General features: G+C 41.8%; 2 protein-coding genes across 2 annotated transcripts; one reads left to right on the top strand and one right to left on the bottom strand.

The window, feature by feature from the left end:
* Nucleotides 1-36,736: 36,736 nt before the first annotated feature.
* Nucleotides 36,737-107,525, top strand: GRIN3A (glutamate ionotropic receptor NMDA type subunit 3A; the record flags this gene model as incomplete). The annotated part of the gene is made up of 9 exons (XM_084305157.1): nt 36,737-37,468; nt 66,635-67,239; nt 73,287-74,334; nt 90,035-90,180; nt 91,625-91,740; nt 94,069-94,220; nt 103,375-103,539; nt 104,813-104,886; nt 107,189-107,525. 9 exons carry the CDS (start codon nt 36,737-36,739, stop codon nt 107,523-107,525), a joined length of 3,375 nt encoding a protein of 1,124 aa, XP_084161283.1.
* A 7,275-nt stretch (nt 107,526-114,800) lies between these two features.
* RNF20 (ring finger protein 20) lies at nt 114,801-134,744 on the bottom strand. Its single transcript, XM_084305092.1, has 20 exons — nt 134,605-134,744; nt 132,737-132,907; nt 132,410-132,577; nt 132,153-132,300; nt 131,814-131,996; nt 130,531-130,649; nt 129,429-129,575; nt 129,161-129,238; nt 128,749-128,868; nt 126,090-126,269; nt 125,763-125,898; nt 124,649-124,770; nt 122,386-122,783; nt 121,676-121,793; nt 119,507-119,656; nt 118,333-118,545; nt 117,087-117,212; nt 115,871-116,011; nt 115,391-115,492; nt 114,801-115,160 (listed from the first exon to the last, which is right to left on the bottom strand). The coding sequence occupies exons 2-20, from the start codon at nt 132,863-132,865 to the stop codon at nt 114,984-114,986; spliced, it is 2,955 nt and encodes a 984-aa protein (XP_084161218.1). The 5' UTR covers nt 132,866-132,907; nt 134,605-134,744; the 3' UTR covers nt 114,801-114,983.
* Between the last annotated feature and the right edge of the window lie 1,934 nt (nt 134,745-136,678).

Here is a 136,678-nt window from a genome sequence, read left to right as displayed (position 1 = left end):
ATCATCTGGTGTAGTATGTGTTGGTTTCATACAGAAATGCTTGCTCTCGGTCAGGTTTGCAGTAGTGGTTTCTCAAGTGGTTTAAAGCTGAGTCTGCTCTGCAGATTCCCTGAAAAGTTTCCTCATCATTGCAACTATTCTTTATTAATTTGAAGGCAGATGAAACAAAATCCAGCACATCTGTCACCTCACCATTTTGATGGATTAAAATGAACATCTGAGATATTACCCTGCAGTGCAAGTCCAGGCAAAAATAAAAAATAAAAAAAATAAAAAAAATAAAAATAAAATAAAATAAAATAAAATAAAATAAAATAAAATAAAATAAAATAAAATAAAATAAAATAAAATAAAATAAAATAAAATAAAATAAAATAAAATAAAATAATAAAGAGAAAGTTCAGTCTCTTCCACAAATCCACACATGGCTGCTTTTTTGATGCAATGAATCCAAATGTTGAACATAGCCAGGATGAAGCATTGTATCCTTTGAAATCCAACTGTCATCATCTTTCAGCTGCAATGGCAGATTTTCACTGCTGAAGGGACTCCAAATTCCACAAAAGATGAAGGGGAAGATAAATAAGTTTTTTGTTGTTGCTGTTGTTTTTTATTATTATTATTTCTAGATTTGAAACATCTTGACCACATCACTGCCCTATCATGAGAACTCATTTCTGTGAGCTCCATGAGCTGGTAAGTAAGTGGTATTCTCAAAACCTAAAACAGCATAACAGTTGGGTGTTGATGTAAAAAGGCAGCACACCATGAATAGGGACACCCAGATGAAGATCACCAAGTGAAGACCAATTGCCTCCCCCACGTTTCCAAGGTATGATGCTGAATGCCCTTTCATGAGGGAAGAAGAAAACAGGACTTGAGAAAGGTTTATTTTCCAGGCAGCAGCTCCCCAGCACCTTCCCAGTCTGAGATCCAGGTTTGGTTAAGCATGGGAACCAATTGCATCTCGTTGACACGTAAACATAAGTCAGGAAAATTCAGGTTAGTCAGAGCAGTTTGGTGCCCTGTCAGGTTGCATTTCAGCCTAGTTTTAAGGCAATGCTTCATGAAAATATTTGGAAGGTCTGCCTACAAGCAGATGATCATCAGGTCTAACATCTATTCCTCAGCTGTGGCACCCAACGAAACACAGGGTCTTCCTCAATTATATTACTCCTTGAGAACTATATAAAAAAGTTTTTGTTACCCTAATCAGAGCTTAAGAAATCCATACGGTCTTCACAAACTGACTTTTCTCATACTTTATTTTTGTCTGATAGAGCCTCTGTGTATAAACATAGTATTAATGTAGAAGCACTTGAATGAGGAATTAATACACAACTTTGCCGTGTCTTCTTAATATAGTATTCAGTTTACAGAAAATCAATACATAAAGTCTCAACTATCAAAATGCACTGCCCTTCAAACAAAGAAAAAAAAAAATCTGTAGAGACAGCTCATCAAGTTGCAATGACAGAATAAACAGCATCATCTATCAACAAGGTCCAATCTATTAATATTAATTCCCTTTTTTTTATTGGGTTTTCAGGTAATAAGATTAATACTTCTCCTTTACCCTTAGTTCCTAGCTCCACATTTTAACCTTATTTTAAGAGGCTAAACTACAAAGCATACATAGAACGAGGGTGATTATTCCCAGCAGCAGTTCTGGTAAGAGCTGGTGACTAAGCGTTAATCCTAGTTTTGACCATTTATTCAATTAGACAGGTAAATAGACTATGAAATTTTTATTATACATGTCTATTCCAGCGATTTGCTAGATTAGCTTTTTTGACATCTGCATAAAACAAAGATCAGTTTCCACTCCTTACAACCCTGAGGAAGGATCGTTTATAATTGGGTTGGGTTATTTTTTAAAGCTTTTCAAGCTACCCACATAAAAGGAAATAAAATGAAATTACTTAAATTTATGCCCTTCCAAACTGGTGGGACTGCTTGCTTACATATATGATGCAACGCCTATCTATAAATACTGGTAGAACTAAAGTAAGAATATATCTTTTACTACTCAAAGACAAAAGGCTGTTTCTAAAAGTGACAGCTGGGAAGTGAAGGAAGAAAATAAATGTAGAAACAGGAAGGCTACAATATTGTCCCACCATGAATCTTAATATCCACCGATTTAAGTGTGTCTGTAAATATAAGATGCCATGGAAAGAGCATGATCAGCACCTATGATATCACAGGCCAATAGCTACTGTTAGAAAGTAAAGCCTCAGACATTTCCCTATGTGTTTTGAATAATGTGCAGCATTCAATGGCCTATTGATTTCAGGACAGGAGCACAATTTCAGTTCTAAATTTGAGAAGTAAGTCATTATATTTCTCAGGCATGCTCAATATTGTCTTGATTTCCCGTGGGTGGTTCCCTCTCCAAAAGAAATGAAATCAGAATGAAACCATAATCCATTCCCAAATACGGTATCTTAGAAGACAGGATCTTAATCTTGTAATTAGGTCACCTATTTCATTCTTCTTCTCTATACAAAATTTGCATCAGACCCTGGCACAGAGGAAGCTATGCCAGATTTCACTTTGGCTGAAGATCAGAGCTTTTGGATGCAGGGGCAGCAAGGCACTTTTCCTTGGGAAGGTTACTTTCAGAGGTATCCCCAGGGACAGCCACCAAGGTATCTTTGGGACAGCCACCTTCGGACCTGGTATATACTGGGTTGTGGCAGCATGGGTCTCTGTGCAGAAATATCAGTTTGTGTTTGCACTGTCATTGGTGTTACAGCTGAACTTGTGGCAGCAGCCACTATTCACTGCTACCAGTACTCAGGATTACTTACAGCAAAGCCACGTCTTTGAGTACAGCAAATGCCTGTACTCAAATACAGTGGAAGAAATTCCATTACTTGTGGGGATTAATTAGCATCTTGCTGATATTGGCAGTAAATTCTTAAAGCTCCTTTCAAGATATCTTTTGTGAAAGTCCAAGCAGGTGTTTTTTGTTTTGTTTTGGTTTGGTTTTTTTGTTCTGTTTGTTTTGTTTTTTGTTTTGTTTTGTTTTGTTTTTTTTTGTTCTGTTTGTTTTGTTTTTTGTTTTGTTTTGTTTTGTTGGGTTTTTTGTTTGTTTTTGTGTTTGTTTGTTTGTTTGTTTGTTTTTGCTTTTGTTTTTTGTTTTTTTGTTTTTTGTTTTGCTATTGATCAATGACCTGTTTGGCTATTAGCCAGATTCAGCAGATTTATTCATAATTTCCTGAAGTCAGATAGATCAGAGACAACTTGCAGGTCATTTACAGACTAAGAAAGGGACAGATTCCCTTCAGTATTACAGTACAGATTTATGGCACCTGACTCTTTAGAAGTATATCTAGGATAAAGATAGATAACTGACTTGACTTACTAACTTCCAAAAATAACAAAATTACCAGGTATATTTCTGTATATACCAAAGGGAGCACAATAGATGTGATTACATGACCAACAATTTTCTTCTGCTATCTGAAACATGTATCCATACCTAGCCCTTCATTTATCGTAGCTCTCTACAGTTCTTCTTTTTATGTTCAGGGTTCCCAGCCACAGGTATAGCCTTTAGCTGACCCTTTCTAGTCTTTTCATATGCCATTGCAAAATCCAGGTTTCATATGTGAGAAATGGATTTCATCTGAACTGCCTTTGGCCTCCCAAGCAGGTACAAGGGCTACTTTTCACGGGACATATGCCCTTTGATCTTCAGCATAGTTACACAAGCCCTGCATTTCACTTATCGATATACAAATACTTACACACACAAATACATGGATATATAAGGTAAACATATATACAAAACCATCTACGGTATATGCCTATTTCAGCACAGTTGGTGTCAGAACGATACGTTCCTTACATGATTTCAGGCACTAACTCAAGTGCTCCACTCCACAGTAAATACAGTTCAGCAGAGGCAGGAGGAGCATGTGAACTAAAAACCATGAGCTCATATAACACCCTCCTAACAACTCTTGAATTTTCACTTTCAATTGCATCTTCCAAGTTATGCTCATTTAACCTTCTAACCTAATGTTACCTGTAGCAGTCAGATTGTGTGATTACTGCTTTACCATCACTATCATTTACCGGCATTTTGCTAATGCATATCCAGTCCTTGCTGCAGTCAATTTCAGCTGGGAGAAAGACAGGCAATCAGAACAAGGCAAACAAACCAGTCCACCTGATGAAAAGATCACTTTAAATTGAATTCTCTATTGTACTCCTCTCACTGTCACAAACAGGTAGAATTCTGTCTACTATTTTTCAGAGTGACTTCTTCAGATTTTAGCTTTTGAATACAGTTAAAGTGTGTTCTTCTCTTCATTGAAAGGATATTTGGGGCAGAATTAGGTGTAACTCTGCTAAGTCTTTGGCTGACGCTTTATTCTTCCACATCCATCTTAAATAACGAATTCCATCACACAATCACACATACCCACTATTTAAATGGATGAAGGAACATTTTCCTTTTATTAAAACTGTAAAGAGAATTGCTTGCTTTTCTTAAATAAAATAACATTTATATGTTTGCCTTGTTCTGATTGCCTGTCTTTCTCCCAGCTGAAATTGACTGCTGTGTCCGAATTTGTTGTAAACAGAAGGTTTTGGTATTCTTAATTATTTAATTACAGTTACTTTAACTTCTTTGGAATTGAGGAGAGTAGCTCAAAGATAAGGAAATGATAAGGAAATACACTGGGGTCTTGTCATATAATATAGCAGGGGACATCGAAAAAACAAGTACTTCTCATGCAGACCATGAGAGTGGTAGCTAGAAGGTATTCTAGATCAATATCAGCAACTGTAGTAGTGACTGCTGGGTATCCATGCCCTTAAGATGAAGGTGAAAATCAATTACTGTCCATCTAGACTATTGTGTGCTGGTCCTCATGATGGATATACCCTTTCTGCAATTAGACTGTAGCTACAGGCATTGTTTCTCAATTTGGGAGAATCTGTAAGACCCAGACTAGGGTGTAAAATATCAGAGATCTGCAAGATGACCTTAAAGTAACAAATTCATACATAGTCAGCACTCCTGCAAGAATAAGCAAGATGGGAAATTGGGAAATTAATTTTAAAAATTAAGCAACGTTTTTGTTGTTGTTGTTGTTGTTGGAAATGAGAACCATGATGGCAGCACCAAAGCAATTGATCCTTCTGTGTATTTAAAGAAAAAAATGATAGATTTAAAGAAAAATTGGAAAAAAATGGGATTTTAAAGGGTTCCAAACACCTCTCTGCAGAATTAGTAGTAGCAGTTGTCCTCTTTCTACAGAGCTCCCTATGCTAAAGGCACCATCCAGGTCACCGGGAAAAGTAAAGATATCTTTCCAAAAACTTCTGTGGTGGCTTATGCCCTTCTCTGAATGCACAGAAGATCTCTGGGTAGGGAAAAGGTGCAGAATCTGGTGAGACCATTGCATTACCTCTAGATGTTACCATTTTCCCAGATTGATTCCAGGTACTCCTCCGAAGGAGTAGCAAGGTCTTGTACATCTATCTTCGCAAAGTTTATTTGTTTACATATAGGAAGGTATAAAGATGCACGAGCTCCTCCCTGTTTGGAAGTGTAGGAAAGGTTGCTTAGCTCCTCAAAAGGAACACAGACACAAAAGATTTAGATTTTTTGATCAGGTTGCCAAGAGACAAAATTCCTCTTTCTGTCCCTATTTAAAGAACCAGAAGAAAGATTCTTAAAATATACTTTTAGAAGATAAGAACAGCAAAAGTCTGATTTAACTAATAGAAGGTCAAATGCTCCTCTGTCAACGTGGTATAAATCTGGAGTTTTCATAAAATCAAAGTTTAGCCTGGAAACTTACACAGGAAAGTCAGCTCAGAAAAAGGAAACCACTTCTAAAACCATGTGTCTTTACTGTCATCACCGAGCAAATTCAGAGAATGCAGTAAATTAATATTTAAAGAGATCCAGGGTATGCATTTTTTCCACTGGTTGAACAAAATACACTCTTCTATTAAAACAGGTGCCTTAATATTGCTTACCCATTTTGATTAACAGGAAATAAATAAAATTTACTAAAAGAGTTAATGAAAACAGAAGCAGTCCTCTGAGTCTCACAGGACTCTTGAGGTATTCCTAAGGGAATCTTTCCCCTCCCTCCCTATAGCAGAATAGGTCAAACATTGGTAAAGTTGCTTCTAGTCAATCCCGTAAAAGAACCTTCCATCTTTCAGTGCTGTAAATCCATGTATTAATTGTAATCTATTAAACCAGACTCGCAAACTACCATACATAAAGAAAAAGTAAAGCTTTTTCTGTGTGAAAGCATTGCAGATACTGCAGGGTAGGGTTCATGAGCATCGCAGGCACCAAAAGATTAAATACACATTGTCTTGACAGCCCATTGCTGAAGAAAAGCAAGAATACCAAAAAAGTGATGGATACTAAATAGTTTACTGTCTTTCTTGCTTACTACCCTCACTGTAAACATCAGCAATTTCCTAATGAAAAATGAAATTGATTTTCAAGGGTATATCTATCATTTCTATCCATCTACATTTTTGTTACATTATAATTTCTTCTGCACACCTCTTCTATCTGCATCCACCACTCTGAATACCCCCACTAGATACAGGAATATATTCCTAGGCACATAACTGATATGCTCTGTCTGCAGAACAACCGAATGATTTCCTGGAATCAATGACTTTTAAAAGGACAGAGGCTACAGATCTGTATCCTCAGCTTCTGCTCCACTGACCCCTGGAAGCCTGCAGGAGAGGATTATCACTTCAGGATGGTTCCTCATCTCTCCCAAGAAATAATTCAGTGCATCCTAACTCACCTCTAAAAGGTATTTCTCTTATTTTTTCTTAAGGTGTTCAGCAAAAGGTATTCCCTAATTTCTTTAGATAGCTTCTTTTATTGATCATCTATATTTAGAGTAAAAAGTGTTCCCACAATATTTCTCCAGTTCTTTTTTTTTTCTCTTTGGCTGGAGGCTACTTTTAACTTTCCCCCTGTAGAGGTCACAGAGAATGGTTTACTGCTGTCCCTTATGCAACAGTCTTTTAGTTCTAGAAACCAGGTACTGTTTTTCCCTCCCAGCCCCTTGTATTTCTAAGATGAATGCAGCTAAGTCATCCAACCACTCTTCACAGACCCTGTTTCATAAATCCCTTATCCTTCCTGGTGCTGCCTCCTGCACCCTTCCCAGTTCAAAACCTACATTCCTCCAGTGCTGTGCTCAAGCTGGGACACACTGCTTCAGCCTCACCAAGGCACAGGAGTGGGGCATAATTTCCTCCCACATCCTACATTTGATGTTCTTTTTAATATACTTCTGAGTGTAACTGCCTCCCCCTCCTGCCTCCTCCCCAACAGCACGGCTGATTCAGACTCAGTCTGTGATCTACTGCATATCTCTCTTGCCCGCCTTTTCTTTGTTCACTTCATTTTTTTTATTATTTTTTTTTTCATCCTTAAACATAGTACGCTGCATTTGCACTTACTGGATTTCATCTTACTGATGCTGTGCACTTTCTCCAATTTATCAGAATCATATTTAATTTTAATCCCATTACCCATCATGCTCTCAGCCCTTCCCAGCTCCACACCATCTGGTTTAGCAAAACATTTCCATTTTGTCATTTAAGTCATTAAACAAGACATTATCTCTCTGCTACAATTAACCCTCGGGACATCACTTGCAACATCCTCCCAATACAAGGCAGCAAATAGGTCCACAGGCTGTACATCTGCATCATGTTCTACTATGCAGTTCATGTGAACGTTTCACAGCACTCTGTCAAGAATCAATACACCACATCTTCTGTTTTCCTGTGCCCAGTAAACCACACACGCTGTCAGGGAAAAGTGTCATATTAAACTTGATCTTGTTATTGGTGGAAGATTTTGAGGTTTTCAGCCATAGACCATGGATGTCTACAGCAAACTGCAAGAGTACTAGCAGTATGTTCATTACTGGTTGGTTTGGTGGAGTGGTTTTGGTTTGTTTGTTCATGATACACATATGATTATCTCATCTTTTTGCTGTTGATTTCAGAAAATTGGAACATTCTTCTCTCTCAGGACTCAAAAGGAAAGCTCAAGACAGAACTGCAGATAGATGCCCATGAGCAGGAACATCATACCTCGGAGAACATCTCTCTTCCTCCTGCCCCTGCAAAATCCTGTGGTATCTGTCAGTAGCAACCTGCAGTTTGTATACAGGCTAGGCTGCCCCTTTTGCAGTTCCATGATTACCTCTCCACACTCTGATTGCATGCTCTTCCCACTCAGCTGGTAATGTAAACCTGTTTTACAATGTGAGTGTAATAGGGGTTTACACACCCACAAATACAAAATCAAAAAGTAAAGACAAGGTAGAGCTGGGGAGAAAATGATTGAAGACACTGCTCTTACAGCTTTTTGAATTACACCACTGAGAGTCAAAAATACCCTGCAAATGTCTAGTCTTTGAGTCTTTTTGCCCATTCTGTCAGCATTTTTAGCAAATCTCCCCAGAATTAACATAAAACACTAAGAGTGTGCTCTTCCATATTGTTTACCACAAAGCTTTCTTTCTTTCTGTTGATCTCCAGATGCTTTCCAGGGATAGGATGCCAGTCCACACAGCCCCTTGATCTGATCTGAAATTTCTTCCACTTTTGTTTGTCAGTGTTTCTCAAATCCAAACCAAAAATTGCCAGAAAAAAAACAACGTGGCATTTACACCTCAGAGAGGAAGAGGCATCACATGCATTCTGAGACAACCTGTGTCTTGTCAATTCTCTTTGCAACTGCAGCTGAGTTAGGACCAGATTTAAAAAATCCACAGCACTTAAGTAACAAGGTCCTGATCAACCACAACCACCACCATCAGTGAAAGAAGAGATATCTCTGGAGTATACTGGATGAGTTTATGCAGTCACCTTCAGAGACAAGTAGTCAAATAGTCATCCTGCAGCCCCAACAAGTTGCTTGAAGTGCAGGGCAAAAACATATATAAATATCTGATCCAGTGACTAGAACAAAACAGTTGTCTTCCTTTACAGAGTAAGAGTGGCTGCATTCATGAGCATTAAAGATACTTGCTGCCTGTCCCACACTTGCCTGAGAGGATGTTCTCTTTGCATCCCTCTATATTTCCCATACTCGAGCTCAGTCATTCTAACTTAGCTCCCAGGCTCAGCAGACTTGGAGCACAGAAATGCATTTGTCCCAGATACATGTTTTTGCTTCTCTGTGGCTCCCATGATTTTGATTCAATTACACTTCAGTGCACAGATAAGAAGTATCAGCAAGAGTGGGCCTCTAATTCTGTCGCTTATGACAAAACTGCTATTTTCAGCATTGTGTGCGTCGAGCAGCCTTGCTTTATTGTGGTTCTTTTTTATGATGATCTAGGACAAGCTTTATCAACAAAACAACTAAATTCCTGTTCTCTCTTCTTTCTTTATGATCTGAAAGAAAACTGGCACTTGATATGTCTAAAATAAGTTCCATAATGGCAGCAAAACTGCTTAAATATATTCAGTGTGCTGAAAATATCAGATAAATGGCAGGCTTGGCTCATGTTAACAAGCTTTGCACTTTTTGTGTTCTTTTCATCGGTGACAAAATTTAGCACTTACCAGCCATTAAGGTTGCATTGTGCAAGTCAAAAATGCAGACAGATATTCTTAGAGCATTTTAATCATATAATCACTGTACGAGACATTCAGATACTGTATGCTCAGATTTCTTTTTCCTTTTTTCCTCCCCTTAATAAAACATGCACACAGACAAAATCAAGACTTCTGAGAGACAAGACTATGTATGTGTTCATCAAAACAGCTGTTTTGGAAATGACAGGATAGATGGCATTGTCAGGGACTACACCCAGCAAAAAGGTCACAACCCAAAAGAGGAAAAAAAAAAAAAAAAAAAGATGAATCTGATGGAATCTTTATAGACTCCAGGAATTTACAAATGATACCGCAGGTGACTAGAACAACTACATTACAGCAGTCTGCGCAAACAGGCTCTGGATATGTTGGTTTTTATCTTCTGACATTCAGAACAAAAGCTACCTGAGGTGAACGTGGCACTTTTAATTGCAATTATAACCTCTTGCAGTTATCCTTCCTGGTCACCTGCCTATTCCAGTTGTTGTTGCGGTGACACTCACTACAAGCACCGACTCCCTATGGACCTGGGTCATGGGGCAGCTATTTGCTGTTGCATGGAGGGCAACAAAAAGAGGATATAAAAGGGGAATACATAAGGGCACAGAAGCTGGGGAGGACAGAAGGAGGCACACACCAGGTCTCAGCTTGGTTCCTTGGCATCACAGCTGCCCACTGCTCTGCCAATAATCACCTATGAAGATATTTTAAAATTCTTTAGAACAGTACACAAAAGAGGTAAGGGAAATTAAAGAGGATAGGAAAGTGAGCAGAAAAATATCTTAGGTTCTGTCAGCCATCTTCAGTCCTGTAAGACTTTATCTTTATGAAGAGCTAAACTTCATCTCTACATTGATCAGGTCATCACTGCATGGAAGATGACACAGAGGTTGTCCTCGTATGCACAATGCAGGGATGTAAACAAAGAAGTAAGGTTTGTGGCTTCAGGTTGGCTTCAGTTCTGGCTATCCCACATCATGTTAGCTGGGGGTTTCTAAGCTGGCCAGTTCAAGCTGGAGTAATTTCTGAGAATCGGATTTCCACCACAAATCATAAAGTAGATAAACACTTTTCCTACACAAGCAGTATCTGAAATTCTAACCAAGTAGGAAAAAAAATAATAAAAAAAATCTTTCTCATGGTCTGAATTTTCAGACTTTAGGAACTGGAAAGAATAGAGCCTGCTCCATGAAAGCAAAGCTTTCAAAATCCACAACTAAAAGCATTTTTGTTGATAAACAGAAAGACCCAACACTAGAAAGCTCAGAAGAAAAAAAAAAAAAAGAAAAAAAAAAAAAAAAAAAGGCTTTTCAATATCTTTTTCTTGTCAATGAAAAAAAAAAAATCTAGATAAACTTCAGGAAATTCTATACTTTCAGAGCTCTCAATCTCTTAAACCTCTAAAGAAAGGAGCCCAGATATTTAAAAATTCTCACAACTCTTGCCATTTTTCTTCAGAGTACTTAAAGTGTTAACCACTTTGCCTAAACCATGAGCTCTGCAGAGAGACAGTCTAGCAAAGCTCAGGCTGTTTGCTGAAGCCAAAATATCTTTCTCAACCTGTCACCTGCATCAAAAGCAAGAGCCAACTATTTTCAAAACAATGTTTGTGAGACAAAGACGTCTTAGGAACCAGAGGGACAGAAAGACAAAATTGTTAGATTCTGGTTCTGGCTGTGAGTTGGCTGGGTAACACTAAAGGTTATTCTGTAAGGGTACTTTCTGTCCTGAGATCTGAGTATTTATGAATCTTAACTGATCAATCATCACAACATCCTAATACTATGACAGGCAAGAATTATTAGAATCTGAAAAATCAGAACTAAAGAAGTGATGAGAAATTCCTTTTCTGCTATGGTTTCAGAAATCATCTTTGTTCCCTGGGTTGACATGAGCAATATGACAAGGAGACACATTTTGTCTTTCTTAGGAGTACATTTTTTGGATCCCTGTCATAGCACTACAGCATGTTTTTATAGAACTGTTTTTAGCCAATGGCATTGGTTATATCAGGTGTTAGTTTCATCCTTGCTTTCTTTAAACTGGATGATTTTTACTATAAGAATTCCTAAGAAGTCCATTCATATTATAATAAATGTCAGTGAACATCCATGAGTCATTGCTCATTTGCTCAGGCTATTGACCTCTGGCTATCTCAGCTCATGACGTATTAGCCACATGAAAATATAGGCTCCCATTCCTACTGCATTTCTAGAAACAGGAAGAGTCCGACTCTTCCTGTTAACAATCTCACATCTCATTTGGTATCTTAATGAAAATCCAGGGAATAATGTGTTTTTGTTTGTTTGTTTGTTTGTTTGTTTGTTTGTTTTTCTTGGAGGGTAAATTCAAACCCCCACACTTTAATTTAGAACAAGCCTATAAAAATGAAAAAATATCCAAGATTTACAAAAGCATACCTGAAACGAACATTCTGACCTTTTTATATATGTATGTAGAAGGGTAAAAGAAAAACAAACAAACAAACAGATGGGATACAGGTGTATGTTATAAATTATAAATTCTTATAAATTCGCAAACCTATAAATTCATTCAAGATTCAAGTAGATCTAAAACAAAAGGGAAACAAGCTGCATCATATTATTTAATTCCTGTTTTGTCTGAAATTCCTCGTTTAAGACCAAGGCTGAAGGAATACACCGAAGTCCAGCTTTCAGGAAAAGTTGTTGTGCAAATCCACAGTCCAGCTTTCCCATCCGAGCCAGGTGGGGGGGCACTTATTTAGAGTAATGACTCCATAAGCTGAGCCACATTAGGGTTGGCAGATGATGAACTCAACAAATGCAACTGCTCTAAAAGCACTCAGCAGATACTCTCAGAATGTTTCCTAAATTACCACAGCCTTAATAAGCTTTGACAGTTGATCTGGGAGGAGCAGTTTGATTACAGTTTTTGCTTTTCTTGACTCTTCACTGTCTTCAGCTCTCTGGTCCCAAAGGCACATGGTCAGATTCTCCTCTTGACTTCCTTCAAGCAACTTCATTGACTGCAATATTTTGCTCTTGACCAGTTCCAAATTCTACTTTTTTCACAGAATCACAGAATCACAGAATTTCTAGGTTGGAAGAGACCTCAAGATCATTGAGTCCAACCTCTGACCTAACACTAACAGTCCCCACTAAACCATATCCCTAAGCTCTACGTCTAAACGTCTTTTAAAGACTTCCAGGGATGGTGACTCCACCACTTCCCTGGGCAGCCTCTTCCAATGTCTAACAACCCTTTCGGTAAAGAAGTTCTTCCTAAGATCCAACCTAAAACTCCCCTGGTGCAACTTAAGCCCATTCCCCCTCATCCTGTCACCAGGCACGTGGGAGAACAGACCAACCCCCACCTCACTACAGCCTCCTTTGAGGTACCTGTAGAAAGCGATAAGGTCGCCCCTGAGCCTCCTTTAAACACAATGTAATGCATAGGTTTTGCTTTTTTCTCTTTGAATGGCAGATTTTCAAGTTTTCTGTTGTTCTCTCTTGTGTACTGCTATAACATGTTATTTCACCTGATCATGACTGAGAATATTGAGTTGCTGTTTTCCCATCAGATTTGTAGTGAGCACAAAAACCTCTGCTTTTGTCCTAGTCCGCATGGATTAACTTGGTGTAGGAAAACACATTCTGAAGTGTAAGGCATTTGATTCTGATAAGAGATTTCCCAGGAAACCAGGATATTGTTTTTCTTTTTACTAGGTTCAATGAAAAAAAAAAAAGCTACATGCAAAATTTAGATCCAAATATGCATGTGAGGTTGGTTCCTAGTCAATTTCAGCTTTGATTTCTGACTTCTAAATAAAACTCTGTCACAAATGCTGTTATTGTATGCTTCGAAGAGCTCATCCCAGGCTGGACTCAGAGATACCCATATATGCACGATGCACAGCAAATCCTCCAGACTGCTGTGGAACTCTGAACAAATTGTATTTCATTTATGTTTGAACATAATTTCCACATACACCGTAGTAGTATCTGCCTCTGCGCAGGGCAATGATTGATCAGCAGTGGCAAAATCCCAATGCAAGCCGAGCAGCAGAGCTCCCTCTCCTACCAGCCCTGGAGCAGGATCGTGTCAGGGGAATGTGGACACACAGGAGGTTCCTGGACATATCACAGAAATGCATACATCTTATTTCCAAATCCTAACAGCTGCCCATGCAAGGTTCAGGAGTCCAAGAGAAGGCATGAAATCTCAGCACCATGGTGTGATCGGTGATAATTTGCAAAGCCACACCACCTTATCTTTCCTGAAACCAAATTGTAACTTTCTTTTGTCAACTGCCTAACAGCAATTTTTTTGATTGTCAGGGGAAAAGACAGGCCCATGTGGTCTAAGTAATGGATAGAAACTGGATTTCACATTGAGCACTTGGCACTTATGTAGATTTACATCATGACTGCGAGAAATTCACTTATTTGTTAACCAAGAAGTTCTCATCTCAGAGACATCAGAAACATAAATAACAAGTTATTTCAGGCCACAGTTGTTCAGATTTTACAAAATCTAATGAGCATGATGTTATGGTATTCAAACAATGAACATTATTTGAACAGTAGGAAAAAAAAAGACACCTGTTTGATTTTAAAAATGAAAATGTTTTATCTGTGGTAGTGTACAAGATGCAAACAATATCAAATTACTGCAGGTCCAAACATACACATATTCTTAAAGAGAAAATGAAAATAACCAGGTTAGCTTAATTATTTGTGAATGAAAATAAAATAAAATAAAAAAGTCCATTCAGAATAATAATAATAAAAAAAAAAATCCAAAAGAGTTGTTAATACTGCAGAATCTCATTAATTTAAGAAGTCAGTGTTTTTGTGGCATGAATGGTGTGCCAGCTGAATGGTAGCTCAGCTAATCAGGGTGAGCCTGCTGCTTGTTCAGAGCTCACCAGACACAGAAGTTTGGCATTAAAAAGTGCACTTGTAAGACAGCAAAGATTTTCCTTAGATGTGCTAATATTTGTCAGTTTTGCAAATTATCATCCTGGGCAATTGTTCCTATACAAGGACAGGAATATTTAGTAGCAATTCTACCAAGCCTGGAGTATCTGGGGTGGCTTAAAATATATTTGGCTAGCTATTGGCTGCCTTGCTCAACCAGCAGCTCAGGAAAAATTGTAGTGAATCATCACTTAAGTCAGTGCATTCATACGCAACCTTATTCTGCAATGCCCTTGCATATTTACTAAGCAGAATATACTGAGTTTCAGACTTTTACAATAAAAAGTACAGAATTGTGCCATCAACATTCAGAGGCAGTTTTAATTATTATTCATTGCAACTCCTTCCGCAGTCTACTACAAGACTGCCTTTCATAGACTTTGCACCTTTTGAATACCCTGGCCTTTGGCAGCACAACAATGACCAGGCAGCCCTGGACAACAGGTAGACCTCTGCCCACACACCACATCCATGAGGTCATGACTGTAAGCCTTCGGTTAGCCCATGCAACCAGACTGTTTTCACAGGGCTCTCGACTAATGTGGGGCAATAAGTATCTGTGTGTTATATATGGAGTGGTAATTCATGTCGAGAAAATGGTTGATATTAATAAAGAAAGGGGAGACTTGGGAGCATGGCCATGGGGATTGGAAAGCCCCCGTGGTTGAGATAACATTAGACTCTTAACAATGAGGCCATCAGGAATGTAAAAGAGTTTAGAGGGAACAAAGAAGGGTGATTCAGGAGACTCCATACAGTCTCTGGTTTCTTGTTCTCCAGCTGGTTTCTTGTTCTCCAGCCGTTAAGGCATGGATGTTTCTGGGTGTTTGCTGTTGTTTTTACATTTAAAGTTGTTTGACCAATGAAAAGTTGTTTTGAAAAGAACTGCTGTGGAGAGAAGGGTATAAGAGTATGTAAGAGTATAAGCCTGTCCTTGAGATAAAAAAGGAAGGCAAGACAATGTGATGAAGTTATGAGCAATAAAGAAGCAGGAAAAAGGAGTGAAGAGGAACAGGCTAGCAGAACGGAAACCAGGATGGGAACAGGCACATTGATCGCCTCATGAAGATGGGTTCGGCCAAACTCAGCAAACTGCTCAGAGAAGCTTGTACTGAAAGTTGCTGGAAATGGGCGCACCAGAGCTGGAGAGAAGCTCGAGCTGAGAGAAGCAGACCCACGCACACAACTGCCCCTCACTGGTCAGCAGTTGCGCATTTTGGGGAATCATACATCCTTAGGAACAAAGACTGTCCTGGTAACCTTACAGCTTATTCTCCTTATTAACGATCGGACAGTTTATGATCCTGTAACATGGAACCAAACTGATGTCAAAGTGTGGGACTCTTCAACTAAAAATGACAAAGTTGCAGTGGGATTGCTTGGCACCTGGCGAGCAGTAACTGAGGCCTTAAAGAGCCCTGTGGGACCACAGTCAGAAACGTGTGGTTTGCCAGACAGTGAGGGAGCTGCGGGCTCCTTTACTGATCTGACTGCTACACCATCGGCCCCTCTGCTGCTACAGCCATCGAAGGCTTTTGCTGTTATGCCCCCTGCTGACCTGGATGTGCCTTTTGACCCAGGCCTCATTGGCCTTGCAAAGTAGATGGATATACTTTTCTTCGATCCGGGAAGAACGGGATACATAAGGCCCAAAGACCGAGTTGCTTGACAACTTTAAGCGAGACATATTGTTCAAAAGGAATGGAAAATGGAGACTGTTGTTTGTAATCAAGACAAAGAATGGAAAATGGAGACTGTTAAGTCATGGAACTTAAAGGATTGTTTGTTACCTTTCCTGATTGTACATTTGTATAGGCATACTCGGATTTAGTATGTAAAGCAATGTTCTGTATATCTAGAATGTTTGATGTTTGTGTGTGCGTGTTGGTGGAGTGTAGACTCCTCGCACACCCAGCGCTGTTTACTTGCCTTTTATACCTTTTATAGCTTTTATACCTTTTATAAATATAAATATTACAAAATTCAGATTGAGTTGAGACTTCATTTATAACATAAGGGAGAAACAAAGGTGGCCCGTGTTCATGAAGAGTTATAAGGCACAAAGCAGTGCTGGAAGTTTGGACTGGAGGGAAAAAAAAAAAAAAAAAAAAAAGGGTAATAAGGGTAATAGGTTGTCCAGTTTTTGATACAGGAGATGTTCATCTTAATCCTTAGCAGTTTAGTCCTCTCAAACTAGCTGTTCTGAGCTTCTCCTAACACGAACATGGTATGGTAGCCATTATTATCATTATATTTAATTATGTTTTCCAATCTCTAATTCCCATCTTTGCTTAAATATTTGGCTTCTCTCAAGGCAAAAAATATCCAGTTTTCCCATGAAATATTCATATTGTGGGTTAGAAGAGCTGAAGAACCCTCAACAATTGTGGAGGAGAGATTTATAACCACATTCTAACCAATGCAAGGAAAAACAAAATTGTCACATGTACATAAATAAAAAGGACATGTAACTACAATAGAGAAACAACAACACAACCTCTAAAAAGAAAGAGCTGAATCTTCAGCTAGCATAAACTTCAGCTTCATTACAGTCAATGGAGCTATGCCTGTGTGCACCAGCAGAAAATACGGCTCTGGATCTCTGCTTCTGCTAGTGGGGACCATATGGCAAGACTTCACATGACTGAGTCCTGTTCGTAAATGAACTATAGTATTTAGCTAACTTTATACATATGAGTTTCCTGTCTGTGGTTTGAATAACATCCCATGAATAATTCATTATGGAAAATTACAGATTTACAGTGCTTTTCTATCATTTTACCACCAGTCTTCTACTCCACACACTCTGATAGTATTATTTCCAGAGATTTAGCTCAGGCAAGGCAACACAATACTCACATAAGAAGTAAATGTTTGAGTAACATCTGAAGTCTGCAATGCCTTTCACACAAAAGTGATAGTATTTGTTTGTATTTTGGCAACACAGCAAAGGACAAAGGAGACCAGGATGCCAGACCAAGGTGACTTTCACAAAACATTTAATGGGCAGAGATATTCAGCAAAGTACCTGCAATAAGTACCTGCAAAGTACCTTCACCTGCAGCAGTAGTCAGCAGTGCATGACGGCATGAAGGAAGCTGATGTCATTATGTCTCCCCAAGAGAGAAGCCTCCCTCCAGGTGGTGTGACCCCCTACCAGAGATCCACCAGCCTCAATGACAGCTGAAATAATAAAGAGCGGAGCCTGGTCAGGATTCATAACACCCTCTCCAATAAACGACACGGTATGTCAGCAGCACAGAGCCAGGACCAGCTCTGTTGCTCCATGCCACTGCATTGCCCTACAACATTTGCACATGGCAAACATTAAGTCCACTGTTGGTACAATTTTATTCACTTTTATTTATTTATTTATTTTTGCCTGCTTTGTCTCACATTTAAGATAACCCAAGACAAAGGACAATCCACAGCACTGCTTGAGGGCTTCTCTTCCACATTCCAAAAGAATCACTTACTTCATTCAGTTAACTATAGTAGACAGCTCGATTTCTAGTGGACAGGTTTTCAGACAAAATGCACAACTGTTTTTCCTCACTGTTTCAACACAGAGCATGCCATTCCTCTGGTATCCATCACTTTCCCCTCTTCTGTTCCATATCCATATAACACATACCCAGCTACATAAAGTCACCATGCTTATTCTGAATTTTCAACTGCAGCCATTTTGCCACTTGCCTGCTGGCAACGATCTAGATTTGCCAGTGTGCTGCATAACTTGAAAGTGTTAATCTTCTGATTTTTTTAATTCTTTCTATTTATTTTTTTTAATTATTGTTATTATTCTCTTCTTCTCCCTCTTAAAAGGTTGTACACTTCTCACCAAAAGTCCAGTTCTTCAAAACCAACTTGTAATTTTAGACTGTCCACTTTAGTGCTTCTCACATGTCACTTTCTTAAGAGCTCAGTATTCAGTCTTGGAAAACTGTATCCTCAGGATATCCAGTCACTGATCTTATTTTACCTTCCAGCCCCTCAACAATTTATCTCATATTCAAAAAAAGACCTACAAACAACAAACCTACAAACAACAAACCTACAAACAACACACCTACAGAGGTGAATCAAGACACCAGAAAGAAAGTAGCAACAAGAACTGTGAGTCAGACTGAACTGAGCCTGCAAGAAATGACTGTTTGGAACTGGGGCTCTACTAACTCAAATCCACCACAGAATGATAAAGAACACTTTGATTGTTGCTTGCAGGAATTTTTCTAAAAGGATTTCAATCCAAAACTCAGTTTTGAGAAGGAGGAGTAAGTTGGTGAGTCATAAGGTTTTAATAAATCAACTTTGGCTGAGTATTTGCAGAATGATCTTACTCTCTCTTGCTTTGAATTAATGAAGGGGCTGAATTGCCCTTGATGACAGCCCACCAGGACACCAAGCTATACCTTTTCCATCTAAGATCTTTAAAAATGATCATCTATTTTGCATTATTTAGACAAATTAAAGTAGTGTTGATTATTTGTTTTCAAAAATACCTGCTGAGCCAACTCTGTGCACTGTATGGACTGGAGTACAAACCGTTAACGAGGAAAAGCAAGGATCTCTTTGCGTTAGTTTGACCTTCAAGGAAAAATTGATGGTCAGAGACTGCCACCCTTTCTCTCCAGCTGCAAATGTTCCACAGGTAAAAATATTAGAGGGGAAAATGGATGTCATGAGTTGTGTGTATTCGAAAACTTCTGTGCAATATCTGGGGGGATTTCATCCGCAATGAACAGATCTAGGAAATCAACAACTAGCAGAAAATCTCCAGAAGAATTGATAGTAATCAGAGAGTGTGCTCAAAGCAGACACACCGATTATTAAAAGACAGACTCCTACTTAGAGCTGCCAAATTACAACAGAACGTGGAATAAACAAGGGTACCTAGCAGAAAATCATTCAGAACAAGATAGGGTACAGAGAGCAAAGGGCCTATGAAGAGAATGTAAAATAGAAAGAGTTGGAAGAGATTTGATTTTTGTCCTTCAAGCTGGAGTTCTCATCAGAACATTGAAGGAATAAACTTCAAAATTGTCAAGAACAGAACAGAACAGAATAGTTCAGTTGTAAGGGACCTGCAACTACCATTGTATCTAACTGCCTGACAACTACCAAAAGTTAGAGGATGTTACTGAGGGCATTGTTCCAATGCCTCTTGAACACCGACAGGCTTGGGGCACCAGCCACCTCTCCAGGGAGCCTGTTCCAGTGCCTGACAACCCTCACAGTGAAGAAATCTTCCCTGATGCTCTGCCTGAGTCTCCTTGGCCCAGCACTGTGCTCTCCCTTGGTTCCTGCCATGGGTAACCAAGGAGCAGAGGCCAGCACCTCTCTCTGCCCTTCCCTTCCTCAGGAGCTGCAGGGAGCTGCCTCTCGGCCTCCTCTTCTCCAGACAGGGCAAACTAGGTGTCCTCAGCCTCTCCCACACAACATGCCTTCCAGCCCATTTACCAGCTTTGCTGCCCTTCTCTCAAAGCTTTCAAGTATTTTAACAATCCCTTCAGATTGTTAAGCCCAGACTGCACACAATACTCAAGCTGAGGCTGCAGCAATGCTAAATATAAGCAGGAGAATCACCTGTTTGGACTGGATAGCTACACTGTTTCTATTATTCAGAAAGTTATATTAAGAAGAAAGTTACGTTCAGAATCTGTTATAGGCTGATTCCTCTTAAAATAATAATTTATAGAAGTTAGTTTCCACCACCTGCTGCCTTTTCAATATTGAACTATCAGAAGCTAAACACAGCATTACAATGATATCCATGCCTACCAATGGATGAAATTTCTACTGAGACACATGTATCATCCCTGCTAAGGGAGAGGAAATAGGAATCCATGTCCTGCTAATTTGCAATCCCCAAAAGAACTGAGTTCAGATAATAAAATGATGGCCAAGTGGTTAGTCAAGGCTTGATTGCAAATTACAATGTAATAAATTTCCCAGATCTATTATTGTTTTATAGTTTAGAAATGAAAAACTGGGAACACTTTTCAGAAAACCACAAAGAGGATAAAAATTCAGCACAAACAAAACGTAAGAGTGGCTCTTTAGAAGTTCATCTCAGACTGAAAAAGAGATCTCTCTTTATAACTCATAACTATGACGGCTGATGTAACTAAAACAATTCTGAAGGACGCTAAACACTGCGCCACATACAGAGAAGCAGAACCAGGCCATGACTCAGGGCTTTTCAGAATCCTTCCTCTGAACATCTCATCCCACCAAGTGGGAATTAAAGGATGGTTTTACTGAAGTCAACAGGACTATTCCTTTTCCCAGTTAAGCAGATGGATATGCATCTGAGTAAATCAAAGCTTCACAGGCTAGCCATGGTGAAATCAGCTCTGATCAGTATTCCAATTTTGAACTGACACACAGAAGACATAATCATGTCTATCTCAGGTCCTATAAAAGCTAAATCTGCTCAAATAACAAACTAACAAATATGAACCTAAATAAATTAATAAATAATAATAATAATAAAGCCAGACATACAATATTAATTTAGGAGATTTATTTAGGATATTTCTGATTTCAGTACTGAGAAAGTTTAATTCATCTGATATCTGCCAAACAGTAACTGTTCTAGGATTATATGTGCATGTGGTTAAGAAAGGACAAAAGTATTAATCATGTAAGTTAGAAAGAAATAAAACATTAAACAAATATATAAGTGGAAAAACATCTCGGGAGTTATAAGGTTTCCTTTTTTTTTTCTTAAAATTGGAATCAGACCCACCGTCCCAGAATCGGATGGCTGACATCTACCTGTCATTTTCGAGGAACCTCCCCCAGCCATCAGGACCTTCCTGAGTCAACAAAGAGCAGCTGCATGAGGATGACAGACAGTTCCTTCAGTGCCCCTGCATGCACCTCCCTGCTCCAACAGGCCCAGAGAGTCATTGCCCTCTTGGTTTTGCTCTTTGTTTTTTCAGGAGCTGAAAACCCTGTTCTCCTCAGGGTCACTGCAGCTGGGGCTGCCCTCCCCCAGCACATCATTCCCTTGCCAGAGTCAAGCTGTACAACATCCCTGTCACCAGAGCCAAGCATCTCAGCCAAAGAAGACAGCCAGGGTAGTGCAGCATGATTTGCTTTACTGTCCTAACCTGCTGTCATACACAAGTCTCTGCAACCCTCAAGCCTGGGTGAAAATATCAGTATTCCAGCCTTCTCAGACAGTAATGCCCTTGCCTGTTTTTCCTCATCTCTTTGTGTTTCCTTTCCTTTTTGGTTTTAAGCCAGTGTTCTCTCAGCATTTCACCTCAATTCTTGAACTTCTGCAGTGAATTCCATTTTCAGATTGGCTGCTGAATGCTATCACTCAGCTACACTGAAGAACACTCAAGGAGAGAAAGCATAGGTCTGCTTCAAAAGCAAAGTCTGCAGGCTGGAGAAGCAAATCTTAACTGAAGTCTTCTAACATAAGATCACTACTGCCCTTTCACAGCTGGGAGTTCTTTCCATAAAGTGGAAGAAATGAAACAGGAAACTTTTTAGTAAAAAGTAACTAACAACCTTGCTATACACTCTTCTCAGTACTATGAACTTCAATGCTTTAAAATATTTGTCTGTTGTGAAATCTGAGAAGTCAATATCAATATTCTTCACCCAGATGTTTAAAAGTTGACTTTTAAGTAAAATCTCTTTTTTTTTTAAAAAAAAAAAAAAAGGGGGGGGGGGATTCTATCAATTTCCAAAGTTGTTATGGAAAAATGCAAAGTTCTCTCGTGGTTTAAGTAGGGTAAATTTAAGGTGCTACTTCTGCACATACCTAGGTGTGCAAATTTTGATTCTAATCTCTAGTCTGAATTGTTTTTTTTTTAGTTTTATTTATTAATAATTATTTTCTAGAGGTTTATTTATTTTAAGACTATGGCAACACCTAAATGTATTAAGGGTAATATGTAGATCAGGATAATGTTAGCATTTGTAGTTCCGTTGCCACCAAAGCACTGCTCCCATAAATTGTAGTACCACTGAGTCAGCATTCCTCTGGCCTGCTCCATTTAACAAGCCTATTGTTTAACCTTATCCAGTGTTTCCTCTCTCTAACAAGGGGGAATACCTTGGAATGCCAATACCAACCCTTATCTGGCTGTTGTCAGTGTCGTGACTCCAAGGGAAAATATTCTTCTGGGGACACTGGTCAACTCTTAGGCAGACCCTCAGTTCAGAACTACTGAGGACCTCAGACAGAACACCAAGGTCAGTCCTTGTAGGCTTATATGGGTGGCAGTCATTCAGGAGGTCAAAAACTGCATGAGCACCTTTGGGAATTTGATCCTCAGCCCCTTGAATGACACAGCACAACTAGCGCTCACTCTAGCAGTGCTTCCTGGAAAATAACAAGGGGTGGAAGAAACACATGCAACCCATTCAATTCTTCCATTGCAGAAAAGGCTGCTGTGATGTGAAGATTATTAAATAAGAAGAGAAGCAGAGAGGCACTGTGAGTGAAAAAAATAATAATAATAAAAAAAAAAGGAAAACTACTGTAGTTTTAAAGAAGACTCTGAGACAGCGCAGGGAAAATTGCTTAGATAAGCCTAAACACATCCCAGAATAGGCTAGAAATAGATGGTATTTACATCAGGAGTCCATTTTTTGCCATTTTGTAAGTAAATAAGCTTGGGATAGATTTTGCATCTTTCATGTCTAACACAATGTATTAGTAGACTAAAAATATCCTTTTTTTATGGTGTATTTCAGGGAAGAAAAAACAAAACAAAACAAAACAAAAAAGAAAAAGAAAAAAAAAACCTCCGGAACTTTTCATGCTATACTTCACGCAGCTGCAAAAATTCAGTGTGTGCATACTTATCTGTGCAACTTTACTCTCTTGTGACACTTGGAGTAGAGTTACTAACATGCTTCAGGTTTGCAGAGTGTAAAAAAGTGGAGAAATAGGTGTTGCAAACAAGATATCAAAAAAAACATTACTGCCTGAGGGGTGACTACTGATGGTGGTGAGAAGGGACAGAAGACTTGAAGGTGAAGTGCTGAAAGATCTTGACCTGTGGAAAATGCAGGCAATAACAGAAAAAATGCAGAAAGTGAAAGAAACAGAAGATACAGAAACAACAGGCTGACAAGATCTGCTACAGCATGTCTCAGTTGTGTTTTGAGAAATACATAGAGACATAGTTTTTCTTAAGTGAAAAAATAATTAAACCCAACCCTCAACAAGATGGCATTAAGCTTACTGAGTTCATTAGAAATGTGGTTGCAGTAAGCTGATGTTCTGCAAAGCCTATAAACCCAGTGCACCGTGATTTTTTTGATAATATCACTGATCCCACTTCAACCACTGAACTCCAAAGCCTACATGTCCTGTTTAAACCTTTGGATCAAAAGAACTCTGTGAATCCAGAGGAGGACCTTAGCCACAGAAGTTAAAAGCGTAACCACAAGCAGAGAGCAAAACCTACCTGGTACTTTCATCTGAAGAGCAGAAAAATGCATGGATCTGAGGATGAGTAAGGTTTTTATTGCTTCAGGTTATTCCTTGCCTTCATCTGAGGAAATGCCATGTGGAACCTAATAAGGGTAAATTACTATCTCTTCTAAAATTCTGAAGTTCACGTGGACATTAAATATATCCCCACTTTATATATGACTCTTGATTTAATTAGAAAGCTGCCCTTTACCTAACACAAAGGAAAATGGCATTTAATGCATTTATAAGTCATTTGGCTTTCCATTCACTCATTAGCTGCACACATTTTTCACCTGCATTTTTCATTATTCACAGTCAGTCTATTTTTACAAGAGTATTTTGACAACTTTTTAACTGCAAACGCTTGCTGATTTTCTGGCAGTCCTCTGCAGACTTTTTAGCAGGATATGCTTCCCTGGCTTAGTACCAGCAGAACTCAGTGTTTGCTCTTCCAGCAATTCAATTCAGTGTACGAAGCCCTTTTTCGGGGGTTCCAGTCTTTTGGTTAAATTACCCGGTCCTCAGCAGGTGCTGTTAATTCGTACAAATGTAGTGACCCCGGTGGAGCAACAGCAAATAATGCATTATGGATTTTCCCTGCTTGGTTTGCCATTCTTCCAGGTCCCTGCTGTTACTGCTAGCTGCCTGGTTCAATCTCAAGGCCTTCTGCCCAGACAGTGTGATGCTCTGGTGTGATTAACTCATTACCACACATATGCACTTATTCCTCCCACAGCTGATGACTTCTTGAGGAACCGTCACAGGGGGTCCTGCTTCTGCTGAATGCGTGTTGGGTCTAGCTGCATAAACTCTTTTAGGTCTAATATTATGTCAACATATGATTCATCTGCATCCGAGCTAACTTCAGGCACAAGCTGATGAACTTAATCCACAGATCTGCCCTAAAAACATCTAAGCAGATGCTGTCAGAAATTGTCCCACAGCCTTTGGTAAGCTTTTGATGGTTGATCTGAGAAGAGCAGGTCAATCACGCTTCTTGCTTTACTTGGTTCTTTGCTGTCTTCAACTCACTGGTCCCAAAGACATGTCGTCAGACTCTCTTCTTGGCTTCCTCTGAGTAACTTCATTAACTGCAATATTTTGCTCTTGACCAGTCCAGAACTTGACCTTCCTCAACACAGAAAATGGGACGTAAAACTTGTTCTATAAATGTGTCTCTTCTTTTGTTTAAAATACTGTCAACAATACACAGTGCTTTGTCTATTCATAGCTGAGTATTATGGTTTTCCTGTTGAATGGAAGAATAATAACAAAGACATCACAGTCTCAAACTACATGGATTTGCTGCTATTCCAAATTTGCTACAAATTTCAAAGGAAAAAAAAAGAGGGGGGGGGAATCGAACAAGGAAAAAATAGCACAGTTTTAAATAAAAACGTGGTTTTCAAATGTCTTTTTTAACACAGCGTGGAGAACTGCATAAAGACACGGATATTTTAGTCTGAATTCTACTTATTTTAGATTAACATTTTTTTCCTGGATGTTTGGCACCACTGTAACTAAACCAGTTGCTATATTAGGCTAAACAGATTAAACTTCTTCCTGTAGATAGGTTTAGCCCCTTGACAAAGTTGCAGTGCTCCATAACAGCCATAGGCTGTTAACAAGACAGGGATAGCACATCTATACCAGTAATTCTGAGGGTTCTTTTTATTATTATTGCTCATCAGTGAATAATTCATAACAGCCATAGAGAATATGGTTTCTTTTTCTGCTCTACAATGAGCCTGTGCTTGTGCTTCTTTCTGGAATATTTGTTGCTCCCTAGATTAATTTTGAAATGTATTCTCTCAGATGGTAGATTGATCAAAAGCAACTTCTTGCAAGTGTTTGATGGACAGAATTCAAAGGAGTGATAGGTTTCATCAGGCAGGGCTCAGGATAATTTTTTTATTGTACTAATTTCAAAACCGTAACTGCAAGATACAGATTTGAGCTAGAACTCATTCATTTAATTACTCAGGTGTGGATTTACTTGGGAGAGTAAGGGAATTTTATTTTTCTTCTTCCTAATTTAACGACAGTTGTTGCAAGCATGCAGTTTCCAACCAATCAATATACCAGAGGACTCTTGTCAGCCTTGAACTGATGAAATACTTATTTTTTACAAATATATTCATACATGTCCATTATCCTTATGGAATTTTCCTTATTCTTTAGGATATGTGGAGAACGAAAACAAATTGAGGACAAAAATATTGATTTTATATGTATAAATAATTATGGAGGAGGAAAAATATGGAGTTCATACAGTTGGAGTGTTAAATACAACTGATCCTTCTTTTGTCAAGAAACTAATGGCTTAAATAAAATCAGAAAGGTTTCCTCAAAATACTATCTGCAGAAACCACCTACTATTTTTGGTAGGCTGAGATCATAGCAATTTGTCACGAGGCTGTCTAATATTGGATTTCTTTAGCTCTCTGTTCTCCACTCCAAAATGCTTATAATCCTATATTAGAGAGAAATTTTCTCTCTCTAGGTCATGTCAGATACTTTTTTTGGGTGCAGTGGATGCATTGCTGGTTTTGTCTTCTCCATTTGTTCTACTCCTAGCCAAACCAAGTAGTGTTAAGTACCATCAACTTCCACATGAAATGCTCCCCACAGTTGGACAAGACTTCGGGACATTAAGCTGTGCTTGGGGTCAATATACATTTTTAGGAGATCCTCCCAGAGGATCTGAATTTACCCTGCAGTTCTGCTTTCCTCCCTGCATATTTCTTCAGGCTCAGTTCGTGAACACTTTTTTTTTATTATTATTATTTTTTATTTTTGTGCAATTTCCAAACAATTCAGCATTTCCCTCAGCCTGTTTACTACTGAAGACCCCTTCTCACATGGCAAGCAGATGACTCTCAGATGCTAGAACATCTTTCCTGCTTATACTGACATTTATCAACTACAATAATATTTTCCCAAGTGATGTTTCCACAGTTTCCTGTTGTCTGCAGAAAAAGTCTGAGGCAAGAGAGGAACTGAATGCTTTGAAGCTGATCTGCATTCCAAAGAGCCTCAAAATTTTTCATTTCTCATCAAACGTTATCAACTATAAAAATACTTTTGCCATGAAGGTTAGAAGCAGCCAACAGCCACATTGCCAGCTGTTACTGTCACTGCTGTAACAGCAGAAATGCCCAGCTTGCTCCTCTTGGGTGGTGCCTAACCCCACCGGTACACCCATTGAGGACAATTACCAGGGACATTCAGCAGGGGCAATGTTCAGTGGTGGGGCTGAACCTTAACTATGAAAGCCAAGTAAAGGACAGAGCATAATTTTGCTTTTCTAGAAACAAGGAAGAGACGCACCTGAGCTCAGTGTGCCAGTGCTCTCTGCAATCTCCTCTTTATTCCTAGAGGTACGTGTTGTCCATAACAGGTTCCCTCTTTCTCTTTGCCACCTCACTTACAGCAGCTGCCCTGCAGTGGAAGTAATCAGCACACCATAATTGCCTTCTTCTGGAGGCCTCTCATTTGAGCTGTCAATGGTCCTAGTAACCCAAAAACTTCTTACACAAAAATCTTTTTAAAATGCAGAAGGCAAAAATTATACTCAAGCTATCTGAAGAGCCTTACTGAATAATTTACCCTTCAAATGCATCAAGCTGCTTTGCCTTTCTTTTCAATACTTCTAAGAAAAAGCAAATAAAAATACTTTTTCCATAGCTTTTTTTCAGAGGGATAGGAATACACAAAGCTTTGTTCATGAAAAGATCTAACCCTTGTTCCACATGTTGTCATTATGTTGCCATTTTTAATGATTTCAGGCTTTTCCTGAAGATTTACACAACAGTGGGTGGCCACACAATGTGTGAGGGTACAGATGATGTTTGCTTGTTTTTCCAGGCTTTGAAACAAAACACAGAAAACTTTCATTTTCTTCCTCCTCTTCACAAAGCTCTTAAGTGTTTAAAGCAGCTTGTCAAAAGGATGCTTCAAGAATCTCCAATGGTGCACAAGTAGTGCTCTGTATTCTGAGATCTTTCCTTCCCAGTAACACCCTTCTGCTGCACTGTGAGGGGCTAGAGCACTGCTTGAGTCTGCATTTTATGGCAAGAAGTTGAAACTCAGTAAGGACCCATATAGCAGAGCTGGAAAGCACACCACAGTTTCCAAGCCAGGATTACATCATAAACCCTGAGATATCTTTACTCTTTCTTCTCATAGGAGACGTCTATCCCCTGCTAACCAGCAACCCTGTTAAAAATACCTGTGCTTGCTCCAACACAGCCCATTCAGGCAATGGGAGTAATCTGATGCTGGCAGTAGCACATGTGATTTTCATGAGAATGTTTTTAAGGAAACCTCAGATTTTAAAAATACATCAGGCTTCATTTTTTTTTTCTTTTCTTAAATTTTCTTTAAATTCTTCAGTTCTTAGGTTGCTTCTGGAGCGTGACGAAGAACGTGTTATATGAATATGTCTGATTTAACTATTGCTTTCTCTGTATTTTTTTTACCAGGAGAATATCCAGCATCATATTATTTAAGGGTTCCCTTGAACAAATGCCCCACATCCAGTTCATCTATTTCCTTCTAAAAACACAACCTTGGGTGAGTGCCATTCTCACTTGTACTTTATCTCATATGTCAGCATTTTATGGACATTTCCCTTTTGCCACTGTAATCTCCTACGTGAGCCTAACTTTCTGCATTATTTAGCCTTCTAAGACATTTACTTGCATCACATATTTTTCCTGATATCACTTTGAAGAGGGCTTAATTGTAATTTAGACTACATTGCAGATTATACCCCTGCTGGATAAGCTTGTTCTTGAGCCCAGATGCATAGGAATAAACTGCTGAATGCCTCCTTGATGCAGAAGACTCTTATCTCCATTCGTGCACATGCCCTTATCAGTGTATTTGACTCAAACAGATAGATTGGATAGCACATCTGACACCAGGTGTCCTCCTAGGACATCTCTTACCGAAGCAAAGAGCAAGCAAGATGTATAGTGTCTCCCTGAGGTTCCCTGAGTCTCTAGCTCAGCACTGTGCCCGCACGTAACCAGGTGATTTTTTTTTTTTTTTTTTTTTTGTCAGTATGCCATGTCTTAATGGAAACTGCAACAAGAAGCAACTTATAAGGAATCATTTATTAGTTACATACACACACACACAAACCAGAAAGCTAGTATTGTGCAGAAAAGGCAAGTTACTGGGAAAACCATGAGGCTGCTGCTCAGCGTTACAACCAGATATGTGCTCAATTAGCAGGTGGAGCTCACCTGTGAAAACACAGCCCCAGGAGGCTTCCCCTTCTGGTGAAATCTGGGGAGGGAGCTCTGCTGGATGCTGGGGCAGGGGCTCATTGTTCTGGACAGTATCCCTCTGCGGCATCCCTGCCAAGCTGCATCTTCTGCTGCACAGCTTCAGGCTGTGCCCAAAGGCAGGACCCAGCCCAAGGCAGTCATCATGACAGCAGTTGGTGAGGTGGCTCCTGTCCAACTCACTTTAGCTCATACTATCCTTATTAAGGCTAATAATTTGGATAAGGTTCTCTCTGTTGCTCTGAGTAAGGGTGTACAAGTCAGTGTTTTCAATGAGCAAACAGGAGGGTTAAGCCCACGCTGCTGTTGCGCTTCTCAGAGGATGAGGCAGTTTGCCAATTTTGCAGCCCTTGGTAAACTTGACAGAATTGTTTAGCTGGACAAATTGGGTGAATTACCTTTTACACAGATGCTGTTGTGGCCTTTCAGGAGTTTGCTTATTCAGTCTTTTCCTGTTTTTTACACCACCCTTACAATTCAACTTTGATAAACACCCATGATATCTCACTCCTGCCCTCCCTTCCCCACCATGAAGTCCAGATGCAGCAGGAGAAAAACAGATACAGGAAGAAATATGTGATCTTGCCAGTGCCACGAGGTAGGGGGTGCCCTTCTCTCCTTCTGCAAACTGAAAACTCTGCCTGAAAGTCAGTCTTTATTCATTTTCACTGAGCATTTACTCCAAGTGGCCTAAAGAAACCAACCAAACCCATGTGAAGGTTGCACATACCCTCCAATAATCTTGTATTTGGTGCAGAAGCATGGAGTAAATGATGCAATGCTGAAGGTACCACAGTGCCAGCAAACCAGGGCCGACATTTTCTTCAGAACTATGGGTTTGCTCTGTTAGGAGGTAAGGTGCTTGTCTGACCTGCCTACTCAAACAACATTGACATTAGTAATTATTTTGACACTGATTTCAAAGGGCGTTTTCTCTTTTTCCTCTTCTCCTCTCACAGAATTTTCACAAGTGCTTGGCTGTCATCCTGGAGTAAAGAGGCAAGCACATATTTATGTTAAATCCAGCTTGGTCCTACAGGGTGTGACAGTGTCTGATTTTCATGGGGAACATCCTTAGCATGGCCATGACAGAGGATCTCCCTCTACCTGAAAAAATAATTGGAGGAGGGAGCACCTGCCTGTCTGCTGGCAGGAGAAAAATCACTGTTCACAGTGGCAGCACACAAACACAAGCACACACCACACTGGGAACCACTCCTATGCTCCTGCTGGCACAGAGGAGGTGGGCCTGCAGTGGGGATAGCTTTTGTCCTAAATGACTCCCTGTGGAGAATGTTCTCCTTCTCTGACTCAGTTCTAACACATTTCTGGCATATAGCTGGTGCATTTTGGTAGAGTTTAAAGGCTCGTGGCCATACCCCTCCTGTACATTCAGGTTTGGTGAATGTACCAAAAAGTAGCTCTTCCCCATGTGGTCAGCTCCAACAGAGTTTGACTCCTGGACTCAGAAAGCTGCAGGAGACTTTACATTAAACCATATTCTGGGTTCCCAGATAAGCATCACCCTAAACCAAGGGCCTCCCAAAGGCTCTTTGTCTATGCCACCCACTGCGATGCTCTAAGCAGTGCTGGGCCCATTCCTACCTACAGGAGCTGCTTTCATCACCATCATATTAACCTTGAAGAGACAACTTGGGAGATTTGGTAATACAACTGAAAAGACTTTAAAATAAAAGCAGCTACAGGCAGTGGCAGAAACTTCAGGTAGTTATATCTGCAGGCTTAGTGCTGAACTGGATTGTAGGGTACTTCTCTACTAGTTTTGGCTTTGCCCAAGATTAATGAATCTCGAAGGTGAGAACAGCAGGGGGGAGCTACAGGAGGACCGGCAAGTTGAAAAATATGAACAAGTATCAAACTCAAAATATATGTCATGAACATAACAAGTGGCAAGTGGGAATGTTGCAAAGGTTTTATAGCAGCTTGTTGGGGAAGATATATACCGCCACTTCAGACAAGCAGCAGTAAAAGCGACCGATTGGATCACTTGCATTACCAGAGAGAACAGTTTCCACCTGCAAGGAAACCCTTACTTTGCCCTTCTGGCAGTGGAAACATTACCTTTATACCATTCAAGTGGTGGGAAGAAGCTGCAAGTGAATACTAGTTGCTTACTTTTTTTCCATCTATAGGTACCCAGAGTGTCTTGAGACCTTGTGGTAATACCAGGTTCAGAGAAGAGACCACCAAAACTGGAAGGGGCAGTGGGCTGCCTGCTGCTGCCTGGCAATGCTACAAGACTGTAGCCAAAACGGAGAGAAGGTATAAAACACCTCACCACACATTTTTCTCACCTGCTCTTTGTGCATCCTGGGTATAAGTTAAAGCCAAGATAGGTCTGACAGTATCGGAGTTATTCTGGACTTGTACTGCCAGGAGAAAGAAAATGAGAGCTTTGTTCAGGGAGTAGGAACTGTCTCGTTCTCATTTCTGAAGCAGCAAAGGAGCACTTGGTCCTGACTGGTGAAAATCAAATTAACTTCAAAGGGCTGGTTAGGATTCAACAGCAGGCCTGTCTGCTCCAGGAAATTTACAGGTGTAAATCTGGAGTAGCAGCTGCACTGTAGATTCACACCATACCTGCACAAGGGCAAGATGAAGTTTTTCAAACATACTTAACTTACTTAAGTACTCAACATACTTAATTCAGCTTTGGCTGCCTGAAGGTGTTTGCAAATTCATAAATACTTCTGGCTGGGAAAAAGATTTGTGGAGGAAGGAATGAAAGGAACATTCAGAATTTTATTTTGACTCTCTTTTCCCCTTATAATGGTAAATAAAATGAAAAACTTGACATGCTGAAATGTTTGAAACTGTGTTTAGATAATTTGAGCCTCTACATAGGAAAAAAAAAAAAAAAAAAAAAAAAAAAAAAAACCAAACAGATAATTCTTTGAGAATGGAAAAGTAAATTTTACCTGAATGCTTTATTTTTCACAGAATCACAGAAGGGTTGAGGCTGGGAGGGACCTCTGAATCTGTCTGGTCCAATCCCTGCTCCAGCAGGGCCACCCAGAGCAGGCTACTCAGGACCATGTCCAGGTGTGTTTTGGAGATCGCCAAGGAGGAGACTCCACAGCCTCTGGGCAGCCTGTGCCAGTGCTCTAAAGCTTGTTCCAGTGCTTTTCCCTATTTCTCATTTTTCAGTGATGGTTATCATCATTGGAAAGCAAAAAGGGAAAATAATTTCATTGCAGGCTGACCGATAATAAATCCCTCACCCCTATCCAGGGCTAAAGAGACAGTGATGACACCCTGCATCTCAGCTAGTGACTCAGATGTTTTTGAAAAATCTGAGGGGCTGAAAAAGGGATGGATGAACATGAGCTTAAGCAACTGGCTATCATGCTCTGTCAAGCCTGGGCAGCCTCCCCCGCGGAGCAAGGAAAGCAGAGAAACACAGTCTCAAATGGGAGGACAGCACAACCTGCTTCCAAGCGAGCCAAGTTGCTCGGAGGGGCCAGCCCTTGCAGGAGGACACTGAACACAAACAGGACAATCGTTCTGCATCCCAGGACACAAACTAACTCTCCTTCATAGAAATCACGAGCCAAGCAAGTGGAAAGAGCAGCAAGAGGAACATGAGTGGGGATTTTAATCACATCTCCCCAGTACATTTTTCATTGCTGAAGGGTTTTCCCCAGCTTTAAGGGCGAGGCTCAGCCACTGACAGAGGCTGAACATTTTCTGTGGTCACTGTCCCCAGCAGCCAATGCCACCAGCATTGCTCTGTTTGTGGTTACCCAAGAGGACAGCTGATCCCCAGAAGGTCCATCTGCCTGCGCCAAGCTGCCTGGTCTTATTTCAGCTGACTGACTGGCACAGGAGGAAGAGCAGAACAGATGCTCTTGCTACAGCAGCCCCCATGAGAAAGGGGAAAGTAGAAGGCAGCCAGTCCTTGGGCTGAAGATGAAAAAAAAAAAACACGCACACACACACACACACAAAAAAAAAAAAAACAAAACAAAAAAACACAAACAAACAAACAAAAAACAATAATCTGTTAAAATTTAAAAATTCATTCTGCCTTGGAAGAAGGACCGCAATGCTGCTGAAAAGCAGAGTGCAGTTGACTCACAGCAGTCTCAGATTTCTTTATTAATCCAAACAAAATGTGCCTCTTTTCCACATGCACATTTATGCAAATAAATTGATTACACAATCTTCCAAATGTTGCATGTATACACTCCAGTGAGGTTTACATCCTTTCTCAGACCACTTTCTACAAATATTCCAGATTCTTACAGAACAGCACTTAAGGGTGTAAGTGTCTTCTTAATTAAAGCCTGTGCTTAAATACTTTGGTATATCAAGGGTATTTTGGAGAACTTTATTAACAGGAATATATTTGAGTGAAAATTAAAAAAAAATAAAAATGCAAAGAAAAGCAATTCATAATTTGTTGCTATAGATAATCGATCTGTGAAGCACTGGAGTCTTTCAAGTCAAAATTCTTGTATCACCTGCAGAGTTCCCCCTTTCCACACAGTTCAGGTTTCTGTCTGTGACCACTTGCCATGAATTGCTCAAAAATGAGCTCCAAACCAGGAATTATCTACAGCACTAATCCCAAGACTGGGACTGCATGATCACCAAAAAGAGCAGAAATTGCAATCTGCTCATAGATAATCCACAAACAAACAAATAAACAAAATGGAGATACTGATTTCCCTTTCTTAATTGAATTCTTCTGTAATTTTCAGATCTTTTTCAATAATCTGCTTGATTACACTCCCTGAAAGCTTTTTTTTTTTTACTATTATTTTTCTGACTGTGCAACCTGTGCCCTAAAGCCATACAAGGAGCCGCTCCTATAATGAAGCTTCAGATAAATGACAGTTTAGGCTGTCTGTTAAGACACACAAGACTTATTGTTCCTTATAAAAATTTTAATGCATTTTATCCAATGACCAAGCTTGGGGCTGTGTACTTCTGAAACCGAGATACTTATGTAAAACTTGTATTAGTGTTATAGACCTTGTTACTCTAAATATTAGGCTAGAAGTCACAGGGTTTCCAAGATGCTGGTTGTACTTGTGGATGACAAAAATACCCTCTCTCACAGTGGACCCAGTATTTCGTGACTAGTTTCAATGAAAATCCCAAAGAAAAGTCATTACTTAACTGCACAGCAGAGTAATTATTTGCTTACCAGTTTTTTCCAAGCCTGAGAAAAAAGATGCAAACACAGAATACTCCTCTGGAGCTGTACAGAGCTCACATGAGTTCATGCTTACCACCTGAAATCTAGCTCTTGTGTCTTTGGGAAAAGAAACCCATTTTTCTCTGCACTGTGTGAAACCTTCTATATTCAAAGCCAGTTCTCCCAGCCAATAATTATTTATTGCTAAGGGAGGAGACTTTGAATACTTGTGTTAATATGATCCACTCCTTCAAAACAGTTGAGGAAAAGGTACAGGTGGAATGAGGGCTGATCAAAGATAAAGATGCCAAGAAATAGATGTGATTTTAAGGCTAGAAGAAAAAGGAAAAAAAGGGGGAAAAAACATTATTAACTCATGCCTTAATCACAGTATTACCTCACTTCTGCACACAGCAGGCAGTGCATTCAGTCTTGACATACACACCACCACTCTGCTGTTTGCAGTTTGCTACCAAGGGACCACCACCAAGAGCCATGTGAGAATCGAGGTGCAATGTGAAGGAAGTTCTGGCTTTGCAGATCAGTTGGACAATGGTAATGCACACAGGTGTGAAACAGTGGTAACATGATGGACCTAAGGACATCGGAGGTGAAACCATTTTATAGAGACAGAGAAATATCAGCAGGGTTGTACAAGACCTTGGTAAGACCTCACTCTGAATACTGTGTACACCGCCAGTGAGCTCCCCTCACAGAAGATGAATTTAGTTCAGAAAACGTGCCCTACAGAGCTGTCAGAGGGTAGTGACCACATCTTTAGAGCATGACTAAGTGTCTCCTGCTACACGGATTCTGTGTACATCAAATTAAAAAAAAAAAAAAAAAAAAGGAAGAAAGAAAGAAAGAAAGGGAGCATATGATGTTACTTCATAAACACCTCTGAGGATAAAACTCAGAGAAAGGGGGAGGAAGGTGAACGTTCAAAGGAGAGGAGCTCTTTACGTTAGAGAGCAAGACCAGCACTCAGGCAAGGTGAGCTGCTTGTACAGGAGTTAAACAAGGATTTCTGACCGCTCCAAGAGCGAGGGTCTCCGTCTGTCCTTCCGCACAGGAGCCCGCAGCACTGAACCAGCCAGGGAAGGCAGTCAGGACTGCCAGAGGCACCAAGGAGGTTTGGGCTCCAGGTGTCCCCGGGTCGGTGCGCCGTGCCGCAGAGGTTATCGCCCCTTTGGTGCGCAAGGTGGCTGGGGGACATGGTGCCGGTCCGGGAGACGAATCGCGGAGCGCAGAAATAAGATCAGAGAGCTCTAGTGCACCGGCCAGAGCATTAAACCGGGTGTCAGCACGGCTCCCGACCCTGCCTGGGATTAGGGCAAATTACCAGCACCGAGGCGCGGCGGAGACTGCACAGCCCCGGACACCGTCGCGCCCGTCCCCTCTCTGCCCTGTTTTCCCTCGAGCAAAGCGCTCTCTGTCACAGACGCGATTTTAGAAAGCGTTTGCGGCTCGCACACGCCGAGGAGCGGCTCCCCGTGAAGCGGCGGCTGCACCACGAAGGCACCCAGCGCAGCACCCACTGCAGAAGGGCCGAGGGGGTCCACACAGCCGCGGGGCACATTCTCCGCGCCCTCCCCCCCCCCCCCTCCTCCAGACCCCCCTCCTGCTCTTGCGGGCGGGCAGTCCTGGCCGAAACCCCCTACAGGGGGCATCCGTCGGGGCCGTCCCGGGACGCGCCCCCGAGGAAGGGAGCGGGCGCATCCCTGTTAGCCCCCTCCTTCCTCCCCGGGGGGGCGGGCGGCACCCGGCCGGCGGGGGCGGCGGTGACTACAAGTCCCGGCTGCCCGGGGAGGAGCCGGCGCGGGGCCGCCGCTCGCCGTCCCTCCCGGTGGGAGCGCAGCGCAGCCCAGCGACCGCCGCCCGGCAGCCCCAACTTTTCCCGGAGCCCGGCAGGGGGCAGGGGGCGGAGGGGGGAAGCTGCGGAGAAAGGGGAGCCAGGGCGAGGGGGGTGCAGTTTGGGGAGGGGGCTGCAGCCTGGGAAGAGGGGCTGCACGTGGGGGGTGGGGGGAGTGCGGGGGGAGTGCGGGACACTGCACCGTGTGGGGGTGCTCCCCGTCACAGCCAGGGGTCCGCGAGGGGCGGTCCGGGGGCTGAGCCCCCTCCTCCTTCTCCTCCTCCTCCTCCTCCTCCTCCGTCCCCGGGGAGGGGGCGCGGTGATAGCGGGGCTCCATGGGCGGCGGCGGGGGCGGCTCCGTGCGGGGTCCGCCCGCCGCGGCTGATGCCGCTGCCGGCCGGCCGCGGAGCGGCTGATGCGGGGCGGGACGGCGGCGGGGCCGGTGGAAGCGGCGGGGGTCGTGGCGGGGGTCTCCGGGCCATGCAGGGGCCGGGGGTGCGGGGTGTCGTGGTCCGGGCGTGCCTGCTGCTGCTGCCGCCCTGCGCCCTGATGCTGGCGGCGGTGCCGGGCTCCGCGTCCCACCCGCAGCCCTGCCAGATCCTGCGGCGCATCGGGCACACAGTCAGGGTGGGGGCCACCCACCTGCAGCCCCGCTTGGTCCCCGACGCTTGGCCCCGGGAGGGGGCGGTGGAAGGAGGCGGTGGCCCCGAGGGGGGGTTCCCGGCGGGGTCCCGGGGCCGGCGGCCGGGGGGCGACGGGGAGATGCGGACGCCCCCCGCGCCCTCCCCGCGGGACGCGCTGCTGCTGGCCGTGGCGAACCTGAACGGCGTGTCCGGGCTGCTGCCCTACAACCTGTCCCTGGAGGTGGTGATGGCGATCGAGGCGGGGCTGGGCGACCTGCCCCTCTTCCCCTTCTCTTCCCCCAGCGCCTCGTGGAGCAACGACCCCGCGTCCTTCCTGCAGAGCCTCTGCCACACCGTGGTGGTGCAGGGGGTCTCCGCCATCCTCGCCTTCCCGCAGAGCCGCGGGGAGATGCTGGAGCTCGACTTCGTCTCGGCGGCGCTGCGCATCCCCGTGGTCAGCATCGTGCTCGGCGAGTTCCCCCGGCAGAGCCCGGTAAGGAGCTGGGGAGGGGGCACACGGGGGGAGGCGGGCCCCCGTTGCACGGCGAGAAGGCAGCGCCGAGCCCCCGCAGCGCCGGGGCGGTGGGCTGCGGGCGGAGTGGGGAGCAGCAGGGAGCGGGTCCCGCCTGGTGTCTGCGGGGAACCACGCTTCTGCACCCCAGGTGGGAGCCCCGGGGCGGCGGGGGACGAGCGAGCATCCCCGAGCTTGCACGGGAGAAGGACCCGGCGGTGACAGCTCAGCCCGCGCCGAGTTGCTGGGCTGAGAGGAGAAGACGGGCTCCCGCGGTCCACCACTGCCTGGTGGCAAGGGGCTCCTCTGGAGGTCCTCGGCTTGTCCGTTGGAGAAGCTTCCCGGACCAAAAGAAGGTTGTGAGCCAAAATAAATGGAAAAAAAAAAAAAAAAAAGAGGTTGAAATGAACGTCCAGGATGCTTATTTGTTGCTGGTGTGAATGCAGTGCACTGTTGGTGTGGGATAGTGTCGATCGTTCAGCAGGTGACAGATTTTAGGGAAGTTGCTCACTGTAACTTGACTTTTCATTGAGCTGTCTAAAGCATTAGCTTTTTTTTTTTTTTCCTTACTTGTAGCTCATGCATTTCCGTTAGATTTGGTTTTTGGAGCACTGAATTGCCCAGCTAAAATAGTAGAAACTAAACTCTGACTGTGTCTGTTTGATCGTGTAGCTAAAGTAGTAGCAAAGAAAGTCAGCGTGCTTGACTGTCCTAGGCACAAATAATAGTAGTATCCGAGGGGAGCTAAACTTTCTATCATGCAGAGACAGCATCTTAATGTTGCACACTCTGGAAAAAGATAACAGCTCAATATGTTGCCAGTGTGGGTTTCATGCCAGAAATCGTGTTCTGGCAAGAGTAGGAGGAAAATGCTCTCATCCGTGTCGCCCATGCAAGGGAAGTTGCGAGTAAAATGGCAGAAGCTGCCATTTGAGTAGCCAGGAGAAACAATTGCTTTATATAAAAAGACATAGCTCAACTTTGTGCTCAAAATGTAATTAGGAAAAAAAAGATTACCAATTGAATTTGCTTTGCAAAATACAAAAAACATAGCCTGGATATGTATCTTCTATATTTCTTGAGTTAGGTGGTGACAGAAAAGGTGGGAAAAGTGCTAGTCTGTAATTGAAGGCTCAGCCACTGTGTGCTGGTCTAAACTCAGCTAGTTTTCTCTAGCTCAGCAAAAAAAAAAAAAAAGGTAATTTGAGTTTCTCTGCAGATTTTTGCACAAACTCAGGGGTAATCAATGCCACCAACTGCCATGACTGCTGTGTGTTTGGTGCATGTAGCACCCACGTTCTCTCTCTTAAATCTACCAACCTTTCAGTTACACTCTCAGTTGTACCTGAGTCAACAGCCAAAGCTTCCTAAGACCAGAGCCCGAACTGAACATCTCCCTGCTCTGTTAAAATCAGAAATACTTTCTGTTCCATTCCAGATGGGTCTGAGTTCATCTGAAGCTGCCAGAGGACACACAAAAGACACGTTCAATGCAGGGTTATACACATTGTTCCTTTCTGCAAACTCCAAGGTTCATACTTTCCTTTCACGTTATTCTCACTGGGGAGGCAAGTGCTCATTGCCATGGAGGTCTTCATTGGATAAATCTGTCCAAATCAGGACTTTGTTCATAAGCAGATGTTTAAAAGTCAGTCTTCAATGGCAATGAAACCAATGCCAGACATTAAACCTGTGCTTAAGTGCTGAATAGATTAATTTTTTTTCAGATGAGCTAAAAAAATCACTCAAGGCTTTGTGGATTTAAAAAAATCTCAGCCTTATTCAAAGGCCAGCAGGTAATACAAGCCTATTAATCTCCAGAATTGGATCGGAAAGACTGAACATCTCTCTGAACACTTTGTTTCATACCCTCATGTAGTATACACCAGTTTTGGCCAACTCTGGAAGCCCTACCTCACACACTTCCCACTGTTATGGGATTTCCAACACTGTCCCTGTCCCAGGGACCCGACAAGTTTGGCCATAACACCCCCTGACGCCTTACTGCCCACTGTACCCCAGGATTTTGTCGCTCTGTCTCACACTAGTAATGGTGTGAAGTGGACATCCCCCTGGCCTCCCACCTTCCTGCTCCACAGGCCCAGGGCCATAGGCTGACCACCTCTAGCAGCGCTAGAGGGAGTAGTCAGCAGTGTCACTGTGGCAGATTTTGTTCATAAATAGTCTGAGTAGACATTATTTTCAGAGAGGAGAAGGCTGAGAGCTGGGGGCTAACTTTACTTCTGAGGTGGGATGCGGCAGCCTGCGTGGAGCCTCCCTCCCTGCAGGTCGCTGGCAGCGAACCCCTCAAACACTTGCCCTTGAAGAGCTTTTCCTTCAGGAGCATCACAGATGTGCTAACAGACATTACATATGGTGGGCAGTGTCCTAGCAGCAAATCCTCACTCTTATTCCAAGGTTTTGTTAGGATGATTTTACAGTAGCAACAAACAAGATCTCATTTTCCATGTTGTGCCATGATGGGAGTGTACAAATGTGACACCTGTGCTGCTGCTGAGTGCTAACAGTCTTACTACTTCATAGAGAAGTTTATAATAAGCAAATACTCATTGTAATTGAAAAACACTTTGCTCTTTGAGTAGATATTCTGTAACATGGCAAAAAGCAGTACTTGAAATGAAAAGGAAGATCAGTTTCTAGAAATGAAATATGTTTTAATATTACTGGCTGTTGCCTCTATTACAATCGACACTTCAAAAGTATAACATCAAGTGGAGATCTATGGTCAAAAATGTCAAAAGTAGGCATCCAAAGTAAGCTGGATGCCTAGTGCTTTCAAATGCTGTGCTCGAGCATCCTTAAACTTATGTTTCTGATTCAATTCTACCCTTCTGAAGTTAAGGGGATAAAAAAGCTCACAATGTTCCCACACAGCAATTAACAATCACATGGCAACAACCATCACAAAGATACAGGCTTGTCCTGTCACAGGCAACAGCTTTTGCTGAAGGCTCAGGGTTGTTTGTGTCAAAACACACAGACAGCTGCAAGGGATGCTACACAGAGTAAAATGTAACTTTTTTTTTCATTTTGATTTGTATATGTGATTTAGTGATGAACATATACTGACAGTAAATCCAGACACTGTTGTGACCTGAAAAAAGCTGTTTACTTTTCTGAGTTTACTGTCACTCCTGTAAATTTTCACACTCTCAGTAAGCAAAAGTAACAATTTATCACCATCATTCAGTAAGCAAAAAACCGCTGGATTTCTTTACTACTTACACAAATGCAGATTGCACTAAAGCTTTGACAGATCATTATTTTGGAGACAGCAGCTCATGTGCACTGATGTCATTGAGGCAAGGCTTGTCATCTTACGTGTGTTTGAAGGAAGAAGCACACTTCATTTTTTCATTCCAAGACTGCCAATGTCATTAATAATTTTCCCAGAAATGGAACAGGGAAAAGAGATAGGGAACATGAACCACAAGGAGATACAGGGATATCATTTCTAGTACAGAGCCAAGAGTTTGGGAAGGATAGCCCATATATAACCTATAATTTCTATTTTACAGGAGATAGTATCAGAAACACAAGGGAGATAATGTTTGCAGCAGCATTTTCCAAACTTCAGAACTAATGGAGTATTTTTAGTGTGCTTCAGATAAATCAGTAGCTCTGATGTCTTTTAACATTAAAAGGAGTCTTCTCAGAGCAACAAAACAGCAAAATAAATCTGAATCATCTTAGTTCCTGCATGGCCCATCCATGCTTTATCTGGTTTCCTGAGTAACTGGAATTGCCAGCACTGCTGATCACTGCTATGACTTCAGGGAGGGTCAAAAGAATACATAAATCAAATCAGAGTTTTAGGTTAAACGGTGAATTTCCTGGTAAAATAGGAAGCTCGTGCTCAGAACAGAGGCTTTAAAAGAAACTCACCACTAACATCTGATTTTTTGTTTGGTTGATTTTTTTTTTTTTTTTAAAGAGATTAAGTTTTCTTTTGAAAAGAAAAAGGGAGTGGGGATGAGGAAAAGCTTCTCTCTACCTAATAGCTCAGAGGCAGTTTTCTTCCTCCTTCAAGACAGGATTGCACTTTTGAAAACTTTTTCTGATTGGCAAAAAATAAATAGAACAAAACAGAACAAAACATATAAAGTCTTATTGTCCAGGGGATGCTGCCAAACATCTGCCTAACTGCAGCCTCTGGTAGTTCAATCTGCCATTGCTGATTTGACTTGGTCCACATATTGGAGTTTGTACTAGCTACTGTATAGAGGAGCAATATGTGTTCAGTCTTTCTCTGTGATCAGCCCTCCTCAGCTCACTGCATAAATAGAGTGGCACACAACTGTTGGGCACTTGAGGAGGGTTTGTGAGAGATGTTCTTGGGGGAACAAAAGGTAAAAAGGATGGAAATTGAAAGGCCATTCCTCTTCAGATAAAGGTCTGTCTGCAGTTCTGCTGTAGTGCTCCTTTTGAAACTTGCACAATTTAGGCTATAGTTCTGCTATAAAGCAAGAGTCTTTTTCTATTGCCACCTAATGTAAAACCACAGTTTGCCTGCAGCCAGTTTTCCTAGAGTCATAATTTCTTTAAACACAAATTTAGAGGTGTAACTCACATTTTGCTAGCAACATCGTTGTCCTGGTGTCATGTGAGAGATCTCCTCATTGCAACAGTCCTCCACTGAAACACAGCAATGCAATGCTTGCTCACTGATCCCATTTCAGAATCAAGGTGAACTCAGGTACCTGCTAACTGCTGCCATCTCCTGCCTCTGATGTGCTCTTCTTCCCAATATTGTACGTAGTCCTCGCATTGTTGCTCTGAGAATGGTTTTACTTGTGGTCCTGGTCTGTGTTGAGCATCACAGGCTGTAGGATGTGCAGAGTTTTGATGGTTCACTGGGTTGTTGGCTGAAGCCAATCTGTCTGTTACCTTGAAGTTGACAGATGATGTGTATTGAAGGGAAGGGAGTTCTTGTTTATATTCTGGTCCATGATCAGAAAGCACTGAAGTTTTCTGAAAGTGAAGTTGGCATAACATTCAGAAGTTGCACTGGCACCTAATGTATTTTGATTTTTTTTTTCTTGTTCGGTGCCTTAGTTCAGGGTCTGTTTTCTCCACCTGTTGTACACCTGATACTCCAGGGTCATCCTTACCTGTCTGCAAACACTGTTTGAAATTCTGTTAGAGGACATCCATTTGTTTCAGTTCTTGATTAAAACTGAAAATTGCAGCCTACCTACCTATGGTGACTTTCTTAAGAACATTTTGTTTAAAAAGAAGCTTTGCATACACAGAAACATGGGTCAGTAGAAATAAAATAAAGAACTACCTTCTTTATACTGCTTACATTATATGAGGAGGATTCAGTTCATTGTGTTCGCAAAGGATCGTTTTTTTGGAATGCAGGAAAGTGGTGAGTTCTCTCCTCTGGATCCTTAATTCTAACATCCCATTGAGAAAGAAGGAGCACTCTGCTGTACTCTCTGAGTACTCAGTACTCTGCTGGGGTGAACTTTCAGTACTATTTCCAACCCCCCTTCTAGAATAAAGCCCCTCAGAAACCCACTGAATTTGCCATCCTACCATTGTGCTTTTAAAATAGGGATATCTTGCAGCTTACAGTATGGCATAAGATAAACGTATACAAAACTTTGAGTTGCAAGATTATCTCATTTTGTCAGCTGTTTTGTTGCTTATGGAGGAGCAGTATCATGAGTTGGAAATGTGTTTACAAATATATTAGTTTAAGACTTGAAGTTCTTTGTAATACTAGAAGCTTATTTAGTATTCCTTATCACCTAAATTGCTGTGAAATATTTCAGCAGCCTTCTTAAAATCACCTAAATGTCTTAAACACTGATGGTAGTGTAAAGGTGTTCTTATTTTCTAGTGTTCGTAGTTTGTAACACAAGTTGTGAGGCTTGGTTTGGTCAACCACCAATCATAACATAATTCACTATCAATAATTTTCTGTACGCTTATCTTTTCTTTTTCCTGGCAATTATTATTTGAGGAAATGTTAGTCATGCCTCAGTTTGCATGTCTGCTTATTTCTGAGTTGGAGGCAACATGCTGATTTGAGACACTAGAAGCTGGATAGTGCAGGATTGTTTGAAATACATGCTCCAGACATTCTCTGTTCGAGTGGCTTCAGCTCAGCCATGAGCAAAATGTCTCAAATACAGCAAAGGTTGACTACCCAGATTCAGAATGTGCACCATGTCTGTAATTATTTAGGGTATCTGACTCTGTGAATCTTTTGATAAAATTATGTCAATGATCACTTTGTTCTTGAAGTGCATCTGGTTCTGTCAAGCTTTATCAAATCACATAGTCAACTTCATATGCTATGTTGCAGTTTTAGTTATATCAATTCCATTTGAAAAGGGGGATTAAGTGTTAACAATTCGGGGGTTAAGTGTTACAATTTGGAAAGGAGGTGGAGGAAAGATGATACTCTTAGCTGAATACTGTGCCAGTAGACATTTATTATATAAACTAAAAGAAAATACGCTGAATTCATACAAAAAATCAGAAGCAAAGGTACCTGCCTTGTAGCCTGATGTACATTTGTCTGTTAGTCCCCTTCCTTGCTGTACTCATCATATGATAGTAGATTTTGGAGAAAATGTACAAGCATGTTAGTAACAAGATTTTATCATTCCTCATCCTGTGCAGCTTTTCTGATAAAAAAAAAAAAAAAAGAAAAAAAAAGAAAAAAAAAGTTAACATTGGATTCAACAACATCCATGATGTTTTCTTTTGTGTTTTTGCTCTTCTGGGTATTTGCAAAATTATGTCTTCCTCATTGTATAGCCTAGAAGAGGTCTTTTATAATATACTGGACAAACACATGTTGATGATGAGTGAAAAAACTATGGCAGGGTTAAACCATTAATTATTATTTTACTGAATGACAGCCATTGTCAGAAGAAACACCAAACTTAGTGGTGTTCACTAAGTAAAAATTGGCTGAGATAGTAGATACTAGTAGATACTATATGAACACAGAAGTACGGCAGCAAACAGACAAATGTAAGTTAGGGTGTTCAGTATAACTTCCCTCGAGAATTTGTCCAAAAAAGTGTGAGCACCTCATATTTCCACTAAAATACGTAGCAGATCTAAGTAACCTGTGGAAATTAGCAAATAGCCAAGTATCTTGTCCTGCTGTATGTTATTCAATTTGATGCTCACAATTAAATTCAAAGACCACTTATAAACATCCTTATCTAGGGTATGTTTAATGGGTTGCTTATTATTTAAACAAAGGAAATATTGAAAGCTCATCAAATAAAATGTGTGTTCCATTCATTTTCTGCGCGGCTTTCCTTGCAATTTTTTGTATGTATAAGAAATCGAGGCATATCACAGCTAGAATTTATATACTTGTGATTAACAGAAAACTGGAAAAAGCGTAGTTTTTTTCCACATTCCGTATCTGTCTTTCCAAGAAGAATCATGTTTCTGTAGATGTGAGTGAAGAGCTTTCAAAGAGGGGAAGCATCGTGTTTTCCATTCAGTCGAACAAAAGGACCCCCCGAATCTTGCTGCCATTCCAGTACTTGCAGAGTTTATTCTGAATAGCTAAAAGGACACAGAAAAGAGAGGGAAGAAAACAAGAAATCACAGGGAGAAAACTATAGGCATAAGTGTAAGTGACACAGGGGGAGATAAGGAGAAAATAAACTGAATTGAGAAACAAAGGAGGAGATGCCCGTCCGTGACTCTTAAATTCTGTTCCTCCAGAAGCAGAAAAGCAGGAGAACTGAGTTTTACATGAAATCACTGTACCAGGCGCTGGGGTCACCAAGCAGAGAGCAAAGCATCTCTCCCATGTCAGGGCTGACTTGGCAGGGCTGCCTTGCTCCCTGGTTAGGAACTGTTGCCTCCAGTGTGTAATTCTTCCCAAACAAGTCACATAGACCTCCCAGGGGACTGCTGAGCCAACAGCTTTGCCACGTGGAGGTCTGGCATCTTCTGGTCCAGCATGTCACATTGCCATGAGACAGAACAAGCTCGTGCCAACACATGTAGCATAAGATCAGTAGGTACCTACACAGGACTTGCTAATACATGGGAGCAAGTCCAGACACAGCATCTGTGGGATGGCATCATTGGACATCAGTGTCTGTTCTTTACATCTGATCTGGCCCTGATGGGCTGCCCGTTTCTGCAGGTATCCCATTGATCAGCCAGGCTGGTTCTCACCACCATGGGGAGAGGATGTGCAGATGGTGGAAGTAACAGCAGAACTGGGAGAGGGATTTAAGCTTGAGTAGGCAGCAATGATAGATGATTCATTTATTAAGGGAGTCACACTCGAGCAAAGCCATTTGTGCAAGGGACTCCTCGGCAGTGTGACTAACAAGTCCACAATCTGGCCCCGAGTGCTTCGCAGCTGTCACATCAAGCTCCTAACGTTACTTCTGGCAATTATTGACAAGTATGCCAAGAGCTGCCAAGACTGAGAAGGGACTTGGCAGCAGGGCACACCACAAACCGCAGCAAAACACAGCATTACCTGCCACTGGTGGAGGGCACTGGAACCAGATGTTTGCACACAGCTGGCCTTGGGTGTGGTTTTGGCTTGCACATAGGATATATGTACCCCGCAGGTGTACGCAGAGGGCCTGTGAACACCTCTGTCCCCATGAGCGGCCACTCCATCCATACCTCTAGGGTGTGTGTGCAAGCCCAGCGAGCAAGAAGATGGTGCCGAGTCCCTTGGCTGCACACAGCTGCTTGGCACCCCCCTTGCAATGAGCTGCAGAGCTGGGAGAGCCCTCTGGAGCTGATGGGAAGGTTTCCCCTTGGCACCCAGCGGGAAAGATCTGCTTGTCAGTGTTCTGGCTAATTAACTTTTATCAGAAGTGCTTCGGTCACCTGAATCTGCCCACCTGCAGATGGGGAGGTGGACAGGAAGGGAGAAAGAGTGATCGTGAGCACAGGTGCACCCTCCACTGCCACTAAAGCACAGCAAATGGAGAAATTACTGCAATCATTTGATTGTTGCTGTTATAGAGGAGAAATCAAATGTCAGGAAATTCAGAAACAGGCACCATTTTCCTTTTCTTGCTACAATATTTTTATTACTTTTTTTTTTTACCAGCTTTCATCTGTGATGATAGCTTTCAAAGCCTATTTTACAATGTAGAAAGTATTTGAAATGCATTATAAAAATCTATGGATATGCTGCACAGGCAGATTTTAAACTCTTAGCATTTCCCTAACGGCGTGCTATTCCACTTTCAGCTTTTTTAAGAGTGTGAAGGAAACGATTGCCCATGCTGTTCATCAGACATTTTACTAGGCTTTCTAACTTAAGACAGAGTTAAAAGACAAGACAGATCTTTGAGCAAAAATCGAGGTTTTAAAAATGAAGCTTTGCACTTGATGCAAGGAAAGAACTATTAGGCATTGCAATTAATAGCCAAAAAGAGCAGCTGTATTATGCATCAGGCTCTCACAACGTTGCAACTGATAAAGCAGTTACACTACACTCATCTTAATAGCGTACTCACTCAAACCAGCTTAAAAAGAACTTTTTTTTTTTTTTCAAATCAGATGAAAAGTCAATATTCACATTTTGATAATTTTCTGGTGCTATTTTGGATGAAAGCATAATTATTTATCACTTTCTCAGCTTGTAAGGCTCATTCATATATATATCAGTTAAACAGCTCTTAGGAGGGGAACAGTTGTTTCTAAGAATTTACTGTACTCGACATAAGCATCAGAACATGGGAAAAATAGATCTGGACATAACTTGGAGCTGATAGCTGCCCTCTGTAGAGTGTGCTGGAGCTGTTCTAGCTGACAGCATGGGGCTTTGCTCCTGCATTAGAAGGAGGGCAACAAGGTGAAACAGAGTGACTTGTCTGGGCTTCCTCAGCTTAAATTGCATGTGATAGGTGCTGAAATGTAGAGCTCTGATGGGACAAATACATGCCCAGTAACAGCCTTGAGGGAAACAGAAGTAAGCAGTTAAAGCAAAACACATCGGTGCTTTTGGTTTCAGCTTTGGGACATGAAAGCTTTAAATGTCATTGCTGTGATAGCCAAACAGGATTTTCCAAGGGCTTTTTTGAGTACAAAATGAAGCAGGGCTGTGAAGCAAGGTTTTACTCCTCTCGTCGCTCCTTCCTCCTCACTCATCCATAAACACGCAGCTGGCACTGGTGACACTTGGTGATGCTGGCTGGGGTGCCTCAGGACCCCAGAAGAAAGTGGTGTGCCCGAGGGAATTCGGTGCCCTAAGATCCCCACATCCCCCCTTGTTCCCAGTTTGGCAAAACCAGTTACACTGCCTGGTGTGGCTGGCCAGCGATCCACAGCTGCTGCAAGCCACCCAGAGAGGCAGCTCCTGGCAAATTCACACAGACATCAATAAAATTGTCTGCTGCAGAGCTTCAAATACCTCATTTATGTTTTTCATGAGGCAGGGGATTCTAAGCTGTGCAGAAGACTTGGTAGAGTGGAGCTCAGGTGCTGCTTGAGTCTGAAGGGCACAGAGAGGTTGGGAGGAGCAGCATTCCCTTTGCTGGCTTCCAGGCGTGCTCGGGGTGTGAGTAGATGTGTCTGATCAGTGCAGCTGGCAGGCTCAGCTCAACTGGGTGTTTTTCTTGTAGTGATAAATAGGGAGGCAGTGATCAAATATGGCATCAGTGTTAATTTCCCAGGGATTCTGGAGAGAAAAAAAAACAACACCTATTAATCACGTCTTTGAAAGTTCTTATAAAATGTATTAGTATAGAAACATGTTGGAAAGACCAGTGTGGTTAACAATACCCTTGTGTCCTCTGATGGAGAATCCTGCATCAGCAGTCAGCCCCGGGAAGGCAAAATGATCATTATCCAGTCGCCCTTATGATTATCTTTTTATACGTATGAATTATTTACTTAGTAGAGGGTAACAAGTGTACACTTGTTAATGAAAACCCGCTTTCTTCATTGTTAGACTGGTAAGATCTCTTCAGAGCACGTAGTTCTTCTAACTATTTATTTCACATTCATCATTCCACATTTGGTTTAATGTTATCTTTCATTGTATAAATAGAAAATCCTCCAGCGCAGAATACTCGTGGGAAAGGATTCCTTCATACTGATATCTTTTTTTGAGAGAGAGAGATGGGTGAGTGGTCTGTTTTGAATATTGATCCCAGAATCCCCAGGAACTCTCAGCTTCAGCTTCTCCATTTTGTACCTTCTCTTCCATTTTCATTGTGCCTTGCTTCTTTCATCCTTTCTTCGTCTTGCCCACTGGTCTTTGTTCTGAGGTCCTGTCTTCGACTGTAGGGTAATACAGATCCTAAATTAACAGAGACTTGACTCCAGAAAAAGACCGCAATGCTCTATTGTGATACAAATGATCAGCAACATAAATTGCTCATCACTCACTGTTCATCACATTTTCTGAAGAGCACCAAAAATAAGACACTTATTTATAAATAGCTCAGCCTGCTAGTTTCCAGTGAAACTGAATTTCGTATCTTCCCACCATTTTGACAGTGCATATAAATATGTAACATGTAGTTATGTGAAAGTTAGCTGTTCCACGATGTCCTCTGTGGGCATTCACAACCCATACAGGTTCACAGCAAAATAAATTGCAAATTGAGACCTGTGGTGGGATGCAGCGTACCACATGATTAACATAAGAAAGATTCCTTGCTTAGAGAACAGGAGCTTGTTGCCCAGATCATACTGCTCTTGTATTCCTCCCCAGAAGTGTACTTTAAGAGGAAAATGAAGTGAGAACTCACAGTGAATAATACATCTGATAATTGCTGACAATTTTTCTGCATGAAAAACACCTGAAATTTCTGGAACAAGCATGAACGACTAGGGCTAACTGCAACCTGGAGCTTCTAAAAATTTATGTAAAAACTTTCCTGGCTTTGAATTGGGACCAGTTTGAGATATGGTTTTGATTGCTTGGCTAAGCCATGTGGTATTTTTTTTCTCTTCCAATCTCATGAACATGAGAATTGGAGACATACATGGAAGCTGAAACTTGCGAATACTGCAAGCATACATTTCCGTTGTTCATTTTCTACAAACATTTGTCCTGGTGTAATTGGATTACTTAAATGTTCATGAAAGCAAATGTTGAGTATAAGAACAGCTGAAATGAATAATTTCATTCATTTGAGTATATATGTGTTGTTTCTGATGCATTTGGCATCATTAACAATATATATATATATATATATATATATATATATATATATATATATTCAGATTTCCTGTTCTTTTAAGCATGTTATGGCTTTGCTGTGGATGAGGAACTGGTCTAACAGATCCATGGCTTGCTACTGTGATATTTAAACTATATTCACACGTGAGCTTAACACTGCTATCAACTTTAACCTTTAATTCTACCTGACTTGTTTCTACTTGAACTTATTCTCACCAGAGATTACATTCCCTTCACTTAAAATTCTATAGAAAGCCATTTTCTGAGTAAGATCAAGGATAATTCAGACAATTCATCTTTTTCTGGACCCTACTTATTCTAGCATTATAAGAGCAAATGCATGTCTTCCGAGAGCTATACAAAATTATTGCAATCTTATTAGAGAATAACAAGCAGCAAAATGGCTTCTTATTGTTGTTAAGAGGAAGAGAAATGAGAATTCAATCTGACCATTGAACAGAGGACTCAAATGGAGATTTCAGTCTTCTCCAAAGGAGGCTTAAAAATCTATAGGAAAATACAGTGGACTAAGTACAGGAGTAGTTACTGGTCTGCCCGTCTGGGACCAGAGAGGGTCGGCTGAACTTCCTTGCTTTGTCAGGAGTCTCCTCTGGGAGGTTAGTAGTTGTGCAGGGCTGTCTAAAGCAGCAGCAGTCAGTTGCCTGCCTGCAAACGGAGCACCTAATCTGCATGTGCCTTTGGCCCCAGCCTCACATAACCATGACACGGTCTCTGCTGGAGCCATGGTGTGCTGCTGTGGCATCATTCCTTCTGAGGAGTGTGAGCAGTACGGAGAGGAGGAAACATCCAGCCCCGAGAGCAAGCACATCCAGGACTGTGTCAGGAGTGAGCAGTGCTTCTCATTGCACAGAGTGGGACAGGAAAAGACCAGCGTTGCCCTTGGGGGGACAAGCTCTGTTTCCTTCGCCAGGAGCACAGAGGGTGCTGTTCCTACAACCTTCACGCCACCTTGCACAGTGCCCCCCACCCCTGGCTTAGCAGTCTGGAGGTGTTTACAGAATCTCCTGTCGGTTTAAGAATGGTCTCCAAACAAACATTGTTTACCTTGCTTTCGTTTCAGGAAAAGAGCTCCAAAGCAAACCTTTCACTGAAGATGGTGCTTTGTGTGAGTGTCTCTCTCTCCCTGTGTTCTCACAGCTGGCTGGCCGTTTCGCTTGGATTTATTAATAATACATCCTGGTGTTCTGTGTGGTACCACCAAGGGTTTTAAGCAGGGAATTTTACAGAATATTTCAGTTCCCTTGCTCAAAGTGCAGTCTCTATGTCGATGCAAAATATCAAAATTCAGAGCTTATATTTTTTTTTCACCTTCTGTAGCTCCATTCCAGGTCACTGAAATGTGTAGAAGCATAATTCTTTCTTTGAAAAACTGACCAAAGCTTGCATTCAAGTGCTAGGGTCACAAAAACAGAGAGAGAATCTGACATGGGGAAAGGGAAGGAAAAAATATGTTTCAATTTCTCCAGGAAATACACTGTTTCAGTGATTTTTATTATAGGTTCTCTCCCCCTGAAGCACCATCGTTTCCTGCAGAGAGCACGCAGTTTTGATCGTATGTTCTTGTCAAACCCGTAAGAGCAGTGCTCTGTCATCCCTTCCTTTCAGGTTGTCTGGGGTAATTAGGTACTCCTCTACAGCACTTGCAGTTGTTTGGAGACTTAAAAAGACTCACTGAGCCAAAAAGCACCAACACCAACATGGATTCCTGGTCCCCAGGTGCGGTTCACCAGGCTGCGCAGAGCCATCATGGATTATTTGCACGGAGATGAACGGACATGAGTGTCTCGCTGAGATTAGTGAGACATAACGCTTTAGTGTTTTATCACAACTGCTTATCCATGTCAAAATCCCAGGGTGTGCTTCATTTTCACTGGTTCTTATCCTCTCCTTTAGGAGGATACAATCACCCACTCAAGAAGCAGAAATAGTGCATGACTAACTATGTCACGGAACAAATGATTAGCACTAAGTAGTTTGTGCTAGCTGTTTGCAAACAATCCACGTGCCGACAATTACACTGAAGCAATTTTGTGAATACCTAACTCCATGCATTTTGCATAACTCAAGATGGGTTCCCAGATCGTTTGCCTCCTGTAACTTTTGCCTCATTTGCTAAATTCACAAACTCTGGCAGCGCGAGGCTGGACTGTAATGCTGTCCATGGCACTGTGCTGGCAAGGGTGGTGGGAGGGATTGTGACTCCAACAGGAGAGGTGCCGCTCACGATGAGCCGCAGCTGCAGTGTCCTGAGAGTTTGCAAGCCATCAAGTGCAGGGGAGGGCAGCCGCACGCAGGCGGATCCACAAATACAGACGTTGTGTTTCCAGATTTGCAGTTATGCAAACCAGGATGCTGATTTGCCCCAGCTGTACCCAGCCCACACGCAGAGATCCCCGTCTGGCTGCTGGCATGCGCTTGTTGGGTTCATTATAGCAGGAGATGAGGGCCTGCATATCACCCACCTGCTGACATCACAGTGAAAGAGCTGATCTAATGAGTGCCTAGCCTTGATGCAAGACTTTTTTAGAGCTGAGCAGTGAGGGTGAAGGCGTCTTGTGTGTCGGTAGGCAGCTCAGTGCTGACAGGAGTTTATTGATTCCTTTGGTGCAGAGTATTTGAGAGTGTTTTGTTTCATGGAAATGTGTAGCCCTCCCGGATCCTAAAGCACAAAGCTCTTAAAAAATAAATTAAATACCCAATGTACTTGGGTAATAGGTGCTTCTCAGTGAGTGGAATGGTTTTCAGCTGTCACAGGGTTGTGCAAACCTCACATAACCTCAAGGAGGAGATGCATTATTTTGTAGGAGAGGGATGTTGAGGTAGTGGAGATATAAAGGAGTTACAGCAGAGAAGGTCAAGTCAGTATAGAAGAGAAAACTAGATTTGTAAAGACCTTTCCCCTCATTCCCACACTGCAAAGTGTTCTGCCTATCAATAATATCCAGCCTGCTAAATGGCTGCTGTTAGTTTCATTACCTTCTCATAAATGAAGCCAACCCCAGTAAACTGCCACACCATTTTTTTCCTTTTCCCCCTCAAGGAATATAAAGTAGCAGTACAAACAAGTTTTTGCATAAATAGGATGTCCATCTTTGCTTACAGTTCCATCACAATGCTCTGCCCAGTTGGTCCTTACTACTTTTTTTTCTGTAAGAGTAAAAAGTATATTGAATTTCTTCTCCATCACCACAGGTTTTCCTAGTAAGAGCAGTACACTGAATTATTGTTATCAATATGCTATTAAGTTTTTTGTTAACAAGGGAAGATCTGGTATTTCTTTGGCATTGTACGTATTTCCTTTTTTTTTTTCTTTCCCCTCCCCCCCCCCCCCGACTCTGTGCAGTGTAATAGCATGCATTTGGGTGGATATGCCGAAGGAAGGGGGAAGCTGCAGGTGACTCCATCTCCATGAGACTTCCAATGGGGAAGAGCCTAGCCCTCACTCCCGGGGCAGCTGTGGCATTCTGCTACAGTAGCAGAAAGGGACCTACAGGACAAAACTGATGAGCTTATTCTGATGGCATAATGCTGGAGCCAACTGCGCTTGCCATGGGCAGAGCCGTACTAAAAGAGACTTGGCCAGTGCCAGCATCTTGTGATCAGTGCTCGCTGCTGTCAAGTGATGGTGGCAGACAGCAGTACAAGTCCTCAGTACAGCCAGATGGTCCTGTCAAGCATGGTGTGTTGTTTTTCCCAATGTGTGTGGTCATATATTTATCTTCAGTCTGTGCCCACTGTCACATGCCAATGCATACGAATGGGTACCTTGCTTCAAGTCTAGAAAGCATCAATTGCCATTGCTCCTCTGAGTCCAGACTCAGTGGCCAGTGCAAGGTATCATTCATATTTTACAGTGACTTACAATCTCCATGCCATCACTTTATCATTGGTCTGAATGTCCATGTTAGGTGCAAGCTAAAAGAAAACATGGTAGCTGTAATCAATGCAAATATTTGTGCACAGTAGAGAGATGATTGTACTGTATATTTTCTGTCAAGTGTTTAAATGAGAACAGTAGACTGAGTCACACCAAAAAAAAGCTCTAAATGTCCACCTGATGGTCTTGCACTTTATACATCAAGGGCTGAAGTAGTCACGGGGTGTGACTTTAGATGTATTCTCCTAACCCCCACCACAGTATGTAAACCCTGTCTGTTCTGTGCACTGTCTATTACCTTAAGGTCTGGCTTCTTCATTGTGTACATGAGACTCGGTTGGAACACAATGGATTATTAGTAACTTGTTTACCCACTTAGAACTAATGAAGAAACTGCAGAATACTAAAGCTTGCAGGCATCAGGTCCCAGTAAGGCAAGCATCATTGGGTCAATAAAAAAGAGACCAGCACGCTGTGAGTAGTGTAATGGTGCAAATGTCCAAATTATTTAACAGTAACCCATAAAATAAATGAATGCTTGTTACTGCACATATTGTTTTATCTATGGAGGCAGCTGTGTTTAGCACAGGAATTAATAGGAGTTTTGAGCCCTAGATTCTGCTTCTGGCAAAATCTTGATATATCCTCTAAGACATGAAACTTAATGTCTTGTTCTTTTTTTTTTTTCTTTTTATTCTTTTTTCCCTTGGATCCTTCCCTGTGCAAAGGGACTTGAAATATTTATCCTGCTGTAAGCTGTAGGACTTCTAGAGCAGCAAGCCATTCCACAAAGGTGTCTGCGCCCCGCTATACTCACTCACACACTTCACCACAGCAGGGCCTGTCCTGCAGCAGAGTGTTTGCTCGCCAAGGGAGCATGAGGCAGGGCAGGGGTTTCAGACTAGATTGCCCAGTTTCTGTATTCAACACCCAGCCAGGGCCCGTGTCTCCTGCTCCTCCTGCTCTCCCTCTGGGCTTGGTAGCAGCGCGATGTGCAGTCTGGCTCACACTTGTGTGGGTGGCTGCAAAGTGCGTGGTTGGAAGCTCAAACGCTTCTGCCTTTGGTGGAGGGGGAGCTCCGGATCACAGGATCACGCCTTACATCTCTGCTGCATGCCAAGGAAAGAGATCAGCAGGGTGTGACGAAACTTCCAAATGGTGTTAACAGTTGTCTTGAGGTTTTGTTGGTGGTGGGTTTTGTTGTTTCTTGTTGTTGTTTATGACAGTTAATCCAGGATTGGGAAGGAAAAACAGGGAGCAGCGACTGGAAATTGAAAGTGGATGTAAGCCACTAGGCTTTGCGGCATTTCCAAAAGTCGCACGTTTGTCTCCTATTGAAGGCTCGTAAATCTGCAGCCTGTGAGCTAACAAGCATCCCGCCTCCTGGTTTATTCATTTTATCCTCCTGAAGTAATTGCCGGCGCTGGCTGGTGCGTCACCCTCCGCTGCTGCTGGCTGTCCCCTGCCCAGGAGGGCAGCCTCCATGGAGTGGGACAAGGCCTCCATGGGCAACTGAGGCCTCCTGGCGGCCTTTGGGAGAGCCTTGGGGTGGCCTCCAGGCAGCCTCCAGGCAGGCCTCGGCTGCCATCTAACAGGAGCCCGGCCCCAGGTGCCCCCCTCAGCCTCAGCCCCACTGGGAGGCTGCAGCCCCGGGGCACCCAGGGGGAAATACCCTGAGAAGGGAGGAAGGCCCCAGGGCTGCCCGTTTAGAAAATAAATGTAAAAATCTGCAGTATTTGTTTTTAAAAGAGGTGCTCGATTGGGAGCTTCCTCCTCCTCACGCCTTTCCCTTAAGAGGCAATTATAACTCTTTGTGATTTCCCAGCTTTCTAATTAAATCCTTAGTGTATTAAATAGGAAACCTCAAGCGGAGACATTTAAACACTATTCCTGATTTTTAGCCAAGCAAGTACACACAGAATTCACCTTAGAGCCATGATTTAAATGTCTAGCCTCAGAAGGATGAACTACTAACTTAATCTGCCCTGGCCTCATTGAACAGAGTTAAGAGATCAGTCTTTGCAAGCTTAATTCCCAGCTTTCTTTCATACAAAAAAAATCAATATAGAGTAAAATGCACCTGTGGGTGAAATTAATCCCATGCGACATGCCCAGAACAAGGCCCAGCAAACAAGGATTCAGTGATGAGCTGGTCCTGGCTTTCTGAGGAGCAGGACACAGATCAGCATTCATTTCTCCCACTGTAACTTGCCATATAGAGCTATCATTTTGGTATCTGCATGCTCACTCCAGCACTCAGGGACATCTGGAGATGTGGATGCTAACTTGGCTGGTCACTGTGCTTGAGGAGCAGCACCCAGCGTCCTGCATCACTTCATGGTATGGCCTCAGGAAGAACAAGAAAGCCATTTTGGTTGAATTGCCACCTCCTTCCCCATTTGTCCCCAGGATCAAATGGCCTAGTTTCACTCTGCTGGGCTTCAAACACCGGATGGCACTGCACAGACTGTTGGCAGGCACATAGTCATTTGTAAAAATAACGAGACACGGGACAGAGCTTCTGCAAGTACAGGGAATGCAAATGCACTGGGCGAGTTGAAGACACTTTTAAGCCAGGCTGGAATTGGACCAGTGGGTGAAAAAAGTGCTCCAGATTTTGTTCCTTGCTGCAGGTGTTAGTGGTGAATAAAATCTAATTGGATAAAGTGCTGCGTGGGTACAGAAGCATATAACTACAAGGACAATAGCAGCTTTTATAGAACAGGATCAAATTTCTTTTACCTTCATAAACTGAATCAGCCTGCTCTGCACTCACTTTACATTCTACATTTTCTCCTGGATTCATTTCTTTTTGTTTGGACAGAATTTTGCTCACGTCTAAAAAGTTAGGTCTAATTGAAAGTGTGCTCATAGCCTCTAGTGCTTGTGAAAAAGCAGCATTTTCTAGTGATGGACTGCAACAGGTCCATCATGCTGATGGCAAGGTAGGAGCTGTTGTAACAGAGCCAGGATGGTAATGCCATTGCAAAAGCTCTTTATACAGAGGAGCTCAGTAGGGTTGACTTGCCAAGGAGGCCGGTGGAGAACAATGCTTGGCAATGTGCATTGTAATTACAGCTTGGGTTGCCAAATTCTCTGTAACTCTTTGCATTGTATTAATAGTAGTCCTCAAGAGTGAGGCATCAGAGCAAACACCACATGCAATTAGCATGAGCTATGGAAATACGTTCAATATGCAAAGCCAAGAATTTAGTGTTAGTCTAATTAATGTCCTAGCAGTCTAATCAAAGTAGTATTACTGGTCACACAGCAATGATACTAACACTTAGAGACAAATTATCCAAATATTACAGCTGATACTCAGCAACGACATCACTGGAATTATTATGCACACACTTCTGGTATCTCTTTTCTCAGGTGTTAGGCTCACCTTTCCATGCATCTCTGGGATCCAAGGTCAACATCACAGACCTCCTTTAGGGAGTCAGAGCGAGTGTCTTCTCAGGGGCGGTTTAATTGGTTTAATGGAAAATAGCGTATGTCCAGCAGTCTCTGAAGGTAGGAGTATTATGTTGATCGTTGGACTTTGTTTGTCCCCTGAGTTTTTTATTCATTTCTGTATGTTTGCTAATGCTGTCTGCATATCTGCCGTACTTAGTTGACAATTTCACATTCATTTGCATTTCCATCTTATATATGCATTTATGGTATATGGGACATAAAACATGTCGGATACTTATTCTTTGCTTGCCATAAAACCAATTTTTCTCAGCTCACAAAGTTGCAGTCTCTTATTGACTGGTAACTGACCATTGGTGAGTGGTGATTTTTAGTTCTGGCACCTCTTGTGCCATCCTGTGCTTTCAGTGTCAAGACTTGTGCTGTCATCCTGTGGTAATACTTATGTGGGTCCTTGATACAAGCACTCCTATGTTTTTTGTTTATTTTTTTTTTCCAGTGGCCTTTCAGCTGTGATTTCTTGATAAGTCAACTAACATTTTATTACTGCAGCCAGATGACACCTACCTGACTCCTTTATCTAAGGTTGTTAGTAATCACTCTAAAAGACAGTAATAGTAAGAAGAGCTCTTCCATTCAAAGATGCACATGGAGTACTCTGGTAGCTACCTAAAACATTACCTTCAAGCTAAGACAGCAGCACTGGTGTGTTAGGAGAATTGCTTTACAGCAACAGAGACTTCTGTTGCACCTCAGATGTTAGGAGGGCCAGGATGGAGCAGGCAGATCTGCAACTTTGCAAACCCATAGTGCTTACATTACCCTCTCCCATGTGCTGCCATGGTTTTGGGTCCACTGCTGGATGCACTGCAGCTTTCCCTGTTCACTACCAGAGACCTGCTATTCCAGCTGCATCCTGAGAGCAGGATCTGGTGGTGAGATGCTTAGGTCGCCCTTGCCCTCCATGCAGCCCCACTAGATCCAGCAAGACCTCTGCAGTTAGAGGTTTGCTTCAGTGTCACTTTAACACAGAGACGTTTTGACTGATCATAAAATCATAGAATGACTCGAGTTTGAAGGGACCTTAAAGACCACCCAGTTCCAACCCCCCTGCAGTGGGCAGGGATGCCACCCACTAGATCAGGTGGCTGAGGGCCTCTTCTAGCCTGGTCTTAAGCACCTCCAGGGATGGGGCATTCACAGCTTCCCTGGGCAACAACAGATGGCCAGGGTGTGAAAAACACCAGTCTGTGATTGCATCACTCAACTGAGGAGCACACAGACACCCTTAGACAGTCTGCTGAAGAGCTATGAGATGATTGAATGTCACATCATGTACTTTTAAAGGAAGAATTAAATTCTACTGTGTTGTTTTCCAACCATCCATGCTTGCAGTGGCATTCACATGAACCCGCAAAAGATACACTTCTGTGGAACTGTCCCTGTACTTTGCATCCTTTGCAAGCATGGAAGGACTTGTGATTGGTCTTCTTGTGCGTAGCATAAACGCCAGATGAGAAATCCTGCTCATGGGCATGACGGTCTAGGTGAGGTCAGCTGTAAGAAAATGTCTTATTAGAAAATGGCATTGTAAAGGAAGCCTGAGGCAGAGCTAGCAAAGATCTTATTGTGCCTGATGGTACGTGTGCACTTTGGTGCAACAACCTGATTCTGTAACGGTGTTGAGCTTCTAGAATATAATGCCACACAGTAACAAATTGTCTGTTTTGGCTAATATATGCATTTAATATCACCTGGCATCTTTTATACAATTGTTTACAAGGGCTTTGCAGACACCAACTACAAATCACACCTTCCCACAAAAAGGAGGATTCCTCATGTAACTGTTGATATAAGAAAAGAACAAATAATTATTTACAAATGTCATGAATTAATGGCTGGGTTAAGAGCAGGTAGTAATAACTTGGATTCCCTACAAACAGTGTATTATTTAAAAGCAAGAAAATACCTCATCTCCCTCTTTTATATCTCCCATTTGCAGTACAATAGCAGAGCCAGAGCCACTCACAGACAAGGTCCTGGCCAACTCTTTCTCCCATACAAAGCAAACCACAGAGTTTCTCCAGAGAATGTATTGGCATTTTAATGATGGAGAAAAGCCTGTTATGGAGAATTAATGCAACTCCCCCAATCTATTTGTGTTAGAAATCATCTGTCTTCTAACTGTAAAGAGACATTTTAGGGAAGGAAAAACTATTTTGGGTCTTAGCACCTGCATGAAATATTCTTTGTTGAACTTCATGGGTTTTTCAAATTTTTCTTTTTTTTTTTTTCCCCTGGAGCAAAGAACACCTTGAAGTTTTTGAAGTAATATTACTTATGATAATTTATATAGTGGCTATGAAGATAAATGATGGGCCTTACTTTCCAAGAACAGATGAATGTTCGTATTTTATACTGCCTGTTTGACCTTGTAGAGGTATATATTAGGATTAGATTGGAGTATTTGTGTGTAGCCATTAGAGATGCTAAGCAACCCAAAGTCATGACTGTCTGGTCTAAGTAGAGAAATCATTCTAAGGACGAACTAAGTCAAGCCTTAAATTAATCTAACTGTTGTGGGTTAGTGTGTTGTTTCTTGTTAAATCAACAGTCGTTGCCTTGTTAGGATTTGCTGATAAGCGTTGCCTGGACAGATGCCAGGATTTTTTTGCTGCAAGAATCAGAACAACGTTCATTAGTTTAAGCAGGCTTTTCTCTCTCAGAAACTCTGAAACTGTTTGCAAAAAATAGCCTCTAATTTTGGGATCTACCGTGTTTCAAATGATGCTATGTATGATGAGGTGTATATGTGAAGGCAGAATATATGCAAAACACAAAAAAAAGAGGAATTAGTAAAGTAATCCTCCTCTTCTTGGGCCAACACAGGAGAAATTCATTTGCTTGATAGAGGCTTGTTCTTAAACTGATGAATAGTCCTAATCATCTGTGTATAGGATTTTCTTCCCTAGAGAACCAAAAGATGGGACTGTGCTGCTGTTTAAATAGCAGAAGACACTGGTATTTTTAATCATACTGATGCTGTTTAAGTAGATGTTTAAGTGTTTTTCTGGATGAAGGCCTAGAAGCTGAATCTAATGGTTAGTGATGTCTGTGACAAGCCTTTTGGGGCTTAGCTGGGACTGGAAGAAAGCCTGGAAGCAGCATTACACCAGAGCCCAGCCCCCTGTGCTCTTCCCAGAGGAGCAGTGGATGTGTGCCTGCCCTGTGCACCACTCCTGGCTCTGCAGGAGCTGCTCTGGAGGGGAAGGAAATAACTGCCCTGAGGCTGAGCTCTGGTGGGAGACCTTCCTTCCACCTCTGGAAAACTCTGCAGCTGAACAGAAGAACAGATTTTGAGGAAAAAGTCTGGATGTTGCACCCGTGATTGTAAGAACCTGCAGATGTGACTGACTTCTGGACCATAGTCTCCACCTCGGGCAGAACAGGTTTCTTACTGCCCTGACTTCGCAGCACAGCAGTGAACATGCTGGAGCACACCTTTCCTCTCTCCCCTGTGCTACAAATCCAGATGCACAGAGGATGAACACACAACCAGGGCCATCCCAACAAGAAATCAAGACTTGTTTGTGTGCAAAGGGCTGTGGTCTCCCATTAATCCTTGGAGTGCTCTTGACCCTTCAGCACAAGCACAGCATTTGACACCAAGGACACACTGAGCTCTTTAGGCTAATGACTGAGGCAGGGGAATTAATTTTCTTTGCGTGGAAGATATGGAGAGCTTTTAGCTTCCCTTCTCAATGGTTGTGGAGTGATTCCATCAGTCACACTGGTGAAGGTAGAGGAAGTGTTCCCACCCTCCTGACTCCCCACCACTCTTCCAAGTGGACCATGCAGAAGAGTGGTGCAGTGGGCAGCTCAGTGGCTGGTTGGGCAGGTTGGCAGGACCTCAGCATCTAGAGTCCTTCCTGCACCTTGCCAACACAAAATCCTCTGTGAAACATTGCAGTTTCAGCAGAAAGGTGGATATCAAAGGAAAAACGTATATATATTGCATAGCATCTTTCATTATGGCATGAAAGGAAAAGTAATAGGTCATCACTTAGCCCCTAGGGAACTGGGTTTTAAGCCTAAACTTTATAACTTCAACTGTGGAATAAAGGTCTCCCTGGGTTTTGAGGCTGCAGTATCAGTTTGCTCACTGCTGCCATTTAGCTCTGTTTGTAAAGCTGCGAGTCCCCACTGTTGCACTGAAAGCCCGAAAGGTTTTTTCTTCCTTTCACAGAGCTCTCTCTGATGTAATTATATATCCTCTTGTCTCTTTTTTGTTTCTTATCATAAGTAAATATTTTAGTACTGTCTTTGCCCCTGAGAATCAGTGGGGAATCATATTTTCAGTGTATTATTTACTTTTATACAGTTGGCAAAAAATGTTCGCATACATGCTTTTAGCTTTGCTAATGAATCTATCATAATGTCAAATAAAATGTTACTGTGACCATGCCTAATTAGCATTACAGTTTTGGTTGAAGAGATAAATGATCAGATTCTTCAGGGTACAGCCTAGCTCCAGGCATTGGTTGTGTTCACAAGATTTGCAATGGCTCAGAACAGTTCTGTAGACCACTGAAACAGAGCCTTGGAAAATAATGCACTAATGAAATGCAAATCATGTTTCAGTTATTAAATGAACCTACTATCTCAGGTATCTCAGGCAATGAAACTAAAAACTGTTCTGGTTGTGATACAGAAAGCAAATAAGTAGCTACTGTCTCTTTTGATGTAGGAAAGTGAAACACATCAGACCATGTAAAGCTTTATATTCTATGAGTAGCTTGGTCCAAAGCCCACTGAAAGTCAGTAGAAAGGCGGTTGGTATCTGATCCAAAGGCGATTAGTCAGAAATTAAGTATTCTAGGCCTGTTCCTTACCCAGTAAAAACAGAAGTCAAGTTCATCATGGCTGGTTTATAAAATAGAAACTAATGATGTGCAGCAAGAAATTAAGTCTTCATAAACATAGAAAATGTTTTTGCTAGTGAGGTTATGCAAATGCAAATACATTATTAAAAATAAATCACAATTAACATTATTCAAATGAGTTTTAATTCTCTGTGTAATTTAGAGAAAAACTGATGCAAGCCATAACCTTTAATGACAGCTTAAAGTCAACTTTAAGCAAAGCAATTGATTTTCTATACAAAATTTCATTGACAGTTTGACTGAAGTAGTCAAACTTTAATAATTTCCAAAGTCAAGTAATAAAGGTGTCTGCCTAAGAACTTTGATAATGATGGATGGGCATAGTTCAATACATTGATATTATCTCATAAATCTTCTATTTCAGGAGAAGTACAAAGTTATACACATCTAAACTATCATTTAAGTTGTCAAAACACTTTGCAATGAAACCATGTGGTTTCCAGGATTGGTACTGAATCACTGAATAAACAATTTTTGGAAGGTCTTCATTAAAAAGTTTATTTTTTATAATAGTTTATTTTTTTAGAACAATGAATTAACAAAAGTACATAAAAGAATTAAGAACACTACCATATCAAAAATCTGTATCCTTACATCCTGATTTTGTGTAATTTTTTTTCAGGCCTCATATGTTCAATTGTATCCTACAAATGAAAAATAAACCTTTCAAAATAATATTAAAAGGGTGTTAATTCCATACATCTCTGTATAAACCAGTAAAATCAACCAGCAGCCTTCAAGAAGTGGCCAGAGAGGTTCTCGTCTGAGCTGTGAACTAGCATCGCTGACTGAGTTTCCCTGTGCTGAATCCTGATACAAAACAGACATCAACTGCTGTTACGACAAAATTGCCTCTTCCTTCCCAAAGTCTACAGGGGTATTTGAATGGTGGGCTGATGATTGGCTGAAGGTTAAGCAGAAGATAGATATCTACTAGATGAATATTATGCATATCATTGTATCAGAAGAGTTCTGACAACGAATTTGCAGTCAGTTCCCTTCAAACCATCTGGTCCCAGTACATTTAATGAAGAAAAGATAGCTAGTGTGTTTGGTAGGGCTAAAAGTTGACAAAGAATGTTAACAAGGAATTTAGCAATTAATAAATCATTGTGATGAGTGCTTATGTAGATGTACCTATTGCCTTTAGAAAATGCCAACTGAAACATGGATGGTTTAACATCAAGAACTAGTTTTTAAAGCACGTTCGGCCTAAAACAGGTTAACCTAAAAACAGGTTAATCTCTATTCAATGAAGAAGCAGTGTCTCAATACAAAAACAGTCTATTGGACTACCTTGGCACACCTAACTGTTGTGCATATAAGAAAGGGACCAGCATGAAAGCTCTTCAGGACTAAATCTGTAGCTGCCTTACTAGGTAGTGAGTCCTTCTCATACTTGAGACTACCCACAGGTCTGATGGAAACTGTCATCATCTGCACAGCTGAGTAAAATTAAATCCAGTTTTCCAGCCCCAGAGGAGACTCCCATTCTCTGGGCTATGTGTGCTTGGTACTGTGTTTGCTGTAGGGGCAGTGTGATGCCCACTGACCCTAAGGTGTAATTTGTACCTTTTGTATGTCTTTTCCGTATGTCTTTCAAAGTGTTTTAATACAAGAAGAACTGCGCTATGGACAAGGAGAAGTCTTACACAGTGTGAAACCTAGTGCATAAGCACTGGGCTTACTGTGGTGCAGATAGGCATTCAAAGATCTGAACATGCTGGGTAAGATGGAGCGCCATTTCTCATGCAGTCTTACCCATACTGCCAACTGCGAATGATCCCCAAAATGCGTTGCAACCCACAGTGACAGTGCGCGGCATCAGAGCTAATTGTCATGGCCCAAAACAAGACCAGGAACAAAGTAGGGCAAATGCTCATGTTTGTTTCGTAGGCTGGCTTTATTCAGCAGTATGGACACAGACACTCTTGCTAAATTCTGTCAATCATCAGTACAGGGCTGTTTTTCTGCGTCCGTTAGATGTTTTCCTTTTATACCTGCATCTGTATTATAATAGCTATAAACTATGCTTGGGATGATAGGATTCTGAATACACCAGAGAAATTTGATCTTACTAGTACAGGTATAGTCAGGTTGTGTGCTGTCTGTGTTCTGTTAAAATGTTCTACTTATATAGCATAACTCCTTTCTTAACTAACAAATTAACCATGCCAATAGACTTGCACAGTTTTCTTGGTTGAAATCAGATAATTTTGTAAAAAATATTCATACTTTTACTTGATGTTGGGCAGAGAGGACACAAGGAAAACTCCTTCTATTCTCTTCTATTTCAAGTGAGAGACAAACTAGAGTTAATTTGCTATATGATCTCATAACCTTAGCAAAAAAAATCTTAATTGAGTTTTCAGAGACTAATTTATTCAAATCAGCTTCCCAAATCCAGATACTATGCACAAAGCTTTTTTTTTTTCTTTTTCTTTTTTTTTTTTTCCTGAATTAATCATGTGTTTTAATTAATAAGCAATGTTTTGCAGGATAGAACTCAAAGAGTCTGCACAGTTTAGCTTCTTGTGTATTCAGTAACTTGTCCTTTATCAAAGAATCAATCCTCTTGCATCTTATTGGCAGTACATGATGTGCATTGATAGTGGACAGTAATCTATTTAATTAGCTTATTCATGTGTCTGTGTAAAAACAGGCCACAGATACCAAAACCAAGACATAACAAAAGAGCTGAGTGCATCTTCAATTACAGTATTCTCTCTATCAAGCTCTGAATTTAAATTATCTGCTCTGGAAAACACATGATATATTCACATAGCTACAAATTAACACAGTAAAAGCTTGTTGCTTATAAATGCTGTTGAGCTCTTCAGTTTGTTGTTTTCTTGTCTGTTTGTTTTTCTCATTCACCTCTTGCATCTATATCGGAGAGCCAGGATTTTATTTCAGTAAATTTTGAGTTATTCCTAATGACATTTCTAAGATCCAACCAAACTGGAGTCTGTAATGATAAAATTCTGTCAAAATCAAAATGACAGCATTTTATACTAGCTTTGAACAGAGTAAAGGTCTGATCCCACTTATACATAATACATGTTAACTTCTTAAAATGTAAGAGAATGAAGAACAGACCTGAAGTGTGTTTAATAACTTCAGAATGGATAGAAAGATGATAAAATGCAGGAACCAGTGTAGGGTAGCACATGATTTTAGGGAACTGACAAATGTTTAAACACAGCACAGATCAACACCACAACAAAGATTTTACAAGCAAGTCAAATACTGAAGCTGATTTCATAACTCACTTTTTTGTTTGTTTCTTGAACAGTCTCATGGCTGGAATCAAATGCCAAAGTAAGCTGGAATAACTTTTTAGTAAAGCTACACTATGGACTGTCAAGTTCTCAGCTGAAACCAAGCAATGTAACACATATATGCTAGCTGCAGGCCTGATGGAAGCATTTTGGTAAAGGAGAAAATCATTTCATGCCAGAAATTGTTTGGGTCCCTTCATTTATTCTTGCTTATTAAATCTTCAGGTAAAATTTAACTTTATTTTGGGGGTCTGGAAAGGAGAGGAGTAAGAGTAAGGGGAAAAGTGTTCATGGATGAAATAATAAGAAAGGAGGAAATACTGAAGAGAGCAGATGAATGAACCTCATGTCCTTTTGCTTTTCTCTTTTCCTGGTAGAAATACAGCTAAAAGCAATGATGTTGGGAAAAGTAAGTGGCTAAGTACTGTGGTATTATCAACAATACAGAAAAAAATGGTATGGAAGGTTTATTTATCTAATATTTTCCAGCTCAGAAATCATGGAGCCTGAATGTCTTAGCCTCTTGTGCATTCAATAACGTGTCCTTTACCGAAGAATCAATCTTCTCATGTTTTATTGGTAGTACATGATGTGCATTGATTGTAGGCTATGATCTGTTTAATTAGCTTACTCACATGTCTGTGTTGAAAAAGTCCCCAAATAACAAAAATAAGAAAGAGATAAGTGAAAGAACAGAGTTTTTCTTTATTTTTACTTAACTCCATCTGTCTTTAAGTTAACTCTATCCCAGCCAGACCCAGTGCAGCTTTTTAACAAAGCACTTGGCAACATCCATTAAATTAAAATATTAACACCATGTCTGAATGCAAACAATAAGGGTATGCCTTCTCATATGTACAGTCAGGAGACTATGGAATTCATCAACTGAGAATGTCAAGAAATCCAAAAGTACAAATGGATTTAAAGAAATGCAAATTATTGATTGGAAGAAATACAAAATCTGGGTTGGATATTAGGAGAAATGTATTTACTGAAAGGATTGCGTGGCATTGGAATGGTCTGTCCTGGGAAACGGTTGAATCACCTTCCCTGGAGGTCTTCAAGAAACATGTAGACTTAGAGCTTATTAGCATGGTTTAGTGATGAACTTTAATACTAACCTAAAGGTTGGACTAGATGGTCTTAGAGGTCTTTTCCAACCTGAATGATTCTATGAAATTACGGGAAACTTACTCTTTGGTGGTTATTGAAGTTGACTCAAACTTCAGGAAGCCAAGGAATCCATGAAGTCCATTTAAGCTTGGGCTGGTCTAAGTTTCCGTGTTTCTGACACCATTACCTTGATCAACAGGTGATTACTTTGAACAACATGAATGAATATGTGATCTTCATATAAAAGTAAAGCAAACACATTAATTTTGGTTCCAGCATATTTTTAATCAGTATCTTTCATATTTTTGACTACAGAATCCCCTTCACCTGCAAATGAGTTTAGAAAACTCATTGAGTTCTGATGCTGATGTCACTTTCTCAATCCTTGCAATGAACAACTGGTACAATTTCAGCTTGATGGTATGCCAGGAGGAGTGGAACATCACAGATTTTCTCTTCCTCACACAACAGAGCTCCAAGTTCCACCTGGGATCCATTATAAACATCACAGCAAATCTCACTTCAGCCAGTGACCTTCTGAACTACCTACAGTTTTATCTGGAGAGCATCAAAGAAACAACGTCTACTATGGTGATGTTTGGATGCGACATGGAAAAAACAAGGAGAATTTTTCAAATAACTACCCAGTTTGGTGTGATGCCTCCAGAACTTCACTGGATTATTGGGGATTCACAGAATGTAGAAGAACTGAGGACAGAAGGTTTGCCACTTGGTCTCATTGCTCATGGCAAGACAACACAATCAGTCTTTGAGCATTACGTCCAGGATGCAATGGAGCTGGTAGCAAGAGCTGTAGCAGCAGCCACCATGATTCAGCCTGAACTAGCTCTTATTCCAAGTACAATGAATTGCATGGACACAGATGAAAAAAATATCACTTCAGGGCAGTACTTATCAAAGTAAGTTTTTTTTTTCTTTTCTTTTCTTTTCTTTTCTTTTCTTTTCTTTTCTTTTCTTTTCTTTTCTTTTCTTTTCTTTTCTTTTCTTTTCTTTTCTTTTCTTTTCTTTTCTTTTCTTTTCTTTTCTTTTCTTTTCTTTTCTTTTCTTTTCTTTTCTTTTCTTTTCTTTTCTTTTCTTTTCTTTTCTTTTCTTTTCTTTTCCTTTTTATAGCTAGCATTTGTGGTATAAAATAAAATCTTAATTTTCTCTCCTCTTCCCACCATTCTCCATGTCTTGGCCATAATGCTACCCTCCCTAATATGTGCATTTGTTTCAGTTTTTCTTGCTACTTAATTACTGCTGGAGAAATAAACTTAAACTTAGCCACAGAGGAGATGAAGCTAGTTGTGGATGAATACCCTGTTCCATGGCAGTAGAGATAGCATAGTAATTGCAGGATAGGTTACAGACTAAACTCCAAAAGTATCTTGTAATTATGCCTATGTGAGGGAAAAGTCAGGACTATTGTCAAATTCCCTCAGGTTTTGAGATACCTGAGAGAATACAAAACACAGTAAGAATATTTGGGCTACCAAAGTAATCACAGAATATAAAAGCATATGTTTGCTTTCAGGCACTTGGTAGCATGCTTCCATGGGAAAGAAACAAAACAAAACAAAACAAACCACAACAACAACAACAAAACACCCTTGACCGTATCATAGGCCACTGATGCAGACCAAACCCTCTGTTGCTTGGTACAGGCGGCTTCTTATTCAGCTTGTAAAACTAGTCCTGTAGACTACTGCGCATCAGTGCACTGAAGTTATTTCCAAATCCACCTGGGGATTCATGTCTACAAATATTTTGGATTTGAACGTAAGGAAAAATACATGGTTCCTTTTAAAAACAAACAGAACAGTCGTTGCTAAGTATGTGAATTCATCACCTGTTTTACATCCAGTGACTGTTGCATATTTTTCCACCATTACACCTGGTTTTCAGTCTACAGATTTTAATAGATGGGGTTAGGATAAGAATTCTTGAAGCTTTTGTTATTTTTGCAACTTTTTTTTTTGAAATGCTATCTGAGATGTGTCTGCACGATGAAGTGTTAACAGCACTGCTCAAAACACAACCACTTGAGATGTTAACAGTTCCTTAGTCAGCCCTCATCCATAACATAAGGGACAAAAAAATGATTCTGAATAGTGAAATAAGTCTTGAGAGTAATATTGCACTGCTTTGTAATATATCCACCAACTTGTGATACTAATTCTGCATCATCATTCTGTCTGTTTTAACTAGATCATACCTAATTTCCTGAAAACTAAAACCCACAAACTGGCTTCTTGAAATACCAAATGTTTGAGGTAGTAGTGCTAGTAGGACAGACATTTTGAGTATTAAGGAAGAGACAAAGAGAAAGAAAAGCAAGATCACAGCTCTGTTATGTATTCCTGCATGGTATTTCTACATCATTGTTTATTCAAAAAACTGTTACCTATCACATGGACATTGACTACTGTAACTCTTGTGTTATTTTGGGAGACAAAATGCAATTTCACATCTATGAAATTTCAAGTCCCTTCATCTCAGTAAAGATATTGTGGAAAAGAAAAAAGGGTCAGAAGGTAGGAAGAAATCTGTCCTTACAAGGAATGACTGAATAGGCTGGGAAAAGAGACAGCTTATGGGGTTAGTGATAGAGGTCTACAAAATCACTAATGGAGTGGAGGTACTAGACAGTGATAAATGGTTCATTGTCTTTTTGCCTAAAAGAAGCAAGGGCAGTATGTGAAGATGAAGTCAGAAAGGTTCAAAACAAATCAAAAGCAGCAATTTGTACCACAGTACAGTGGTACAGTACAGTACAGCCAGTACACCTGTAAGGTTTCTGGCAAAACTTCAACAAATACTAGCATCTTAAGTGGGTTCAAGTGTAAGACTGAATAAAATGCCTGGAGGAGAGAACAGAGGAAGGGACACCACACAGACAACTTGCAGCAGGTTCTGGAACTCAAAATGGTTGGAAAATGTTAGATCATTATAAGAAAATGTCATATGCTTGGCCTGCTTTTCCCTAAGCATCTGCTTGTGGACCCTATTAAAGACAAAATAACGTTAGATAAATCCCTGTCCTGAAGCACTGCAGCTGTTTTTGTAGCGTATAAGTGAGGCAGATTCCTGATGGCCAGAACTGATGTATTTGAGGTAGCAGCATACCTATTAATTCACCCGTGTAACAGTGATTTCTGAGTCATGATGCACTGATGAGCATCTCAACAGCGACCAACCCTCTCAATTTCACAGTTGCTTTTAGGCGATCAGAGCCCCTCAAAAGTTAAAATTTTTATCTGGTGCATAACTGAGTATTTATTTACGTGTGCATTTACGTGTGCATTTCTCTTCCTGAGCTGATCCACGTACTTCAATACATAGCCTTGGGGCTGCGGTGGTGGGGATGGAGAGGTACAGGTCTTCACCACCATGGCTGCCGCGTGCAGAGAAGCATCAGGCCCACAGGCTGGCCCGCCTGGCACCTGGGCTTTTGTGGCCAATGCTGTGCTTGTACTCTGGCATTGGAGACATTTAAATGCCACCTGAGAACAGAATAATGATGGTGAATGAGGACAAGATCTTCTCCATGGCAAAACATGTTTTTATTGATATAGGTATTGATATGGAGATACACACAGTTAAAGACTGTGCTGCTGTAAATCTCCATCCTTAATTTCTCTCATGACAAGGTTGATTCCTTCATCCATTCCTGTCTGCTCATGGGAGCATCCTTTTTGGCAGAATGAGATACTAAAATTTCAAAGCCTCATCTTGTCTTTATAGCTTGAACTAGACTTACATCTTTAATTTGCCTTCTTGGGTAATTTCACCAGCCTGCTATTTGCCTGCCTGTTCTGACTCTTACTTTCTGGTAAATTTTCTAAGAAAGATATAGAATGGCCAAGCCATCAAGCTTGAGAGAAAATGAAATTGTTAAATTAAGTCATTCTTAAAAGTACTACAAAGATGTCTCTTCTGGATTGTGGTAGTACTATTGAAGTTGTAATGAGCAATTCTTACAGCAAAGCACATTAAAAACAGGAATAAAGGTGAAAAGAGCAGCTGGCACACTTCAGACTGCTTGGTCAAACTGAGGAGATGCTAGTAAAGCTTTGAGACAGCAATCAGCCTGCCCGTGTGATCATCAACTCACAGATAATGACACATCAAGGAAATTAATCAATTGAGGATCTGTCCCTTCACCTTTTGAAACCTGTACACATAGTCTTTCCTTAAAAATCTGTCCATAGCCCTACTGAAAAGGACCAGTTCTGGAATTTCCAATGTGTCTGTGTAATACTCAACACTTGCAACTCCACAAATTTTCATACTAGATACTGCTGCCCTAAATAATGTAGTCACATCCTCTTACCTATTTTGTAAGTTACTGAGTTTTTCCATGAAGCCCCTGGCATGAGTTTCAGTAGTACTGCATACAGCATATGAAAATGATTAGCAGCCATAGCCACTCGCATATATAACAACGTGTTGTTAAAATGTATCTCCCACATGGTTCCCCTCATTTATTTTGATTAATGTCCTGTCACTACCAAAAATATGTAACACGCAAATGAGTTGCAAAAGTAAGCCACTACCTCGATAAGGTAGCAAAGTCATACATTTAAATGCTACTAAATCTCTCAGGTAAATGCTTCTAACACAATTCAACTACAGGACAGGTACCGAGTGCTTGGTTTACTCTCATGGGCACGCTTATTTCTACACTGAAAGTCAGAGAACACAGTGCATAAATTTCACTGTTCTCATCCTACCTGTAGAAAATAAATCTAAGGCATTATTCCATAGCTTCATCTACTCCCAAAACACCAGGTCTGCAGCTTTCTAATATCCAGGTTATGCTGCTGCAATGAAAATGTGGGCCCAAATCCATCAGAACTTTGCTAATTTATTCCCCTTGGGAATTTGTCTCCCTCAATTTTGGCATTTTGTGAATTGCTAGCACTATTTTCAACACTATTTCTTTCATAATTTTATGCACAGGCACATCTACACATTCAGTTATTGTCATAGTGATGACCTCAGCATATAAACCCAGTAAGGCTTGTTAGGAGGAAATAGCTCATTTTTTTTACAAAGAATGAGAAGGAGAGAGAAAACAGAAAAGTTAATGGCTACGTAAACCCTTCTTTAGTGCTTGGGATTGCCTTCTTCTGTAGATGGTGTCTTGATAATGTTTTACATGCATGAGCATGCACAAACACAGTTAAATACAAAACGCAGGCTGGGAGGAAAGCACCAGTCAAACAATGGCAGAGACCACTGGTTAATGAAGTTGCAGTGTCATTTAGCTAACACTAGACTAAATGGTAAAGATTTTTAAAATGTGATTCATATTTATGTATCAGTCCTGTATACAAACACCTACATGCATTTTTAGGCATAATTCTCAGACTCAAGTAACACATGTACAGTAGCTTTTGACCGTGTTGGCTGTGTAATCTTTCTCCAAACTCAACACACTCAAAATAGGCTGCATAAGAAGAGTTTCAGAGCCATCTCTAAAAGGTTCTCACACAACTAGCACTCAAAACTATATCGTTCAGTTTCTTAAATTTACTCTTTGCTGAGGGCAAAAAAAATTATATGATCTGAACTCATATACAGTTTTGACTGCTGAAAATCTGTCAAAATTCACCAGAAGTCATCAAAACAAAGGCTGCAGTCCAGTCAGAAGCATGCATGCACAAACAGTTGCTACGTATTTATCCTTTTTGAATCAATTTCAGGTTAGTTTTTTTCCCCCTCTAGCTATTGATAAACAATTAACACCACTTAAAGGTTATGTCTTGTCTATTGAGACTGGAATGACAACTTTAGCCTTTATACTTCTTTCAATACTCACTTTCATCCAATTCCCAGAGCTAATGTGACGTGTTATATTCTACTATGACAGCTAAATAGTCTGTCTTCTGAATGCTTCTTACTGAAAAAATATTTGCTTCACTTACCTTACACCATATTAGCAGCAATTTAACTCAGTTGTTTCTAATGGAATCACTCTACTAAGACTTGTATAGTCTAAGTAGTGCCCCTCTACAGCCCCTATGAAATGCACAGAGGCTTTCTCATTAAAGGAGAGCAGTTCAGCTGGTCATGTTCCCATTCAGTTCCCTGCTCTTTTATCCATGTCATGTTAGCATCTTGTATAATGAGTTAGCAGAAGCTGCATTCTACATAAAGTGGTGACAACTACTAGCAAACATTGCGAGCCCAATATAAATGAAATAGTTAAGTTTACTCTGAATATCTGGGGTAGCAAAAGTCCAAAAACCTTAATGCAAAATGCACAGTGCAAAACTGGGACACTTAATGAGAGCAGGTAGGTCAAAATCTCACCTGTAAGAACATTGCTTTTGAAGATATTTTATTGTTTTAAAGAATTAAATCTGCCTGTTCTAGGGCCATCTTCTTTCACTGAATCCCTTTCCCCATTCTGAAGCGGCTTGCCAATACCAAATCTGCATTTTAAAATCCAGATTGGTTCACTTCAGAGTGCTTGAAATCTGTTGACAGCGCTTCAGTAGCCTCTATTACATAAACTAGATCTTACTGAAATTATAAGATTTTTCTTGGAAGGACATTTCATCATTTCTATTCTTCCATTTTCTTACATATTTTTGTCTAAGAAACTGACACTGATCTGGAGAGTTCAGCAGAGAATTAACCCATGTTTCATTTTCTTATGGAGGAAAGATAACTGAAAAAAAAAAAAAAGTAAATTGTCACTCTTTTTTTTCTAATAGGTAAATAGAATATCGTTTCTGAAGAGTTTCCATTTACAGTACATAAAATATGCAGGAGATAGAGTATTCCCAGTTACTTTAATCATAAATTAAGTGGCTTATTCATTGTGCTATAGGAAAGCTATGAATTATCTAGGTGTTCAACTGGATTTCCTTATCTAGTCCTTTGAACATAAATTCATGGTGTCTGCATATGGCTTGACATGTCTGCTTCTGATTTCTCTGCTTTCTCCCCGCAACAGGTTTTTAGCCAACACAACATTTGATGGCCTCAGTGGCCACATTAAGGTGAAAGGCTCCTCCGTTGTTAGCTCAGAAAACAACTTCTTCATCTGGAATCTGCAGCATGACCCTGTTGGGAATCCAATGTGGACTCGTCTGGGGAGCTGGCAAGAAGGAAAGATAGTCATGGACTATGGGATATGGCCAGAACAAACCCAGAGACATAAAAATCACATGCAACACCCCACCCGGTTGCACCTCAGAGTGGTAACTCTCATTGAGCATCCATTTGTCTTTACAAGAGATGTAGATGATGAAGGTCTTTGCCCAGCAGGGCAGCTGTGCTTAGATCCTTTGACCAATGACTCAGCTGTGCTGGATAACCTGTTTGAAACCCTTCAAGGAGGAAATGACACCGTTCCCATTGAGCTGAAGAAATGCTGCTATGGCTACTGCATTGACCTGCTGGAGAAACTGGCTGAGGATATGAACTTTGATTTTGATTTATATATTGTCGGTGATGGAAAGTATGGAGCCTGGAAGAACGGCCACTGGACAGGACTGGTGGGAGACCTTCTTTCTGGGACAGCTCATATGGCAGTGACATCCTTTAGCATTAACACTGCCCGCAGCCAAGTGATTGATTTCACCAGCCCTTTCTTTTCAACCAGCTTGGGTATATTGGTTAGGACCAAAGACACCGCGGCTCCAATTGGAGCCTTTATGTGGCCACTTCACTGGACTATGTGGCTGGGGATATTTGTCGCATTGCACATCACAGCTATATTCCTCACCTTATATGAATGGAAAAGTCCTTTTGGGATGACCCCCAAGGGAAGGAACAGGAACAAAGTCTTCTCTTTCTCATCTGCTCTCAATGTCTGCTATGCGATCTTGTTTGGAAGAACAGCTGCCATCAAACCTCCCAAGTGCTGGACTGGAAGATTTTTAATGAATCTATGGGCTATTTTCTGTCTGTTTTGTTTGTCCACATACACAGCCAACCTAGCTGCTGTCATGGTAGGAGAGAAAATCTATGAAGAGCTTTCTGGAATACATGACCCAAAGGTAAAGCATGTCTATTGTTATTAACTCAGCCTTTTCTTCTTCCTAGTTGAAACTCACTGCTGCACAGTTTATGGTTTCTAATAAAATCAGAAAGCAACCTGTCTGCAAAAGAGCAGTTACACTACAGTTAATGATCATCTCATGTCATTTCAGTAGAAACATCCACTGAGAGATCTTTAAATATCCACAGAAGCGTAGGGGTTCATTTCAAAGATCTGTGGTAAGGAAGGTGGTCAAGGATTTTGTTTTTACTCACTGCAGAGATGATAAGTGGCTTCTATATGCAGATTCAGGGTTAGATTTCAGTTCCAAAGTCTCTTTGGCTGCAGTTTTGATCAGTTGGCTGATTTGGTGATTTATTCAACCATGCACACAGCATGGATACAAAACCACTGGTGTTCTAGGTAGGGTTTTGTTAGTATTTCAGAGGTCCTAACAGTACTTACAAGGGCATTACTGGCAAAATTCCCCATGAATGCTAAATGAAATGGAGAAGAACAGAAATTGTTTGAAAAATTCTACCTTCTGCATCAAAACAGTGGGATTCACTTCATGAGTAGTCAAACATTTGATTTGCAATGTCATACTGGGAAATGTACACTGGAGGGAATGGATTATGTAGTAGACAACTTGTTTGCAAATAGCTCAGAAAAACATAGTGGGAAGGCAAGGAAAAATGCAAAATCAGGATTGTTCACACCTGCTCTCTCCCTCAATCCCAAGGGGGGGGGTGTGAAGCAAATTTTGGATGGAATTTAAGTCTCAGCCAAATTCCCCAGTCCAACAATTTTAAAAGACTGATTTTATTTGCCACAAAGTAATGATCATGAATAAAAGAGAGCAGAAGGGTTTATGCAAAGAGTTAAAGGCTGCAGGTGACACAAGAGCAGGCATCTTCTTCAATTGCGTCTAGGGAGCAGGATGACAACAGCAAATTTTCCTTGTTTGTTTGGTGCTTTCTCCAGCAAAAGCATGATTCATGGTATTGTTAACAATTTTATACTCATGACTTAACTGCTGGTACATAGCTATGAAACTGCCTCCCACTGGTCTCAGGTAGTTGAACTAAATACAACATTGTACCACTAGAATAAGTCGCCTCAAGAATGCAAGAACTGATCATTTATTTTACTTTCATAAATTTTGAAATTAAAGGGTATATATGTCTCTCTTCTATGTTAGTGGTATTTTGCATTCAGACTGATGACCATTCAGTTTTGATTTTGTGAGTACGAATTCTGACTCACTTTTTCCAACATAATCTAGATCCTTTCTTTCAGTAATATTTTAAACAAAACAAAGTTTTCTGTGGTTGGCCTAAGGCCTTCTGATCTATGACTTAAACCAAGTTTCTATTAATAATCCCCCTTTTTCCTCCCAGAAAAATGTTACATATTCTACATCCGTAAGTTCACTAAGCCTCAAAACTGCTGAAATCATGTATATGTTTTATTCAGAGCATTCTGAGTGAGTAAATGAGAGCCTTTCAGTCATTGTTGTATAAGCCATAACATGGACTTGAAAATTAAGTTAGTCCTGCTCTTTGCATGAGCATTACCTTCATCAAATCAAATCACATCAGATTACATCCTATTTTTCTGCATCATTATTGTGACCACACATAGAGTTCCTAAGAGAGATATTGGGAAATTTCTGCAATTTTAAGAAGATGAAATTATTTTAAAGCTGCATGGTAAAACTTCTCCATCAGGTTACAAAATTGGTCACAGAGTATTGAAGCATACTGGGAACTGAAAACATGGGTCCTAGGCCTGAATAAAAACAACATTGACTGATGGTTTGGGGTTAATCAGCTCAGTGATCCCAGTAAATCAGTGGCATTATCAGCCTTCTCAAGACAGCCATTTCTCTGCTTCATGAAACAAAGCTCAGCGTCTGAACAGTTACCAATGTAGGAATAAAACAAGTAGATTTTATGGGACAAGATCACCTGATGTGACATGAACTGCAAAATAGTTCCAGGTATTTCATTCACGCATTTGCCTCTGAAGTCTTAGTGTGTAAGAGCAGTTACAATAGTAAATGCACTGTTTTAACCTCTTCTCACACAAAGCCTGGGCTGTACCTTTGCAAAGTGCTCTCTGATGTGTAAAGCTTAGGCTTAGGAGATGTTTGCAGCACAACAGTTTTAGAAGTACACCCACGAGTTTAGTTAGTTCTAGTTCCTTAAAATAATTTGTATGTGATTTGAATATTTTTCTCTTTTTCAGATCTGCTTGCCTCTTTTTTTTTTTTTTTTTTTTTTTTGAAAAAGATGGCAACAAGATGCAAAAATAATCTTTTTAATATCAATGTGCTTTTAAACATTCTCCTACTGCTCTCTATATAGGTATGCCTTTGTACTGTGCTTTTGAAAAGTATTTAAAAAACAAAGCCCAAAATAGATGAGCAACCTTCTTGAGTTGATGTAAAACATACAATTTCTTTAAGCTGGCAGCCACAAACAAAAAATCCCATCTGAGACTGAAAGCAGTCAGAAGAGAAGGCAAGTTGGGAAAAACTGAAAGTCTTTGTCAAGATGAGAAACCTGATATCTAAAGTCAATATTTCCAGGAGTATATATAATCTTTCTTTTCTGCTTAAAGATAAACAACATCTGCCTTTCTAGAAAAACACAGATTACAGCAGTGATGTTTAATTGGACCGAGCAGTACAGTGTTTAGCAAGTGCTCGGTATAGCTGTGCAAAGGAGACATGGTCCTTCTGTGCTGCTGGAGCCTCAAAGTTACAACCTCTTCATTAGAAATAACAGAAAATGAAGTCAACAGAGATCTTACGGATCTCTCAACCAGACCTGCAAATCTTACACAATTTAGACCATCATCTCTTCCCAGTGCAAACCAGCAGACGTATTTTGGGGAAGAAACGTTCACTTGAATACATTTTCAGGCTGCTGTTTGAGCAGAAGAAGACAGCTGCAGGGCTGAACGTGCTGTTTATCCAGGTGAAAGTTGCTGCAGTGCCTTGATCCCCCACCTGAAGCAGCAGACCACCTTCAACACCATGTGGCAAATAAATTTAAAAGCTTGCTTGCATATAGAAGATAGAGAAAAGCATTTTATTTGGATCATTTTATACTGCTTTCATCCCTTCTCTCATCTGAATCCCAGGTGCTTATTTCAATTGTTCTTCTAATGTCACATTGTTGGATGAACAAAAAAATATATGGCATTCCTCTTCTTCAGACTGCTTGGCAGACTGTGTATCTGTTGCATAAACTCAACTTCTGTACAAGCTCTGTTTTTCAGCCTACAAGCACGCAAACCAGCAGGCTGCCTTTGAGCTGGTCTGGTCGTTTGTCCTGCCTACCTGTCACGGCCTGGAAGGCAACTGGCATGATTCCTGACATCTCCCCCATCTGCTTACCACCTTGTTTATTTCATAGCTCCTTAGGCCCCTGACGTTGTGATCAGTCTCAGCTGAAGAAGCCACCCACTGCCCAACGTTTTTATCCTTCGCTGGTGCCAGTGCACATTTCCACAGCGGCAAGACCGGGTTGCAGAAGGTAACACATTAAAACTGACTGCTGCTGGAGCAGCACCGAGGTATGCAGAGGGGGACAGATGAGTCTGACTGCTGTCTGTTCCCTTGCTGACAGGCATTCGTTTCTCTGTGACTGCATTACAGACCAACAGCAGCACGCTGAGTACGCAGCCGGCAGGCACGGGTGGAGCAGAGAAGGGGAACAATGATAAGCAAGGGGCTCTGGGTAGAAAAAAAAGAATTTGCTGCCAGGCTGCTTCATAATCATGTATTCTTATGGCTGTTGTGTCATTTATTCAGTCTTGTGACAAGCCCAGATATTTTACATCTTAGTTTCTGGAATGGTTTCCATAAAGGAATACCATCTGCGTGTGCGTGATCTGGGTCTCGGTGCCACGGGCAGGGAAAAGAGATTTTCTGTAAGTACATAGGCAGTCACAGCGCCTTTCTTTGCCCAGCAACTCTTTAGAATAAGGCCTGGATCCAGTATGACTCCTCACTGTCAAATCCCCAAATGAAGTTCTGGTGTACAGGCTCTCCCCAGGGAGCAGGGGTTGTCAGTAGCAAGTTTTGAAGCAGGGACTTTGCTTGCAGGCTTCTAATGCAATATTCTACGTTGGAAATGCACAGTAAAAGTCAGGAGCATATTGAGTTGTCCAGATAACTTGAGGCAGAATGACTGTGGAAGCCCAGAGGACCGAAGACTCATTTCAAACATGCCAACAAGAAAGCATACAGCAGCAGAAGCTGAAGGGCTGGACAGACTTTCCAGGAGGTGATCCATCACCTGGCCTCTCTTTCTGCTAATAAAGGTGTCATGCCTTCCACCATGTAACAAGCTTTTTAGGCGTTACCCTACCATTGTCACAGATGTATCAGCTGTAAGCTCTTCTTTGCCAAACTGAGTATTCGCTTAGCATCTAGCATCTATGTCTGTTAATTTAGCATGGCTATATGTTGATCTGTCTGGATAACTTTGTCTTCCAAACACTATTACAATGGCAAAGTTACTCTCCACATTGTAATTTGATATTAAATATCATGCCTATAGAGACTCATTTAGCAAAAAGTGCTGTGCTTGCCTGTGAATCCCACCATCAGTTAATTTTCTTGTGTTATCTCACCTAACTTCACATGTCCACAGTGGAGACATTGCAGGTGATTTACTTAGTCTAGTATGCTTTCATGATTAGTTGGGAGAGGCAGGCACATCTGGCTGAGTCCTCTGTTGAAGACGCTTTGGGATGAGATCACTCAGACCCTGAAACTGTCTGCTTCTCTCCTTCATGCACAATGACGATGGAGCATATCTCGCAAATGATATAGAGTCCCCAAAGAATACACTGGACACCCACAATCACTCTGACAAGCCCCATCTGGCATGTCCTTCCAGACACCTTGGCGTGCTTTGGAATTAATCCTCAGAAATATCTGATGCTCTCTCCCAGCAATCTTCAATCCACTGCCGTGCCACCAGAACACCTGCTTTTATGAGCTGTCCATCTGTTTATTACAAGACTAAGCACTTTGAATAATCCAAACAAGATTACTGAGATATTGTTATTCAGGAATTCAATGTTTACAATCACCTAGTTTTTCATTTCTAAATTTAAAATGTAAAATGCGAGGGTGCAAAGTCTCACATCTTGATTTATGAAAATCTAAGTTAATTTAGAAGCTTTATGGTTATGATTGTATCAGCTGAAAACTCATTGTTACATGTAGTGTTAAAACAATCCAGAAATACCAACTGGTGAGTAACTGCAGATGAGATTTAGCAATATCAAACCACAGAAAAGGAAAGCTTCAGCCACTTTATAGGCCTTTTTCACAGTTAGAGGCATGAGCCAAACAATATTGCATTTAATGAGATTTTCCTCTGAGTCCAACAAGCTTTAGAGCGAGGTCATAACTGTTATGTGTTTATTGATAAATTTTCTTCCTGAAAAAAAGAAGTCTTGTAAGAATTACACCAACGCAAATGCACTTAAATTCTGCTGTGGTCTTTCACTGCATCAGCCTAAGAGGAATCATTATCAAGAGTGCTACTTATACTGCTATGTATTAAATATATAATGAAACAGCAACTATTTAAATATGCATTAAATGCATTAAATTGTATGACAAAAAACAATCAACAACCTCAGAGGAGTTAACAGAAATCTTATTGCTCCCATGGGGTTTTTTATCAGTCCAGGACTGCATGATTCATTTATTTTCAGAGTTACAAGAAGTTGGCTGCAATGTCTAGAGAGCATAAATTTCTGTGCGGGAAGTTACTGGACACGGGAAGGTCATGACTGACAGCATCACAGCCTGCTAATTAGTGTGTGGTGCCTTTCTGAGTATTAATAAGTCAGTGAAGGATTTGAACTCAGGAGGACTTTTTATGTCATGGAGACCAGACAAAATGAAAAAAATATCAAATGAAAGAGAAATTAAGTATGAAACTGAAGAGTCGGAATGAAGAACAGGCATTGCAGACTAATCTCATATGTGCATGAAGGGCATGCCTGCAATGTATGGAGGTCAAATCTCGGCTTCTTTATCTCCCCTGTGCAGTTTATGGTGGTGAAGACTTAACTTGTTTAGCTTCCCTATCACCTTGTTAAAGATTTCTCCTAAAGTTATGGCTTTGAAGATTCAGAATGTGGATGGTTTGGATTTTTTTCCGTGTTGATATCCAACATATCAGACAGCCCCATTCTCCAAATCGAGTTTCCTTTCTCTTCAAAACCTATTTTTTGTGCCTTTTTACCAACAATCATCCTTGTGGTATCTTTGTCTATTATCCCCTGCTGCTCCAGGTCTTCCTCTACATAGAGTGATTTGTTCTGTCACCCACTGTCTTGAGTACTCCTTACCTCACCTTGCTGTTTGATCCAAAGCAGATAGGCAACAGGGTGGAAGAGAGGAAGTCCTGCTGTCTTCATTTCTCTTGAAGAACATCATGAAGGTTAATCTTTCAGCACCAGAAGAATGTCTTCTAGGATTTTCCCAGCCATCTTCACATCAGTTTCTTACTCTCAAGCTGCAATGTACCTGTATGTCATGTCAATGAAAGCGAGCCCATCACTGGAAAAAGCAGCTGCATTGTAGATGAGGCTGAGACCCCTGCAAGAAATAAAGCAAGCAGATGAAGATGAGGAGAAGGTGCTGCTGAAGTAATTGGCAAAGAACAGAGGACAGAGAAGACACATAAGGTTGATCTTATCTCCTGGCAGATGGAGGATCATTGTACAGCTGACTTAGCAGCATGAAGGAAATTTATTAGTGTTCACGGCCATTGTGATCTATAAAAACACACCTGGGTACCAGCAGTTCCTAATGATAGAAGTCCTCAGTCAGCACCAGCACTGCTGGATTTCAGGGATGCCAAGAGGTCAAGCCGCCTGGAAAGAATCATAGTTCTCACTGAATACAATGAGATTTGACTGAACACCAGGTAAAGTCAAGTAGTGTTGTCCATATTTCACTGAGGCCTTTCAAGAGGCCAAGGCATCTAAATGACCCCATCATTTTTCTTTTAGTCTTTGTGCTTCACACATGCTTCATTGTTCAAAATTGATTCCAAGAAGAAAAACAAAAGCCCAAAACATTTAGTTTCAACAATGTATGTACTGATAACTAAGGACTCCCTCTGATTTACTGTCATTTGGTGCTTTAGAAAAAAGATAGCAGATAACATTTTTGAGAAATCAGAGTTGTGCTGGTAGACAGTTCCACAGTCAGTGATTGGAAAGCTCTGGTGTCCCTACAGGCAAAGTGCTAATCACATTAATTTCTTGTAACTAGTGACCCATTTGCAACATGAAACTGCTGCCTGTTCTTTTCCCACAAGCTACAGAGCACAACCCCTACCCTCCAAGTTTAGGCAGTGCCACTGTAGAGGACAGCGTTCATGCTCTGGCACCTGGGGGACAAGTGCCAGAGGGCAGGAGGACTGGCAGGATGGCCCTGATTGACCAGCAACAGCTGGAGCAGAAAGATTTTGTAAGAAAAATGATTTGAAAGACATTTGTTTTGAAGCTTGGGGGTGAGGAAGCTACCTCCATGATATGCTGCTGTAATATTAGGTGTCCCCTTCCATACCTTGGCTGATACTAAAGAGCTCTTTGGCAGTTTTTCATCAGCAAACCTGAAACCCAGGATGGAAGGCCAGGAGGGACTATTTAACCAGAAAATTCCCATGCATCTTTGATACCAAACACGTATACAGCCAAGCAGCTCTCTTTCGCTTCTGATTTGGAAAGGACTTCACCTTAAAGCAGCATTAGCCCTGTTTACAGGTGGGAGGTGGAAGAACACCGTATGAAGTGACAGTCCGGAGCATTTCTATGGCTGCTTTGTGCTGCTGAAGTACATCTGGAACCAGTGATCTATTTTCTGTTGGGAATTACATCCCTGTTTTTCCCTTTAGTCTATCAATTTTGCCTGTAACTATTACACATACTGTCTTGCGGTTCTCAACTCTCCTAGAATAAATCCCAGCTGAAGGATCCCTCTGTCCAGAAAAAAAGTGCTATTAAAAACAGAGATAAGCACACCCTGAAGTTTATATTCACCACCATTCTGTTCTTACAAATCTTATTGGACTAAGACACTGCCCAGCATCTCAATCAGCAAAACAATCCTTGGAAATTAATACCTTTGCAGACCAGAGTGCCCAGTTTCACCCCTTAGCAATGCAGCTTCTGTGGCACACAGAGGAGCAAAGCAGTTTTTAATTAATTCTTAGCAGTCACACAAGGAGTATCAGTAAAGAAGCTTTGTATTTTTAAAGAGATATCTTAGATTTTTTTCATACACACTTAGGTTGAAATACAGAAGAATAAACTCTCAGTACTGGACTGTGCATTGGTTCCCAGATTGAAACTGCTCATTGACTTCAATGCAGCTGTAAAGATTTATGCCAACTAATGACCTAGCTGAGTTGGATTCTAAGTGACAGGATTTTAACAAAATCTGACATTATCCTGGCAAGCCAATAATCAGCTCCACTGACACTTCTTGCAATAGAGAAAGGAAAGCGAGCTTTCAGATGTATCCTGCATGCACCATCTCCTGGAGTCCCTGGGAACATCTCCACATCCCAAGACTGAACACATGGGACAGCTTTTGAACAAAGCTTTCACTTCCAGAAGTTCAGCTGTGAATTTTCATCTGCTAAAATTTGAAATTCATCTGCTTCACTATGAATAATTTTCTTTTCTTTCATCCTTCTCTGCACCCCATAAATATTCACAAGAGTTTAGCTTTCAAAAATTCTTGCAGATAACTTGGGAAAAGCCCATGAACATAGTTCTACTTTGTTTTTAATTTTTTTTGTTTTGTTCTTTTTACCCTGAAACTTTGCTTGGTATTAGCAATTGAATTTCCTCTATCAGTGGGCCATGAGAAATCTATTAGCAGGTAGGTGACCACTTAAAAGTTTAGGTTAAGGAAGGCAAAATAAAAAGCTACTGATTCATAAAGGCTCATTGCAAAACAGACTCTAAAAGCATGTCAGCCCTTCACAGCAGAACAGACCACTTAATGCCACCACACTCCAGCAGTTAACAACCAAAACTGAACATTTCTTCCAGAGTCTGCAGCAGTTGCCTGGCAAAGATCGTGCTGGCTCCAGCAGCCTGCTTGCTGATATGTGGGGTGACCATTAAACACTACACTCAGTATTACACCAGGTAACCAATAATAGCACGGGGCAGAACTAATGAAACCTTTTCAGAATATTTTTTCCTCTAAGGTTTTTGTAAAACTTATGAAAGTGTTTTCAGACTTGTTCACCCTTTCTATACCCTATTAAAATTAAAACACAGTATCGTGGGTTGTGGTAAAAGCTGAATCCGTGTTACCTCTGCATCCACCACTGCAGCGTGCAGTCACTGCCACTGCAACTCACTGCATACTGGGTTGCCCCTTCTGTGGAGGTGAGGAAAGGAGAGGCTAGCTGAATGAATGGTGAAGTCATGATCATGATTTGAGATGCTGATTAGAAACAGTCCCAGGACCAGTCTTTCTTAAACCAGCTATCAGTGTGCACAAAATGGTCTTGAATCAAATTCATTGAGACAGTTACTGCACCCCATCAGTCAAGTACTGGGGAAAAATTGCCTAGAATTCAGTCATTTATGGGTATGTTGATTTATCTGCTTATAGAAAATAGCCATAATTCCACTTCCTTACAGTTTCTCTGCTTAGAACTTCCTTATCTCTTCAGCATTCCCTGCAAGCTCAAACTCCACAGGATCAGAAGGAAGCAAAGCCAAACCTCACTTCAGCAAGTCCACCAGGCCAGTTCATGCTTCAGCATAACTCCTGTCATTTTGACACCCCACAATGCTTCATTCATTAAGTACTCTGGACACGCAGCCCGGTATCTCCTGCCTCAGTGATAGGCTTCTGTGAAAGTATCCATAAATACAGTGGATGCATTGCGATCAGCTAGTCACTCCCTGTTCAACTTCTCCTTATTCACGTAGAAATGCAGAGAGCTATTTACTCAGGAGGACCATGAAGATGTGACAGAGAACTTCTACAAGAAAAAATTGTTCTTCTCACTGAGTAGTTTCACTGCCCCTACTCTACTGCCAGTCTTTTTGGAACTGAGATCATCTTTTCACTGTATTTATATTCTGAACACCTAGGTTTCCTACACACTGCAGGAATACACGACAACCAAATGCGATGCAAACCTCAGAATGATAGTAGAGACAGCAACCAGAGCACCAAGGGGGAAAAGTCTTTGAGACAAACCTAGTTTCTCAGCAGTGAAAGTTCTGAAAGTTTATTCAGAAGCCAGAATCTGCCAGAAAGATCCCCAAACACAACAGCCAACTTTGGAGGTTAACTCCTAGTAGCATCTTGTGCATTTTCAGCTTTAAATCCCAACTTGCACAGGACATTTCTATGCCTAAGTATTTTCAGGTCTGAGTCTAGGTGATCTCAGCCTAGCTGACGGTACTGAATGCAGTGGCACTGTATTACATAAACTGGAATGTGCCAAGTAATTCAAATCCCTGACATTTAGGATTTTATTTTTCTGTTTCTGCTCCTGTGGTTTTATCACATTGGTATTTTCATGCATAATTGGCACCCCAAGGCATAGATGTATGCACATACCCAATTCTTCTCAACATCTTCCTCCCAAATAAAACACTAGCTCTCCACTTCCCACTCAGCAGATGTTTTAACAACAGAAGACAGAAACCAAGAAGATCCAGAAGTAAGGTGGCATGCCAATGGAAATGGTGTCTGCAGCATTTGCTTTCAGCAAATTTGTTTCCCAAACATTGTTTGTCTAGTAGCACAATGCTATACAAAGTACAGAAGACTCAGAGAAGTCCCGAAGCTTTTCCTGGCACTTTCAGAGAGGATGGGTGTTCTGCAGAACTCTGGAGTTTCCTTAACCTCTGAGTGACCTGAGCCTCAGTGCTCAAGTGATTCAACTAACACTTCACCTTCTCAGCACCTTGAACCACTGCCCCTACCCTGGATACCATGTTTTCTTACACAGTGAGACTTTCCCTTAGGAACACCAGCATATTCATCCCACTTTAGATATGTCCTCAGAGACCACAGGGACAGCCTTGGTACCCTAATTACAGAAAGCATACTTACTTTCCAGAGGTCTTTAGCTTTTCTTCTGCACCTTTGCCCTGCTCTTCCCAGGAGCATGTTGTAGGCCTTCCACGATTTCTTTCTTCAGAGAAGATTGGTTATCTTCCTGAATCACTCGCAGACCTGTGCCACAAGATCCTTTAGTCTTAGCATTTCACAGCCCTGCATATGTGAAGTCAGAGTGCTGACTGAAGAAGATAAGTGATCAGTCCCGTCTGGCACTACATCCATTTCTTCTTTCTTGAGCTGGCCCCACATGCTAACCCAGATCCAAACGGGAGGCCTCCACGTGCATCATAACTTCATGTGCACCAGCTATCTCACAGTAGACAGGGGAGACGGTTTTAAAAAACAATCGTGATAACACCTGAAAGGCTACAAACTGGCCCCCTCAGTTTTCAACCATGATGCATGCACCCAGGTCCTTCCAGGGGGTGAGCATGCCTGGGCTCTGCTCTGTCCTCCGGCAGCTCCCGGTGGTGCCCTCCTGCTTCTCCCAGTCCATAGCTCAGCACTGTACTTTGCTGAGTGGTGTGCTGTGGTGGCCTCGCTGGCTAATACTCAAATGTCTGGTTAAACAGCAATGAGCCCCATGCACTGCAGCAATGCTCAATTCCCATGCACTGTGTTGGAGAGGCTACTTAGAAGTGCACAGAGTCAGCCTTCTGGCTGAGGACCTGTTGCAGTTAGGAGCAATGACCCTTTTAGAAAATGAGTGATTTCCTTTTCTCCCAGGCCTTCAGAAGGGAGGTCTGGCAGTTAAAGAGATGAATAAAGAGAGAGAGATCACCTGTACCTATATAACCTCTATAACTTTTTCAATGCTTTGTCACATCGGGACCAACTTGTCTCCCAAAAAGGCTGAAAGCTCCTCTCTAGGATAGAACAAACCCTGTTCTTTTGACTTTTTACAGCATTAGATACATGATTTTGGAGGCACCTTGAAAGGTTATTTAAAATGAGAGCAAGGATGGCTCTTGCCACCGCCTGGAGATGGATTTGCAGCCTTTGTGTTTGTTTATTTTAATCATACTTGCATCACCAGCAAATCTCCTGCTACTCTACAGATGCAAAAATTGTTAGCAGTTCCTGGTGCCCATTACCTGCTTTGTAATGGTTATTCACCTTTCATACTGACTAAGTTTTTAACGAAAAAACACAACAGCATATAGACAGAAGTGCAGTCTTCACATATTAAAAATACCTCTAATTTGAATTGCTGTCTTTTCTCCATGAGACAGCTTTTATACTTGCTATTACTGATACCAGAAATAAGTAACTGCCTCCACCAAATCACCAGTTTAAAAAGTAAATTCCTGAATCTTCAAACTGTGGTTCTTAAAATGCTGTTATTTTAGAGTTAATGTTTTCAAGGATTTCTCTGAAGTCCTAAGTATTAGGATTGTGTGACTTGTTTTTGGCAAAACTCTTTTCAATACAGAATTCTTAAGATCTAAGAAACACAAAAGAAGCAGCGCATGATGAACAGGAAAGACCAATTAATAAGGCAAAACTCACACAAAGACTGACATTTACCTGTACTGTCAACATACAGATATTTGTGGTTTCCATCTTTTCACAGAATCTCTCCCAGAGAGGACTACAGAAAGTAAGAAAGCAACAGTGACACAACAGTGAAAACTGAAGTCTTGTTTCCATCCTGAAGTTTTTATCTTCTCTTGAAGCAAGTAACCCTTAGGAATCTTAGTGGATTAGGCAGGGAAGGCAGTGCAGGTAGTCCAATATCTGCTTTTGGCAGCATTTTGTGTCGTTAATCCGCTGTTCAGTATAGCTGCAAGTAAGCCTTTTCCTCATGTGAATAAGCAGCAGTAAGAAGAAAGCAGAAGTCACAACAGATATACAGGATTAGAACGTTATTAAGATTTATCCTTCAAGAAAAGAGTCAAGAGTCATCAAATATAGAATTGCAGACACATAATTATGCTTAAGAAAAACACAAATTACCGGAAGCAGGAAGAGCATAGGATGCAAAGGATCACTACATAACTTCCCTACACAGTCTTTCCAAGACATCCCACAAGGCATATGGTGCTGCTAGAGACAGGATATTAAGCCAGATGGACCTTTGATCTAACACATATTCCACTGTTGTCATCATTTGTTGTGAAATTTGACAATGTGCCCAACACAAAGCAAAGCATGAATAGTCCTCAATAAGGCTTTTGGGACAGAAAATTGAATGGAGATGGACTTAACTCTTTCCTTTGTACTTGCCTTTTTCGTGGAGGCTTAAAAATCTATCTAGATCTGTTGCTTTGGTGACAGTCTCAGTTAGACTTCATCTTCCATCAGCAGTCTTTATCTGCAGAGCAGGTGTGGCACTGCAATTGGCATCACTAGGGGGACCACAGATGCCACAACAAGCACCTAAGCTGACTTGAAAGGTAGCAGTATGGTTCGGTGTTGAGACCCAGAGAAGTTTCTGGTCTCTTCACTGAAATGGCCAAGAAATAAAAGCTGAAGAATGAACACTTATTGTGGTGACTAGCTTCTTTGGTTGTAGAGACAAATATACACGATGGTTGTAGAGCTCCATGTACACGGAGCCTCTTCTTCTTTAAGCAGGTCACCATCCATGTCTGGAGACTAGACCTAGTTTGGATTGACATTGTTCTGGAAGGCTCCATGATGTATTGTCACAGCACCGCTCTCTGTTATTTATGTCTTCTGGCACTTCAATGCTGTTTCCACACTTCCAGGCAAGAACATTTCCCTCTGCGCCCACGGTCCTTCTGGCATAGCACGCACTATGGCCAGCTGCTGATGGATATACGCCCTGCATTGTGCATCCTGTAGTCATCCAGACCAGGATACCTGAGAAAAACATGCTAAGGCTCCCTCCATGCCCACACAAAAGCATTTACCTCCAGGTCTTATTTCTGGATTGCAGCACAAGAACCAGGTCAGCAGAGCACAATGTGAAAAGCAGCTGCCCACTTTCCAGATAAATTTACCAGGAATAAAGTATACTCATTGGTTCCAGGATACCAAAATACCATTCAAAAGACCTTTCTCTATTCCTTCTCAGACTGAACTATAAGATCATGAATTTACATCCTACATTTGTTATCCTTATGTTCTATGAATATTCTTTTATCTGTGGGGTCATTGAAAAGAAGTGTGGGGAAGGTCTTTTTTGTACAGCTTTGTGTTGCTGTGCGCTCTGCTTTGCAGAAATGATAATGCAGGGAACCAGATGGACTGGCAGAACACCTCTCTGCTTGCTCTTTGCAAAGCAGAACATGGCCATGCTGGGATCGTCTTTGCAAACTGTTGTGGAGACCTTCAGCTTCCCGGGAAACAGAGTGTGTCTGCCTTAACTTTATTTGGCTTCCTGTGCTCTGAGGCTGGTACACTGCTGAAGGCTTTCCAATTAGCATGATCTTGGCAACACTCAGTCCTCTCAAGGAAGTGCTCAGCAAAACTAGAGGGCACTGCCTGAGCTGCTGCACTTTGAGAATTTCCCCATGAAGTGTTAAGTATTCCCAAGACAAGCATGATACCATGGAAACACCAGTCTGTGAAATTTCTGATCAGACAAACTACTCAGGACTGTAATACAGATACAGGAGGTGGACCCAGGAAGCAGGTTTTGAAAAGGAAAGGACACACAATTGCATGTTTGTCTGGTACAAAAATGGTATGTGTATAGGTGGGTAATCAAATGTAGACCCTGGGCTTTGCTGAGGGTATTCATCCTCCTGTCAGCAACAGGAGGCATTTTTGTGTCCACAACAATTCAGTGTTTAGTTTCACTGCGGTGAATGACAGCAAAGGCAGCAGCAGTCTGTAACATGATTTCTGGGCTTCTAGAAATGAAGTGGTGGTGCTGCCCTTCTGCAGAAGAGTAAATGTCATCCTCAATGAATCTGTAAAGATATTCTGACAGAATACATCCAGACCCTATTGCCTATCCAGAACCTCAGGCACTGGATCCTAGCAAGCCTAAAAGCTTGTCATGATACTTGCTGAAAATTTGACTGTTTTTATAGAATCAAAGAATCTGAATGGTTTGTGTTGGAAGGGACCTTAAAGCTCATCTAGTCCACCCCAACCTTCCATGGGCAGGGACCCCTCCCAACAGACCAGGTTGCTCCAAGCCCCATCCAGCCTGGCCTTAAACACCTCCAGGGATGGGGCAGCGACAGCTTCTCTGGGCAGCCTGTGCCAGGGCCTCACCATGCCCTGAGTGAAGAATTTTTTTCATGTTATCTAAATTTACCCTTTTCTAGTTTAAAACCATGACTCCGTGTCCCATCACTACACACCATTTTAGGACAAATGGTACAACTAAACACCTAGATCTGGGGGTTCTTGGTGTCTCAAAGGAAATGTTTTCCATGTAATGAAGAAAATCCTGAGAATACACAAACAGGCTAATCAGTCACCTGGTAAGTCCTTACATACCTCTTCTGTGATGTAGAAAGCAGATCATAGGAAAACATAAGATAAAGGTCTATGCTGAGAATTTCTGACAAACATTCACAAATAAGACCAAGATCCTGTATGTGAAGGAGGCAAGTGACTCTGCTAATCTGTAATTTCATCTCCTTAGCTCCACCACCCATCCCAAGGGTTTCGCTTTGGAACCGTGCGAGAAAGCAGTGCAGAAGACTACGTGAGGCAAAGCTTCCCAGAGATGCACGAGTACATGCGGCGGTACAATGTCCCTGCAACCCCGGATGGAGTAGCATATCTTAAGTGAGCCTCTACATGCAACAGCAGATCTGGCATGGCAGTGAGATTGTGATGAGCTTCCCACTTTCAGTGTCTCTCATCCCATAAAACAGTCATTGAAGGCAGTGTGGCAAGCTTGTAATCACCTGGATGGAGTCATACTCGGAGGGCAGGCTAACACAGAATCAGCTGAAGCATTTCCAGGGGAAGCTGTGCTTTGCATTAACTGCTAGAGTGCCATCAAGCATGGGCAATGTGTTACTCCTGGCAGGTTTCTGTTCGTGGAGACCTTAATGAAGCAGTGAGAAACATTCAGGAAAAAAAAATCCTCACCCTCCAGGCAGAAGTCGAGGATGAAGATCCTCAGCATCTTCACCATGCTAGTGGGAGACAAGGCCTGTCAGAGAGAGCCCTTAAAGCAATTGTCATTAAAATTAATAAAAGCATCATTAGACTGGTAGAAAGTAATAAACACCAGATTTTACTTTAGAGAATTGTGATATCCCCACGTTTCAAATACATTTGTGTCTAACAATCTGGGGTCATACAATCGATTCACTCTGCTAGGAAACTGAAGAGGAGATAACAAGCCTGAAATACTTCATTCATTTTACACACAAAAGTTGCATAGCAGATGGCCTGAGGAATTTTCACCAGAAGTTGTTTCCTGTTTACACATTTTTCCCAAGCCCATTCTAATAAAAATTCATATACATGGCAGTTCTTTGTTTGGGTTAAATTGGAATCATTCAGTTGAAATCAATGACATGGTATAACTTCACGTCAGGAGAATATCCAGGCCTTTCAAGTGACAAGGGTGAGGGTGCAGCCCCTGCGGCAGATGAAAACAGGCAGTGCAACTGTTCCTTTCTATCATCAACTTGTGCAAGTGTGAGATTTGTTAATCTCACACTCATTATTCGTAATTTGTTAATACGTTAGTAAAATCTAATTGCCTGTGTTCATGAAATCTGAACACAGAGAAAAGCTAATCTGGTGAAGGGAATTAATTTACCACATACTCAGAAAGGGAAACAACACTTTTGTATGGAGTTATCTTCCTGTGTTTTGGTCTAATGACCTAAATTTCAAAATCACAAAGAAACCAGGACAGCACAAGCGTATTAGCAATTTTTGCTCTTTTCTTCCAATAAGGCTGTGTGTTGCCTTTCAGCTGAGTCAAAGTCTAGCCTGTTGTAGTGTTTTCCATTTTTCAGATCAGGTGTTTCATGGGAGCAATGTAAGTCATAGCCCTGCTGCCCTGTTCTAGAAGCACGAAGTTTGTATCTTTCAAGCTTGTTTCCCTCCTTCAAATATAAATCAGTCTTGCATTGACAATAGCAGTCCCTGGTTCCTGTTTCCATTCTCTGGTAAGCTTCCAGAGAACTAGATAGATAAATGTTCAGTGAGTACCACCGAGTCATAGATTGTGAAATGATTCTGTTTCTGACTTTGATGTTGAATACAGGAATGATCCAGAGAAACTTGATGCCTTCATTATGGATAAAGCACTCTTAGATTATGAAGTATCAATAGATGCCGACTGCAAGCTTCTAACTGTGGGAAAGCCCTTTGCCATTGAAGGTAATAATCCATTTTACAGCATGCTGCTCTATTTCTTGTACTTCCTTTTTCTGTGGTTCAGTGAAACTATATCAGTAGACCCCGTGAAGCTTATGGTAAAATTCTCGATGATGAAGCAGGACCAAGGTTTCACCTTTTTTTTTTTTCTGTGTGTTTTTTTTTTTTCGTTTAAGCTTTTAGATCATTTGCACCATCTGTTCCTATACTCTATATAGGAATTATTCAAAGAGCTCAAATGGTCTGCCTCCAAAGAAGCAGGAGGCACAGCCCTTTTCACTACTCACAATGAAATAAAGTTGCTCCTGAGATAAGGCTTGCTTTCTCTAGGCTCACTTTCATTACACATGTTCAAAATTCAGAGAAGTGCATTCAGAATGCCATTCCACAGTTCCACCATTCCCTTTCTAAAGGTCATTGCAGGATCCCTGCTGAATCTGTAGCTAATTGCAGCAAAAGAGCAGAGCCTATCCGGGTCCGTGGACTCCTGCAGTCCTGATGTACTCACAAAGACACAGCAGAAGGCAGCAGAAGGCAGCCTGGAAACAAGGCTTGTCTGAAGCCACCACCAGCATGGGCAGCCATTAGTCCTCAGGAATCACTTCTGTGATAGATAAGCAGCAAAAATGATTGAAGCTCCTCCTTCCCTCCCCTCCAAGGGCAATCATACTGGCCTCTCCCATCTCCCATTAAAACAGTCTCCTCCAGAAATCTGGTTCAAATCTGACTAGTAAGGCAAAATGAAGCAAAATGAAGGCCAGGAGAAGCTGAGCATTTTAACCAGTTCAGCTAAAAGTCACCAGCACTAGAGATTTTATAGAATTCTTCTTTTCACTCTGTCAGTGTTTCCCATTTGAGTTTGCACCAGAGACTTGCAAGAAGTACATTTTCTTTTTTTTTTTCTCTCTTTTTTTTTTTTTTTTTTTTTTTGGTGTTACTGGGAATGATAGATGTGCAGACAGCTGTTTAGACAGAAGTAGGACGTGTGTGTGTGCAGCTGCTTTTTTCACCATGCATGTGTAACTCAATATATCTTCACTTTGAGAGAGGACAGCTCTAACAAAGTAAGCCATCAGCTTCCACAACTTTGAGTCAATTACTGAACATTTCAACATAGAAAAACTAAATTAACCCGCAAATATACATTTTTAAAGAACTGGACTTCATAGCACCAAATTTTGGAACACTTAAATAGGCTGGAAATGTGGTAACAATGAATTGCAGCTATGCCTTCTCTGAAACCATTCCTTCAATGTTAGCAGATACATTCAGGTAGAAATACAGACACAAGGTAAAAAAATCAGCAGCAAGTACACATACCACTACATTACTGAAAGGCAAGGCACTGTGCTGGCAAATTTACCAGTCATGTACATCCTCCCCCTTCTCCTTCCCTTTCCCTTTTCCCTTCCCCTTCTCTTTCTCTTTTCCTTCCCCCTTCCCTTTCCTCTCCCCCTTTCCCTTCCCGTTCCCTCTTCTTCGGGACAATATGAAATTTGGCATTCTGAACTGAAAACAAATAAAAACAACAACAACAACAACAAAAAAATCCACAGTGAATTAGAAAGGAATCTCTACAGTTTATTGTCAGGACACCTCTGCAGGCAACTGCGTGTTTTGCAGGCATAAACTATATTTCTCTAAATCCAAACCAGGATTCTGTAAAGACCATATTAAAGTTCCTGAATCCACCTGCATTTAGACTGAGACCTTTGCAAGCATGCTGAAGAACACATGAATATCAAATTCTGGCCGGAGCAGAACTGCATGAATGGGAAGTCCAACCCCTGGGTTTTAAATTGTTGTGTTATAACAGTATGCAGTGCTCCATGTGCATTTATATGCACACAGCTTCTCATCAGAAAATACACAGGAAGAAAAGAAAATGTCACATCTGACACCACAGTCACATCCATGGCTATAACAGTATGAAGGGATCATAGTGGTTTACTTGACATTAAGGCTGTCTTGCATTGGTAAATCAATGTAAAACAGAAGAGCCCATGATGAAGGCAGACAAAGGCTGTATTTCTAGATATACAACAGGTCTGTTCATCTATGTGTACTGCCATATTCAATTTTTGAATCTCCATTTTTACATACTGTTTTGTGGCTTTAATCATTCTGAATCCTGTTTACATCAGGCTACTTTACTTTGTACTACAGTGCCTCATCTCAGCTTTTTCCATCCACAGGAAACCAGCATCCAGGTTCGGACCTCAAATAAAATGCCAACCTAATCTGCCGCAGTGCCACTCAATACCAGAAAGCAATGTAATTCAGTAAGAAGCAAATGAGAAAGAGACATGACTGTGCTGTTTTTCTTTCTAGGATATGGTATTGGTCTTCCCCCTAACTCTCCGCTCACCTCCAACATCTCCGAACTGATAAGTCAGTACAAGTCCCACGGATTCATGGATGTTCTGCATGACAAATGGTACAAGGTGGTTCCGTGTGGGAAAAGAAGCTTTGCTGTCACAGAGGTAAGTGATGAACAATTGGTCACATAACTGAAGGTACTGAGGATTTGCCCAAGTTGCCAGTCATTGCTCCTCCTACACAACGTGCAGTAGACTTAGACACATGACAGTGAAGGGAAGCATTAAGATCCAGAAGCAGGAGTCATTATACCCAGCAGTGTTCAGCTCAGAGTGCAAGAAAAACATCAGCAAGACAGTGCTGCTAAGTTAGGCTTGCAGTGCATGCAACCAGAGAGCACTTCTGGAGACAAACAGGGTATGTAATGGTGCATTAAAAAAAGTGATCTGCCCACTGCACAACAAAGCTGTCTGATTCCACTCCATTACGTGTATCACCAGCTACAGAAGCAGCCAAGGACTCTGAACTCACAGGAGTGATTGCTGAAGTAGCCCACACAAAGAGTGACAAAAGCAAAAGAAACAGAGACAGCAGGAATTTAATACATCCCAAATTAGTAATGTAACCCTGACCACTTCCTAACATGGGTCACAGGTGTCTGCACCAAAGACAGGACTGCAGCCAAGGAACAGCCCTCTAAGATACCCTGCTAAGAACTGATGAGCAGCAGGTCTCAAGTATAAGTACAGTTACAGGAAATGGAGGCAAATCCTCATGGATTTATGGCCTGGTATTAAATCAGAGGAGTTATGCCAGCTCGTGGCAGCTGAAGATATAGGCGTTATTTATGAGAAAAAAAAAGACTGCTCTTATCAGAATAGCAGTTTTTCTCAAGTTCTCAAGACTGTCAAGTGAAAAAAGATAAAGTACTGAGGAATCAAAAGATCTAGCATGCCTGCAGATTTTTAACTCAAGGTGTTCCAAAACACATCAGTTAGGTGTTCTCACTGGTACAAAACACACAGCTGAAAGTGTGTTGTCTTCTCTTCAGAGCAGGTTCAGCCAAACATCAACCCAATCCTCCCTGTTCCCCAAGGAAGTGGTAGCGTGGCTGTTCTCCACTGAAAGAGAAGCCCAGTTTCCCAGAGCTCTGATTCCTGATCTTTAGTAGGCACCTGAACCTCTTGTCTGCAACCTCTCATTGCTGACCATATTGCTAGAAAATTAGCATTTTCTATTTTCTAGACCTCAGATGAAGAAAAACTTTGACTGCTTTAATACATTGATTTTTGGGGTATTTCTGCTTCTTCCATTACGTTTTTAACTTTTTCATTAAGATTATGTCAACATGAAATAAAATAAATTATAACAGTGAGCATTTGTATAAGAAAATCCAATTTATTTTTATTCAACTTATTTAAATTTTTGTGATTGCTTCAACATAAGAAAGCACAGCTAAATAAAAATGTATTCACTGCTATTTTTGATCTGGATGATCTGAAGATTAAACTATCATCTAACAAGAAAGGTACAGGGGGAACATTCTTTTATATGTAGCTTGCAGATCCATTCCTGACAAGCACTTCACTCAATGACCCTTTGTCACTCTACACTTTAACATAATCTTTTGAATTAAATCTCATGAAAATTACCAGATCATAACAGTATTAACTACCCCAACTGTTTTAAAACTGAAAACTTCCTTATAGCAGAGACAAACTTACCCTATTAGTAATTCCCCAGTGAAACAATTAAATCCTTTTATTAAGTATTTGCATTTTAAAACTGGGAAAAAAGGTTAAAAAATTGTCTAAAAAGTATCTTTTGAAACAATCTGCAGTCATAGCAAGGGACAGCACTGTTTCTTTTGAATTAAAAGAGACCTTGCACTAAATGTGAAGCTGTAATCAGAAGCCTCATGAAAACCAGTTTCCTCTGTGGCTCACAGGATTTAATCACATGAAAAGGTAGCTTTATCATTGTCAGTGCCACTTATGTTAATATGTCATACTGATACCCAGAAGCCTAACCATAGCATCCCCTAAAAGGTGCTGTCTGAAGTTTCAATTAAACATGTCAAGGGCATAACAATGCTTAATATCACATCGGCGACGTCTGAGCAGTTGCACAGCAGCCATTAAGAGAATGCTCACAAGCCCGTGTCTTTTCCCGTTCTCTTGCCTTCTAGATACCTACAAAATCTCACATGCCGATTCAAACTCCAGCCTCCTCTATCGCAAACGTACTGCTGCCACTGGATATTTAACTTTCTTTCCTTGCTCTTCCCCTCCCTCGTTATACATAGATCCAGACAAATACTTGCACCTGGGAAATGCTGATCTACAGCTCCCCTGTTGCCAGGCACTAGAATTAAAACTGAGTCTGTTGCCTCATCAATAAGGACAAGCTTGTTATCGCCCAGTAGGCTGTAAGCATAAAATCCCCCTTTCATTTATACTGAAAGACTCCAGTGTTTCCTGCAATCCCTAAAGATATTGGGAATCTCTGAAGCAACTCATCCAGCTCACCATTATGTTGCTTTTGACTTCTTAAACAAACATATAGTGAAGAAGCCCACCTGTGTATATTCTTTTCTCACAGTGAGAAAAGGAAAAATTCTTAAGTTTTCAGGCATCCAGACAGCTAGAATTGATACAGCTCAGATTCATTCAGACATGAGAACTAACCTGGAAGACCTGCAATGCCTTACTAGCACCATATAGGTTAAGGCGGTGTGAGGAAAATGGGACATAGAGACCTGCCTCTAATCATGAAAGCCTTATTCCAATTTCTATATTCGGGTCTGTATTCTTTCACAGGCGATGCTGCTAACACAACTTGAATGAATTTCTACAGTGAATTGCCCTCTCCACTACAAGTAATTGTTGGTAGTGGTGACTGTTCTCACTGATTGCCAGCTTGAATGCTCTTGATTTAAAATTGTCATACCCTAGTCTCAATCGGATTCTTTGTGTCTCTCTGCTTAGGGCAAAGCATAGTTCAGAAGGGAAGTGGAGCTGGCAGAGCTATACCTGCATGTTACATCTGGATGAATCACCTAATCATTCTGCTGCATTTACAGTTTGCGAACAGTAATACACTTAGATCTGCCTCACTCCACTGTTATTCCCAGTATCACCATGTCAGCGGGAACCAAACTTTGAGGACTTTCCCATCCAGCACATGAGCTCCACCCAAGCTTAGGAGAGACTGCAAATTCCTTCTTCCTGTAGCATTTTTGCAAACCAAAATAGAGCGAATTGGTAGCTTTGCAACTTCCCATTCATGGTAGCAGAACAGCTAGGGACACTATGACTGCAGGCAGGATGGATAACACGAATGGACAAGTTGCCTATCACTGAGCAGCGGTCTTTACTGTTAGGCCAAGCAGTCATGATCAGGGTAGAGTGTTCAGGTGATGAGCCAGCACAGAGAGGTTTGTAATCCAGGGGTTGTAAACCCATTGTAATCCAGGGGTTAGACACCCCTTGTAAAGGGCTAGCTGTACCTACAGAACTGGCAGTTCAGTTAAATAGCAACCAATACAAGGAGCAAAAAGTTACACTTTTCTATATTGATACATAGCAGTAAAATTAAACAACTTATTGATACTTCATAGTAATACACAAACAGTATCTAACCTGACATTTACAACAGCAATATATGCAAACACACAGGTGATGCTGGCACAGACTCACCTGGTACAACAGACCCACTGCTTCCCACTGGGGAAGCCACATTGTTGTGCATGCCACATGCTGGTGGTGGGGATCTGCCATTCACCATGAGTTCCTGTCTGATCCAGACCAGGAGTGCAGTGAAGGCAAGGTCCTTTCATCCTGTCTTCTCTCATTGGTGGTGGAATCCACCCACGGCTCTTCTCTAGAGTGTGTGAGGAAACTTGGCCAAACTTTACCTGCTGTGGCGTGTGCTTACATTGGGGATCTTTGGCCTTAGTATCACACGGAGATGCACAATCAGATAGTACCTTGCTCAGTACCATGCCGTTCATCCTGAAATAATTTTACCCAGTTATCATCTGGCAAACTGCCTTTGTGCTCTTAGTTTTGACTAGTTTCCTTAAGGGTCAACAGTTATTTTCAATTTTTGTTATACCAGTAATGTGACAACTCAACAGTTGGGTTTCTACCCATCATCGTGAAGCTGTGGTTTGGCTGTTTGTCTCTGGAGCACTGCAGGTGTCAAGGGAAGGCCACACAGACACCTCCACAAGGAAAGCACTACCCTGTGACAACCCTTGCATTGCAAGGGGGTTGTCACAATGCAGGAAGATGCAGTGGCTCCTTCCACTTGAGGGGCATCACCTCATTTGCTCTATGAGGCAAAATACTTTCCACCATAGTCGTTAAGAAAGGGATATATGAGTCTGGATTCCAACAGCATAGTCTGGAGAAGCACTTTTTGAGTATCCTGGAAAATGAATACCAGGTTTAGATTCACCTGTCCAAACTGAGAAACAAAAAACAGTTCTCTATCTGAGGGGACAAAACTATTATTTCCAATTCACCAGCCTCTAATATCACAGCAAAAAACAACTCACCACCTAATTCCAATGGTATGTGTGTTGTTCTTCCTGCTGCAGACAGGGCTTAGATAATGGATGAGCCTTACGAAAAAGATTTATTACAAAAGAGAGTGTTTTGTCCAGTCCTGTGCAAAACTCTTCACAAGAAGGGAAAGGAACTTGTCTTGTTAATGTGAGACAAAATGATTTACAGTAGCTCAAAATTTTGCACTTGAAATCCTAAAGCCATAGTCACCGGTCTTTGCCAAGGATAATCTCCCTAAAGAAATTAAATACATATTACTTCAGTGCTGCCATTTCTTTGAGAGCACACAAAGCCATAAGAAAGAATAAATAAATAAATAAAAGCCAGTCTGTCAGCAGCTACAAAAAATGCTTCAATCTGGGGACAGGGACTGCTTTTAATACTGTTTAGTTACCTAAATACATGCATCAGTGTCAGCAGGATTTTGAAAATCTACTGAGATACCCAAATGGCTTTAAAAATCTGCCTTTCATATCCATTTATCCCTAGTAAAGCTGGAAATAATTCCTTCTTCACAGAGGTGCTGCGAAATTTAACTTCCTGATCTCGGTAATGCTTTTTAAAATCCTTGTGGGGAAAATGCTATCAAAAAGGGTTGCTTATTTTATTATTATAGCTAATACACACATGACAACCCTCCTTAGAGCTTGAGTTCAGCAGTGTACAGCATTAATAGCTGTGTGGTGCTGCCAACCTGCAAGGAATCCACAGAAATCTTTAGAGGCTTCTGATTAGTCAAAGCTGGACCACAAATGTATTCCATGGCCTATTCACAGCTCTCAGTACAAGGAGGGAGAGTAAGTTATTTGCAGTGTCTCAAAGCACAGAGTAAAGCAGGATTTTTGCACTTGAAATCCAGTAATTAAATACTGAGTGCAGTTTTTGTCTCTGCTCTCCCCTTCAGACAGAACACAAAGTCTTCTCTGCATCCTCCACCTTCACCTGCATCTCTTAAGTGCCCAAAGAAAAAGCACGTAACTCTGGATGGAACAGACAGCAGGAAATGTTTAGGCAGCAATTGGAGATAAGGGTTGTTAAATCAGAAATGTCTCTCCAAGGGTATATAAAAAGGCAGATACCTCCATGTCTGCTCTTGTATTTGTTAGTTTTCACAAATTGCCAATTTGCCCATTTGTAAGCGGCAAATGACTCAGAGGCTGTTGCCACTGTGTCCTTGCCACCCTATCAGCTGTAATCATCCAAGGATTGACTCTGGTTGCTTATTGCTTCAGAACCACCACATGGATAAAACTGAGTTGCTTCTAAAATGCAGGGAGCTACCTCCTGAATTTATGATTACAAATTTGGAGCAAGAACTCTATCTTGGGTTAATAGAAGCTCACCAGACTGTGAGCTTTTATTCCTTAATAAGGACAAGATATTGCACTAAAGAAGTCATCTGTTGCTTTTATATTGTCAGCAAAGGACTAGCATACAAACCTGGCCCACATCACTTCAGCAGCCAGGAAAGCACTGGGTGTACAGAGAATATAGTGTATTGCTGCTCTTTCACAATATAGCCTATATGCACACCTACAAATGCATAGACAAATGACAAAATAAGGATTGGAGTTTGCTGCTGTGATACTGATCATCATGATACTATGAAAATGAGAGGTGCCTCTATCAGATGCTTGCTTTTATTATTCAATGTGTATGTGTCTCGAGTAATTATGAACAGCTGATAATCTGCCTTCTTACAAGGGTATGTAAATCTGCTGACTTTACTACAGATAATAACTCCATACACTGTAACACACACTGAGCTAATTACTTCTCCTCTACCTCTTTGCCATGCAATTTATTCTCAAGATTTCCCTTTAATCTGTAGCCTTTATCAGGTAGCTCTTGCAATGCATTATCTTCTTTATTGCTAGAAGAAATACTATGGAAGCTTTGTTTTGGCACAGCCTTTCCCAGTGAAAGATGTCTTGTTCGGGACAATTTCAAAAGCTATCCATTACAAGTGAAAAACATATCTGGGATGCCACTGCTGGAATTCCTTTCACCTGTTTCCAGGGAAGGTAGAAAACTATTCTGCAGAGCTGACAGGACAGTGAGCCAGATTCTCATCAGCATAAATCAGCACAACTTTACTGAAGACAAGGGAGTTATTTTTCATGCGAGGAGCTGGCCAAGTGTTCTTTCTGCAGCCAGCACTAGAATGGCATCAATCACCAGCCTCAGGCTGGAGGAGACATCTCAGGTGTGCAGGAATCCCCAGTGCAACTGCCACTGTGTCTCCTTTATCTTTTTGTCTTTCTTTCCCTTTTTTTTCTCTTTGAATTGCTAGAGTTTTATAATATTCCATTAAACCTAGTCTCTATTCTCAGAGCAATACAAATGCTCCCTGGCATACAGCAACCTAACACTGGCAGATCAGCCTCTTTACTGATCTCCCACGCTTTTGGGCACTTCTTTGTTACTTCCCATGTCGTTAAGGAAAAGGACCTTTGCCCAGCTGATTCACAGTTTCCTGTCCCCAGGGAAATCTATGGAAAGCTCAGTGTCCTTCTGTAGACACCTCTGTGTGACACCAAACAGCAGCAGCCTGGGAGCATATATATAGGTGTTTTCTTCAGATGACTGAGCAAGTCCATTCCTTATCAATTATTTTTCTATTTCTCATTCAATTTATTCTTGTAGTTACTGTTAAGTCTGCAACTCTAAGTATGTTGTTTCATATTGGTCCTTGAACTTCCCATTTTGGGAAGCAAGTGATGCTTGAACTTGTTAATGCTCTGTGAAGGATTAACAAGAGTGAGTGTCCTATTCAGCTAGCACAGATAGCACTGCTTTGGCTTCTCATAAGTAGTTTGTTATGCTGAATTCAGAGATGGGCCATACTCAGGTCTACAGGCTGAGAAAAAGATTGGATGCAGGGCCTCAATCTGCTTTTAGGCTATGTAGGCTAAAATTGTGTTTTACTGCTAATTAAAAGCAAACAAACAAACAAAAGCAGGTCAGTAACACAGAGCTCAAACGAAGAATTTGTTTTTTCAGTGGTTTAGGGTATTACGACCTGTGATTTTTGTAACCCCTCCTGTTCCCCTCACAAGAAGGACAACCTATGGGACAACAGATTCTTCAAATTGCTAAGAAATTCCAGTGCTGAGAGGGAGTTTTGTTTAGGTTGAACTGATGAACTGTCAACGTGAGCAAAACCTTGTTTCAAGATTCTGACACTCTTCTACCCCGAAGTCATTATCTTGTATTTTTGTTCTTTCCTTTCCTTTCCTGGCTGCAGTAGTTTTCTTTAGAAACTGTTTTTACACCCCCATTACAGCTCTTGAAGTGTTGATTCATTAGTAAGAGAATTCTCTTTTCAAGAATTCTGCCTGGGGCAAGAAGGTTGCAGAGGATCCTCAGAATGACATTTCATTGCCATTTCTATGTTTAAAAAAAAAAAAAAAAAAAAGTAGAAACTCTGCTTGACTGCTGAAGCTTTGTTCTTAGAAACCTGTGATATGCTGCTTCGTATCATTGTGTTCTAAAGAGAAGAAACCAAATAAAGAAACCGAGAGGGAAATATTATCAGTAACCCAGTAAAAGTATATAAAGAGACTTCAGAGTCTTCAACTTCAGTAGACTCATCACAAATGAATTCTGGCTTAAAATGACCTCATAATAAGATCTATCCAAAAATGTGATTTATCTAACTGTCAGCTAGATCTGGTTTCTTTTGTGGGTTGCACAGCTATAGTCATAACAGAGCACTCTCATGACAAAAACAACAAGCTCAAGGCACACAAAGGTCAATTATTCATGGTGTTAGCATCCCAGATGGCGTCTCCTGACATGTAACCCTACCCAAGCAATTTTCTAATGTCATGGTGAGTAACATTCTTTAATAGAAAGGCAGGGGTAAAATCTGTATTCTTGGAAATATTTCCCAAGAAGTCTGTGGGCAGCAATTACTAGGAAGAGTTTTTAGTTGTTGATGAATTCATAACTGAGTTACAGGGGCATGACAATAAGGGTACTAAGACTTTACATAACAGGCATGCCTGACCTATGAATTGAAGAGCAAGTTTTTGTGGTATAGACTGCCGCTGTACGTGGTTCCTCAGTCTTCAGACATGATTAATGCCAATAAGAGATTCAAAATAATAAATGGCTCGTAAACTACATGAAAGGAGTGGGTCAGGGGAAGCCAAGGTGAGTGTTCATTTTTCATAATGGTGGTGATGATTCCTAAAAAACACTGTTTTAGTCGTGTTAACGTAGGGAGCAGAGAGATGCCGTGTTTGTGCTACTACTTCAAAATGTTTTCTCCACGACCTTCCATCAAGGGTAAAGCACAAAAAGAGAAAGTTAATGATCAGTTCTCAGAAAATATGAACAGTCTTAGCTCACTGCTGATGAAAGATTCGCTCTACAGTTCATTGAGTATATTCTGTCAAGCAGTATGTGCTTTTACAAATGCAAATGCAAAGATACCCCAAGTACTGGATTCTCAAGTGCTCAGCACTTCATCTCATTAGGGAAATAGCACAGAAAAAAAAAATAAAAAAATCCTGGTCTATGCCTGAATCTCACTCCCATTACAGGTCTTTTGCTCTGCCTGAACACCACGCTCTCCAGTGGCCACACAGCACAGAAAGCTTTTGCTGTGACCAAGATCCAGACTATTCTGCAATACTTCACTGCCGTGTCAGACCACATTTCCAAATGATGCAACAGAAACATCTATTGAAATAAACTAACAGTCTCCTTCATTAACTTTCCCTTTTGATTTTATTCACAGACACTGCAAATGGGCATCAAGCATTTTTCCGGGCTCTTTGTGATGTTGTGCATTGGGTTTGTCTTGTCCATTCTCACTACCATTGGGGAACACATTGTGTACAGATTGGTTCTACCACGGATCAAGAAGAAATCCAAGATGAAGTACTGGCTCCATACAAGTCAGGTATGTATTCAGTAGTAATCCTATGAAAGTAATGTCAGGGTGACTAGGAAAGCCTGGACAAGAGTAACGAATAAAAGGCTGCAAGAAGAGCACCACCAAGTGGCATTTGGAGTGTGACAGCAGCTACTGGAATTTGAAAAGTCTTAAGGATAAAATCAAAAGCACAAAGAAAATACTTTCAAATATTTACTTTATATTTATTTATGTTCAGATTTAGAAGTGTTCAATCCTTCTTTCTTGACTCTAGCAATAATATGTGAATTTCCTAGTTCTGTAAGTCACACAGAAAATGTTTCTTTATTCTCCTTCTAGGAAAGAGGAAATTTTCTTTAAGCACATTTCCATGTAATTCTAATTCAAAATAATAATAAGAAGAAGAAGAAGAAAGAAAGAAAGAAAGAAAAGAAAGGGAAAAAAAAAAAAAAAGAAGAAAAAAAAAATCAAGACCTCAAAACCCTGAATGATATATCATGAGTTTCACTCCTTTAGCTTCTAACTCCTCTAAATTTCTAAACCTGTTCTGGAGGTTTTCAAGACCAGGTTGGACGGGGCCCTGAGCAATCTGGTCCAGTGGGTGGCATCCCTTCCCCTGGCAGGGAGGTTGGAGCTGGATGATCTCTGAGGTCTGTTCCAAAAGTCATTCTATGAATCTACGAAATGTTCACAACTGAAAGTCTACAGAAGGAGCCTTTCCATTTGTACTTTTAACCATACCACTCTTTTGGATACCAACAGTGTTATTAATTTGGCCTGGACAGCCTAAAGATTTTACCTTATTATAATGGGCTCCTAACCTTTTTGATGCATGCACGAAGTGCTGGGTAATTTCCTCCATTACTCTAAGGAAAAAATGGAAGAAAATTGCTCTGCAAGTTTGCACTAAAGGAAGAGGTTACTTCACAGCAAAAAGAAAAAAAGAAAAATAAAAAAAGAAAAGCAATAATAATAGAAGCTTCTACTGCTTTCAAGCAGTATAGTGAAAGAGATTTTTTTAGAAAATAATGTAGTTTGCTAAGATCCACCTTTCTTCTGTGCAATTCGAAAAAACAAGGATTGCTAGCAAACTACCTCTCCACCTTTCAGATTGCCCTTCTTCAAGAAACTATGGGAACATACATTTGTTGTAATGACAAAGCACAGACGTTGCTTGTATCCTTGAACAAGCAAAATAATTTATACTCAAGTCCATCACACAAAGCCCAAATTGTTTATGTATTTATGGAGCTATTTTTAATCTTGCTTTTAGTAATTTATTTTCTTCTTTTCCCTCTAGAGATTACATCGTGCTCTGAACAGTTCATTTATTGAAGACAAATGCCAGCCTAAGAAAAAACGAGTAGAAAAGAGGTAGGAATTTTTGCATGCCTTAAAAAACAAAGTACAGAAAGTCCTTTTAAATGAAGTGCAGTGTATCTGGGAATCTACCTATGGGTCTAATACACCCCAAAGATAACAGAACAGGAAGGAAAAAAAAAAAGAAACAATAGAAATGACAAGAAAGGGAAGCAGAAATTAGCTGTTTACAATAGAAAGCATTAAACCCAGAAATCTTGTTCTTTCATGATTTCCCTTACAGCTAAATAAAGCACTCCATTCTAAACACAGGCATTGCAGATTTTAAAGTTCGCTGCCTTGTTTTTACTCATATATTAATGAACTGGCAGATGTGTAGGGCCCTGTGAGACAGCTTTGCAGTGAATAACTGATCAGGTGGTACATGTTTGTTGTTGTTTTTTTTTTTTTCAGCTTTCTTATTTTTCAGAATAAGAACTAAGCTGAAAAAAGGAAAATGCAGTCCTTTCAAAAATCTTTGTCTCTTGTTGGAGAAAAAAAGTAGGCAACAAACTTGACTTGTGCTCTGAAGAGCAAACAGCTTGAGTTATCTATGACCCTTGGGAACACAAAGCATTCTCTTAAAACTAAACACTTGCTCAGTAACTTAAAACTATTGATGCAGGCAGCAGCTTTTATACCCGAGTAGAAAATGAGTAGAGACATAGAATGTAGAAAAGAAACATCTTCCTGGCTGCTGCTGTATATTTGGCATGACTGTAACTGCGTGTAACTTCAATGTAGCCAGAACATGTAAATGAATGTCTTGCTCTGTTTGCTAGCCCTGCACCACTGTCAGCAAATATAAGAAATAAACACTTATAGGCTTCTAGACTGCCTATATATAAATGAGTTCATAAAAATGCATGCAACTAATTTCCTCTGTTCATTCCTTCATCTTATTGCCCCAATAAATCCTCACTGTAGCACCTCCTTGCCACAGCAACTCCTTGCTTTTGATCTCTAAATGGCAGTAACAAGTGCCTCCTGCTGCAAAACGTTTCCTCCTCCAACATTGCCCTTGCAGTGACAGTAGCATTCACACTCACACTAGCCTCAGATCCTAATACAGTCCAAGGGCAAAGGAGTCCTCCAAGTGGGGGCATGCTGCATCTCTGACAATAATTAAAAATAAAAAAAAAAAAAAGCACTGGCTGAATTATTTGACAGATACTGAGCAGTGCAAAAACTTCATAACACAAGGAATGGTCACAAGCCTTATACTTAGAAAAAGATTCGTTAATGATTCAGAGTGAAGATGTGCTGCTGCCAAAAAATCCTGCTTGTGCAACGCCCAGCTCGTGTGTGTGTTTCTGCATGCCCACCTACAGCCTTTGCTCTTCACGTGGTCTAAGCTGCCATTTGCACAGAATTGTGGTGAATTTAACTCAAGACACCTAGTAACATGGTGCCCAGCTTGTAATGAATAATAATGCAGCAACATAGGACCCAGGGATCTCAAAACAATTATATTACTGCACTTTATTTTATTCCTGCTCAGGAATGTGGAATTACTAAAAGCACCAAGATATAGAAAAGAGGTGGAAAGAATTTGTATTATGGTATAGCAGTTTTCCTCAGGGAGGATACTCCACTGTTTTTTTCAGGTCTTAACTTTCCAAAACTCTTTATACTCCATACTAGGAAAACTTCTCAACATCAGTAGCTGAACTCTATCGGATTTCACGTACTTGATGAGACACAAGTGTTAACTGCGGACTTGGGCCTCTGTTACATTCAACCCCCCCCAAATCACCTGAGCCACAAGCAGTAGAAGCTGTGGCAGTCACGAAAGCTTTATCAAAAAGCTGTGCTCTAAACTGTGAAATAAAAAACATCTGAAATGGCAGGTTAGCGATAATGACACTGATGTCTGTTGGGAAGCTCACGCTCTACAATGAAAGGTTTGGATAAACCATGTCATTGTGTCCATTCCCCCAGCGGACTGATGCTGTAAAGAACTGTAGATGATGCAGCCACAAAGGCTTTCAGAAAGCTTTAGAAGCGGACTTAAATCTTCCTGAGCTGGAGTAGAGAGGACTGTAATTCAATAACTAAAAAAAAAAAAAATAATGTAGGGAACTTGAATTTTAGGATTCTGTTTGATTCTTTGCTATGGTTTAACACAGACATTTGGCCATCTGTGTTTATAATTTATACTTCAGAGGAAAAATAATTCCAAAGATAAAGGAATAATATTTAAATGTAATTGATAACAGCAGCGGTGTATTTTTCCAGTAGGATGGCTCCCAGGGAGGGGTTGCATCCTCACAAGAGAAGGCTGTGACTTTGTGTTAACTCTCACACCTCTGTTCAGGTCCCACATAGGGAACAGCCAGCACGCCGTGTGGAATACAGCCAACACGGGCAACAGTCACCGGAAAAAATACGTCTGCACCAACGAGGGGCAAAATGAGGTGGCGATCCGACAGCACCAAGACATCCCCCTGCCACAGGTGAGGAGAGAGACTCCGGCTTCTTTGACGACCAACGGGAAAGCAGACACCCTCAGCATGGCCAGGACCTCGGTGACACAAGAGCTCACAGAGCTGGAGAAGCAGATCCAAATCATCAAGCAGGAGCTGCAGCTCGCCATGGACAGGAAATCAGAGCTGGAAGAGTATCAGAGAAAAAACAGGACTGCAGAGCCCTAGGCCAGCATACTCAGGCCCTTTCCCTTTTTCTCCCTTTCTCCCCTCCTCTGTAAAATTTTTAACGTGCTTTTGTAATGCCGGGAAGAGGCATGAAAATAAAACAGGCAATATGCTCTTTATGAGAGCAGCGTTGCAGCAGCCCACAGCCACTGCCACCCTCCTGGGTCCTCCTCCTTTCCTAACAAGTTTTGCATTCTCCCAGCCAACGTCAGCTATTCCCAAGGGACTAGAGAAACAAGAACTGTCTCAACAGCAGGAGTTCCTGTTTCCTTCACTTGGCACTACAGTTAAGTTCCTTCTTTTTTAGCCCTCTCTGTGCATTAATTCAAAAAGAAAAGGGAAAAAAAAAAAAGAAAAAAAAAGAAAAAAAAAAAAAAAGAACAAGGAAATCTAAACCGCTTATTGGAAGCATGTCCCTTGTTGGTATGTTTTTGTTGTGGTACCTATGGATTTAGTCTCTGTTTATGCTAAGGCTCCTTATGGTTGCCTCATTACACCAGGTGCTAGTTTCTATGTTGGCAACCCTTTCCCTCCTGGCACGGGCTGCAGCTCACGAGACAAATTCTTGGTGGCAGTCCCAGTACACACTGTTCCCTTAGCTCTGTCAGCACAAATGCAGATGTGGCTGCTCTGTGACTGTGATAAAGGAACTCAACCAGCTTAGAAATAACTTGGCAAAAACCAAACCACCACCTCTGTCTGCTTCTGAGCCTGGGTTCACTTTGCACTCCCACCCAGAGAGGAGCCATGCAAAAACAGCTGCACTGGCAGATGTGAGGGGATGGGTTCACAGTGGCACAAGGCAAGGATGAGGGGAGGGAAGAGGGCAGCAGTGCTGCAGACCATTATCTATGACCAAAGGTGCGGTTCTCCTCTGTGAAACCACTCCCTTAACATTCTCTGTCTACAATCGATGTTTAGCTTCTTTCTCACAGCCAAAGTAACATAATGGGGATCTGGTCCACTGATTTATTCAGACACCAAACTCCCACCGAAGTCAAAGGGAATTTGGCACCAAAACCTTCTAGTGGACCAAAAATCACTGTAAAGGGGATAGAGATTTGCTGTTTCTAAGGCAATGTACTGAATGGAGCTCCCTCCAACCTGGATGAGTGGAAGGAAGGGTAAGCTGTTCAGCATCTGAATAAATAATACATCAATCCACGTGACTGTGTTATTAATACAGGATTTCCATGAGTTTTTAAACAACACTTCACAACACATCCTGTATTACAAAGAATGTTTGGCAGAATTAACTCTGGTCTCCCTGATACATCAGCAAAATCACCTGTACCCTCCGTGTATCTCCAGCCAACTGTGTGAATGTTGCCAAGGGTGACAGTCCTAGCAGGTGTGGTTAAAGGCTTCTGCCAGACATGGAAATGTATTATGGGGTTTGAATAAGGCATACTACTTTTTTTTTTTTTTTTTTTAACTCCCACTTTTAAGCTTTCAAAAACACCTGCAAATGAAAAGCTCTACACAGACTACTTAATGCTGATAGCAGCAATACCCAGACCAATTAGCCCCATTAAGAGGAGCTCATACTCTACTCCCTGATCAGTCTTTGGCCTCTGCTTTTGGGCAGCAAGCGCAGCTGCTTCTTTCAATAGCCAGTTACCCAGAAAAGAGCAGATTAAGACATAAAACAGGAATGTGGGGCCAGGTGATGTGACACCTACACATCAAAGAGGTCTGAAACATCCAGAAGGTCCCTTCTTTCCCTGCACCTAAAAAACTGCACGACCTAGATCAAGTCATTCGATTTGCATTTGTTGCCTTCCCTTACCCTCCCTCACTCACTCATTTAGATAACCAGCTTCTGAAGAGCTTTTTATCTGTACCTTCCAACCTCTGACTTCACTTGGTTAGAACAAATGAACGCTATTTTTTTCATTATTACGAGGCAAACACTAGGAAAGAAATATTCCAAGCCAATTTTATTGGTAGGTTTATCAAGTTTGTTACTTCCATATCTCTACATGTGTTATGAGTCCAGGGAAAGCTGATCAATATTAGCTTTAAAAGATGTGAAATTAAAAATCCTAACAAAATCTTAACTGTGCATGTTCTGGTTCAAAGTCCAATCCAAACATCCAATCTTTCAACAAACCACTCTTTAAAGACAGAAGCGCAAATGAAATGTCAGCCACCTAATAATTGATGGTAAACAAAAATCTGTGTTTCTACTGGGTGCTTTACAGGCTACTCACATGTCAAATGCAAAACGGGGACTGCTCCGAATTACCACAGTATTAACCAGAGGCCTTTTGGTTGAGGGTTGAAGTTCTTGCCCAGCAGAGACAGGTTTTGCCAAAAGGCAGCACTGAGTAAGGATGTTCCTTTAAACAAAAGCATTCTGTAACACTATCGCAATGGTTTCAAATAGTCACGCAACCATGAAACAAATCTGAAGGCTACCTCAGTTTAAGGTAATCTGAACTTAATTGCTAAAGGTGCACAGTTTCCCTATCAAAACATCAACCTCGCAAAGAAAAAAGGGAAAAATGAAAGGTTCTTGGAGTTTGCCTTTTTCACCAGACCTTGAACGCACTACAGGGAAGAGTGGGTTAACCCCACGTGCAAAAAGTACAAGACTTGGGGATGTAGAGGAGGTCAGCTCTCACACATCTGCCCAGCTGCTTGGTCCTTAGATTTCTCAATTCTGTACCAAGACTAGTACCCAGAAAACAAAGAAAAACAAGGATTTTTCAATCAGTCCTGCTTTTCCATAGCAATGTTATTTTATTGTCTCTCATCTGAGAGAGAAGAACCCAGCCTGATCCCACAGGGAACAATGTTTGCGATGGCTTTCAGGTTGTTTGCCCACCATAGGATGAGGAATATTGGACACAAACCAATGCCTGCAGGCTACATGGAGAGGTTGGGAATGGCTACGTCAAGAGGCTGTCATGGTTCTGTCTTGTGCCTCAAGTTTAACTCCTCCCTCCTCAGACTGAGGGAGGAACTTGACCGCCTCAAGGATTTCATCCTGTCTGGATTCCACAAAGCCCTATACATATTTACAAAGGCCACAGAGGAGAAAGCAGAAGTAGATTATAGCCAATGGACTGGAAACACAGAGCTATCCTTAGGACTAACTTGATGTTATAGAAGAGCCAGGCAGATTTATAGGACAGCAGTCGGTTCAAACACTTTCTGAGCTTCAATTATCACAAGCAGAGTAACGTCAAAAGATTTAAAGAATGGATGGCATCTGGATTGAGCAAGAACACAGATGATGGTTTTCCTGCTTGACACAGGGTCAAGCTAATGATATAAGTGACCTGTGATGTGTCCTGACATTTTTACATTCTGTGTAAGGTTGGTGAAAGGAAGGAAAATCAAAGAAAATTTCCAGACTTTGCAGCTGTACTTCTTTCTGACCTCTTCTATGTTGGATGGCATTTTTTGTTTTTAAATTGTAATCCTTCCATTTCATCATTCCACGCTGATTTATTTTGCCCATGACACACAACTGTCACCTTTATAGCCACCTTCTCGACGACAATGCTCCTCAGAAACCATATCGAGAGCTCTTGCAAACTCTTTACACTCTCCCAAATCCACTCCACCCACACACACATCACCCTTTCCCACCTTGTTAATGCTACAGAGGCTTTTTCTTTATTTACATTTGATTACTCTGGTTCAGTTACTGAATGTGGAGAGACCTTATCTAAAGAATATTTGTACTCCTTTTTCAACAGAATTATTTTTAGCCTTGATGCACTTTTAAACCATTTTCACTCACTCAGGCAAGCCAAAACAGACTATCTAAAACGTTCACTGTTTCTCAGTGTTTAAATTATAAGCACAGAAAGAGGTTTAATAGCGTCCACAATGATCTTCAAGGACTTACTCAGCTTAAACTAAAATATTATTTTATACTAAGATATTTTTATCTTGGGGAAGAAAGGGAAAACGAGTGTCTCCGAACTCCATCTGTGAAACAAATCCAGAGTGCTTCAAATGTTTGTTTGCTACTGTGACCAGAGTAAACCCAACACTGACAGTATATGCACAGAAGTTTCCAGCTTGACTTGAAGTAGAAATGCAGAGTGACTTCGTGACTTTAGGACTTTGTACACCTATAAAGGCTGTATAATTCATGTTTTTCACAGCTGCAAAAAAGTGTGCTGTTACAGTAAAGCTGTTCAAAGACCCAGGCAATGTTTGCTGGTGACCCAAGTCCTGCTTCTGATGAGAAGGCATTTGTACCACGAAATCTCCTGTAAGTATCATTATTCCTAACACATCCTCTCCTTTCTCTGACATGAAGTCACGAACTGTAATCCAAACAGCAACTTCTAATGAAAGTGAAGGTTCTGCTTTCATTCCTCCTGAACGCACTAAGACAGCATGTAAGCCATAACACAATCTCTCAGCGCTCCAGCTTCCATTTGCAAAGTCAGGGACGTGTTCCTTCTTATTTTTGAGGATTCACAGTAATTTACATGGTTCAGAGGGTTTAATTCATATTTTTGAGTCTTTTGGACAGCTAAAGATAGCAATGCATACTACAAGATAGTGTGTGATTATTTACTTTCACTTCGCTATTGTTTTTGTTTGTTTTGGTATAAGCAAATACAGGAAGATAACTCAGATTTTATGATTCAATGAAGGTGCATGGATGAGACAAAACTCTGGCAGTTCCAAGAGGAACTTCCAAGAAGTTTACAGGAAAAACACCGTATCTTATGAAAGAATGTCATAAATAAGTGACTTACCTTTCATTTTCAGCAGCAGATTTCAAACGTAACCTTACAATACAGGGAGTATAGAGCTTACAATGCATGTTGTGTCTTTTCACAAGATTTCTAGCAACAATGACAGAACGGATGCATCGGTACTTCTGTTGTGTTAGGAATAAAGTTGTGAATGTATAGCCAAAAGGACGAAGGTTGTTCCAGATAACTATTTCTGAAGAGAGAAGAAATTCACCACTCTGCTTTACAAGCTGAAGGCTTTGGAAAATATGTTTCCAATAACCATGCAAAAGATAGAAGCATATCTAGATACTACCAAAGTCAAGAAAAACAGAGAAATAATCCAGACCACAACTTTTATTATAGCGTGTGCATTACAAGATTAATCTTTGTGGCAAAACTGCACCAAAAGTATACCCCTACAAAGTATTTTCTGGAACCTAAGGACAATGACAGCAATGTCTCAGCCTAGGAAAAGATGTCCACATCAACCAGGGTCATCAGTGGAATGCTATTTTCAAAGATTTACCAACAGCTTCTTTCTCCCCTTGTGAATATAAAGATCTGCATATGCTTTTGGGGACAGAGGACGTTTACTAATGCACCAGTCTTCACGGATTCTTGGCCTGACTCAGGAAGATATATGCCTAAAGAGTTACTCCACTGAGCTCTACAAACGTACCAGTTCATTCCTTGTTTGGCCTTTCATCGGGAATAGCTTCCTATTCACACCCAGTAATGCCCCCATACTTCCATGGGATTTAATACTTTGACAACCAGAGCAAATTCCTGAAATAAAGGAGGGCAGACTGAGCTGTACAGGGCACTGGTTGGCAGAGACCATTGGGAGGCAGTTCTGAAGGGCAGAGGAGTCCAGGAAGGCTAGGCACTCCTCAAGAAGGAAATCTTTATGGCGCAGGAGTGGTCTGTCCCCACGTGCCCAAAGACGAGCTGGCAGGGAAGACCAGCCTGGCTGAACAGAGAGTTGTGGCTAGAGCTTAGGGGGTTTATGATCTTCGGAAAAGAGGGCAGGCCACTCGGGAGGATTATAAGGATGACGTAAGGATGTGTAGGGACAAAACTAGAAAGGCCAAAGCTCATCTGGAACTCAATCTGGCTACTGCTGTTAAAGACAACAGAAGATTTTTTTTAAATACATTAACACAAAAAGGAGTACTAAAGAGAATCTCCACACTTCACTGGATGCAAGGGGAAACTTTGTGAGGAGAGATGAGGAAAAGACTGAGGTGCTTAATGCCTTCTTTGCCTCAGTCTTAAGTGGCAAAACCAGTTGCTCTCTGGATACCTAGCACCCTGAGCTGGTGGAAGGGGATGGGGAGCAGGACGTAGCCCTCACTATCCATGAGGATATGGTTGGAGACCTGCTGCAGCACTTGGATGTACGCAAATCAATGGGGCCGGATGGGATCCACCCAAGGGTACTGAGAACGGGCAGAGGAGCTGGCCAAGCCACTGTCCATCATTTATCGGCAGTCCTGGCTATCAGGGGAGGTCCCAGTCAACTGGCGGCTAGCAAATTAGGTGCGTGTGTCAATCTGCTTGAGGGTAGGAAGGCTCTGCAGGAGGATCTGGATAGGCTGCACTGATGGGCTGAGGTCAACTGCATGAAGTTCAACAAGGCCAAGTGCCGGGTCCTGCACCTGGGGTGCAATAACCCCAAGCAGAGCTACAGGCTGGGAAATGAGTTGCTGGAGAGCTGCCTGGAAGAGAAGGACCTGGGAGTGATGGTGGATAGTCAGATGAATATGAGCCAGCAGTGTGCTCAGGTGGCCAAGAAGGCCAACGGCATCCTGGCTTGTATCAGAAACAGTGTGGCCAGCAGGGCTAGGGAGGTGATCGTCCCCTTGTACTTGGCTCTGGTGAGGCCGCACCTCGAGTACTGTGTTCAGTTTTGGGCCCCTCACTACAAGAAGGACATTGAGGTGCTCGAGCGAGTCCAGAGAAGGGCGACAAAACTGGTGAGGGGCCTGGAGAACAAGTCCTATGAGGAGTGGCTGAGGGAGCTGGGCTTGTTCAGCCTGGAGAAGAGGAGGCTCAGGGGCGACCTTATCGCTCTCTATAGGTACCTCAAGGGAGGCTGTAGCGAGGTGGGGGTTGGCCTGTTCTCCCACGTGCCTGGTGACAGGACGAGGGGGAATGGGCTAAAGTTGTATCAGGGGAGGTTTAGGTCGGATATTAGGAAGAACTTCTTTACTGAAAGGGTTGTTAGGCATTGAAACGGGCTGCCCAGGGAAGTGGTGGAGTCACCATCCCTGGAGGTCTTTAAAAGACGTTTACATGTAGAGCTCAGGGATATGGTTTAGTGGAGGACTTGTCAGCATTGGGTCTGGACTGGGTGATCTTGGAGGTCTCTTCCAACTTAGTTGATTCTGTGATTCTGTAAAGGCCTCATTTCTTTCTGTAGGAACACAGACAGCTCTCATCCCACCAAGCCAGGACTTCACTTAGAAATTTTCCAACTTGACAGTGTGCAACTGACAGGTGGAAAACATCCTCTGAGGCAACAAAAAAAAACACAAATAATGAAGGCGAGAATAAAAGAATATCGAGAAGAAAGGAACCAAAATCCGCAATCTATTTCTTTCCATTCCCTATTCATGCTGCCCAGAAGAGACTGTAGATGAACAGACAGAAGCACCGACTGCCCCACAGGTAACAGTAAGAGAAAGTGAGGGAGGCTGGGTGGTCACCACAAGTAGCAATGTCCTGCAACCTCCAGTGGGAAGAATCAACCGATGTAGATCCTGTGGAAGTCATTGGCTCCGAAGGCGGCATTGCACTTGGGGCACTTACGCTGCCGGGTGTCATAGCGTGTTTTCACACACTCAAAGCAGAAGACGTGAAAACACTTCGTGAGGACAGCATCCTTTTTGCGCATGTTACAGCACGGGCAGGTCAAGCGGGCCTGCAAGACAGGATCATTATAGAGAGCGCTCATTGCGTTGCACTAGATACATTAAAATGTGACTAAAGATGAGGGTCTTTCCACTCCTCATATGAAAAGGGTGCTTTACTCTACGCAAAGTAGGTCTACAGTGCCAGAGTCTAAACAAATAATGTCATATACTGAAAGCATGACTACACAGCCTTTTGGTTAAAGCAGAGTTAAGAGGGAAGTGGGAGACAGCTACGCACCTTGTAATCCTTGATTTCTTCCATCAATATCTCATCACAGTTGGGAACCATGTCAGGCTTCTTAGTGGTCTCCAGCTTCCTGCGTAACCTAGAAATGTCTTCCTGTATGAAAACAAGACGGTAAATAAGTGAGCAGTGTCTTCTGTCACTCCAAGGAAGAAACAGAGGTAGCACCTGCCCAACAGCACACCTAGGTAAGTCACTCTACCTGTACTTTTATTGCTGATAGACCAGAAGACTTACAAAAGATGACATCATCAGCTGGTGCCACTCGTATTGTCAATAATATCAAAACCTAAACAGCCAAGAGGCTATTTCAATAGATGGAGCTGAAATCCAAGTGAATGGACAACAACAAAAAAGTTTTAGCTAGGAAACAGTAAGGAAACTCACGTAGTTGGAATTTGCTCTGAGTTCAATGCAAAAGGAGACAGACACCAAAGGAGACAGATACGGAAGGATTGTGCACAAACTGTATACCTCAGCCCTTTTGAAGTTGAACATCTCTTTCTCTCTAGTTACTCTGTTTTCCACTATCTCATCCTGGAAGTCATGTAGCTTCTTCTGAGCCACCTCTAGCTGGGTTTTCAGGTCATCTGCAAGCTGGGCTGCATCCATGGCCTGAAAAAGTAAACCATTATAGAAATAACAGACATGGAAAAAGTTCTAGTGACTTCTAGTCCCTCCACCTGACAATTCAAGACTGCCCATAGAATACTTCCAGGGCCATGGGAAATTTACTTTTTTCAATCTGATTATGGTATTTTCAAATGGAAGAACTAAATTTATTCCCTAAACTTTACAAGAACAACAATTTATCTTCTTGTCAACAAGCTCTAATCATTTAATTTGAACACTCCTCTTTGTTAAAGATAAGCCCCATTACACTATAATGCAACCCTATTAGAAAAGCATTAATGCTCCCACAATCCTGTTCTCATTCAAGTGTTTTCAGCCCTCAACTCCTACACTTTCTCAACTAAATTTATAGGCAGGCCTAAAGCTAAACTAGAGAGAACTGCAAGATGAACTCTGTCGCATTTTGGTTTGTTTTTAAACTGTTTTCTCTCTTCACCAGTTTCTTAGCGTTCTCTAACTGTCCCTGCACTAGTAAATCTATTAGCCAAGTTCTCTTAGTACTTCAGAACATGGTATTATTCACAAGCGACTGCATGGAATTCCCCCATCTCCTCTTCAAAGTGCTGTTCCTGTCTTCCTTTCTGTCTGTCATTCCTGTATTTCTACTAAAGACTCGATAACAATGGCAGGATCAGCCATGACATTCAGTTTTATTCCACTCTACAGGCCTACTTTGTTTTATGATCTTACACATTTAACAGATGTCTTAACATTCCCCAACCATAGTTTTCTTTCATTTTTCTCATATTTCCTATGAAAGCTTTACACGATGACAGTTAATCTGGCTGCTCTCTCTTTCATGATAGCCTGAGCTATGGTGCTTTTTACAGGAAACCTATCACAGAAACAACTACACCTTGCTCATCTTTATCAAAGGAAACATCAGCCTACCACACCTTAATTAGAACTCTTTTTAGAGCTCCTCAGCATTCTGGTATACTAGCCCAACAGGAGGGAATATCAGGTACCATATTAACAACGGAAGACAGGAGCTTTCTATGCTTCCCTCAAGACCACTCCATCTTATAATCCAAGAGGAAATCAAGCAACTGCTCACCTTGCGTTTGTTCATTTCCAGGGCCTGTGTTCGGAGACCTAGCTCCTTCTCCCCTGTTCCAATACTGCTTTGAAGTAAGTGTTCCTTCTCCTCCAGTTTACGTACAACTTGCAGCTGGGCATCCACCTTGGGAAGAGAGAGAGAGGAGATACAGAAGGGCTGAAATGCATGCTCTGCAGGTCTTCAGAGATGGAAGAATTTATATGTAGAACTGTTAACATAGGAAAATAACTACTGCGTTCAGCTCTGGGGCCCCCAGCACATGAAGGACATGGACATATTAGAGTGAGTCCAGGGGGCCCTGAGGATGATCAGAGGGCTGGTGCACCTCTCCTATGAAGACCAGCTGAGGGAGCTGGGGTTGTTCAGCCTGGAGGAGAGAAGGCTACAGGGAAGATGGGAAGGGACTCCTTGTCAGGCAGTATAGTGATAGGACAAGGGGTAACGGCTTTAAATCAAAAGATGGTAGATTTAGATTAGGTAGTGATTTCCAACCCAAACTGTTCTATGATTCTGTGATCCCGTTTTCTCCTTCATCTTGCTGTTCATAGCAATGAACCTGTATGAGTTTATACTCATACAGCAGTTCCTTACTAGGACAGACCCCTTCAAAGTCTGATATGGTTTATCTAGGATGATTAGGGGAAACATTCCTTCCTGTACTTGTTTTGGCTGAGATAGAGTTAATTGTTTCTATAGCAAGTTGCATGACACTATGTCTCAAATTTGTGACCAAAGCAGCATTGACAACACACTCCTGTTTTAGTTGCTGCTGAACAGTGCTGAAACAGCATCAAGACTTCTGTTGCTCACCAGCATGTAGGCTGGGGTTGCACAAGAATTTGGGAAGGGACACAACTGGGACAACTGACCTGAGCTGGGTAAAGAGGTATTCCATACTACATGACATCTTGCTCAGCAATAAAAGCTGGGGAAAGAAGGAGGAACAGGGGCGTATGTTCAGAGTTATGGTGTTTGTCTTCCCAGGCAACCATTATGCGTGACCAATGGGAAGTAGTGAATGAATTCCTTATTTTGCTTCACTTTTACATGCAGGTTTTGTTTTACTTGGTAAACTGTCTTCATCCCAACCCATGGGACTTCTCACTTTTACCCTTCTTTCTCCCATACCACAGGGTGTTGGTGGGTAAGCAGTTGTGTGTGGGTTGGCTGTCTACCATGGCTAACAAACAACACCTCCATCTTCCTGTGAGTTTGTGTGTCCTCTCTACTTCTCCCAGGTTACCTGTGTCTTCAGTGTTAGAACTTGGTCTGCCAGCTCCTCTTTCTCCTCTTTCAGCAGCTTGTGAATCTGGTTGGACTTGATGCGCTCTGACATCAGCTTGAAGTTGGCATCATCCTTCTCCCGCAGCTGCTGCATCAGGCGGATGTTCTGCTCCTGCATGTCTTCAAAGGCTTGGCCTGTGACATCCATTTCTGACAGCAGAGCCTCCTCCTCCTGCAAGAGGATTACAGGCTCTGGTAGAACTGTTTCCTGTACCCCAATGGTTACCCTGAAAATTGTACTCAGAGACACCAAAACTAGCACAGACCAAAGAAGACTGATGGTATCTTCCCTGCAACCAGACAAAAGTACTCCCTAGAAGCCTGCATCACAGCAGAAATGCCCTGAACTAGAAGGTGTACAAAAAAAAAAAAAAAAAAAAAAAAAAAAAAAAAAACACCTCATCTTGACAGGAATTCACAGACTCTAGCTTGTATCTGCTGGGGAAAAAAAATAATCAGATGTGGCACAGGCCATCTCTTAGCTTCTGGCAGCTAGCTAAATAGCTGCCATATAAAATAGGCCAATAACACTATATATGGACAACTCAACAGTTTCCAGATAAAATGGTGACAAGGCCTTTATACTCACTTAGGCTGCTTCAATATAAATGGAGTGAATGACAAGACAGTGCAATTCTGTACAATAAGAAAAAAATCAATTCTAAAAGAATACACATCAAATGATTGGCTTGCCTCTCCCCTGCTCAATGGGTCCCACCCTGTTAACATTAGATTAAGCCTTTTTTTGTTGAAGACGACTTAAAGGGAAGGTATGTCACAACACTGTGCACGTGCATGAATTGTATGAACTGTGCCAATAAAAATACTTCTAAAAAGAAATTACAACTTCCTCCTGTAGAGGCTGACCCAGACACTTCTCCTCTGTGCTCTTCACCTAAGCCACATGGACAACTAAGTTTCCCTACCACGCCTGACATGAGCTTTGTGACAGCTGGTGTTGGGATTTTTTGTTCCTTTTTCGCTTCAATAAACAGGGACAGAACTTGCACATCACTGGAATGAATACACAGAAACAGAAATTCGTTCCCTCAGGTAATCTTCCTGGCTGTAAACTGAAGGCACCTACTTCCAATACACTCAAACTGTGACAGAACTTAGCAGAAATTTCTCACCTGTTTAGCCATGGCGAGTTTCTTCTGTAAATACTCAATCTGTTCCTCTACTGCCCGGATCTTCCGGAGGGCATCCTCATCAGCCATCTTTTTACTCTCCTTTTTCTCCTTGTCTTCCAATTCTTTTACCCTTTGCCTTAGTTCTTCCAGCTAGAAGACAGACAAGACAGAAACACTGAACACAAGAAGGTGGCCTGAACATTGTTAAGAGCTGGTTTTCCCCACAATTATGCAAAGCTTCAGAAAAACTGCCCTCAAAGTATGGGAAAATAAAATCCATCTCACTTCTACAAGACATTGTACTACCGGCAGAGAAAGTATTGAGACAGACTATAAGACTGAAATCTTGATTACAAAACTTTTGAAAATTCCGTATCACCTCTTACCGGAGTACATCAGTTTTCTCTTGCAGTTGCACATACAAGGCTAAACAGAGTAAGAATACCTGCTCCTTTAAGGCATCTGGTCAAGCATTGCTTTCAGTGCAAAAAGGGATAATTAAAAAGGAAGAAGCCATACACAAAACATACAAAGACATAACCTGACTGACAAAACACAGGAGGCAGCAACAGTGTGACTGACCAGGTTTGGTTCCTTACTGATGTGAGAACGTAAGTGCGTTTATCCCAGAAAGGTTATCTGGCTGGGGATCTTGTCAACTAGGGCACCAAGGAGGGGAAAAAAAAAAAAAATTAAAAAAAAAAAAAAAAAAATGTAGGGGAGAAACCAGAAACAGAACATGCAGAGGTGCAGACCTGACAAAACAGACATGGAGACAATGACAAGAAACAAGCTGTCAGTCACACTAACTATTGGGCTGTAAACAAACTACAGGTGTCACTTCCAGGAAGATCAACCTGGGGTTTGCAAACGAACAGACTAAACCAGAGGGGACTCCAAAATAGGAGGGGTTAAAGAAATCAGTAGAGTTCTGCAAACCCATGAAAGGATGTGCACTGGGAAGGGGGAGCAAGGATCAACTAAGAGGTTTACAGACAGAAAGGGGGTACAAAAGGATCTGGTTGCAGGTGAAATACAGCTGGTCAGTATGGTCATCTGCCTTATCATGGCAGTCTGGCTTCTCTACTTATACCTTCCTTGCAAATATTTTCTTAACCACCTCCGTGTAACCTCACACATATATACATGTGCTGTGGGGACCAAGTGCCAGCTACTGATAAACTGGTTTGTGAGTTGGATATGGGCCCCAGGACACAGTCAGAGGTACTGGGTGGTTTTGAGGGATCTGCAAATCTGTACACACTTGTGAACCTGGATGGTGCTGTGTGTGCATGCACACCTTCAATAGTGAACTTTCATCTCTACCAGTGGAAGAAGAGGAGACAGACTCAGCTATTCGTGTCTGTTTTTTTTATTTGAGTCCTATGTGTAGGTGCTGTTGAAGGCAGTGGCTTCTCAGCAACAATCTGTCCGATAGGCTGTGTCAGTGTCCTGTGTCCTCTGCATATATTTGGGATATGTGCTCAGTGTCACTACTGTTGAACCCCCCAAAAAAAAAAGTAGCAGCCACAACCCCCGGCCTGGGCAGAGATCCTGAGTCCCATGATGAGTTCCAGTGACTGGACAGGAGGAAGTCCTGAACCAGAGGGGCTGGAGAAGGCAGCCATGCTCATAACATCACTTAATATCACAGCATAACTCTTCAGTGAATCTTCTACACATTCACTCAGATGCAACATTTTAAAATTTTAATTCTCAAATCATTATTCAAGCCTCGTTTTAAATACACCAGGTGATGGTTCTTTACCACATCCACTGAGAAATCTGAGACCACACTGTCAAGATATTCCTAACAGCATAGTTCAGTTTTTGTCTAATTGGCTGCCTATCCCTCCTTGTCTTCAGGTCTTTCTAAATCTTGTTAATGATGTAAAGCTAACAACCTACATGTTACAGCAATAGAGAGCTAAATACAGCTTTGAAAGAACCACTACCTTTAATACTGACGATGAAAATATTATCCCACAAAAGGGCATCCTGTAATCTCTCTTTTCATCTCCAGACTATTCCAATCTCTCTTGTAAGTAACAGACGCAGGAATAGAAACCACCTCCAGCCTGAAGACAAAAGCACCATAGTGCAGGTGCAGAGTACTTGGAGTTTTAAGTAGCATGCAAACATAAAAGAGGGAAGAGAAGTGAAGTTTACCTCAGCTTTTGCTTTCTTCTCAGCTGCCATCAGCTGCACTTTGTCTCTCTGTTCTTTGGGGGCAGAGCGGTACATATCTAACAACAGCTTCATCTCCTTCTGACTCTCCTGGGCCTTCCTGGAAGTACAGAGAGACAACTGCGAGTACCTGGCAGAAAAGCTACGTTGCTGTATAACTAGCATGAGAGTCAGACCAGTATTTGCTCCACCTCCCACACTGCACATATACGGAGTTCTCTCTGGCTCTTCTCACTCTGGTAAAAGCAAAATAGTCAAGGAGTACAAGATGGAGACTGAAAAAAAACAGGTTCAGGCACATATGGGTTGAAAAACTTAGGGAAGGCAGAGGGTGACAGAAGTACATACCCAATGGAACATGGATAGCAACAGCTACCCATCTCTGCTTTGGTACTACCTAAGACGGGGAAGACCACTGTGCCCTTCATTAATATTCTGCTGCTGTAAAGCTTTACACAGTTGTAATGACAGCAGCAAAGATTACCTGACCCACATTAAGAAGTACCCGATTTGGTATTCATGGTTTAGGCTATTGTAGAAGTGTTACTATGTTGTCCAAGCCATTATCAGACAGAGAGGGTGCTAGAAACCTCTCAGGTCTGTAGTCAATCTCTTAAGAGACACAAGTTATCTCACGCAATCACCCAAGCTAGCTCCACTCACACATGAAAGAGAGGATCAGCAACTCTTACTTGAGCTCAGCCTTCAGCTGCTTGATCACTTCAGCCTCCTTCTTTCTTCCATCTTCATGTTTCCCTTTCTCCTTCTCTTTGGACTCTCTTTCCTTCTCAGATTCCTTCTGCTTCTGTTTTTCCCGCTCCCGCTCCTTTTCCTTTTCTTTCTCTTTCTCTCGCTCCCTCTCTTTCTCCTTTTCCTTCTCTCGTTCCCTCTCCCTCTCACGTCTTTCCCGCTCCCGTTCCTCTTCATCTCGCCTGGCCTTAACTTCACTAGCATCTTCGGAAGCAGCCTTAGGCACAGGTACTTGAGCAGAAGGATCATCTGGCTCCTGTTTGATCTCTGGAGGCTCCTCCTTTGTGTCTTCAGTGCTGGACTGGGACTGTAAGATAGTACTGCCACTGCGAGAGCGGATCTGTCATGCAACAGAACAAGATAAGACACAGAAGGAAATTAACCATTAAGTATTTAGCCAGAAACCTGTAACACAGAATATCCAAGTTAGAAGAGACCCACAAGAATCATCGAGTCCATCTCCTGCATCCCCCAAAGGACAGCCCAGAAATCAGACCTGTGTCTGAGAGTGATGTCAAAACGCTTCTTGAATTCCAGCACGCCTGGTGCCGTGACCACTGCCCTGAGGATCCTGCTCCAGTGCCCGACCACCCTCTCAGTGAAGAACCTGTTCCTGAAGGAACCTTATCCCTCTCCCCTCATTGTCCCAGATATCAGCTGGTGTGCTTTTTCTGAAATTGCTAATACTTTTCACAGAGCACTGTATAACTACAAAAGGAAGACAATTAGTTTGGTAAGTGGAAAGCAGGAGACTGTGGATCTCCACCAGAAATTACACTACACACATACTGCATGCTGTAATAGAAAGGCTGATATTAAAAGCAAGGATGTGATATTACAAGTAAGGAAGTGATTAGTGACAGCCAACACGGCTTCACTAAGGGCAGATTGTGCTAAACAAATCTGGTGGGTTTACAGGACTGGTAGATAGGGGAAGAGCAATGGACATCATCTACCTGGACTTGTGCAAAGCATTTGACACTGTCCCCCACGATATCCTTGTCTCTAAATTGGAGAGACATGGATTTGGTGGATAGACCAGTTGGTGGGTAAGGAGCTGGCTGGCTGGTTGCACTCAGAACGTTGCAGTCAGCGTTGTCCAAGTGTCCACTGCTCAACACTGAAGTGGAGATCAGTGACCAGTGGTGCCCCTCTGAGGTCAGTATTGGGATTGGTGCTGTTTAATATCTTTCTGGGTGACATGGACCGTGGAATTGAGTGCACTGCAATCAGTGCACTCAGCAAGTCTGCCAGTGACACCAAGCCATGTGGTGTGGTCAACACGCTGGAGGGAAGGGATGCCATCCAGAGGGATCTGACAGGCCTGAGAGGCAGGCCTGTGTGAATCTCATGAGGTTCAACATGGCCACGTGAAAGGTCCTGCATCTGGGCTGGGGCAATCCCAAGCACAGACACAGGCTGGGTAGAGAATGGATTGAGAGCAGCCCTGAGGAGAAGGACCTGGGGTTGCTGGCGGATGAGAAGCTCAACATGAGCCAACAACGTGTGCTTGCAGGCCAGAAGGCCAACCGTGTCCTGGGCTGCACCAAAAGTAGCGTGGACAGCAGGTCGAGGAAGGAGATTCTCTCCCTCTGCTCTGCTCTCGTGAGACCCCACCTGAAGCGTTGCATCCAGCTCTGGGGCTCCCAGCACCAGAACAACATGGAAGTATCAGAACAAGTCCAAAGGAAGGACACAAATGTGATCAAGAAGCTGGATCGCCTCTCCTATGGAGACAGGCTGAAGGAATTGGGGGCGTCCAGACTGGAAAAGAGAAGGCTTCAGGGAGACCTTACAGCACCCTTACAGTATGTAAAGGGGGCCTACAAAAAAGCTGGGGAGGGACACCGTATCAGGGAATGTAGTGATAGGACAAGGAGTCATGGCTTTAAACCAAAAGATGATAGGTTTGGATTAGATACAAGTAGGAAGTTCTTAATTCAGAGTGTGGTGAGGCACTGGCACAGACTGCCCAGAGAAACTGTGGATGCCCCATCCCTGGAAGTGTTCAACACCAGGTTGGATGGGGCTCTGGGCAACCTGGTCTGGTGGGTGGCATCCCTGCCCACAGCAGGGGGATTGGAACTAGATGATCTTTAAGGTCCCTTCCCACCCAAACCACTCTGTTATTCTACACAGGACTGAGAGTATTCCCCATTCCACTAAGCATTCCCTGCTCCCCTCTGCCACTTCCCACTCCGGTACCTTGCTCAAGTCAGACTGGGCCTCTCTCAGTTTGCGCTTGTATCTCAACACCTCTCCCTTCAGCTGGTGGTTGTGATTTTGGAGGCTGCTGATGAGATGACGCATCTCTCGATTAATTGGACCTACGAAATCAGAAACACACAACCGTAACAACACACTTTTGCTGATCTTCTGTTAAGACTTTCATAGAGATGGAGAACAAGCTGAATGATAGTGACAAGCGGTCAAAATAAGGTAATAATAATTCTACCACACAACAGAGCATTTAGAGGAAAAAAAAAAATCAGACTAGCTTTACAAGCTACCATAAGTCCTTGCAAATTCTCAGCCCTGGTTTTCCTTTAATATTATTCCCTTAAGGAATGTGGGGGAAAAAATATAATCATACTGGGTCTGGCTGGGATGGAGCTAGTTTTCTTCATAGCAGCTCACTCGCTTCTGTTTTTAGATTTAGGACCAAAACAATGCTGGTAACACACTGATGTTTTGGTTATTGCCGAATAGTGCTTGCTGCGTCAAGGTCTTCTCTGTTTCTCACTCTGCCTCCACAGTGAGCAGAAAAGAGGTGCACAAGAGGATGAGAGGGAGCACAACCAAGCAGACCAAACAAACCAAAGAGATACTCTAAGCTATGTAACATCAGGCTTAGCAATAAACAGGTGAAAAAGAAGGAGATTAGCTATCTTCTGCTTGGGAACTGGCTGAATATTAACTCACAGCAGTCATGCTATTAGAAATCTCTATAATTTAAGGGCTACTTTAAGAACAGCTTGTTTCTTTCTTTTGGATAGAATTTGAGCATTACCAGTGTCCTGTCTAGGCTGTTATCCCAGATTTGCAAATTAATCCTCCCCAAAATAATTTTTTAACAATGCAAAATGCTCTGTCATAACCTAAATTATTAGCAAAATGCAGTATTTTGCAACACCTATAAGGAAGTCAGATAGCATGGAACCATGGAACTGGCCTGCCCTGAAACATGAAAAGAGCTTTTTTTTGAAACCTGACAGAACAATTATTTAATAGTAGAAAAGGAATGACACTGAAGCGCTGTGCTGCAATGCAGTCTTCTAATTTACTTATTTTTTTTTAACATTGCAGAAAAGTTCCATACCTGCTTGTTCATTGGCAGCAAGTGTCTGTTCAAACTCAATCCTCAACATCTCATACTCTTTGCGGACTTGTGCTAGAGTGTCCTCTAGCTGAATCACTTCTGTGCGTAGTTTCTTGTGAAGGCTGACCTCATCCCTCTGTGGAATAAGAAATGGACAGAACTTGGTGCAGTGACCGGGAGTATCACTCACCTCATCAGTAGAAGGTACAAGAACAGATAAATTATCACCAGGAAGAAATTTCCCAAACATCACCAGAGCCACCCAAATCAACAGTGATAGCTGATGGGCTCATAATGTTCCCCAGTCAGATGGAGCACAGGTGTTACCTCGATTAGTTCCACCTGGCGCTGGTGTGTGGTGCGGGTGCCATGAAGCAGAGTGCGGGCCTCATCAAGATGTGCCTTCAGCTGGAGACTCTCATTATACAAAACAGAAAATTGGGACTGCATGCAGCGATATTCTGGAGTCTCCTTCACAGCCTCCTCCACTGCTCGTCGCAGCTCAACCTGGTCAGGACACAAGAAGATGCCACAGAAAATGACATCACCTCCCTGTCTCCAGCATCCATTTTGCAAGGTAGAATAACAGTGAATTAAGCTGCCACAAGCAACTTGACAGTGGCAATAGCACAAGTATCCTAAGAAGTAGAACTTTAACAGCATTGCTGTGAAGTAGATGCATATAATATGCTTAAGTATCAGCTAAAAAAAAAAAAGTCTGTTCTTTCTCTCTACTCATATATGCTAGGCTGTTTCTCTTACATAGTCACATTATTTTATATATTATATTATATAAAGTGAAAGGGGTCAATCCAGAGATGTGGAATTAAATAACCAGACATCATTAAAATATACCAAAGAAATGCATCAGAATGAAGAATGGAAATAAGAAACTAGTATAATTTCCACTGATGACCACATGGTGTCACCAATGCACTGAAATGTAAGCTTAAGTCGGACAAATGTGTACAAGTCCAGCACACAACCCACCTAAATCACACAATAGTTTGGGTTGGAAAGAACCCTTAAAGATCATTTAGTCAATGTCACTGCCATAGACAAAACTTTCTTTCACTAGATCAGGCTCCTGAAAGCCCTGCCCTATGTCACTTTAAACACTTCCAGCGATGGGGTATTTACAATTTATCTGGGCAACCTGTTCCAGTCATAAAAAATTCTTCCTTACATACAATCTAAATCTGCCCTCTTTCAGTTCAAATCCACTTCCCCTTCTCCTGTTACTACTAGTAAGAAGTATTTCTCCACCTTTCTTGTAAGCTCCTTTTGGATACTGAAATGCTGCAATATCAACTCCCCTTGTCCTTATGGGGGATCTCAACTTGCCACACATCAACTGGGATCACCACTGCTGACATGATTCTTGAAGTTATTGAGGTGCACCTGGGGGTCAATGCAGTAATTGGTACCAGCCAACTTGGGTTCATGAGGGGTAGGTCGTGCCTAACCAGTATGATTTCCTTTTATGATAAGATCACCCATCTAGTTGACCAAGGGAAACCACCTGATGTAATCTTTTTGGACTTCAGCAAGGCTTTTGACACGGTTTCCCATAGGATCCTACCGGATGTCCAGCGTACAGCTGAACAAAAACACCATACGATGGGTGAACAATTGGCTAACGGGCAGGGCTCAAAGGGTTGTGGTAAATGGGGCCACATCTGGCTGTTTTTATAAATGATTTGGATGTAGGACTAGAAGGTGTTCTGAGCAAATTTGCTGACAACACCAAACTTGGAGGAGCTGTGGACTCGAATGAGGGTGGAAAGGCCTTGCAGAGAGATCTGGACGGATTGGAGAGCTGGGTGATCACCAACCACATGAAGTTTAACAAGAGCAAGTGCTGGGTCCTGCACCTGAGACGGGGCAACCCTGGCTATACGTACAGACTGGGCGACGAGATGCTGGAGAGCAGCCCCGCAGAGAGGGATCTGGGGGTTGTGGTTGACAGCAAGCTGAATATGAGCCAGCAGTGTGCCCTGGCAGCCAGGAAGGCCAACTGTACCCTGGGATGCATCAAGCACGGCATTGCTGTCGAGGGAGGTGATTGTCCTGCTCCACTCTGCACTGGTCTGGCCTCACCTCAAATATTGTGTGCAGTTCTGGGCACCACAGTACAAGAAGGACATTAAACTGTGGGAGAGTGTCCAGAGGAGGGCGATGAAGATGGTGAAGGGCCTAGAGGGGAAGACACATGAGGAGCGGCTGAGGGCACTGGGCCTGTTCAGCCTGGAGAAAAGGAGGCTGAGGGGGGACCTCATCGCAGTCTACAACTTCCTCGCGAGGGGGAGTGGAGAGGCAGGTGACCTATCGTCCGTAATCACCAGTGATAGGACCCATGGGAATGGTGTTAAGCTGAGGCAGGGACAGTTTAGGCTGGACATCAGGAAGAGGTTCTTCAGAGAGAGGGTGGTCGCACACTGGAACAAGCTCCCCAGTGAAGTGGTCACTGCACCAACCCTGTCTGAATTTAAAAAGCGTTTGGACTGTGCACTTAGTCACATGGTCTAAACTTTTGGGTAAACCTGTGTGGTGCCAGAGTTGGACTTAATGATCCTTATGGATCCCTCCCAACTTGTGATATTCTATGATGCTAATATGGTCTACTCAAAAACTTCTCTTCTCCAGCCCTAAACAACCCCAGCCACCTCAGCATTTTTTCATAGGAGAGGTATTCTAGCACTCTGGTCATTTTCACGGCCCTCCTCTGGACCCACTCTAACAGGTTCCTTCCTGCCTTTCAGATACTGGGGACCCCAGAGCTGGATGTAGTTCTCCAAGTGGTGATCACAATAGTGGAGTAGAGGCACAGAATCCCTCAACCTGTTTTTCATGCATCCCAGGATGTGAAGAGGAAGCACAGAATAGAAGACTACAAATAAGGATTACCAGAGACACAGTACAGCACAACAGACAGGACCCAACCACAGAGAACACCTCCAACATCACACAGGTACAGATATCACACCTTAAGTTTTTCATTTTGTGTCGTTACTTCTGCAAGATCCTGGCGCAGTTCCTCCAACTCATTGAGGCGGTTCCCAGCAAGCTCTTTATTCTCTTCCAGTTCTGCATTCATCTCCTCAAACTGTTGGGGATAAAATGCTTTTAAGTTCTGACATTAATATATTTACTGATGGTACTAATTAAGTGACTACTTCAAAAGTAATGGGCTGGTAACACCAACTGAGACAGAGTCTATTTCCCTCAGGTCTGTTTCACAGCAGGAAACTTAGATACAAACAAAATGGTTTCTCAAGGTCACCCAGGAGATTTGTATTAAAGAAGGTGTTTAGATTCTGTTCCAACCTAAGATCCTATATACAATCTGTTCATGACTTTATCCTTCCCTCTGCACGTGACCAAGTCCTTGAGATTACCTTGCGGGCATTAATGGTGATTGTGCCCCCGTAGAGACTGCTCCCAGCTCCATACACCTTGTAGCCTTTGGAATTTACCTGCAAAAAAGGCAACAGGTTTCATATACACTCCATTAAACCCCAAGAGTACGCTGCTACAGCATATTCAGAATCAAAGATGGTATAGTACAGATTCTAATTTCTCATAGCAAGGTACCCTTGGAAGATGATGTGCAGCTCAAAACCACACCCATTTATCTGGATTCCGGGTAAAGACAATGGTGCTTACCCGTTCAAGAACATCTGCTAAGTGCCGGTTAAGACGTTGCTCTCTCTTTCGGATCTTGTCAATATTCCATTGAAGGTCATCAATCATAGTCTCCAGAACAGACACACGAGACTCTGCTGTCTCCACTCTCTCTTGCAGCTTGGAGAACTGCAATCAAAAGAGTATTTTGGATAGAAATATTAAATAGAATCAACAGTTTTTCAGAGTGCTAAATATTTATTTTTCTTCTGTTTTGATGTATGAATATATCATAGCCTGCATTCATGTCCTTTGCACCTTTTGCTATTGCCTTTTCCTACTGTGACAGATTAGTCTCTGTATCCAAATTTTGAACTATCCAAATTTTACACTGGCTAAAAACAGTAATAAAAAAAAAAAAAGTCAAAAAACAGTACCTAAAACAGTAATGAAAATAAGACAAAACTGATAATGGAAAAAGGGCAAGAAGTTGGGTATATCTGGCAGAGTGTATAAGCAGCCACTCACCTTATTCAAAGGCACTGTTTTTTTTTTTAATCTTTTAAATCCTTACAGTCAGCTACTCTACAAACCACTAAAGTGCCTTTGGATAAACACTGAACAAGGCCATGGTTAACAAAAAATGGGTATTAAAGGAACTGATGCCTCTGAAGCAAATACTGCCAATAATCTGAATCCCTTAACTAATTCCTTAATTAATGACTGTGTTGATCTTGTAATTAAGGCTTTTACACTTTCATTCATGACCCAAAGAAACCAAGAAGATGAAAATGACAGGGATATCAAGTCAAGTGTCTCATCTCAGATATTTACGCAGTCATCTTAACATCATCTTACCATTTCCTCTGCTTTGCTTTCTAAAGTCACAACCACTCAACTCACTGATCCAGTTATTCTCGTTCCTTCAGCAATGTAAAAAGCAAATGAATCTGAATCACAGAAAAACCTACATACGACCACCTATTCCGTAACCTTTGTTCAGAACTTGTCTTTCAAATTCCATTGCTCCTGCCCCTCTCCAGAGCAATAACCTGTCTTCCAAATAATTTTTACCACAAATTATTCTAAGTGGGAAATAATCAAGCACAGAACCCAAAACAAATTTTCTCTCTCCTTTTTATACCTCCTGAGACATGATTCGATGTTTTTCCTGAAGAAGATCAGCCAGCTCTTGCAGCCGTCCATTTTCATGTGACAGGTAGGAATTAAGCTCCAGGACTGCTTCTTCCATCAGTGTAATATCTGAGGGAGGCACAAGAAAAGGAAATGAACAGAAATCAATGAAGGCTGTTTTTAAGAATTAAACAGTAGAGAAAGGGGAAAAGAAAAGTTTCTACTGTTAACTTGAGCTTACTACATCCTTCCAGCAGGTGGTTCCTGAAGTCTGATCTCCATCCACACAGAGCACTCACTAAGCAAAAGGTTTTGCAGTTTAACATACCACACATTCCCAACTGTCAGTTACTATCTCCTAATGCCAGAAATCATTCCAGTCGTGTCAGCATCAGCAATACAGAACATGTCCTTATATCCCACTGACACCTTACTGCAGGTCAAATTCATGTGCAAACCTCCTTCAACAGGTGGTTTAAGCTAATATACCAAATGACAAATTATAACAACTGAGTCCAGGCTCACATGATAGCACTGGCACTACTGCAACAGAGTCTGAGACTGCCAACTACGGATAGTAATACTCTAGCACACCAATGCTAGATTTGCAGAGCTCCTTAATCAGACCATTTAAACACTCCAGAAACTAGGGAAAACAAAGATGACTTGGTACTTGCACGTAAATTTGCATTCACATCTCTAAAAAGACTAGAATTCTAACCTTAAGCCAAGTTTTTCAAATATTCATCTGAGTGTAAAGTGAATCTTCTACATTAGTTTTCAGATGCTAGTCATTTAGGTTTCCTCTGCAAATCTCTGCTTTGTGTCCAAAAGACATTGGATGGGTACCATTTGGCTCAAAACCCAGAGGAAACTGAGAGTCAGTTATTCCTAAGCCTTTTACTCAGCTGCAAGCTCAGCATGAGTTTGAAATACTTGTTTGAATTCCTTACTTGAAACCTTTAACTTGGTGGCCAGGAATAGCTGGGTGATAAGGTTCAACGGCAATCCGTAACCTCTTGTGGTACAGAAGCACACTGCAGCCAGTAACAAACCTCTCCTTAGCCCAACACTGGGCAGACCTCTCAGCATTCAAAGTTAGAGGCAATTATCATATGCTTCTAACATGCAGAACTTGGAGGTTTTGATTATTAGGATTTTGGAAAGCTAGGCAAGCTTATTTTGGAAACTAAATGAGATTACAACCTAGTCATTCTTAACGCTTACAATGCAGCATCATGCCCATGCTGGAGGCAAATGGGGGTCCTTGAGTATCAGCCCCCTTGGTCATACCTCCACTATTCAGCTTGTGGGACAGCACATCCACTTTTTCCTGCAGCTTGTCATACATTGTGACAATCTGGGCAACAGCACGCCGGGAGGACTCTACACGCTCCTGCAGCTGAGACTCTATCTCCTCACTAGTGCTGCTGGCTAGGGTGGCTAGGAAGGAGAATGCTGGCTCCAGTCCTTCACCTAGGAACAGAAAGAGATGCAAAAAGTAAGTGCTCTGGCAGAAAAATAATGCTAGTCTTCATAATCAGAAAGCCAGTGACAGCCTTTAGAAAGGGAAACCAACATTGTCCACAGCTGAAAAACATTCTTTCCACTGTTTCCAGCCAGGTGCCTCACCTCGCTCTCTCTCATCTTTGCGCTCCTGATTACTGTCTGAGTCTGGTTCAGGTTCTGGTACCACCAGTGCTTTTCTTTCAGACAGGAGATCTCCAAGACCTTGGTCTAGGTCAAAGCGTTTTAGGATGATGCGGATGTTTTCATCAAACTGAATAACACAACAGGCAAGACAAGACAAAGTACGGACGTGAATTAATGGAGAACAGGGGAATATAAGAAAGTGCAAGAAAGCAGTATTAACCAAGCATGTTGCTAACCTGATTCCAGTAGCGATTGATGATCAGCAGAGAGGCATCATCAGTGGCCTGCCGACGCTCCAGCTTCTCTATGTGCTCCCGCAGCTCATCCTCAATGGCCTGCCGCTGGTCAAGCATCTCTGCTAGTTTCCGGTTCTTGGTCTGCAGGGTCCGAATGTCCATCTCCTCCTGTGCAGAAGTGCAAGTGAGTGGCACATTCCACGAAAGCCAGATCACTAGACCAGGCTCATCAGCAAGGAAGAGAGATGTTTTTGTTCCCAGATCAAAAAAACAAACAAAAAAAATAAACAACAAGAGGTTGAGTGGCAACATACAAGAAAGACATACCGTTGAAGAAACACCTCCGAGTTTGATGGTCTCCACTGTGGTTCCTGAGTCTTCAACCCCAGCCTTCTTTTCTGGAGGTGCAGAAGGGCCAGGGTCTCCAGCTGCCCTTTTATTGCCAATTCCAGACATGGTGACTTAGATATACAAGGTCCCCTCTTCTCCAAATTCTGCCTGTTATAGAACACCATTAAAAAACAGTAAACACACCAACATAACCAGCTCCATTTAGGGGTTTCTATGTACCTACCCATCATGGTTAACAAGATGCCCAACACAGTACATATCGTGTAACTCAGAAGGTTTGGGCAAATACTGATCAAAAATCTTAAAAGACACCACTGGGGTTAGCACAGTGAACAGCAATAGGATGGAAAAAAATATCCATCATTATTACCACTGATCTATGATGTTCCAGCAGAGGCACTTTATTTTATCATGCTCTTCAGAAAGAAAACAATGCAGATTCAGTCTCTTTTTCTCTTGCTCTTTTATTAAAAGCGATCTGGGTTAGGATTCAGCAGGCTGCCATGTATGTCTGAGACTTTCTAAGACTGTGCGTACATGGCATCTGTTCACTTCACACCAACCAAACTGTGGTTACATCAACATTCATTCCATTAGAGTCCACGGCAGCAACACCTCAAAGATGAGCCCTAAGTTTGCAAAATGATCCTACAAATCCTACTGAACTGAGCAGCAATTCCAAGTAAAGACTTGCAAAGACCTATTTGGAGAGTTTTCCTACATTTTAGCAGAGAGACAGGCACATTTGGAGTGGAGTTATGACCAAATTAATGCAATTTTAAAAGTTCAGAACTGCTGGTTAGAAAATCAGAGTAGCTGAGGCTGTAAGGCACTTCTGAAGATCATCTGTTCAGTGCTCTTGAATAAATTGGGGTCAGCTACAGCAGGCTGCCAAGGGCCTTGTCCGGTTCAGTTTCTGGTATCTCCAGATTCTACAGTCACCCTGTGCAACCTGATCCAGTACTTGACAACCCAACACTGTTAAAACATTTTCTTCCCTCATATTTAAACATTATTTCTTGCATTTTCCTAACATGTTATTTAGCAATGCAACAATTGTTTTCTTGAAGGGTTTCCAAACTTACATAGTGGTTAATGCTGGAAAACAAAACTAGAGTCTTCATTAGAGATAAGCAGCATTCTTTCCAACATTCACAGGTCTTGTGCCCATTCAATCCGCAGATCTCCCTACCTCTAAACTAAATGAAACCCAGAAGTAAATGAAATGCACAACGTGCAGATCTGCATTGTTCCATGTTATTCTATAGTAGCATTTACAGAACAGCTATGTTTTCCTTTTTGTAGAACAAACTAAACCAGCCAGTTCTCATACACCTGCTTTACTTGAGAGGTTCTACTGGAAGTAACAAGGCTATCGTATTTTTAAGATAAAGCTGGTATGCGGACTGCTTTGCCAGATCTTACTGTTCAACAAATATTTTAATATGACAACAGCTTCCACCATATACAGAATGGGGGCTGTTTTCTAAACGAGCTGCTGAAATGTCACATATCTCATTCAACATTCCTGTAACTTGTCTCGAAACGTAAATACGAAATGCATCTCTAAGTTAAAAAATAAACAAGAATAACTTCCATTTAACTGTTTTTAACAGCCACCTGCTGAAACCAAACCTCCCCACCCCGCCTAACGCTCAGCTCGGCCTGCCCCCACCACGCCCATCCCCTCACACCTTCTCCTCGACCACCGCAGTTAATTCGAGCACCCTCCATAACCTTTTTGTTTATGTCGCCACCCCCGGGGCCGCCCTCAGCGAGCTGAGGCCCCGCTGCCCTCCCGCCCCCCACCGACCCGCCGCCACCGCCCTCCCGCTCCCCCTCACCGCTCCTGTCCCGGATCTCCCTCACACAGCCCGGCCCCGAGGCCCGGGCCCGGCCCCGGCCCCCAGCGGCCTCCGCCACCTCCCTCCGGCCCGCATGAAGCCGCCACCGCGACCCGAGGCGGGGCCGAGCAGCCGCCACCGCCCCCCCTCCTTCCCCTTCCCCTTCCCCTTCCCCTTCCCTTCCGGCGGCCATTTCGCCCTCACCCGTCATGGACGCCGCGCGGGAAGCCGCTTGCCCGCGCCTAAGATGGCCGCCGTTGCCATGGTGCTGCCGCCGCGCCTGAAGCCGGCGCCCGTGCCCTGAAGCAAAATGGCGCCCGCCTGGCCCGCGCGCTGGTGGCGAGGGGGGGCGCTGGTCACCATTTTTTTTTCCACCCAAATGCTTCAAAGCTTGAAGTACTACCTAAAGCATGCTAAAATTAAGATTTGGGGGTTAAAACGACGTCTTCATGCCCGCTTGTTTTTGTAGGATGTGAAAAGCATGAGATGGAAGCCCCCTATAAATACCATCAGGCTGACAGCGTTCCTCTTTCAGGCAGTTTAAGGGTGTTATAAATGAAGATACAACTCAATCTGAATTTAGTAGTATTTATAAAAGGCAACTGAACAGTGCTGGGTGTGCTAGGAGTCTACGCTCTACCAACATGCACACACGAACATCAAACTTTCTAAATATACAGAACATTGCTTTTACATATTAAACCCAAGTACACCTATACATATGTGCAATCAGAAAAGGTATCAATTGAAACATAAACATGGCAAAGTTTTCCGAATTCTGGCAAGTGTTTAACAAACAATGCTTTGAGTCTATTACTATTAATGTCCATGACTGGGGGAGCATCGTTGGAGTTGGTAATCCTGGTTGAAGTGCTCCCATATCTTCCATGACTTCATTATTTTTCCTGAGAGCATATAACAATATCTGTTTTCCATTCCTTTTCTTGATTACACACAGCGGGGAATTCCAGGGCTAGTCATGGGAACAATGTCTCACTTTAAGTTGTTAAGCAACTCGGTCTTTGGGCCTTATGTATCCTATTCTTCCCAGATCAAAGGAAAACATTTCCATCTCCTCTTCAAGGCCAATAGGCCTGGGTCAAAAAGCACGTCCAGGTCAGCAGGGGGCATAACAGCAAAAGCCTTCGATGGCTGTAGCAGCAGAGGGGCCGATGGTGTGGCAGTCTGATCAGTAAACGAGCCCACACCTTCCTCGCTGTCTGGCAAACCACACGTTTCTGACTGTGGTCCCACAGGGCTCTTTAGGGCCTCAGAGATTGCTCACCAGGTGCAGATCAATCCCACTGCAACCTTGTCATTGTTAGTAGCAGAGTCTCACACCTTGACCTCAATCTGGTCCCATGTTTCAGGCTCATAAACTGTCCAATTGTTAATAAGGAGAATAAGCTGTAAGGTTGCCAGGACAGTCTTTGTTCCTAAGGACGTCCGATTCCCCATAATGCGCAGCTGCTGACCAGCGAGGGGCAGTTGTGTGCGCGGCTCCTCTTCTGTCAGCTTGAGCTTCTTCCCAGCTCTGGCGCACCCATTTCCAGCGACTTTCCGTATGAGCTTCTCAGAGCTGTTTGCTGAGTTTGGCCGAACCCATCTTCAGGAGGCGACCAATGTGCCTGTTCCCATCCTGGTCTGCATCCCGCTAGCCTGTTCCTTTTCATTCCTTCTTCCTACTTCTTTATTGGTGGCATAACTTTGTTGTATCGTGTTGCCTTTCCATCTTGAGGACAGGTTCCCCTCTTATATACCCTTCGCCCCACAGTAGTCCTTTTCAAACAACTTGTCATTGGTCTAACAATTTTGACCAGCAACAGCAACCCCCCAGCAACTTCCATGCCTTAATGGCTGGAGAACAAGCAACCGGAGGTGGGCATGGCATCTCCTGAATCACCCTTCTTGGTTCCCTCTAAACTCTACACTCCCGATGGCCTCATCGTTAAGAGTCTGATGTTATCACCAGCCATGGGGCTTGTCGACCCCCATGGCCACACTCCCACATCTCCCCTTCTTTATTAATATCAACCATCTTCTTGACACGAATTATTACTCCATATATCACAAG

This window comes from Netta rufina, assembly GCF_964035555.1.
Source record: "Netta rufina genome assembly, chromosome: Z".
In the NCBI taxonomy this organism is placed as follows: Eukaryota; Metazoa; Chordata; class Aves; order Anseriformes; family Anatidae; genus Netta; species Netta rufina.
Note: the sequence above shows the minus strand (reverse complement) of the source record. Positions and strands in the feature narration are given on the sequence as shown.

Coding starts and splice junctions, on each gene's coding strand:
- RNF20 (XM_084305092.1), bottom strand. CDS start 132,865: ATGTCTGGAATTGGCAATAAAAGGGCAGCTGGAGACCCTGGCCCTTCT. Junction 125,899..126,089: donor GCCAGGTGGAACTAATCGAG/GTAACACCTGTG, acceptor CTTATTCCACAG/AGGGATGAGGTCAGCCTTCA. Junction 115,493..115,870: donor TCAACTTCAAAAGGGCTGAG/GTATACAGTTTG, acceptor GTTTTCATACAG/GAAGACATTTCTAGGTTACG.